This window comes from Hippoglossus hippoglossus, chromosome 21 (genome assembly GCF_009819705.1).
Source record: "Hippoglossus hippoglossus isolate fHipHip1 chromosome 21, fHipHip1.pri, whole genome shotgun sequence".
Lineage (NCBI taxonomy): Eukaryota > Metazoa > Chordata > Actinopteri > Pleuronectiformes > Pleuronectidae > Hippoglossus > Hippoglossus hippoglossus.
Genome location: NC_047171.1, coordinates 12,347,181 through 12,489,610, shown reverse-complemented (window position 1 = coordinate 12,489,610; position 142,430 = coordinate 12,347,181). Strand labels below are relative to the sequence as shown.

Genomic DNA, 142,430 nt, shown 5'->3' with positions numbered 1-142,430 from the left:
GGAGTAGGAGAAGACGGGGGGGTGAATTTCACAGGAGCAACATAAACTTTCTGTAATGGTCGTGGTGACTCAGGCGGTGGAGGAATTTCATATGAGACAGTCTTTGATGTATGTGTTGTTGTCTTTGATTGGCTTTGGCTCATTTCTACCATTTTCTCTGATGTAACCTCCACCTTTTGTGTTTTGCTGATCTCCACTTTAGGCTCCAGTTTCGGGACTTGGTGTAAAGCCGGAGCTTTCACTTTTTTCACAGTCAACTTTTTTGCTTTGGCTGGTGAACGGTGAATTGCCTGTGCTGGCATACTCTCCAGTTCTTGTTGAGATGGAGGAGGTGGGAGGAGGTCCTGCTCACTGGTGAGGGGTGGTGGTGGAGGAGGAAGCTGATCAATGTCAGAGTCAACAGAGGGAGGAGGAGGAGGAGGAGGAGGAGGAGTGGGAGGAGGAGGAGGAGGAGGAAGGTCAGTGTCTACTACTGGAGGAGGTGGAGGTGGGAGAGGCAGATCAGGCTCTGGCACTTGTTGTTTTAAGATGTAAACACCAGTTTTCACTCTGGTTTTTTCTTGTTTTGTCATTCCCCTTTGGTTAGATTTTAGATTACGAAACTCTGTCTTCAATGTCTTGATGCCATGGTTTTGAGTAATAGTTTTATGCTCCACCACAGTTGTCGATTGCTGAGAAGACTGCTCCACAGTACAAGTCTTTGCTCCAACAGCTTCAGTTTCATTCAAGGATGTTGATGTTTCAACCACATTAGCTGTTCTTAACTTTTGAATGTTCCTCTGTGCATCAGCATTCAGGTTTTTAACTGGAGGACTCTGCTTGACTCGAGCTCTTCTGTATGCGCCTTGCCTGACTTTGGTTTGAGCTTCCCGCTGCGCTGTTTCCAGCAGAGATTTAATAGTGCCTTTAACATCCCCCTTTATCACCTCTTCTTTCTCCAGCTGGGTCTGCTCCTGCATGTCATATAATGACTTAATTGACATCTTGACATCACCCTTTAACTCACCCTCGAGGCTCGGGCTTCTTTGCATCCTCGGTGAAGGTGGAGACTCCATTAAGAGCTGAATGGTCCCTCTGATGTTTCCCTGCACATCTATTTCCTGCTGACACGTTATCCTTTCACTGGAGGCATCGTGTAGGTTTTGCATTGTTGTTTGAATATCACCCCTCACAATTTCCTCCCTTTCAACTTCCCGCACCGTTTGCTTTGCCAGCTCCAGAGATTTCAGCGTGGCCTTTACGTCTCCAGAAACCAAATCCTCAACATCAACTTTAGTTCTAGACGTTGCTGATTTCTCAAGCGATATCTTAGCCCCCCTGATATTTCCTGGTACAATATCTGGCTTCTCCATCTCCTTGTAGCGCTGCTGAGCCTTCTCGAGACACCGCAGAGTTTTCGGTATGTTGCCTTTCACCACCTCCTCTTTCTCCATAACAACTGTCTGATTCACTGATTCAGAGAGGGAACTCAAAGCAGCCCTTAAATCACCCTTGACGATCTCCTCCTTTTGGGGTCTCTCTAAGGTTGGCTCCGTCATGAACACTTTAACTGTGTTGTGAACATCACCAGGTGTCACATCCTCTACTGTGCGCTCAATTTGCATTTGACTCCGACCGAGGATTAGTTTCGTGCCCCTGATGTCACCTCCGACGATCTCCTCTTTTTCTTCTCTCTCAGTTGACGTCTCATCGGTTCCCAGATGGAGCTGTTTAAGATAGTCGAGTGCCCCAGATTCAATGCATGTGGAGTAAAAGTTGACATTTCCTTTCTCAATATCATCCACCCTTATCTTCATGGCCTGATCTGTCTTGTCGGAGCTGGACAGTTTTTGGAGGGTGCTCTTTATATCGCCTCTTACGATGTCTTCTCTTTCAACATTGGCATTCTCTTGTTGATTGAGAAGGGAATATATTGTCATCTGTACGTCTCCTTTTTCATCCTCCTGGATGAGTATTCCATGTTTCGTTGACCCGTCCCCACTGAAAAGGTTGTTTATGGCTTCCCGAATATCCCCACTTAGTATTTCCTCCCTTTCAGTAGAGCTGTCTGTTTTTTGGCTGAATAGCTCCTGCATTGTTGAACTAATATTGCCCTTCTCCTCTGAATCTATGATGATCTGCTGCTCACTTCTTTCCTGTCTGTTCAGTAGGTTCATCATAATCGTCTGTAGATCTCCCCTGATGACGTCCTCTCGTTGAATCTCCGGAGCCTGCTTATTCATTAACTGGTACTTTGCCATCCTCACATCGCCAATTTCATCAGCTTCAATGAGTATTCCCTTCGACTTCACCATTTCCTGACTATAAAGCTCCTCAAGCGTTCCCTTGACGCTCTTCCCCAGAATTTCAGTCCTCTCCATTTTGGTCTCATTAAAGTCATCCATTGGTGTCGTTTCAAAGAGCCATGTCGCTGTCTTCACATCCGCTTTGGGGATCTCCTCTTGAGTGACGCTTGTCTCCACATCCTCATCTGCCTCTTTAATGTGGTCAAGAGGATTTTTCTCAAAGAGCCAGACCGACTGTTTAACATCTCCCTTGGCAACCTCCTCCTTTTTAACAGTTTCAATCAGATTTTCAGAGCTCATGCTCCTTATTTTATCGATTGACTGGGTTTCAAATCTCCACTTCGCAGTCCTAACATCACCTTTTTGTATTTCACTTACATTTACCGTTCTAACGGACTCCTGTAACGAGGCATCCGACTCAAAACGGTGTTTATTCATGCTGACGTTACCTCCTTGAATGTCATCAACAGTCTTTATGAATTCCTTCTTTTCTTCAGCAATCCTATCAAGAGGTTGTGTCTCAAACTTCCACTTGGCAGAGGTGACATCTCCTTTCTGCACATCCTGTTGTGTGACAGATTTTATGACATAAACCTCATCTGTGTCCTGGATGGCATCGAGAGGCTTGGTTTCAAACAACCACCGGGTTCCCACTACATCTCCTCTTGTTACCTCCTCACTCGTCACAGTCGTGACCTCGTGGTAATGGCCCTCTTTGTCTTGAATAGCGTAAAGGGGCTGAGTTTCAAACATCATGGTGTAATTTCTCACATCACCTTTCTCATCTTTGTCGCGAACAATCTTTTGTATTTTCATCAGCTCCGTGTCAGATTCGGCCGACACCTCGTGGATTTTATCCAATGAGCATGTCTCGAAAATGAAGCGGCCTTTATCTACATCTCCGCCTTGTACATCATTTACTGTGCGGCTTATCGATTCTTCTTGGCTATCGTGTAATGTATCAATGGATTGGTTTTCAAAGCGCCATTTGCAGGTCCCCACATTTCCTCTTTGTATATCCTCAGTCTGAACTCTCTTGAGCTTTTGCATCACTTCGTCAGATGTTGAAGTCATGATATCTGAGGTCTGGTTTTCAAAAACATACTTCATCCTCGACACATCTCCAGACCCGATGTCAATCTCAGTGACGCGCTTGAAAGAATCCGTCTCCTCCCCGCTGAGGCTCTCCAGTTTCTCTGTCTCAAAGAGAAAACAAGCCGTTCTCACATCCTTCCCTCGAACGTCCTCTTGATTGACTGTGCACGTTTTCAGAACTGTCTCCGTCTCGTCATGGATAGTATCAAGTGCTTGTGTCTCAAAGAGCCAAGTGCAGGTCTTGACGTCTCCCTTGCGCATTTCTTCAGACTCATTTTCACCCTTCAACTCAGATCTTTCGCACAGGATGTCCATCGGTTTTGTCTCAAATAGCCACTTGCAGGTTTTCACATCGCCCTTCACGACGTCTTGTTTTGTACTTGTCTCCACAGTTTCTTCATCTTCAATATTGCTGAAGTACTTAATAGCATCGAGAGGCTGCGTTTCAAACAACCACTTTGCAGTTTTAACATCACCAGATTCTATTTCTTGTTTGGAAATACCTTTGATAACTTGGTATCTATCCATGGTTTCGTCAAACTGGTCAATTGGTCGAGTTTCAAACATCCACTTGCAGGTTGTCACGTCTCCTTTTACAACCTCTTCACGCCGCACTGTTCTCACCTCATGAAAGTGGCCTGAGCTGTCTTGCATGGCGTAAAGCTGTGAAGACTCAAACAGGTTTTTATTGGATTTCACAGACCCAGATTGCGCACCCTCTATGAGGATCTTCTGTGATTCATCTCTCCAGTTTAAATCTGTGCTCTCAAAGATTTGCTTGTAGTTCAAGACATCCACTTTGTCGATTTCCTCCAGGTCGATTGTTCGAACGACTTCCTTCTTTTCCTCTCTAATCTGTTCCAGGGGTTGGCTCTCGAATCTCCATTTCTGATGTCTCACGTCACCTTTTTCCTCATCAAGTGCTGCTGCTTTTTTAAGTTTGCCCACCTCTGCAAGCTCTTTCAACTCCTCATCTGGATTCGTTTCAAAATAATGTCTGGCTGATCTCACGTTACCTGCGATAATTTCCTCTTTTGTCACAGACTGAGTATTTGAATCATCTTTCAAAGTATCCATTGGCTGCGTCTCAAATACCCAGCAATTCTTACGAACATCCGCCCTGCAGCTTGTGCCATCCTCCTGCGTGAGGTCTTCCTCAATGTTAACGGTTCGTGTAACCTCCTTCTTTTCCTCTCTTATGTGCTCCAGAGCTTGACTCTCAAAGCGCCACTTTTGGTGTCTCACATCCCCTTTGATTTCTTCACTTACTGTTGCCTTTTTAAGTTTTCCCACTTCTGTGCAATTCTTCCTGGCTACTTGAGGGCTGGTTTCAAAAAAGTTCCTCGCCGATCTCACATTGCCTCCGATGATTTCTTCAACACCCTGAGGTCTGGCGTTGGAGTCGTCCTTCAGAGAATCCATTGGCTGCGTTTCAAACACCAGGCAGTGTTTGCGCACATCAGCTCCGACGAGCTCTTCCTTCTCCATCTGAGAGCTTTCCCACTCGTTGAAGGAATTCAGCGTCTTTATCTCGAACAGCCACCTGCCCCAGTCTCCCTTACTGCTGTCCTCCATGGAAAGACTGCATACAAGTTTCAGAGGTGTAGGCTCTCTGTTTGTCATGTCCAGGGGTTGGGTGTCGAAAAGCCAGCGTGATGCAATGGAGTTTTCCAATTCGGTTTCGATCTTGCGCACAGACTTAATCTCCAGCATTTGGCTCGATTGTCCCATAATGATGCATTCAAACTGAGTGTCAAAAGTACTTGTTACGGTTTTCACGTCTCCGTTAATTTCCTCCAACACTGCCCTCAGACTCAGCAGGTGGCTCTCGTCAATGGTCTCGGTGTGCCCAAGGCTTTCCATGTACTTATTGTCAATCATGTAAATGGTGGCATTTCCATCCTCTTCAGTGAACATGACCTCTTTAGTTAAATCCTCCTCCTTACGCATTTTGTTCAGAGTGTCCATAGACTGGGTTTCAAACAGCCACGCTGCGGCACGCACGTCCCCTTTGTCAAATTTGTTGAATTTATTTCGATATTCTGTGGAGTTGGGGTTTTGTGAACCCAGCTCATCTATCTGCTTCGTCTCAAACATCCAGGCTGTGCGTCTCACATCTTTGCCGAGAATGATTTCCTGTTGAGTTATTTTCTTGTCGTCGTCCTCCTCCTCCTCCTCATCGAGAGTTTCATCTTTGATGGTGTCCAGCGGCTTATTTTCAAACATCCAACGCATGTTCTGCACCTCGCCCGGAAGAATCTCCTCCCACTCCGCGTATTCTTCATCGTTCCTTTCATTTGGACTAACACGGTCGTCCTCGTACATGTACTCTTCTCTCTCTAACTGGCTGATCTCTGTTTCATTGTTGTCACTCAAGTACTCTTTCTCAATATTCCTGCGAACCTCAGGATGAATGTGCTTGTAAAGACGTTTCAGCTCTGACATGCCCTTCTGCTTGATGTAAGCCTCTCTGTTTAGTTGGTATTTGGGGTTTGCTGGCTCTGGAGGCTCGGGTGAGTAATAGCCCTCTGGAATATTATCATCGTCTAATGGCATTTGTAGTAAGTCGGGGGGTGGCGGTGGAAGATAGTCAGAATCCTCAGCCGGTGGGGGCGGGAAGTCTTCATAATCCATCACTGCAGCTGTTGTTTCTTCTCTCGCCTCAGCAGCAGACGCCTCATAGACCTCACAAGTCAAGGCGTTGTTATGTGTCACATTTGAGGACCACTTAGCACGATTGATGTCACGTCCAATCTTTTTAAGGAACAAAAACCACATTTATGGGTAAATACCTATACGTCCATCCCATTACTCCCAGGCAGAGCTATATGTGCATTACAAGTCACCTTGTTGTACCACCTGCAGATTAAGTACAGAATTGACATCATATCACATGAATAATGCAAACTGATCAGTTTGTACAGCTGCTTCCCATTTAAAGTGATAAACTGGTAAAACATTGCTTCGCTTTCATTGTGAAGCTGGAACAGGAAATACAATTTATTCGCCGGTAAAGTTAACGTCAACACTGAACGTGGGCTTTCTTGTCTTGACATTGGTTTGGTTTTAATACCGCAGGAAGTACAGGAACAATGAGGAGCAGCCACTGTGAGTTGTTGGATGAAGAGTTGCAAACAGGCTGCACACTTCCAACTCCTTATCAAGTTGACTAACTTTATGTGTGTAATACTACTGTCAGCAGCAGTTTTTTACTGGCTGCACTGTGAACACATACAACAGCTGCTCTTCTGCTGTATTTTTGATGAAGAAACAAAATGATGTATTATTAAATAGCTGCACATTTAGATGTGTTCTTTGAGCAGTAAACTAAATTATAAGACTGTTAGTTGATGAAACACATCAATGCTGGTTTAAATATCACATGTACTAGCATTATATATGGGTTGAAAATGGCTCCTAACGCCACCCAGTGTTTTAAACCATTTGGAATGTCTCTATGTCATGGACTCCCCCCCCCCCCCCCCTCCCCCCCCCCCCCCAGCTCTGCGGGGCATGTTTTGAATTTCCAGGCACTGACACTTCAGACAAAACTTAGGGATGAAGTTACACTTTAAACAGCACTCGCTGTTACCACCAGTAAACCAGGAAGAAAATATTACAGATTTTCACTTTAAATAATAGATCAAGTATCTTAAAGTACACATTCTTAAATTCCCCAAACTTTTTCTCTGTATTTGCCTGACTCGAGTGAAACTGAAATGCTTACTTTGACTGGTTTGGGAGGAGCAGCTTCTTCTATTGTTCTTTCAAAGCGATCCCTCAGTTCTTTTGTAGTGTACCTGGGAAAGTCCTCTTCTAAAAATCACAGACATGAGAATAAAGGGAGGCCTTAAATTTGCAGTGACAGTCTTTATAGCAGAGGATACAAATATCCAAAAGGAAAAGAAACCCATCCTACCTGTTTCATCTTGATGGTTTTCATAACTGGATGCCAGGTTACTGTCGCTGTATGACACCTGTGTGTAGAAATGAATGAAAAAATGTTCGAGCATCATCAAGTACACAAATTGAACTCGTCAGCTACACCCTTCAAGTGCTGCCCATGTTCTCATTAAGTGTTTTTAATCCCAGGCCAGACTGTTGTTCCCTACTACACAAACATTAATTACACAAAATGGATTGATTGCAGTCTGCTCCAGTTTTTTTCTCAACAAGGTTATTAAAGAGTCAATCTCATTATCACAGCCACGGCTGCAGAAAACACAGTGGTGGGACGTGTTCAGTACCATCGTCTCCTGGTTGAAGTTGAGCTGCTGGCTCCCCGGGAAGACCTGCCTGCTGCCGCTCGACACCGTCACCTCTGAGTTTGACGTCTCCTGTGAAGATGAAGACGGCGGGGTTGTCAAACACGGCGAAGAAAAAATGCGTCCGCGCCGCACAAAACCCGGCATCACGCAAAACGACTCCCAATGTTTCATTTCACACATAACCACAGCGCCTTGTCGTAGCCACAGATGTGAGTTCACTCCGCTACAATTTACTCCAACAGTCAAAGCTTCATGGTACATGACTGAGTACCGCGCGGAGACAATGTTGGATTGCTCGCTGCGGTTCGAGATAACTAATCACAGATGGAGGCCGGATGTCAAAGAGTGTGCCAAGCTGTTCACTCACACTGTACCAAAAGCCTGGAATAATGAATTATTTTCCACCGCTTTGTTCAGTTCAACCGAACGGAGCTACAGTCCGTTAAAGTGTTATGAAACTCCCTGGAGGTTTTTCATGAAAGCTATTAGAAGTGTCAAGTATTGTCAGTAACATAAATGCATAGACTTTTGCTACGTTCGGTTATTGGCGCAATAAGTCGATTTGTTCCTTGCATGCAGCGATGCAGATGAGAAGCTAAATGAAGGAGTGCAAATAGAAACCAGCTCATGCTGTTAGTGTCAGCCTGACGAAGGTATATAGACACTGTGTTCTAATATGTGTACCTGCACAGTTCTGTGATGGTAATGGAACTGGGTTACATTGTGTGATGTGGCCGTTTCCTGGGTCTCAAATTGTTTCCTCACACTGGCGATTCCCACTGGCAGGGAGCAGACCTCCGATTCCTCCATGACCTAATGAAGCAGGAAATATTATTAGCTGCCTCCATTTCTTCGTGACCTGAAATCACACAGATGCTGCGAGGGCTGGTCTCTGCTGTGTGCATGCAGCTCAGGCTTGCTGTCAAATGTGGTGCAGCCGATACTATATGTGCGGTTTGCTTTGTGCAGACACACAAATGTAGACACAAACTTATATTATTTTATGTCATGGTTCCAAATTCACATTAGAGATTGCACAAGCTCTTCAGAGCAAAGCCACCAATATGTTATACTCTATATGTTGTCTGCACCATCCCTCTATATTCTGCCCTGTGAGGGGAGTCTCATGTTTCACCCCCCCTATTTATACATGTACATGCAATATCGCTCACCCCATTTTCCCTGCTTCAAAACTGTCATCAGCTCCACTAATAACTGCATGAGCGCACCAACAATAATGGTGACAATACCTTCTCAATGTAGTTCAGCTACTGTGCAGCACTGGGTGCTCAGGTAGAGACTTTACCCCACAACGTACACACCAAGAAAGCAAACAAACCGATATAATTAGCCACTGAGGGTTGGCTTATACCTTAGGCAAGTTTTCTTTTTCAGTGCAGGCAGAGCTCTAATAGTAGTACATGTCATAGCTGAAGCGATACCAAGTCCATGCACGAGCGTAAATACCCCGCTGGGGATGGTGTTGCCCGCTCGCTTGGAGACAGCTGCCTGGTACATGGCCTCACAGTTGGTCAGTGGGATGACCTCTGAGTCCGCAGAGTGAATCCGGTTCCTCTGGTTCAAAGCTTACAGGAAGTCCTGCCCTGGTTAAACCTGAGCTGCCAGCAGCTACAGCACAGATAGCCAGTAAACTGTTAGAGTAAGAACGCCTCTTACATGTGTTATTAGGTCTTTTCTAATTATCAAGAGGTAGCACCCTTAATGTTCTCACCCGCTATTAAAGGTCTAGTGGGTAAGATTTAGGTGAAAGGGATCTATGGGCAGAAATCCAATATAAAATAATCCTAATGATGTTTTCACTCGTGTGTTTCATCTAAATTGTATGAATTGTTTGTTTCTTTACCCTGGAATAGGGCCGTTTACATTTAAATACTTTATATTTACATTGGGAGCAGGTCATCTCTACGGAGGTAGCCATGTTTTTTTTTTTACAGTAGCCCAGACTGGACAAACTGAACACCTTTTGAGTTTTTATGACTATTGAATGATACCACAGGTTCTCTTTCAGGATTGGAAGGGGAGGGTGAGGTGAGGGGTATTCAGCTGCAACATGCAACTTCACCACTAGATGTCACTAAATTCTACACACTGAACCTTTAAGCAGTTTGCAAGTACAAATGTAGAAATATAAGTATGTGGTAGACAACATGGCTCATATGGTGATTATTCTATTTTGTGTAATAATCATAGGTTTTTCAAAATAAAAGCCCTCGAAGCACCAGTCTGTTATTAAAATTGAATTTGTGATATTTGGTTAGTTTGTAACTACATTAGCAAAGGCAACAAAGTGTGAGGCATAGTAATGCTTTCACTGTGATACATCAGTGCAGGCGGTGCTCGTGTTGACGATCCATTGATTTAAATGGCGTCCCTCATTTAAATCAATTACACATCTGTCCCCCGACATTTATTCAGAGCTGTGGAGGATTTATTAAAAGCTGTGTAAGTGATAATGATATGAGGTGATAAGATATTGGTCGACACTTAAACATCTGAAACTGCTCAGCTGTTTCGTTTTTTAAGACATATTCCTTCAATATCATTGTACCTCTGGTGTTTTTAGTCAATTTCCCTGAAAAGCCCACTGTGATCACCCTGGCTTTTGTCCCCTTTAAATCACTTTTACCTCTTGTATTAATCATCGTTATTCAAACTCTGCTTTTTAGGCTGCATTTCCACTTAAGATAGAAATGTATCAAAAGATTTAGGTGATCATCAAGCAAGTGGGATTAGCTGTGACATGGATTTTCATTTTAGACATAATTAGATTTGGTGAGAATTTATGTCTGGAGCAGCATCAGCAGTCCAGAACCACGAGCATATTTTCATTAACCCACTGAGTGTTTTAATGTGCTGCAAGAACAGTCAGCGAGATAATAAACTCCTCCAACAGCCACCCAGGTAGTCGCTGACTCAACATATATACGGCTGTTGGTTGAATTTAAAGTATTCACACATGCACTGATGCAAATAACAGAATAAAATATGACGTAAAAACTTCACTTTACTGTTGAGACTAACAGCACGGGGATAATCATCTCTGCGTTGCTCTGTAGTGAATTAACTCTGTATGCAACCAAAGTGATTTAAAGATAAATGTCAACAACTGCCGGCGTCAGACGATATTTAACAACTTTTATATAATTTTTGGCAGCAAAGGGAAAGACATAATGGCTGCATATTAAATGTCAAAGTACTTAAAATATTGCAAATCAAAACATCACATTTTTTAATTAGTTATTTGAATTAGTTCGGTGAAAGTTTAGTCTTAACCTTTTGATAATGCTGTCTTATATCATGGCAATAACACACTTCATAGCAACTTTTGGTGCATTATTTCTCCCATTGGCTGTATTTGTAGGTTAAGTCAGTCACCCATCTATTTTAGCCTTGGAGGAATGGTGGGTATGTTTGTGTAAACCAATCAGTACATTAAGACAGATAAGACAACTTAGTATTACACGTATCTTAAATTAAGAGACTTCTAGTTCAGCAGTTACTTATATCCACAAGTTCAACTTTTGATTTCAGCAGTGAAACTTTACCAGTGGCATATTTCAGTTCAGGTTTTGGGGGCATATAGATGCACAGACTCTAAATGTTTGTGGTTGGACCTTAATTTTGTAGCCAAAAAAATGTGTCAACAGTCTGAGGATATCTCCTGACACGTTAGGTCGGGGTTGAGGGCTCAAATAACAAGAAAGTGAAGTAATCTCGGCGCCATGTACCTGCAAAAATAAATCAAGCCTATTTTAAACTTAACCATGAAGGGTAGTGTTTCTCAGTATAATAAAGAGGAAAGCTGTAAGGTCAAGGCTCTGCCTTTCCAAGATATCCTGCATTGATATCCTCGTATATATATCTGCCTTTATTTGTAATTCCGCTTCTGTATTCCTCATTTTATGGCTTTCCTCACAACGAGGAAGTAGAGCGACATAATGCCTCTGGGTACTTGGCCTTGGCACAAACAGCTCAGCAGCTCAGAACTCCATCTATTTGAAATTAGTTAATAGAATAAATCTAATCTCTCCTCAAGCCCTAAAAAAAGAAAATCTGATAATTTAGTGTTTCAGTCACAGTTTATCCCCCTGCAGGCCTAACATAAGATTATATTTTATCCTGGTATTTTTAGTGGATGTGCATGGGGACAATCTTAATGCATTTTTAGAATCAAGAATTCAGAGCCAGTAGTCCTTGTTTTTTTTTTCTTACATGATATCCAAATTAAATGTTATTCTGTATTCCATTTATTTCCTTTGCTTGTAGATGTAGTAACATAAAAACATAACTTCAAAAGCCAGAATCATTCACATACTTTTATAAAAATCCACTTGGCACAAAGACTCAACTGCTCACGAGCATTTGTTACCTACCAGGATGTAGTTAATTATAAAAATCTATAAGCTCAGCAGGTAGAATCCCACACGGAGGCCACGCAGCCGGGTCTTCCCAAAACCAAAAGCAAATCCCAGTGTTGGAGGCCAGCTCCAGAAGTACGTGTCCACCTCTGTCCACCGAGCAGACAGTGACAGCTGATTTTATTTTAGACCCTCCGCCCACTTGCAAAGGATGGGCCTGGGCTGTTTTTTTTTAGAGAGTGAGGCGTCTGTGACTCCCATGTCAAGTCCCCAGAAAATCCATATTGAAATACTTCCTGTGACTCCCCTACAGACGCTTGTGTACTAATAAATCAGGCCACCCGGGTTTCATCATCACGTCTCCCATTGGAGTGCACCGCGTACTCCAGCAGCTGTTACCACCTGTCATGATACGCCAAATTATGCACATACAAATCCAACAAGTACTCCGATAATCTGTCATTATTCTCGATACTTCTGCTAATCCTAAAGCAGCGCAGAGTGGATGTGGGGCAGGTGCGAAGTGACTGAAAAATGTGGTGAAATGTGTTTGTTTTCCGTGTGCTGTGTTTTGCATCTGGTCTGGAATGAGGTCAGTGATGTAATGCTTTTTGTTGAGAGGGGTCAAAGGGGCCGTGAATACGACAGGAGACACCTCAGAGCCAGGAAGAGCTCGCCAGCTCATCTTGTTGAGGCCCAGCTGGAGACAGTGGCGCCGGCCTGGCTCTGGTATCTCGTGGAAGCCAGTGTTTGGGAGCTGACATGCCTGTCAGGCATCTACACAGCCCCGTTCCTCTGCTGCATGTGTAACTCATACCTGAGTTCCCGAAGACCACCTATTTTAAAGCTTCCACCAAACGACAGAGTGGACTAAGAGGCAATGGATCCCATTCACCCTTATAAAAACTTAGATTAATGTCTGTATCTATTCTGGACAGTTTCATGTTTAAGTAATTATAATAATATGAATGAATGTCACAATAATTTTTCTGTCAAATATAAACAGGAGAGAGAACGGATTATAAAATAAATCTGAACATTTGTGTGAGCGCTTCAAGGCCTCATGTTCTTTTCATGACGACCCTGCTTTATTCAGCTCCAAGCTCGTCCTCTGTGATCCATAGCAGAGTTAAGTTATACAGTAAGGAAAGAAAATATATTAAATTCTCTCTCACACACACACACACACACACACACACACACACACACACACACACACACACACACACACACACACACACACACACACACACACACACACACACACACACACACACACACACACACACACACACACACACCAGAAGCCCTGCCAGCAGATAAGAAATGATTTCCAGCAAATACCATAGACTTTCACATATTGGAAGACACTTACACATGGTGCCAAGAAAAAAAGACCAGTCTGACGAATATTAAACTAAATATTTTAGTGTTGAATACTTTCACCAAGTCTTTGGCTGAAGAACTGTCCAGCTCTCAATCGGATGTGTGCACTGACTTTTATCGAAGGCAAACACAGCTGCAGAACTAAAGCGATGGGCATCATCGACTGGTAGTGAAGCCAAAGCTTCCACAGACAATAGCCTGCTGTTACCACAGGTGGGCATAAAATAAAAAAATGGATGCAAACCATAATACATCCACAAAACCAAACAGGAAATATCACATCCTTTATGGAACTGAACGCTGTTCTGAGATCAGATGAAAGGACAGAATTTATTTGTGCTTCGGAATCATCTAATTGTCTTTTTTTAACTTTAACGGGTCAAGCACGATTGCTTTTCCTGACAGCATATCACTGGTGTTAATTTGTACTTCTTTGTGTTCTGTAGTGCTGTAGCAAGTCCTTAGCTTTGCATCATGTTACATTAGTGAGCTGTAACAAAGTATATTTACTGTTACTATACTTAGGTACATTTTTCATGTGTCTGTACTTTACTTAAGTGGATTTATTTTCGGGTGCATTTCACTTTTATTCGACTACATCTATCAGCAAATATCTGTACTTTCTACTCCACTACATATTTATTATGCACTGTGTTCCCAGTGTTTTTTTTTTTTTACATATTTACAAGTGATCAATAACGAGAGGAGGCCTGGTCCAGTGATCCAATCAGAGCGGGTGGGTAATATTAGACCCCGCCTCCTTCGACAAGTCCACCTGCAGCAGAGCTCAGACGGATTCAGTAGAGGTCACAGCCGAGACTCAGCCATAATGATGTAACAGATCATTGCTTAAGGGAATAAGCCACTCTCTGCAAGTACTTTTACATTTAATACTTTAAGTGTACTTAAAAGAAGTACTTACTTTCACTCTAGTAGACAAGGAAGTGTGTAACTGTTTACTTGAGTATGTTTTTGTCCATTCCTTTTGTGTCTATATATTTTATTGCAAGTGAAATGTTTCAGCGCTTCTTTCAGCACTTTTGTGGAATTGTACATCACAGGATGGTGATTTCTATATTTTTCTTACCTTTACTAAAGTTTATGAAAATAATTTATAGTACTTGAAAGTATTGTCTGTAAATCCTGTCCATAAGTGCAGTTCAGTCCACACAGCCCATAAACATTTGAACACTTACACAGTTGGTATTGTTTTGGCTCTCTCCTCCAGAGCATTGCTTTTGAAACAAACCAATGACCATCAGCTGAAAGTGCTGACTTGCGGCTGTGTTTTAGCGGAGGTGAAGTAAGAACACATCTGAGAAGGAACCAAAGCCACTTATTATATTATTTATATTATTATTGTAGATGTTTTTTGAAAAGTGCAGCAGGAAGTTCACCCATCATAGTGCCCTCAAATTGTCTTTAAACACGTAATAATAATAATAATAATAATAATAATAATAATAATAATAATAATATACTTTATTTGTGTAGCACCTTCCATACAAGAAATGCAGCTCAAAGTGCTTTACATACAACATCGATGAAAATAAAAACATGTTAATAAAAATAAAAGTTAACTAGAGAGTCAGCTGTGTAACTCGCCCATTCAGAGCCTTGTATGTAAGGAGGAGAACCTAAAGTCAGATCCTGTGTGTAACAGGCAACCAGCGCAGAGCAGCTAGAACTGGACTAATGTGTTCCTTCTTCTTGGTTCTGCTTAACAGCCGAGCAGCAGAGTTCTGAATCAGCTCTATTGTTTTCTTTGAGAGGCCTGTAAAAAGTGCATTACAGTAATCCAGTCGGCTAGAAACGAAGGCGTGAATCAGCTTCTCAGCATCTGTCTGATTTATAAATGGGTGAACCTTTGCTATGTTTCTAAGGTGGAAAAATTTGGTTTTGGTCACCTTGTTAATGTGGGCCTTGAAACTCAGATCAGGGTCTAACAAAACACAGAGACCTGTAACTTCTGATTTAATCCGAGGAGTTAGCTGACAGATTATTTTCCAACATTTCTCTTTTTGATTTTGGGCCGACCATAAGAATTTCTGTTATATCCTCATTAATATTTAGGAAATTATTGCTCATGCATGTATTTATTGCTGAAAGACATTTAGTGATGGAGCAAAGAGCTTTATCATCATTTGACTCAGCAGCAATGCACAGTTGTGTATCATCTGTGTAACTATGGAAACAAACATTGTCTCCCAGTAGCACTAGTACAGTGAGAATAATAAAGGTCAAAGGCAGCTCCCCTGTGCAACCCCAACACAGCTGTCATGTTTGTCAGACACAATATGCTGGTGGTCTTAGCCAAAGCAAAGCATGTGTCCCGGCCCAAATAGTGCATGACCATGAGAGTTAGCATTGACATTGGTATATAGACGTTTTATGCCACGTCAGGAAAAGGAACAGGCTTGAACTTTCAAACATCAATATGAAGCTTTGGGATGTTGCCCAGGAACATGACAAAAATGATAATTCACACTGAATGCGAAAAGAGAGGAATTTACAATGACTAAAGACAGGCTGGGTGAGTAAATGCTCTGTGCTGTCTCGATAACTGTCAACAATGCCCATGAGCAAGGCACTGGCTGCTCCCTCCAGAGAAGTGGCTCGTTGCCAAGCAGCAGCACTAGAGTTTGCTGGAGAGCCTCGGAGAGTGAATTTGTAAACCTCGCTCATTCCAGGCCCTCGCTATAAATATCGGTGAGGTTTTTTGTCATAGCGCCTGATTAAATAAGAGCGACGCCCTGAGGAGAAGACTCTGAGCTATTTACATTACAACATCTAATTAGGCTTCAGAAGAAACAAAGGAAATGTCGAATTCACGAGGGCTGACGTTTCCGCCTGATGTATTCTGTGACACTGACAACAAATATGTTTCTATGTTAGAGACAATCTGGAGATTACAATAGAATAATGTCATAATCTTAGGAAAGATGTGTTTATATATAACAAAGCAATTTAAACACAGGTATCAGTAATATCTTAATATGACACAAAATTATCCACACAAAGCCACGGTTTCCTGTTTAATAATTTACTCTGATTGCATTTTCTCTAATTACACAGTAATAATTACTAATTAAACACATTTCTTTGTCTGAATGTTAACAAATAACAGACTAAATGCAGAGAGTCACCTGGAATTAACCGAAATACAAATGTGAACCCCTGTAGTTCTTCAAAATACACCAATCACCTTAGAAAGGTGAATTAATGAGCAGATCTGTCAATAGAATTACAAGTTTACGACAACAACAAATCGTATTGAATGAGCAGGACAAGTGAACCACGACAGTCGATGGGTGTCTCCTCTTGTTTATCACCTCTTGGCTCTGACTGCTGACACATAAAGGAGTTTTATTTATGCTGTTGCTGTTCAGCTGTGCTCTGTGGTTACATCCATAACTTGGGCCAACTTGGACAGCACATATTTAATACTTTTTTTGTAAATTGTGTGAACAGTGTTTTCGGTTTTGATCCTCTCCCCCAGCAGAGGCTCGGCGTAGATCACATCATTGAGCACTGCATGCGGACCACAGGCAGATAGTACCATGGGGTGCATGACAATGAGCCACATCTCAGCCAGATGTGTTTAGAAGTGAGACTGTGAATCACAAAGATTTCCCGTACAAACGCACTGGTAAAGATTTTTGGGGTTCTTTCTTTCAAACTTGAACTGGATTTCACATTTGAAGTGATGAATAAAAATGCTCCCAAAAACCTCAAAATAAGGAATAATTAGCTGATGCATCTATAAGTTAGAGGACTCCATTTTTCTTGTGGTTTCTTACACTCAGGACTTTCAGATTTTTGTTTTCTTTGTTTTATTTTTGTTCATCTCAAGTGCAGCAATGTAACGTGCTATTTATGAGGTGAGATGACGACCGTGGGTCTTCCATAAAACCCAGCAGGCCAAACAGATGATGTCACGTCTGAGAGGCCCAGTGATATGCTGTATTTTAAGAAGAGGTATGAGGTAACTCCAAAATGTCTGCACACTGTGGCGGCATGTGGGGGGGTAGCTCCTCTGGGCCGCTGCTCTGTGTGTGGTGGTGTGTGCTGTACACTTTGTGCTTTTGACCACAGGCCACCAGGTATAGCACAACAAGGAGCCACACACTGTTGTCAACCATCAGAAATGTGTGTCTACCAGCTGGGGGAAATGAAAATATCAGTTTGCATTGGGAGGTTTTCATGCTTCCTAAAAGCAAATTCAACAAAGGGGTAAAGTAATGCAATGAACTGTGACACTTGGTTGATTGCAACTTACTCTATTATCCTAGAAAGCCAAACATGAGAGAACAAGCAACATGTTCATTATCAGGACGGCCATTATCTTTGACAAGCTGCGTCTCCTGAGGTCCAGAGAAAACATCACAAGATCTAATTTATAGCCGGCACATAATGACCTGCACTACATGCTGCCAAGTCAGATGAAGGCAGTTTGTCCTCGGTGACTCAATGAAACACATGAGTCAACATCTGAAAACAATATTCTAGTTTCTGAATTTCTCCTTTGGCATCATTTACAGCAGCTCTGTGAGGCTGTATATAAAGTACAGTAGTGCTAATGCTAAATCATCAACATGCTAACATGCACACAGTAACATGCTGATGTTCAGGTTCAGGGTTGGATCCAGGTGCACACCCAGGGGTGGCACTGACCCCAACTGAAATGTGATTGGTCCCTGATGTGTCCATGTCCTGTCAGCATTTTTTAAATAACATGGTCAATAACAATACTAAAGAGAAATGTGACAATTTGTTAAGAAACTTTATTTTCTAAGCTTAAAATGTGCTTCAACTGTAAAACAATTCATGAAAGTTGCAGAGGTATTTTAGACTTTACCAACTTGAATTTCAAATGTATGTATGCATGTGTTATATCAAGTTTCTGTGACAAATTAGAAAAAACAACCACCATTATTCTCTGAGAAATGTATTTTAAAAAAAGGTTGAAAATGAAAATCTCGCAACGTTAAAGAAAGTGAAAAATAAAATCATGGATCTGCACCCCCTGATGTGGATATTAATTATATGTCACATAATTTAATGGATTAATGCTAAAAAACAAAGAAATGCAGATGAAAACACAACCTCCTTGGCAGAGGTATTGATTAATAAGCTGTGTATTCTGCTGCTGCTGTGGTGAGAATCATTTGCACTGTGCTAGGCTGCAAAAGAATCCTTGGATAAACAATAATTGGCTTTCAAAGGACGCTCTGATTAAAAACTTCAGCGTCAAAGCTCTCATTTAGTGATATTACATATTTAATTTAAGATATTAAATTACTGTAATCAACAGCAGTAATGAGTCTGGGTTGTTTAAACCTTTTTTAGTTTTCAAAGTCTTCTGAAAGTTGTAGAGAAAGCTCATCTGAGAGAAGTGTAACTTTTATGTATCTGCAGTTTTGTTAATCACGAGTCCAAAAGATCCAAAAGAGAAAGAACATCCCAGCGCAAAAGTAGAGGATATCCACAGCTGCGGACACGTTAATAATAGAGTATCACAGATGATAATATGCATAATTCTTTATCTTTATGTATGTATATGCTCTCGGGGCGCAGCAGAACGACAGCAATGAGGATAGACCGCTTAGCTGCTAATCAGCCCTGCCAGGCGCAGGAATGCCTTTCCTTTGGTTTCCAAATTGTTTGCAAATTAAATAAGCCCCTCAAGGTGTTTCTCCTGCTGATCTGGTAAATGAGGTAGAACTGTTCTTAAATCGAAGCAGTGGCAAACCTCTGCACGGAACCTGCGGGAAAGAAACCACCTTCTCCACGCAAAGCTCAACCTTCACATCTCAAAAACTCTTCACGGGCTGAGATCTGAAATACTTGTGAGAGAGGAAATGCTGAGCATTTCACATGAGAGACGCAGAAACAGAGATTCTCTGATCGAAATGCATCTTTCCCCACTTGCTTTAAAATATCTATGCTCATTTTGAAATTGACACTGTGATCTCGTATCACTCCCACTACAACTCAAACAAAGTAATGGAGGTGTTGTTGCTCTGGGCATGAACACAGAAAATATCTGGTAACCGTCATGCCAACATGCCTATTTCTGACACTTCGGTGCTGCTGTGCACAGATTAGTTGTTCATTTTAGACCCGAGGTGGAGTATTTATAAGGCAATTATAGCTTCTCGCACTCCGAGTTTGTCCCTGATATATTTAGTGTGGTGTTGGGTCACTGGCTGAAGTAGAAAGGTAGTTTCCAACATGATCATTTAATCGCTGAATACAAACAGCATTGTCACAAACACACACACACACACACACGCACACACGCACACACACACACACACACACACGCACACACACACACACACACACACACACACACACAGTCAAATTTGAAAAGTGCTGAATTTAAAGTGGTGGAATGGCTCTGTGTATTTTGAATCAAATCATTGGCTCAGTGATGGCTACTTACAGACCCCTGTCACAGGGTATAGGATGTAATGAGGTAAATGGTTCCACAAAAAAGAAGTACAATTTTTACTTTTTTCTGAAGTGTTTCATTATCATTATTATTATTATAATTAGAGCTTAAACTTAAGCATTTTTTATGCTAAGCTATGCGACACACTGTGCTTCAGTTGAGACTTTAAACACCCAAAATGTTTAACTATTCCGTTAAGCATTCTAATTGACGTTTATCATTTCATTTGACTCTCACATGTGTTATTTTTAAAAGGATAATAATAACAATCCTTCAGGAAAGTAAGGATTTGTCCCTGCAGACGTCCTGCTGCTCTTGCTTTGTGTAAACCACAGAGCCACCCTGAGCTGTGAGTGTTCGACACTGAGGAGGGAGGGGGTTTCTATGAAAGCTCCAATCTCTCACTCCCAGCTGTCCACAGCTGCCCTTTAGGAAAAGCATCAATGGAGAATGCTAATGGACAGAATGGATGTGTGACTCTCTTGGAAAGGTGACGTCTGTTTATAATGCAGCTCTCACTCCTCTTCATCATCTCGAGCATGATTGGACTTTTTGAATACATTGTTCTTCTTTTTCCTTCGGCTTTCTATAGCAGTGCACAAACACAAACTAAATTTCTTCTTCTTCTTCTTCTTCTTCAAAAATAAATAATCAAATATCACTCTGGCTAATGATGGCGCCAACAATATTCAAAGACATAAGTTACTGGAAAACTCACAGACTAAACCAGACAATTCAGCTCCCATGCTCTTCAACTGCTGCTGTGTTCTGACTTTCTCCCACGATGACGTGTAAGAGGAATTTAAAAATTCATAAAAAATAAAAAAAAATATGAAAATGGCTGTAACGTCTAAAAAATAAACAGACACTTTATATTAGACCGAGGTCTTTGATGCGTGGAGGGAAGTGTCTCCTACAGCAAATAATCCATTTCTTCCGGGTGCTGCCAACCCTCATATACAGGTACTTTGTGCTTTTCAGGCCGCCAGCCAGCCTTCAAAGCTGCGAGCACAGAACAAAAAGCAGGCAAGACTTTGTTCAGACGCTCAGCGGGGTGGGGGGACTGCTTCTGCTCACTACTCACTTTTTGTGTGTGCATGTGGTGTGTGTGCGTGTCCTTGTGTTTTCTTCTGTCGATGTTTGTGTGTGATGTAACTGGATTTATGCCAATAAAGCTGTTTCCCCCATTCCTGACTTGAGTGAGGAAAGCTCTGAGGCACTCACAAAAGCGCACGCAGTTGTGTCTCTCACTTTAGAAGATGAGATAACCCTAGCTCGACTTTCTAGAGACTAACCCATTAACCGTAGTTACTAACCTTAACTTCACACACAAACACACATGTTTACAAGCTTTGCAAATCAATATGACACTAAATTTTGGGAAAGGAATATCCAACATTAACCGAGACACAGAAGACTGAGTTGAGTTAAAAACTAGAAAGGCACAAGTCCCAACAGTCCCCTTAAATTCAATGCACCAAATTTCACACACTCATTGATATTAGTTCCCTAAACTTGCTTGAAAAAGCTTGCTTACTTTTCAGCAAGATCCCTGAATTATTCTGTGAACATGTAGAAAAAGAAAAAGAAAGTCCTGGATCAGCCTCCTGATCCGGATCCTCAACAGATTTCAATGGGTTCTTTGCTGACCCATCTTTCCAAGATATTCCATGGTAGTTTTTGTGTACTGCTGCAAACGAATAGATAAACAAACTCAGATGAAAGCATAACCCCTTTGGCAGAGGTAACAATCACGGAGGTGCACAGCGAGGTCAAAACACGATGAAAGCTTCACCGCTACAAAAGGATTGTTTCAGCAATTGGCAATTTCTCTAAAAGATGAGAAAGTCATTTCCCACATGAGCAGTCAGCATGAAATTCATGTGAGTGATACCTGATATTCTGACCCCACACTTCACTCAATCCCACCACTTGTTACTTAGAGAACTGCTGGGATGTTTTTAACACATTAATGTTATGCTAATGAGCGTGGGTTGAATTCAGTTCAGGTGAAATCAAAAGAGCAAGATAAAGACATTTTGAGAATAATCAAGCAAAATTATGAAGGTTATAAATGCAGTCATAATATTTTACTTTATTGAAGACTTGTTTTTTTGGTGTCAGATTCCTTCACGTCTATTCATCTTTCACAGAGCAGCTCTTAATACCAGAGCTTTGCCATGGCAACCAAATAGTCTAGTGAATAGGGCACTTCTTTGAAGTTCAATAAAACCTTGATCATGTGTGAACTTCCAATTAACATGTTGTGAGATGTAAAAGAAAGTGAACATGCAAAGTGCGTCAGCATCGCTCGCAGAGAAAGGCTGGCGTGATGTTGCCTTCTTCCTGCCGAACATGTGACTGGAATGCATCAAGGTAATTTAAATATTTCAACATGTTTGCTGAATTGGGGGCGAGGGGATCACGCTGCAATGACCTTTTTTCCATAAATCAAAGTAAAGCTTCGCTAACCACTGGCAATATTCACCACTTTCCTGTTCCACAGTCCATTTTTAATAATAAAAATAAGATCCGTCATAGTGACAGTGACAAAGTGGCAGTTTATTCAATCTTTCATTCACAGGTACACCAACAAAGATGTAACACCCCCTGTCTATGTTTCTCCTATGATGATTAACACTTAGATGGAGAACCAAGTGAAGCTCAAACCACTTATCACTTTAATTAAACATATGTGGTATCCAAAGTATTATGAAAAGCATTAACACTTTCGTGACCAGATTTCTTTGGAAAATTGCCCTTTAGAATGATTAAAATTAAACAGTGTCTCTAAGAAGGGAATTCGTATCATGTGCTGTTTGGGGGTCCACACATCCCACCACACTTTTATCAACTTAACTTCTATCTGCAGAAACAAATATTACATCTTCCTTGAATCTGGGTCACTCTCACAGAGGAGGAACCTCATTAAAATGGAATGGTAAGCATGAGTTCCCTATGATCATTATGGGGGTACTGTGGTAGATACTGTACGTGGCTCCTAACTGCCTCCCACCCACCGCTGTCCATCAATTGCAGTGTCAGGTTTCTGTAAAATAATCAGCAGACATTTTTTTGCCCATGATCTCTCCAGATTTTGGTTGTTCGCCTCTGAGGCGCTGTGTAACCAACGAGCTGAAGCGAAAGGAGGGAAGGATAAGGGTGGGCGAACAATCTTCACACGCAGCCCTGACAGATCCTGTCTGAAGGATACAACAATCAAGACGTGCACGTTGACACCAGGTGGTATTAGAGCCGAAGGGCAGTCAAGAGAAACCTAAATATCCCATTCCACTCAGGTAACCTGTAATCATTATGATCGCTCTCATGAATCATTTGTTGGATAAGCCTCTTAGACAATGACAGGATACATTTTGCGGGAAAAAACCCACACATCATGTCAACATTCATAGCAACAGGGCGTATATTTAGCCGCTGCTTGTCCTATGACATCGTCATTCCTGACACCCAATCTCGGCACCAAAAGCCACGACGGAAACTCAAAAAGAACCTAAAAATAACTGTCTCAAGTGACAAAAGACGAAGCATCATGACTCGAAGATGGGTGACCTACATTACTATCAATAAAATGTTCAGCGTGCTCCAATGCAACCTAATGACAAATAAGTCCATATCTCTGAAGCAGCTCTATTGATAAATAATGTAAACGTTGAAAAGGCTGGAGATGGAGAAGAGTGACTTTTAAAATTGTATTATCTTATCACATAAACACTTCTCATTGAATGGACTATGTTGACTTTCTTTGTCCATCGCCATGGCTATTTATCATCCAACTCTTTCACACTCATCAATCAAACAAGAAAGCTATCTATTTTCACTGCATTGTTCCACTTCACCCGGGTTGATTTGCTGCGACAAGCCGTGGCAAGGTCAAATAGCTCCCCCACTTGTTTGGTTGAGTTTGTATATATTCAGCTGCGCTCCAGCCCCAGGGCAAAGTCTACCTTATTTTTTTGTCCTGCTCTGACTAAGAATGCTGACCCACAGAGACAGCAATCTTAGGCACTCCGGACCTGAGGCGAGTCCTGAATTCCCACTGGCATGTCTCCAAAAGCTGTTGGTTCCAACACCAGAGGAGAATCAATATGTTGGTCAGTGATCAGGAATCATCTATGTTTGTAATGAGTCTCAGAGGATCTCTGATCTCTGACGCCTGGTAACAATGTTTGGATGATTAAAATGTGTTCGCCAGATTAGGTTCATTTAAATTGGCTATTTTCTACCTCTAAATGAATAATGTTTCACACATATCGGATGAGTCTCTTTTCACTTACGTTTACAAATGTGCTGCAGCCAAGTTACTCGTTGTTTGCATTACAATCATGCAGTTCTTAAATATACAGTATATGCTGAACCAAAATTTAATGATTTATAGTTCAGGCTGATCAATTTCAATAAACCCAGCTCCTTCTGCCCTGCTGGCCACTTCAAATCCTGACTGTGAAAAGTTTTTATCTTTTTTTAAGCAAAAAATAGTGCACATCAGAAATAACATTGTATCAACTATCACTGTCATTCCAAATATCGCAGAGCATCCTGCCTGTCCCATTCTCCTTGACACTGTGTCACACATGCGTTCCTCTTCCACCCCTCTCGACATCCTACCCACCTCACTCCTAAAAGAAATAATCAGTACTATTGGCGTGTCACCAAAATATTTTTATATATAAATTCCAGTCTGAATTTCGCAAACGATACAGTACTGAAACTGCTCTCCTTAAAAGCACAATGATTTATTTATGTCTGCTGATGTGGGAGATTGCTCCGTATTACTGCTCCTTGGCCTTAGTGCTGCAATTTGACACCATTCTCATCAATAGACTAACAGTGCGTCGGCATATCCGGAATTGCCCTTAGATGGTTCAAGTCTTATCCGTCAGATAGCGAAATTTCTGTTTCCATTGGAAATAACATCTCATCCTTGGCTCCACTGGTATGCGGGGTGCCACAAGGTTCTATTCTTGGTCCAATCCTGTTTTCGCCATACATGCTCCCGTCACAAGCAATTTTAATGGGATATCCTACCATTCCTATGCCAATGACACCCAAATCTACCTGTCTTTTAAGCCAGACAACGTCAGCCGCTTGAGTGTCCTAATAGAGTGCCTTACTGCCATTAAGGAATGGATGTCACTTAACCTTCAGTTAAACTCAAACAAAACAGAATTAATAATCTTTGGACCCCTCAGCTAGCAGGCAAACTCCTATCACCTCTTGGTCCCCTGGCAACCAATATCAAAACAACAGCTAAAAAGCTAAGTGTCACATTTGATTCCCAATATGAACTTTAAAACACACGTTAATGAAATCTATTAAATCCTGTTACTTCTATCTATGAAATATTTCCAAAATTAAATCAGTTCTATCTCTCCCTGACTTAGAAAAGTAAAGAAAATACACGCCTTTGTCTTTAAATGCACTTTATACATGACTTAGTCAAACCCTAACTGGTTTGCAGCTTGTTCAAAATGCTGCTACTCATATCTTAGCTAAAACAAACCGCAGGTCTCATATCACGCCAATCCTTGCATCACTTCACTGGTTGCCTCTTGAATTCAGGATGGATTTTAAGATTCTTTTAATAACTTTCAGAGCTCCACCTGGGCTGGCCCCAATTTGCATTTCACAGCTCTTGACTCCCTACAATCCCAGTCGCAACCTGAGATCGGCCAGCCTGTCCTTGTTAACTGACCCTAGGTCAAGGCTGGCTACTCGGGGTGGCCGGGCTTTCTCTGTCAGGGCCCCGAGGCTCTGGAACTCCCTACCTGATGAGATTATGCTCGCCAGGTTGCAAGGTTCAACTCCACTAATGCTGATACACTTTGGCTCACATTAATTAATAGGGCAGTCAAGACATATCCTCATTCAACATAGCATTAAACTGTGGTGTACAAGTCAGCGACTGAAACACAAAGGTAGAGGATAGTTGTACTGTGGAGAAGCTTTTGGTTCTGCTCTACAGTGGCTGAGGTAAAATCATATTATTACTGTGACATATCTCCTTATGTCATTTACCAGACTGCCCACAGTGATTCATGTTAAGTAAATTGTTTTCTAAACACAAACTCCCATTATGCAAAATGTACCATGCTTAATAAATCAATGCTGCAGCACAAGTGTTGTAAGCATATTAGATAAGAAACATCATCTTTAACTCAAACATATCACCATTGCATTGGTTTGGACTCATGAAGGATTAAGAGTGGAGTCAGATTTTGAATGAATGTTGTTCTAATGTTTTTAGGAACTAGTGCAGTGCCTGTTCTAAACCTGCCTGTTAGGAATAGACTGTTTACTTTAGGATTATTCTTCGTAATTAGTGTGTCTTCATCAAACAGTTCTACAATATACTGTCACTTTTCTATTGCTTGTACGTTGTGTGCAGACCTTTTCATAAACAGTCTATTTTGTGAAATCCCAAAACTTTGTGTTAATCCTACCTGGTTTAGCTGCAATGAAGATTTCATAGTCATTGTTTTTCGTAAAAAAATAACACTGAGTTCTTCTTTTAATTCAATTTTCATTTATATAGTGTTGCATGTCCAAATCGCAACAAACACGGCGCTGCACTCTCTCTGGCAATTTACAATAGTGTGTGAAGTCAATAAAATGAATGGCTTGCGTACAGGCTGACAGATGTTTGTGGGATAAGTAGGTATATACTCATGTTTATTTGTATTTGATTAATTTCAAGTCTTTTTTTCTTCATGCATATCATTTTACGGCAAGTCCACCCAGTGACCGGCCTGCAGCAGGTATGTTATTACATAACTAATTAAAAATTGTGCAAAAGGTGGTCAAACAGCATCATCCAGTGGAGGAGGACCAAATGTGTCTTTGCTGTTATTTACATACATTTTGTGAGTAATTGGGACATCAATTTCTTATGGGTGTTTTGTTTTTTTTGTTGTTGCAGGCAGCAACTTTTGTTTCAGTAATTAAAGTTTAATTTATTCTGCCTTGCCCGGAGAAACACTCTGGTAGAAGGAGGAACTTCAAAAGAGCCCCTCAATGAAATATTAGAGTCTTCTCATGCGTGTGACTAACAGCCATCTAGTGGTGAAGTGCAGTTAATACAAAGTTAGTGTGGTTGACCTCACAGCAGGAGATTCATTAATTTCCTCTGTCAGCTTCATCCTTTTCCTGTTCATGAGGTGCTACAATTACACGGCGAGTGTATAGAGACATAAAGTGCTAATGACTCAGCGGTTATCCTTTGGCCCTATGGTTAATTTCACATCACAACATCTATCACACAACAAGTATTTACTATTCCTCGGCTTGGAAGGTTGCACATATATCAACTGTTATATGTTGTTTCTCCAATCATAGAGTCCGAATGCAAATGAAAAGCCAGCTGGCCCTCTGAAACAGTAGCTCACTGCTCCTGAGCCCCACGCAGCACAATGTGCATCCAGCTACGCCTGCTATTCATTATTAATGGAAGAGAAACGCTGGCCACACACTGTCACATAGACTGAGACATCTGAAAAATGTCAGTGCAGGCAGCTACACGCACCTCATGCTCCGTTTGACACACAACATACCGCTTGTTACTGACCAAACCAGGATTTACTATTGTACACATTTGTCATAGTTGTCATGGATACCCTTTCATTTACGGTCATCTGCAGCTCACAGTGAAGGAATATGACACAATTTGCACCCACGCACTGTAAATCATGCATTTATTCTGTATTCTGCTGGATCGTATTCGGCTATTAAAATCATTCATGTCTGCCCGATTGTTCTCATTGTTGCTCTCTGTCTAAAATAACTCTGAGAAATGTTAAACAGTGAGAACTGCTGTTTCTAGAAATCATGCAAGCAGCAGACATTGGTTAAACTCAAGCTTTGACTTTGCCAATAAAGAAAGAGGTGATATAGATATGAACTTCTCCCTAAAAATCTATTAGTTTTTTCTCTATTTAACTTTCAAATAACAGGTACTCACTTGTTATTCTACAGATCAAAGATGTATAGAATAGTCTTTGAATGGCTCTTAATAGAACAATTTGAATGGGGAAGAGTTTTGGAGACAACATATTAGTGACATCGAACCCAGGTAAGTTAAAAAATGTTACCATTGTCATGTGGCAGACACAAGTGCAGGAAATTCCTAACAACAGGTTTTCCCAATTTAAATGTACTCACAATATACATAGGTGCTTTTCCCAAAAAGTCAATTTATTTTGTCCAATTTTCCTTTTTTAAATGAATTTTACTTAATTTTACTACTGTGTCCAGTTTTCCTTTTTGATTATGTATATCTTTAAAACATCAAAGAAGTAAAGAAGAATATTTGAATGATTTATGAGGATCCATTTTTAGGTGTTTCTCTGGGGTATTTGGATTTGACTTTGAACCCTGCCCCCTTACAGCTGCCTTTGGGATTCTACCACTGGGCTGTTTGATTCGACCACTCTCCCAGCTTGACAAATCATGTTTTTTAGAATGTCATCTTTTGAGCCTCTCTCTTTCTCATTTTCTCTCCTTCCCCACATTCCTCTCTCCCATATCTCTAACCCTGTACCTACAGTACATTCATATACTTATGGATGTGATGTGAAATTAATTTTTCTATTTCTGTGTTTTATTTTTAATACTTTAGGTTTGTCTACAGTCTGAATTTGTATTTATTTGTTTGTTTTCTTGATTGATGTTTGTCCTGTTAATGCGAAAAAAACAGTATATATAATCCCCCAAAAAAAGGAATGACCCTAAAACTCTGATAGTGTATTTGAAATTTAAAATGAAGAAATCCACATGAGAGTGAAACATACTGGAAAAAAGCATGGCACATCAAGGTTCACCAATTCTCTGGCTCCCTCACTTCTATTGGATTGTATGAGTGATGCCTCCGCAACAAACCCACCAATGAAAAACATCCATCACTGTCACTTTCCATTTGACACATTCAACACTGAACGAGCGCATGGTGGTGGTTATGTTTTGCCATTTAAAGCTTCGACTGTTGGTCGGTGGTAATTACCTCACACTTCGAATAAAAATTACCCAACGCCATTGGCCATTATCAGCTCCACACAGTCACACACACAAATAGAAGAATAATTGTACTCACAGCTGGTGAAAGTAAAATGTATGATCCTCTCTGCAGCCCACCTTGTAATACCGAGGTTTCTTTAATCCTGACGTGTTTCCAGGGTTTATTTAAAATCAATTAGTGGGCGAGCCGGAGAGGGACACGGGAGCGGACTCCTCTCACTCTCGTCCATCTCTTGATTGAATTTCCATCGTGGTGCAATTGTATCACCAGGGAACTCGGACAGCTGGAGGGAGGGGGGACACAGGTCACCACACTCGACAAGGTTTCACTTCCTCTGCAGCCTAAGGGGGCCTCTATCAGCGACTCTATGAGGGCACTGAATTGACAGGCTGTGCATAAAGGTTCCAGAGAGCTCCCTAAAGAGAGACACAGTAATCATGGTAATGTGTAGTGGCCTTTCACACACATAAATACACCAAGATGCATACACACCATCATATATTATATAAATATGGATAGAATTTCTCTGAACTCACTTTTTTCCCCAGCAGGTTTCTTGCAGTTGCTGCAGGAAGAGAAGAACAGTGAGAGAAAAGAGAAATCTTCAGGATAGATCCGATCACCGTGATGAGTTGAAAAAGGGACACTGGATACCGAACTCTGTTAACCTGAGAGCGATGCATAATTCAGAGCGTCCAGAGCCGAGTGTCAGGGGTAGCCTGGTCCTTTATCCATTCACATTCATCAGGTTACACCGGTGCTTTCAACTCACAGGAGACCACTTTCCTTCACAGTGAAACCCCAAACTACAAGACACAAAACAATATCCTCAGAGAAAGAAACTGTTAATTACGCTTTTTTTTAAATTACCTAATGTGAAATGTATAAACACATTTGCCTGGTGCTAACATAACGTGCAAAACATGGTAACACCAAATTCTCATTAGTACTAATGAGGATGCCAAGACGGAGTAATGCTGAATTAAACAGCATTTGGGAGGAAAGAATAGAATACATGTTTGGGTCTTGAAATTAAGCCACTTAATGCCACAACAGTTGGTGCACTGTCAAGTCCCCCAATCCAATTTACTGATAGTGTTTACTTATTTCTGTCCCGCAGTGCTATAACGGCTAATATTTCAGAAATAATTACGCACTATCTGTGTGGCTGTGTAATCCGCATGTGGACCCTCTGTGCCAAGATTCATTTCTAGGCCCTCTTAAATTATTTCTGATAATTAGAACAATTTGTCTGACAAGAGCAGACGGCGATCACGAGAAAATGAAGATGAGAAAGTAACAGATAACAGTTCAGCAATGCTCCCACAGTGTTTTAACATTGTGTATTATTGCGATTTAAGCCATTGCTAAATATTTGATTGAGCGATAACCAGGTATATGTGTAAACACCTCATGGGGTTTTGTGTTGTAGTGGTTGAATTCATTATGTTTGATTTGCATAGTTGTTGTTTTTTAATAATCCCACTAAGGGCCACAGACCAAAACATGTTACTGACATTAAAATGTTTAACATAATACTTTTCTACCATTTTCACCCTTTAGCCTTTAACATTGGCATTAGTGTGGAATCACACAGTTTACACTTTGAATTCAGTGACGGTATTATGATCCAGTACTGTATTATTGTACAGGCCTATACTGTACTTTTACATATTATTTTTCAATTTCTGTTTGTATATTGTACTATAATGTTCATATTTTTACAAACATTTTATTTTATCCTCTTACAATACATAGAAATACAAAAGATAGGCAATTGTCTTGGTCTGTATATATCTTTGTATTCTTGGCAGGAGCAACTGAAACAAAAACTTAATTTCCCCAGATCAGCATTTCTGAAAAACAGAGGAGAATCACCTCAACCAAAGCCAGAGGGCGCCAGATGCCTGACTGTGCAGAACAAGAGGGAGAACACAGCACTGAGGAAGACTGTTCTTTTTTTTGCTCTTCCTCCTCTCAGGTGTGAACAAGGGGAGGTCGAGCCCCACGACAGGAAGCCGTGCAGGTAAAGAAAAAGACCAGGGTACAAAAACAACTTGTGAAAGGTGATGGACAGTTACTAACACATTAAGAATTGCTCTCTAATTTCAGGTTACCGGTCACAACATATAGTGCATTTTGATGCTTTGCCAGAAGGGGGTGCTGCAGCGTCAGAAGCAGTTTTCAGACATACACTGAACCCCAGATAATCTCTGAACATTCTCCGGAGAAGCTATACGTGAGAACGCATATGTCCGAGTGAAAGCCCACAGACTTTCTCCGGAGAATGTCCAAATGAGCCTTTGTGAGAAAACGTTTGATTGCTGGTTTGAATTGTATTGATTTACTTCTCTTTGTTTGAGTTACCTACCTGGACTCCTCCTTCCTGGTCCAGCGAAGGACCTGAGCTGAGGGCGGACCTGAGGGCGGAGCTTGATTTTACTCAGAGGCCCAGGAGAAGGACCAGAAAGAGTTCTGACATCATGGGGGGAATAGAGTATTTCTGCTGATTTAGTTTCTGTTTCTGGAGTCCAAAATTCAGCACTTTAAACTTAGCATTTCTGCCTACAGAGCTGTAAACAAATGAGATTAAAATGTATACATAAGCAAATTCTACAACTTCAGTAAACCATGGTACAGTAGAGGATGTGCTATGTAGCCTGTAAACCTGAGGATGGGTCAAAGCAGAGTGAAGGTTGAGTGTAAGTTCAGGAAATAATTTAAGTAATACAAAATACCTTGAAAAAACGAACGCCTACAGTCAACAATGCACGTTTAAATTTCTGTGAAAATAAGATATTCTCTTCTCAGTAAAAGTGGTAGCATCACAGAATCAACAAAATTGTCCGCCGGTAATTTGCTGTTGTCCACTGACAGATGGAACGCTCCAAACAGTAACTTACACTTTAGACACCTGCATTGTAAACAAAAACACACGTGATCTCCGAAGCAGAATTAATATGCTACGTCCTGCCTCCGCCTGCTGCTCCACCCCCTCACCAAAACAATCTGCTGAGAAAACTCACTTTTGTTTTAATATTCTTATGGACAGATCATGTGTTATATTGTAGGCATAGGGAGTTTTTGTGTGAGTAGATATATTGAGCCAGTATTGCATGCGTACAAATGTTACATTCACTTTCATCCTCATGAGGCAAGAGCATAGTGTCCTCTCCTCCTGATCATAGCATCCCCAGAACCAACTGCACCCACCCACACGTTTGGCTCCATGTGCAGCAGGTGAACATGACAAGAGGGTTTTTGGATTAATCTGGGCCTACAAAATCACTACAGTTTGACACTGTGGCCACAAGATGGCAGTTTGCTTCAATTATTTATTTTACACTCAACCCTGAGTCATCCTGAGACTCCTCTTGAGTGGACTGGAAATTAAACAATGCCTTCCTGTTGCTTCTTTTATGACCTATCAAACATGTTTTTTTGACATTTGGCTGATTTAACTTACATTACACAGCAGGGACTAATAAAATGTGATCTGTATAGTAGGGCCATTATGGGTGTTGGCCAAAGCAGCTGTTTCTTTTATATGATCCTCTTAACTTCATATGTTTCATTAACATTTGTGACATGTTTTAAAAAGATAATTATTCCAGAGATACAGTGTATTTAAATGGGGGTTTATGTTAATGCTGCAGCAATGATGAACAGTGGCGGATCTAGGGGGGGCCACAATTCACACAAAGGAACCAATTATATATCCAACATCAGTGCACAACTCCTGATTCAGTAAGGTTTACATTTAAGTAATTCCTCGTTCACTGTAGCCACACATCATTCAATACGTTTTGAATATTATTCCTTGTTCAAGCACAATGTGTTTTTAAAAAAGCTTGGAAATAAATAGATTCTAAGAATTGTTAGTAAGTTACTAAAGCCCCTTTTGCTCTCATCAAAAAAAAACTAAACACCAGCAAACTGTTGTCTGCCTGGATTCATTCAGCATTCACTCCCAGGTCAAATTACTCTGCAGTTGATACAGCTTTTAATTGGCTCCCACTCCTATGCCACATACCAACATTTGTTTTGGCCCAGATTTGGCTCACACTGTCAGACTGCCACACTGTCATCCGTCTCGAATATCATGTGGAATGTTTATTGGGTTACAGGGTTTTGGTATAAATTTTATATTTAAAAAAAAAAAGACTACTGACAAAACAGGGGCACTTGAGGGGCCAATCAGATTTCAAATGGGCCCAGTGTCACCCTGGCCCCACCCCTAGATTCACCCCTGGTGGTAAAAAGCTCAGTTTCAACTACAACAACATTGTTTGTTGTCATAGCATATTTATTATACTACAGTATTCAGGTGAAGTCAAAGGCAAAGAGATGTTTAAATCTTCAGCATCAAACAGCAAATTCATCCATTCATGAGATATTATTTTACAATAATGACAAAGACTCTTCATTTGTTTAATAAAAATGCCTTCTTCTTTTTTTTTTATTAACTGTTGCCTATTAATCGCCATCAAATCCCCGCTGACGTGTGAATCCCTCCCCGCTTGGCACAGTCCTGGCGCATGACGGAACAGTGGGTCTGCGCGGAGGCTCCAGTGCTCGGGCGGCAGCAGCGGAGCTCTGTGGCCGCTCTCCTCACTCCACGATTGGACGGAGCGAGTCACGTTGTCCGTGGAGCTGTCAGTGTGCTGCTGCACCATTGTTCCCCCTCCCCAGCAGCCGGAAGAGTTGCCTGTGAAAGGGACTGCGATGTGCGTCAGTTGTGCCGGTTGGCCCCAGGACCCAGTTCACGCTCCACTGGAACCCAGTACCGGGCTTTAAATGGTCTCACACACACGCTGGTTGGAGGATTTCCGCAGGAGAGGAAGACGGTGACATGGTTCAGAGAAGGAGGCTGTGAGGTCCATTGAAAGAGAGAGACAGACAGAGAGAGAGAGAGAGAGAGAGGCGTCAGTGACTGGATGAGAGTAACAGAAATGAATGGTGAGTCTGATCAGATCTTACATGATGGGTCCCTGTTTTAACACATTGATAAGATGGAGAACTATAAACCTAATACCTTTGTTTCTCATATCTTTTCCCTTGTATTATACACTATTGCATGTCTGTCTGTGCTGCTGGGAGAGGGAGTCCTCACTTCTCCCTGAGGTTTCTGCGTTTCCTCCCTGTTAAAATGTTTTTGGGAAGTTTTTCCTCACCTTATAGTCCAGGGTTAAGGGAAGAGGATGTTGCAGCTTGTACAGATTGTTTGAGGAAACTTGTGATTTGTGAATATGGGCTGTACAAATATAATCTGACTTGATTTGGATTTGATATGTTTACCTGCTGTTTTGTTACCGCAACATGGTAAAGGTCCATTTGTCAAACTCTTCTGGACATCACAGCTCAGGAGTCTATGCTCATTTAGAAACTGAGAATTATACCAGTATGTCAAGACCAAGATTTCTTTGTTCCACCTAAACCACTGACCATTGTTATCCTTCACCAGCTGCGGATATAGGATTTTTCTAAATCAGGGGCCATCAAGGGGGCCCCAGTTTACGAAGAGAGCCCGATTATATATGTCTAACATGCGTGCACAATTCCTGATTCAGTAAATGCCATTTTAGCAAAGGGGTTGGCTATGTTGGCTGCTGGGTTCAGAGCAAAAATAGATTTGAGTCAAAATATGTTGTAAAAATGTTTAGTTTCATATATACTTGTGTCATATATTTCAGGAAACTCTGACACACACACAAGAGTGTGGTTATAGCAAACAAGCCGGGCATGATTCGGACAAAACTTTGGAATAGATGTGTTTACGCAAGTTTTTTGTTTAAATGCGGGTAAACCCCCTGCCCCGCCCCCCCGAATAAAGGTGATTGTCTCCTTTCCTATTGGCAGTAGAGGGGTTTATCTTTCGGGGTTTGTCTCTCACCTTGCTGTCTTGCCAAATTAGCGTGTTTCCATCACTGCTGATTGGGGCCAGAGCCAATTTAAACCTGCGTCGTTTGACCCGGGCTGATTGTATTCATTCCCATTGCAGACAAAAGTCAGATATTAGTGGGTGTAAGTGGGTCTGACGAGTGGAAAAGGGGTTTAAGATGCACGTTTAATTCATTCCTTGTTTACTGTTAGCTCTCTAGCTTTGAGCAAAGCGAACATGCCATTTATTATATTTTGAAAATGCTCAACAAATTGTCATATTCATTGCTAGTACTGATAGTAGCGATTGAATAGTTGATTTAAAAACGGACAGGGGCATTTCAGGGGCCAATCAGATTCCAGCTCCGCCCCTGAACCTTACAACTCTACGTGTACATATGAAATGGTCAAAGAGCCAAATGGAACATGCATGTTAGAGCTCCTGCGCCTTCTGGGTGTTGTTGTTGAGATGTGTCGTACAGGCTTCTGTACTAAGGAGTACAGTTAACTGGTCCACGGCCAAACTGGCTGTGAGAACCTCTCATATACAGACCGCTGAGAGAAGAGGGCCTGGTTCCCTGCAGAGCCAACTCAGCCACCATGCTACACGAGGAAAGAGTGTCTCACAAAGAGATTCAGATAAAGCTCCATCAATCATCCACATGTCTGAGGTTGCAATGTTTCCTTGTGTACCGTTGCTGTGATGACAATTGAATGCATTATAAAAAAAACAATGGCCTCTAGCAGAATTTCTTCAAGCCACTTTCTAATTGACCTCTCTTGACTCTGGAAACGATGCAGCATCTGTAACATTTGCTCCGTCACTAAACATCCTTTTTATTTCCCTATCCTTCACAGAACGGACGTGGGTCCCTGCAGCATAAATATATTTAACTGAAGGTAAGACCACCTCCGCTGCTCGCCGTCTGAAATAATAATAATTCCACCAGCTTTCACAACACATCAACATATTGAATTCATGCCTGCGAGGTAGATTGGTGCTCAACTGTTGCTACACCGCCTCAAAGGAGCCCCTGATAACGAGTTATGATGTGATGCAGAGGCAGACAACAGTGTTTAGTCAATGCAGACAGCTGTGCTATTCTCACTGGTATATACCGGAGAGATGCCTCTGATATCCCAGTGATGAAACGAGGACATATTCTTTCTAGAGCACGTTGTGTTGTATGCTTGATATTTATTTTGTTTTGTCTGTAATTCAATAAGTTACAATCAAGGGGAAATCACAAGGCAGCAAAGACGGAGAGATTTTAATGTTCTCTCTGAAGGCATCTAATATGTTTATTTTAATGTATTTAAGAGACAACGATCATCTTCTGTGAACTGTCGGTTTCATATATATATTAGGACTAAATCTGGCAACATCATTATCCCTCCCCACCGTCCTCATGTTCCTCCTGCAGCCTCTTTTGTCACAGAGGAAAGGCAGCACCATCAGTCCATTGCTGTGCACCAGCGTGCACTCAGACATGCGACCGTGCACACACAATCACACAACCACTTCCATCTTTGTGATTGAGATCTGAAAGGTGATGTGGGGGTGGGCACCGTATCTCTCTCTCTCTCTCTCTGTGTGTGTGTGTGTGTGTGTGTGTGTGTGTGTGTGTGTGTGTGTGTGTGTGTGTGTGTGTGTGTGTGTGTGTGTGTGTGTGTGTGTGTGTGTGTGTGTGTGTGTGTGTGTGTTTGGGTAGCGGGGCCTCTCCTCGCGACTGTGTATTTCTCCTCCTCGATCCATCTGTTTCCTCAATCCATCAGCACCCATGCAGTCCTCAGAGGAGCAGGATTTAATTAGTACACGTGGCACCGAGTTAAAGGACACTGAAACATTAAGTAGACGTGTTTACTTGTGAAAAGCGGCATCATTAAGCGGACTTATTTGAATAAGGGATTCTGCCGTGCTGCTATTACATACTGTAGCGCAGATGGCTGAAGCCTGATAACAGAGAATGCAGTCCATTCAAGATTCGCAGGGAAGGTGTTATGGCTTAACGGCACTAAAAAGAGTCTCTCTGCAGGAGGCGGGTGTGGGTGAACTGTCTGGCTGCAAAGGTTCTCACGCACGACTGATTTCATTTTTTTCCCTTCTATTTGGGAACAACTTGAATTTGTGCCTTTAAGGTCGACCTGGAGGTTCAGACAGATAAATGTCAGGATTGCAAGAAGCAGGTTTGTGTTCCATGCAAGACGAGTACCAGTCTGCAGGAGTGATCATTTGTTGAGATACATCTAACAAACATTATGGATTGTGTTTTAAAGATATATATATATATATATATTTGTATTTTCCAAGTTATATGCTAAAAACGTCAGTACACTAAATATTAAACCAGGATACAACATTCCATGCAACATAACAAACCTTATTGGAATTGCACCAAACAAAAGAAATGAATTACTCATACACATAGAAATATCTTGATACAGCTCTTCCAGAATCTGAGGGCACTGTTAGATACTATTTGTTTCACCCCAGTTACCATGATACTAGAATAATACTCAGTAGAGTTCATACCTCCACCAAGGCTCAGCATTCTCCTCATGAAACCTCATTTAGATTCACTGTATCTTTTTATTTTTATTTGGATCTGCACCAAAGTGCATACACCCATCAATATCTATTCCCTACGCATGTCTGATTTTTTAAAATCAAGATCCATTTATCATTCACTGAGAAATCAACAAAATGTATCTTGCAATATTAAAGAAAATAAATTCCTGGATTTGCACCAAAATACGATGGTTTATTTTGTGACCCGAACCGCATCCTTCCACCAAATCTCATGGCAAATTGGTTCTGCAGTTGTTTGCGTAATCCAGCTCACAAACAAACAAACAACCGTACAAACAAAACAAAAAAACACTGATGAAAACATAACCTCCCTGGCAAGTAAAAATGCACATACATCTATACCAACCACCTAAATATGTGTACATCTATTATTTTATTTATGATTCACACATAATTCTCTGAAAAACCAACACAACATCACAATGTTAAAGAAAGTGAAAAAAAAATCCTGGTACAACAACATTCCCCAGGCTCTGTCTGGGGTCATGCTCCACCTCTCCACATCATTTAATGGAAATTGGTAGTTTTTGCTTAATCCTGCTAACAAACAAACAAACATAGATTAAAACATAACCCCCTTGGCTGAGGTGAAAGGTTCCATATATTCCTGAAATTAGCATATTCCACCTCTGGTACATTTTAATTCATCTTTCAAGTAATGAACCTAATATAATAGACTAACTGGCAAGCGAATGCAACATCATTGTGTATTTGTTGTATTTATTTTTTTATATCTCCCGTCTCCTTGATCAGTTAAGACACATCTCGTCCTCTGGTTCACAGCATTTGGCCCGTTCACTAATTCTTAATGTTTCAAACTGAGCGTGGGGTTTTTCATGATTTGTGTCTGTGCATGTTCTAATTGGCGTCTTCTCTGTCTGAACTCCAAATTGAAATCACAGCATCAATGACCCACATCACAGTCGCACAGACTAATATCAACCTTTTATATCACCGAGCAGCTTTGTGTGTTGCAGCAGGGTTCATGCTTCCAATTTAGAAGCTTTTGAAGTGACTGTTTTTTTTTTTGTGTCTTCGGCTCCTTCCTGGCTGAGCTCTGGGCTTTCACCGTTCAGGTCTGTGCTCTCTTGAGATGTTGCCATGACACTTATTTGGAATCTTTTGTCTGTTGCCAGCTAATTAAGTGTTAAGAGAAAAAAATAGCTAATGTTTCTGTCTGAATGAGTTTTTATTTGTCAGCGCGAGGTAAGCCTCTGTATCAACGCTTTATACAGCCGTCAAAAATGAACTGATTCTGTAATCTTTTGTCTTATTGTATTGAACAATCAGTGCAGAGTATACATTTCAATTTTAACTTCACAATTAATGTTCCGAATCAGTGATACATAAATAGCAGCTTTTTTAAATACAGGAAAGCTCTAAGAATTCTACATCAAATATGAGAGACATGTACATTCATGTATGGAGCTATGCATCCATCCATTCATTATGGATACTGATTATCTTATGAGAGGCGGGGTTCACCCTGGACAGGTCGTCAGTGTATCTCAGGGCTGACATACAGAGAAAAACAACCATTCACTTTCACATTCAAACCTAAGGATTCAGAAGTTATTTTTAAATGCTGCCTAAAATCATTTAAATACCCCATTCAATATCTATTTCAGTAGGAATGTACTTGTTTTAAACCTAACACTCTTCCTCTTCTCAGCTCCAATTGTGTTGCACTATCTTGATCACGTGGGCAATAGGGTATACAATGCATTTATAAGGTCTGAACTTATTAATCTTTCTAAATTTAGATCTTTTCAAGACGTTGAAAGCTTCTTGTTATCGTGTCAGTGTCTTGGTAACAGGGACAATTATAAATAACGTGCTTGTTAACTGTCAGTCAGATTTGATCAAATCACACACGCAGAGTCCTGATGAAGCCTCAGTGTTATTTACTCATATTCAGCTATTAAATTCTTAATAAATAACACAGAAGAAAAAAATGTAAATGTGTTTTTGATTGTTGCTTTTCTCTGACAATTTAATGTTATAGAGGAGCTTTGAAGTTATGTTTCTGGTATTTTACATCCAGAGTGTGTTAGTTAGTTAAACCTTTTTAAATGTATTAGCAGCATAAAGCTCGTCTCATGCTCTGATGAAGGTCTTTGTGACCAAAAGCTTGGATGATGTGTTGAGCCTTTTTAAAAAAATTATTTCAGCCCATTTTAACCAAACGTCTCTGATGGCCGCTCTAATCAGCAAAGACCATGAAAAAAAGAAGAATGATAGTTCTTCAAAACTTAATTTAAAAAAAAATCTTCTTAAATTAAACACTGTTGCCCAACATTATTGTGTGACATCACGGCAGCAGTTTCAATTAAAAAACGTTAGAGCTGAAAAATAAATACCAATTCAATCAGGAGAGACTAATAAGACAAATAAAAGAGAAAGTTTGAAGTAAAATTACATTTATTGAGAACAGGAGGAATGTTAGAACCCGGCAGGAAGTAGGTCACTATGGGAAGCGGTTTGGAATATTAGGTGCTTTGCTATGAAGGAAACTTCCCTGGAGCCCATAGACACTGTTGGTGGTGGTGGTGGTGGTGATGAGAGATGGAGCTTGAGGTCGGGACGTCTTCATGTGAGGAAACAGAGGGTCTGATTGCAGAGCTGGTGAAGGGGTGGACGTGTTTCACAAAACTCCACGGAACTGAAACCACTATTGACAACAGAGAGAAAAAACACCTTTAAAGTTTGACAGTTGGTACGTGATCGGCTCAAGGCGAGTGTGTTAGGTTGTGATTAGGCGGAGACGAGAATGAGCTGGTGGATCTCAGGGATAGTGGTTTCAAAATCAAAGAACTTTCAGACATGAACTGTTTTTTTTGGAACTTTTCCCACCAGTCCATGTGAGAATATAGAAATAAAATTCACAATGACTGAGTGAACACGTGACGGACACAAGAGTGAAGTGTCACGTCCTGCCTCCTGCATGCTCTACGTTCCCGGGATATTCCTGTTGTTGAAAACGTGTCGGACTCCTGCTGTATTTTTCGTATGTTAAAGGAAAACTTAAGGAAATGTACAGAGAACTTATATTTGTAGACTTTTTCCAAATTTCATATCTGACAACGGTTTTGGAAGACATGCACAAGGAAAACTTTGTATTTAACATTTTAACTGTTATGTTGTACAGTGCAAATTATCATTTTTGTTAGAAACATTTAACCAGAAATGATGCAGGGCAAAGTAGAAACATGTAAAACCATCAAAAAATTGAATGGAATTGATATAATGTCACTTATTTCACTTTCACAATGATAGTATTGTATACAATTGTATACATTTGATAAAATATGTTAGATAAGAATTTGATTCAAATCGATTTTATTTTATAGCGCCATACTTTATCGCAACTTTAATAGGGATTTTATCAGAATCATGAAAACATAAAGTACTGACGTTCTTACCACTACAGTTCACCATGTACTGCAATCACATGCAGAGCTGGCCTACTTCATGAATTTCCTCAGATAACACCGCAAATGCTTTGCATATAAAAAAAAGCGATTCAAGATCTCTACATGATACTGGCTATATATAAATGATAAGGCTTGTCTGCAGAATGTGAACCCCACATCCCACAGCTTTCCCAGCCTGTGTGAGAGATGAAAGCAGCCCTGTCTCTGTGAAATGTTTTGGCAGCTCTGTTTCTGCCTGCAAACTGGCTTTTGCGAACTTTCAGGTGACATGGGAAAATATAGTCATAAATAAAATATAGAGCCATGAATAATTTAGCTGAGCATTGTGATTGACACGGGGGTGAGGGTACCTGATTATGCCTCACCGCACCGTGTGACTTGTGTTACCGCAAATCAAACCATTAAACGTGGGTTCTATATTTGTCTGCACATACTGTATTTTGATCACCGCTTGTAACGACAAAGACAGTTGTGATGCTGGAGGAAATATCTTGAGAATGCGTCTCTATTTCATTAAACACCCTGCTAATGGCCTCTGTTGTGAAATATTACAAATGCACACACAGTTGTGTCAGGAGTCAAATGAGTTCACAAGCTCTCAGCATCTTCTTGCCAGAATGTTCTCATACAAGTCTATCGGAGCGGTGCACTGGCCACTGATAAAACGGGCAGTTATGCAGCTCTTACTTCTTTTACAAGATGTTAGAATGAAATGGCGCGGCTGTGATGTGCGGCAGGGATCATCCTTTTTACCCTGGCCCCATGTGCTCAATAAGGAGCTTCCTCCATTGTTCTGTGACGAGGAGGAGCAGATCAATGAATCCCAGCACTCGGTTGCAGGATGGAGGCTGCAGCAGGCATCGCCAGGCTGCGGCTCCTCCGTGTGCTGAGTGCTGAGCAGCGGGCTACACTCCCTCCCCCTCTTCCTCTCTCTCCTCCTCTCTCTCCCCTGCACCCCCCCTCTTTCATGTGTGTGGAGCAGATCTGTCTGCAGCCTCAGGCAAGTGCAAGTTAACAAATGTACAGAGCGCATGTGAAGTCTCATTTGCATAAATCTGTAGATGTCGCAACATTTCCTTAAATGGATTCCCTTTGTGTTTAATTGGGTAATGTTTTTCTCCCCCGTGCATTCTGTAATTCTTTCAAAGCTGATGGAGAGTGAAGACGGCCGTGTTTGACGACTAATATTATTTATTTGCATAATTTGCCCATCTGACCTTTTATTGCGAGCACGACGGTAAAACAGCAAATGTTTACTGTCACTGTCACTGCACAAAATTGCCAGGTGTTTTTGTTTTTTTTCTTCTCGTCGCTCTGTACCTCACTGTGAGCAGCGACAGACAGGGCAGCTGCATTTTGTGGATGGATAATAAATGAGCTTCCCTTGCAACACTGGAGCTAAACTGCAGCAATTCCGCAGGATTCATTAAAATAGATATCGGTGGGAAGAGTTTTCTATTTCTCCCTTTTTCTGTTGCGCTATTTGATTTTCATCCTCAGTTGCATCCGCTCATATTTGCCATGTGCTCCCTTCGAGATCTCCAAGGACAGGACACAAGTGACATGCGTTTATTGTGTCATTCCTGAACACCATGGTAGTGCACGTAGATTAAGGCAGATGCCCCCTGACCTCTTGCAAAACACATTGTACTGTGGCCTTTTCATGTTTAATTTAGGAATGTACCTCACACCCCCATATACAAGACGGTGTCACTGAATATGTGAGCACTGTGTTTGTGGCAGGGATCCTCCACTGACATCATCTGTAGCTGTATAATCATCCAGGCCATAGCCTCTCCTCAGGGGAGTCCAGCTGAGACCCAGCCTCCCTCTCTTTCCATCTATCTGTCTCTTTATCTCTCCTTTTCTCTCTCTCTCTCTCTCTAACAAATCTCTCACTCTCTCCGCTGAGCCGACTCTCTCTCTTTCAAGGTTGCTGTTTACGGCTGAGTGTGACACCGGTGATGGATGAGATCGAATGCCGCATCAGACTGGCTGCGTGGCCTGGGATCTTCTGTGGTTTCAGGGTCCCTCTCTCTCTCTCTCTCTGCTCCGTACTCCCATCAGTTGGTTCCACTGGAATGCCCCCCCGAGTCACTCAAAGTCTACCGCCATGAAAAACTGTTTCTCATATAAAAAAAAAAAGAAGAAGAAGAAGAAAGAATTTATAAAAACATCTGCCAAGCCATCTGGGGTGGATAAATGTGTTCCCCTCACTGTGGAAACACTCTGTTGTTGTCGGTGATGCGACCGGCCATATTGAATAGCAAAGGCGTTTGGCAGACGCAGACACAGAACAGGGAGGCAAACAATCTACTGTATATCCCCTACACACACACACACACACACACACACACACACACACACACACACATACACACACACACACACACACACACACACACACACACACACACACACACACACACACACACACACACACACACACACACACACACACATACATCTGGCTGTTGCTCAAATGATGAGTCCGATGGTCATCTTGAAGAAACTGAGTCTCGATTTTCATGCACATAATCAGTGTTCTCATATGTGACTAATTACAGTTTAATATTTACCGGCAGCCTTTCATAGCAAAGCAGATGGGATATATATATATATATATATATATATAGCACGGATAATGTAAGTGTATGTAGGGTGTTTGACTTTGGCTTAAAGTAAACTGTATGTGAGTGCTGCTATTTGTAATGATTAAAGCTACAATAATACGTTTTTAACCACCGGGGAGACAGAAAAACTCAGAAGCATACAGTGGCTGCGGTAATTACGCAAATATGCTTAACAACACAACCTGCAGACACACAACAACACCTCACATGTCTCTGGTTGCCTCACTGATAAATCCCACGTTTACTCCCTTTCCATCTCCAGCATAGTCTGTTCATAATGAGGGACGACACGTCTCCACTTCCTCCCATTGTGCAACAATGGAGATAAAATATCCTGGACACAGGTGCCACCATTTTGTGCTTTGGACATAATTTGGAGCCAGAATCTGTGTAGTCGTGATCGTGGAGTGGAGCAGCGGTATTGCTGTCAGTCTCAGCTCTCAATCTGGACATCTCAGCCCATTTATATAGCATCAAATAACTAATTCAAACACTTAACCATACACCAGTGAGATAAGAATTTGTTCCCATGCTAACTAGGAGGAGACAGGGTTTATAATCTATACTAAAGCCAGCCACCAGGTGGTGATGATTTGGCTTCACTTTTGGGAAGCTGTCATTAAACATAGTCTAGTTCCTGGGCAACATATCTTGGTCATTACATTGCTCTCCACTAGGAACTTGTTTTCTTTGGCTCTTCTCTGTTTCCTGCTGGTACAGTGCCCTTGGCTTGTCTGAGTCAAGCCCCCTGGAACAGAGTAGGGCTGCACGGCTCAAGACAACTCCACCAAAATAATCTTTGTATTTCTAAAAACTCCATGAACACAGCAATATCTTGGAGCCTGCTAGCCTGTCTGTAAATGAGATGATGCTTGATGATGGTAGAAGCATATTTCTTCTGTCTTGCATGATGCCGATGATGTCCGCAATTTTCAGGAGGCAACTAGCCTGATAAGTTTGCGTTTCTCTAAGTTGTTGGTACTGCCTGTTATAAAGGCATCTGCTCCAGGAGAGGAGGCATCTGAGTTTGGCAAAGCTCACATAGCTGATGTTGTGTTTCTGAGACAGTAACAGCTTTGGAGGAGAGACGAACTGCCTCTCCTGGAAAACCTCTGTCTACTCACTGTTTATGACCAGCCCATTTATCTTTTATACCTTTTTGGAAAAGCACAAAGGGTGTACTGCAAAACCTTCTATGAATAATAGCCAATGACATTACAGTCTTGTTTAATGCAGCTCCGATGGAGAGAGGCCCTTTGTGTCGGTCCTGAACTCTTTATAGGTTGAAGAACCCTCCATCTGCTACGCACGGTGTTTGAACATACTGTGAGATAGATTGGGTGTTGATTTAAGGGATAAGGGTGGGTGCTGTGATTCATCACGGGTTCACTCCAGTCTCTACCATTAAAGGTTGTGATTCACAGCCACTCACAGTCGCTGATATGGTGTCATGACGCCAGACTGTTCAGGGTCAGATTTCTGGTGAGATGGCTGAAGGGTTTATATAAACATGGTTTTTACACTTTATATTTTCAATCAACACATGCACTCCCTATACTGTGTCATATACAGGACCCTGGAAAACTACTGCAGGAAAGTTTTAGAGACATAATTCAAGACCTATTAAATAGAACCTGACCGATACAGATTTTTAGGGGCCGATGCCGATACTGTTACGCTGGACTTTCATGTATGAATTGGAGGCTTCAACCAAAACACTACTCATTGACTTTGAATGGGGTGATGTTTTGCTTTACCGAACTGCATTGTGGTTCCCTTGCATTGCGTTTTTTTCAAACACTCAAGCGCTAATGCCAGCCAATCAAATCATGTTAATGCGAAAGAGGTAGCAAAGGCAGTTGGCTAACTTGGTGTGTGCTTCTCTTTAGCATTGCATTGCCAGCTAGCATGGCACGTTAGCATGAAAGCCGACTTTGTTGTGTGTCCGAAGCATGAAACTGTTATTGTTGTCGTTATGACGACCGTACGGGCACCTAGCGTCGGCCACGCCCACTGTCAAGAATTAATGCAACGTCTACGCTATTTCGGCCATTATGTTAAAGATGTCAATTTCAAACACTTATGGCACAGAAATGTAATTGAGGCTTGATATTTTACTTTATCATAAGTCATTTTTTTTATTTTATGTAAAATATAAATATAAATGCACATCTGCATTGTTTATTTTCTGTATATTTGATATTGGTGCATGTTGCAAATGCAGATACCGATATGTCATCAGCCAATATATTTGCCCAATAGATATATCATGGGCCGGGCTGTACATAAATGAATTTCAATTCTTTGCAACATTTTTCAATAAAGTGTTCCCAGTCTGTTTCAAGACAGTTCATACAAACTCTATTCTCTTATTTGTCTTGAACTGGAGCACTGTGTTGGAGGTGTAATTCAAAATATATTCAAAATGTACCTTTCATCTGTTAGAGTGGGAATTGTAAGGTTCTTTTGCATATGACCTCAATCTCCGTACGGCAACACAAATAAAGTTAGATTAATTTCAAACCTTTTTATTTTTGCATGTTCTTTGTCTAGTACCTCCACTGAAATTAAAAAGCCTCTTGAAAGTCAGAGAGAAATATGGGTCAGCATCACTGGTGCCATGGTGGAACAAATGCTATCTCCCCAGCTTATGTTTTGCATTTTTATGTAATGGGGCAGCATGTGCATGAGATGCTCGTGGATGAATCATTAAAGGAATGCAGATGAGGCTGTCTAATAAAACATTTCAAGGTGCTGAAAGAAGTGAATGGAAGAACAACGTGTTTGGGGTGGGGGGGGTAAATACATTGTATGAAATGTATTATCATAGCACACTCTCACTATTCATAATATTTTCACAGTGAAAGTGTTACCTCTACTGTAGTGGTTAATTTCATTTGAACTGTTATTAAGAGCAGAATTACAGGTCAGGTCCTCATTTTGCAACCAAGTAGAAAATATGACTGAACACAGATACAGTAATTCACTTTCACCCATACCATTGTGATTAGAGTTGTTCCAGATTGTTCATTTATTGTTTCTGAAACTGGTTAAAAATTGTAAGCAGTAACAGAATTATTAAATGACCTTTGTAAGGCATAAATCATTGAGCGACCGTCCATCGGAACCATCGGGCACAAGGGGCTGGAGCCAATCCCAGCTGACATTGGGCCAAAGTACCAAGAGTATGAAAATGCAGTTTTAAAGACAAATAAATAGGTATCTGCTTATGCCACCTACCTCCATTAGGACAGAGATACAGTTAGTAGCTTTGCTGTCACCTGTCAGGTAGCCCAGAATTAGACCCCACAGAGCCAGTGGGCACAAATCATTGTAACACCTCCCCACGCATATTCGTATGACTAAGTCACTGTGAATCATTCACACAAACACACACACACACACACACACACACACACACACACACTCTCACACACACACATAGCTGTCATTTTTAGATTTTAGACGCAGTCACAAGGACAACTGTGAAGTTAATGTGATCTGTGTGTACAGGGTAAAGTGTCTTGTTGCTGCTGCAGTTTTGTTACTATGCTTCCAGCCATAATAGCCTACTGTAATCTCTGAGTGCTCAGCAGAGTACAGTATGTACTGTATACATCTACCATTTTAGAGGACCCATTACAAAGTCAATGCTAAAGGGATGTAAACCCTTACAGGATGCACTGCTACCACAGCTGGTACTGCTACTATTTAACAGTATTATATGTTAAAATGCAGCTCAGATTACCTGAAGTGTCATTAACCACATGGTGAAATAATGAGATGAGTAAAAAGAAAGAAACATTTCCTGATTAAATCCTATCATCCGGTGCGACTTCATTCTATAGATATGTTTGCTTTTGAAGGGCTGTTGCTGCTTCCTGAAGTGGCTCGATAATGGAACAGACAACAGGGACGGAGGAGGAGTGCAGGAGGAGGTTAAGTGAGGACAATGATGAGGATGCAGAGCATTGCAGGGTTGAATTAAATTGCTTTTCTTACAGATGCAATAAAGGAAAAACAGATTGTTTCACATAAAACTGTGAATATACTCTGGCTTTGACAGATATTTTATAAACTAACCATCTAACCCACATTGGATTTAAATTATGTCAATTTATGAGCTGGAAGAAATGCAAATCTGCTTCGAGTGTAACTGACCATGTTCTGCATCACATTTTGAAACATTTTTTTTACAGTATATAAAATACAATTTTATTCCTACTGCACTATAAACTGTGTTTATGCTCCCATTTGCTTTAATGACTGTAATGCTGTGCTGGCTGTAAAAAACCCTCCAGGCTTAAAGCTGCTCTATAAGAGGAAGTGCACGTCCTTTTTATATTGACACACAGTCCAACGAGTGCAGGAGTGATATCGTGTCTTTGACTGCACAAGCCGAGGCCCCTGCACTCACTCTCCTGCAGAACTTCCTGGCATAGGAAGTGTTGCGAGCCCGTGCACTACAGTCCTGACAAATCGTATTTCCTGTGTTTGAGGTAGTATATGTCGGCCTCTTCCATGTGTGTGTGTGTGTGTGTGTTCCAAATTCCCTCTGCGACTTGTCTGCGCAGATGTACTTCGCAGGTGGATAACTGCCACTTTTGATCTTGGATGCATCCTGGATTATTCTTTTTGGCCTTTTAGGTTTTTATTTTGTAGTTTCTCTTTTTTTAATTGTGTTATTCTTGGCATCAGATGTTTCCCCTCTCCTTTGCCCCGATCTCTCGTCTCTCTACCTCACTACTCTCTCACTCCACCCCTTCCTCAACCCCCCCACACTTTACTATTCCCTCCTCTCTGCATCTCTCTTCACCCCCCCTTTACACCTCTTTCACACTGCCCTGCATCACACATGCACCCCCCTTTATCCACCTCTCCCTCCTTCCGATTCCCCCATACCTCTGCCGACATCCTCCTCCTCCCCTTTCCCGTCCCCCTCCCCTCCCCAGCTCATGTTGGTAAAAATATCTGCAGACAGCAGGAGCAGAGGCACGCCTGACTCTCTCTCTCTCCCCCTCCTTCTCCCTCCCTACCTCCCTCTGCCTCTCTCTCTCTCTCTCTCTCTCTCTCTCTCTCTCTCTCTCTCTCTCTCTCAGACATCCCACCCATGTGATCTCACAGGCTGCCTCTGCTCTGCTCCACTCTACTCCAGTCAGGCTGCTGCCTTTCAGCCGGCTGCAGCTAATGAGCCTTTGTGTGGCCAAAGAGAGAAAGAGAGAGATAAAGCGAGGTAGGGGAAGAGAGAGGTTTAGTTAAAATAAGAAAATCTTTCATCTTGCAACAATAAAGCATATGCTACGGGCAGCGCATGCAGGCCGAGCTGGAAAATTACAAGAGTCTCTTTCTCTCACACTCCTGCACACTTATTTTTTTTCCTCTCATACTCGTGGAGCTCAGGGGTCGCTGCAAGTCAGTGGACTGAAACAAAATGGGAACCTCTTCATTCATCATGTCTCACCTTTCTTTTCATTTTTGACTCGCTGCATTTATGATTGTGCGGCTGCTGTGCTGCTGTGAGAAGAGGTGAAAGGAGGGACAGTCTGCCAGAGGATACAGGTCAGTTGTTCCTGTGAGGGCCAGCACACACACACACACACACAAACACACACACACACTGAAGTGTAATGTGGTCATTGCAGGACTGATGTGTCATGACTTGCTCCAGATGCCATAGGCTTGCTGTCGTCACTGGTTGTGAGTGTTTCTGAGCCTTGTGTGTTGTCACAAACCCTTTTCTGTGACTGTGGGAACCTGGTGAATGACAAGGGGCCTCAAAATGTTTTTATTGTATTTTAGAATGCAAGTGTGCCACAGTGCTGTTAGCGCTGTTGATTAACGACAAGAGTTGGCTTCCACACTGGATGTGTGCACAGAGAGGCAAACACAGGGAGGGGCTTTCCAAGCTGGCTTCTGCTGCATTATTTTTTTTCTGGGATTTTCTCCATCGTGCCACAGTGTATGCTGCCCAGCCATGATTACTGGGAAGGCAACAGTGAAGACAAAGAGAGAAGGAGCTGTTGGAAAAAGATGCAGCGATCTGTGTTTTTTATTTAGCCATGATGAAAGGGGTTCACCCGAGAACACCCTCAGCGCTGTGGCCCATGATGTCATGCAAGTCCATATTCAAGATTTTAACTTTTACCTCCTGCTGTCAGATGAGAAATGAACCGGTGATGCATCAGTCTGAGAAAGGAACTGGTTTAAGAGCATTTGCTTCGAGCCCTCACATACTGAATGTATCACTGGAAACAGTCGTATGGCAAAGCACTAGTTGAGAGAGTGCATTAGAATCTCCATGGAAACCACTTTTGGTATCAAAGCCCAGTGCAGCATCAGCTGAGGGATAAGCATATGAATAGGTTTCCAACAATAGTATCTAATTAGGACCCTTTCTCGGAAATTGACCAAAATTGCACAAAACATTTCTGCTGGAAATTTCCACTCCTGCTGTTGTGAATCAATTCAGTTCTCATGTGAGATTATAGCTTCTTTAAATGTGGATGAATATTTGAAATCCCACAAGGCTATTTTGATATATTTCACAAGTCATTAGTTATTGTTTTGTTTTGTCACAATCATCCAGCAGGGAGAGTGGATTGATTGTTTCTCTTCATCCAACTCAGTTATTGGCTTTACGGTCTAAAGACGATTTACTTCCGAATGACTATCCCTTGGTTTTCTAGGAGCTTTACCCAAACTGGCTCCTCTCTCCTCCACTTCCTCCCAGATGGACGAGGCCTCACATTCCTCAGTTGTAGGTAGAGCTGTTGACGTTGGAGCTTCTCCAAATGCTGGTGGTGCCATGACACCGCACTGAACAAGCACAGCTCCCCCCCACCCCCCCAGGAACAATGACCCTCTTTGCTGCCAGCACCGTGGCACCTCTTTCTCGTCAAGCAGCGTGTCTCTCAGGCAGCCTTTGCATCTGTAATGACTCAATAGCAGAGCCCAGATGAAACAGCGAGGGCTGTCTGTGAATGGAACTCCCCCACAAGCTGCTCTGGCAGATATAGACAGAGTGGGACTGGGTGAAGACGATGCACACTGTCTTTACAGGCTCCAGCTTCCAAGAGAGAGAAGGCAGTGAGGGATGAGCTGCCAGTCATAGCAGTCCTCGCCGTGCTATACGAGCAGCAGCAGTGCTGTTACTGGGTTTTATTTATTTTAAAATGAGACATGATGTTCCAGCTGCTGCTGTTAAAACAGGGAACATCAGACAATTAAATACTTTGAATGACTGCGTTTTCAACTAATGTCATGACTAGTGACTAGTGTTGCATCAGTCCTGCCATATTACAACCCTCGTCAGCAAGACGGCAGGAGGAGTTTACGATGAAAATAACATGACAGTTACAATACATAAATGATTAGAGCCAGCTCCAGTGGAGTGGTGATTAGTTTTATTGTATTGACTGATGGCTTGGCTCTTGTTTATACATCTAACTGCAACATCACACAGAGAGAGAGTTAATGGCCCCTCTCGACTGACACTGAAGTGGTTTGGAACACGTGTGCGAAGACAACCGTTTGAAGCCTCGACTATTAATGCAACATCCCTACAACTACGTTTTCGTTCAATATTGCATCAACTCTACTACAGATTCGCCTCAGGTCCACACAGCTAAAATTAAGAAGTTTGGAAACGCTGCTGGCTCCCTTTTAGTCTGAAAACTCTGGGTTTTGCGTCTTAGGCTTCATCCATACGACTGTCTCCCTCCACAAGAACAGTTTTGCTCCATATAAGTTTTATTCCCCGTCGATACTAACACACGTAAAAACATGACAATTCACTCGCACCAGGGGTCGTGTGATAGGATCCTGCAGAATCAGCGAAGGCTACCTCGTGACGGAAAATTCTCAATCGGCGGTTGTGTTTATGTCATTATATCCAAACATCTCCGTTTCTGCCTGTCTATACTAAAACACAGCCCCGAGTTTTCCAACTGAAATGGGCCCAGCAGCATTTCCTAACTTCTCCGTTTTACCAAGTCTAAAACCGCGCAGTAGTGTGGATGTAGTCTGGGTGGACAAAAACTGAGATCTCTGGAAAAAAAGAATGATGATGATTGGGTCTTCTCAGTAACGACGTAGCCTTTATTGCTTTCATCTGGCTCCTATCACACAACCTCCTTCCTGAAGAAAACAACTGGCATTATCCTCGTCTATCACTAAAAAACCAACATGGATTATCGATTACAAGCGTTGCTGACCCTGCTGTCTTTGCTAATAACTGTTGTGCCGTTACATTTCCTCGTTTTACAATCAGCTTACATTCGTAGGAGACGAATGGTGCAATCTGCGAAACAATCTCAGTGTCCAACCTTCCCGCTTACACCTGCACACGCATTCCCAGTGTGCTTGAGTAGTCACCAGATATGTGCTATCGTGCGTGTTATTAAGGATTTAAGCTAATACAGAGCCAAAACGCTTGTGTGGACGGAGATCGTGGTAGAAACTGTAGTAGTATAGATGTAGCATCTGTATGAAGAGCTATAACCTCCACTGTTTACTTTCACCTACACAGAGCAGCTGTGCATGATATAGCTGCACCTTATTCAACCACAGAACCTCCAAAATACATTACATCACTTTGGCAATTTTACTAACAAAAGGTCTCCGGCTGGGTAATATTTATTGGTCTGTTTTGCCTATTACTTTTACAGTGCTTTATAAAAACACGTTTATTGACTGCATTTGTTGCAGATTGCAAGGCAAATTATGGCCTGTCAGTATGGATTTCTTTACTCTGCTCTGTGGTACCTGCATAACAGAGGCTTGCAACAGGATGTCACTTCAACAGCAGCTTCACCTATTCCTCCTGTGGTGCTACAGATAGCTATACGTGCAAATCACCTCAGGCTGTGTTTGCACCTGAATAAAAAAAGGGTTTGGAACGGCTCTGTCCTATAAGATGACATGCAAAATATTTTAGCCTTTAGCTGTTTAATCATTTTCTTTCCAGGTTTATAGAGATAATATCATACAGTATTGTTTATAATTAAAATCTGAGCAGAAGACGAGTTGGTCCAGTGTCTTTTTTTGTCTCCGGCCTCAAAGACACTGGAATGATCTAATTGTAAAGAAGACCTACTATGTAATTAGTAGCTTTCTCCTTCCATCTCGTCTGGGAGCTGGATCGCGGCAGGAGAGATTGTGTGTGTGTGTGTGTGTGTTCGTATGAAGGGGGGGTGGGGTGGGTGTGTTGTCTCACTGCTAATTGAGTGTGCTGAGGATTATGAAGGCCCCTAAACTGGATATTAAATAATTTGTGGCCCCTCTGCCGTCTCTTGGTTTCAGGTGCAGATGCGGCCGGCCATGAGCGGAATACTGAAGAGGAAATTTGAGGAGGTGGAAGCCACCTCCTCCCCGTGCTCTTCCCTGCGGGAGTCTGATGATGAGGTCTCCTGCAGCGAGAGTGGGGATAGCAGTGACAGTGTCAACCCCTCAGCCTCAGGCCCTTTCACCCGTGAGTGTCCGCGTCTTTATAAGTGCATGCATTGTGCTTAGTGTGGCCAACGTGTGCTACTGATGTTAAGATGAATGTCATCGAGTCATCGCAAGGAAAAACAAAGCTTAAGCGCTGAAAGGGATTTTTAATCAAGATGGGAATGACCCTCAGAGCCAGCTTGATTCTGTAGCTCACGATCAATGCAGCATGCAGGTCAAAGAAACAAACAGTTGTGTCTGTTAATTCCGGAGTATAACATGAAGACATTAATATACAATATAATATAAGACATAATGTAATGTGTAAGAATCCAGTGCTGTAATAAAGGGAAGGATACAAAGGCAGTTTCCCTCAATATGATCAGCATCAGTGGGAGGAGGAGCTGATGCAGGCTCAAGCTGTGTGTGTGTGCAACACTGCTGACACTGTACATGCAAATTAACCAGACTCTGTGATCAGCACAGCCGCTGAAAGCAAAATTACGAAATATCTGCTTAAATAAATCATATCATTTCGATGGAATAGCCATTTGTGAGGAGTGGGAGATATAAAGTCAAAATGCACATGCACACTGAAAATGAGATGTGATCCAAGGTTGGTAACAACAGGGGTTGCAACTAACAATTTTAACCACAGACAAGGAGGTTATGTTTTCACCCCGGATTTCCACGAAACTTGGTGGCAGGACGCGGAGTGGGTCAGGGGACGGATCCAGGAATGTTTTTTTCTCACTTTGTTTTTATGACGCTTTTCAATATCCTCACCATTTACCCAGGGAATAATTCATGCATCTTGATAAGAAGAAACCAGTCTTATTTTGGAAACTCATATCTATTAATGTATGAAAATTGCTGCAGCTTGACAGAATTTAATGGGACTGTTTGGACTCGGTGGAGGTATACGCTCTATTGTGTGCCATTGTATTTATTGATAAACTGATTATTTTCTCAATCATTCAGTCCACTTGTCAATTAACTCTTTGATCTATAAAACATCTATACAGGTAAAAAGAGTACCCCTAAGTTGATATCCACACATGCATTTTTATGCACAGTCAAGAATCCTGAACTAGAAATGATTAATTTTACAACGGATTAAAACTAGGAAAAGCATCAAACCTTCACATCAAAGGTGAAACTATCAAATTTACTTTTCTTGAATGAGACTCAGGCAATCATCAAAATAATGGCGGATTAGTTTTCTGCAGAAAAAGCAGTTTGGGTTTTTTAAGAAGAGGTCGCAGCGACATTAGGATTCTCTGCAGATTGTCAGTTTTGCTTTTTGAATTAACAAATGCTTCAAAAGAGGTCGGGCACTGAGAGATTCCACAGTTCTCCCTGGTTTGAACTGACTCCGTAATGAAAATGCCTTTTAATTGAGTAATAAACCAACCACAACAAAAACACGTCTCCCTCCCCGAGCAGGTTCAAAAGGACACTGAAGTCATCTCCAATAAGGAACAATGTGCTCACGGGAATCTGAATGTCTGAGAACTGTGAGTGAACTGGATCACACAGTTGTAGTCTATTAATCCTTTTGGGGGATTGTGAAAGCATTTAGATGTTTGATGTAAAAAAAAACTCAATAGTGGGATTCTGAAGGAGCAAAAGACAGGAGCCTTGTTTGAATGAGATGTTTATATATAGGTGAATTTTTGTTTAAATTATTTTAGTTTCAATTTAATGTCAAAACAAAACTTGGGATTTTAGTTGTGCTTGTAAATGACATGCAGACGAGTGCCTATTAGCAGTCTTCCTGCGCGGGGGGGGGGGGGGGGGGGGGGGGGGGAGACATAAGTAGGGTGCTGCATCCCTGGAGGCTGAGCCTTTGCCTCAGTGTCAGCTGCAGCTGCTGGTAACTGTGGGCTTGAGAGGGTCGGCTAACAGCGCCAAGGGAGCTGTGCACTATTAAGACTCCTGTGAAGTGGCTCGTGCATAAGCGGGGACTGACCCTGTCGGCAGCAGGATGAAACAATGAAGTGATTTTATGACACAGCGTCAACACTTGCTGACTATAGCAGAACCGTTTACATGTAATATGTTGGTTTAATGTAAGGGCTGGGAATCGCATGGTAACTCACGATATGACATGATAAGCGATACATGGCCCTATTATAACAATAATATCACTTTACAGCGATTCTGCACTAATGAATATATTGCAAGACAATCCTATAACAATACATCATGATATCTGTCTAACTCAAGAAGAAAATGTCGGTTAATGGCAGGATTTTATTCTCTGCAATTTGGTGTCAGTTTCATTGAGTTCGACACAAACTGAGATGATCTAATGTAAAATAGCCATAAACTGGCCAAATTATATATGTATGTAAGAAATAACTAAATATTGATATTTGGTGCCGACATATCGTTTATTGTATCTCACGAATCAGGACGGTGATATATTGCAGTATCGATATTGTGTCCCACTCCTATCTAATATAGGGATTCTTGAGAAAAGCTAATTAACGGTGTGTTGACTGTTTTGACACCAAATACAAGCGAACACCTGTTCTGCATTTGTTCTTATGTAGGTAATGGACCTCTGCTGTGTCGCCCCTCAGTCTGACAGCTCTACATCTGTAATGAAATGCATTGTCCCGCTTCCGGGGGGTGGAGAGCTGTTAGAACCAGATGGTTTCTATTTGTCCTGTCTGTCTGATATGGCAGTGAATGCCGGGAACGCTGCTTCTGTGAACCAGGCCTCCTCATCTCTGGGCCAGGCGGGGGGGGGTTATTTATGCTCCCCCCCCTCCCCCTCCCCCCCCTCCGCCTTTATGCCCCCCCCCTCCGCCTTTCCTTCCCGTAGTGCTCTCCTTAAAAAGGCAGAGGACTCACACGCCAGGCAGAACCTCCGAGATATGATAAAATCCTTATTTTTTACGAAGGTGTGCTAAGTTCAAGATATTGAGGAGCGCCTTGTAAAGACGGCAAGAAAGAATTCCCCATATTTCAGGAGTTAAAGGGCGACAGTCTCAGCAGATCTGGGGCCCAGGTTTTATAATAAAAAAGTCACTTATCTAAACAAGCTTTAGGCGGCTATAAAACTCCAGAGAAAGAATGTATGCAGGTTAAACATCAGCTGTGCTCGTGTGACACGGGGATCTGCCGTGTGGAGCTGTAAATCTTTCCATATGGGATTATTAAAATGAAATGATTAATGAACGCACCGCTTTATTAACTGTCAATGTTTTTTGTTTTTTTTGCCAATTTCCCAAACAGCTGATTCAATATTGAAGCGAGAGAAGCGTCTGCGCACACGGAGGGTGCATTTCGAGAACGTGACGGTTTACTACTTCAGCCGGCGGCAGGGCTTCACCAGCGTGCCCAGCCAGGGCGGCAGCACACTGGGCATGTCCAACAGACACAGCTGGATCAGGCAGTACTCACTGGGTGAGTTTGCCCTGGAACAGGAGAGGATCCATAGAGATATGCTCCGAGACCACCTGAAGGAGGAGAAACTCAACTCAATCAAACTCAAGGTACGTGATTTGTGATACGAGCATCAGTCAGCGGATATCGGTATCAAACAGGCTGTGTTGGGAATTAGAAACGACTTTGGTCTGAAAGACATTCATCTTTTTTTCTCTCTGTCTTTGGGCTCAGCTCTTTGTTCTCTCACTTTTATCAAAAATGACTTGGATGTGACTCCCTCTTGTTTTCAGCTGACTAAGAACGGCACGGTGGAGTCGGAGGAGGCCAACACGCTCACGGCAGAGGACATCTCCGACGACGACATTGACCTGGACAACACAGAGGTAGACGAGTACTTCTTCCTGCAGCCGCTTACCACTAAAAAGCGCCGGGCTCTGCTGCGTACCTCCGGGGTAAAGAAGATTGATGTGGAGGAGAAACATGAACTGCGGACCATCCGGATGTCCAGGGAGGACTGCGGCTGTGATTGCAGAGTCTTCTGTGACCCCGAGACATGTGCCTGCAGCATCGCGGGGATCAAGTGCCAGGTAAATCCCATGACATGCACATTTTCTGTCCATGTTCTATTTTCCTAAACAGCTAAATATACTGAGGCGAGAAGGTGCAGGGTATTCTAACTTTAGTTTGTTGTTTTTATACACAACACAGATCATCTTAAAATAAAATGAATTGCATAGTAAAGCTAGTTTGTGTTTCCCTCAGGTGGACCGCATGTCATTTCCATGTGGTTGCACAAAAGAGGGCTGCAGCAATTCGACCGGCCGAGTGGAGTTTAATCCCATCCGTGTTCGGACCCATTTCTTGCACACTATAATGAAGCTTGAACTGGAGAAGAGTCGCGAGCAGCAGCAGGCGGCCCCAGCCAATGGTTACCGCGGCGAAACCAACGACCTGGCAAGCGGGAATCCTCTGGTGCAGTCCCAGCACAGGTTGGAATACTCGCTGTCCGACACCGGGCCACAGACGGCTGGCGTCCACCTGCAGAACATGGACGAGATGGAGGAGCCGCTGGACGACGAGGAAGAGGACGAAGAAGACGAGGAGGAGGAGGAAGAGGAGAATGAAGACGACGAGGATAGTAGCAGCGTTTGCAGCGGACTCTCTGACTCCAGCACACAGAGCTTAGCGAACAGCGACTCTGAGGAGGAGGAGGATGAAGAGGATGAGGAGAAGTCTGAAAACTTTGGGGACGACTTGACGGCCCCGCCGGTGTTGCACACCGATGTGGTCCCTCTGTCCGCTGTGCTGTGTTACAGTGACAGCTCTGTGTCACATGACAACCACATGAATGGAAACACTTATTTAATGAACTCCCCCTCGACTGAGTACTATCAGCTGGGGAGCTCCGGTAGCGTCTCCAGCGGCCAAACCAGCCAACCCAGTGAACCCTATGGGGAAGCCTTAGCATTCCAAGATCCAGTCGGCATGACCAACGGCAGCGCGGCACAAGGGCCGTTCAACGTGGCCGCCGGGCAGTACACGGACTACTCCAATCAGGCTGCAGAACAATACACAGCCAACCACCCCTTCACCCTGGCCAACGGGGCTCCGGCGGCGCCTCTGACCTGCTTCACGGCGGATCCGGAGAAGAAGGTGCTGTCCAAGGCGGCGCTTGTGGAGCCGCCTGAAAACCAGAACCAGACACAGTTCCAGAACTACCTGAACAATAACTCCCAGAGCTCCTACAGCTCGTGTATGACAGCTGAGCCGCCACAGCAAGACTCTGGCGTTAATAGACAATCCGACCTGACCTTACTAGCGAACAGTACTAAGAACCTCCCTTTACCAGACCATTGCCCCGAGGTCACAGCCATTTAGTGAGCCACATGTTCTTAAGTGTTCTTTTCACCGTCGCGTCTTCACTGGAGCCTGACCCAGTGGTGTTTTAAAGGGAACATAATCATGGCCTTTTTTTCTTTAAATGATCTGACCTTGCATTTCAAAGCAATTCACATTTCATCTGTATCTATAAAGCCATAGGCTGATGGACACTGAAGGTTTCTGCACTGCAGCGAGGAGAGGGAAAAAAAAAAATCTAATCAAAATATCAGTTATGTCATGCTGTGCAATGTATCTTGTAATTTCAGATGTAAAGTTCTAGTTTAAAGCAGATATCGTTCTGTAAATGTTACTTTTCTATGTCTACTGTTTGTGTCAGATGTGCAAAAAAAAAAAAAAGGTTTATTGTCAGTTTATTTATTGTTTTTCTGAATTATGTGCATACTTATATATTGTAAATGTTTTGATAACGACGTGCATGCTGTTTTAGGCGAATCTCTGTGACATTTGGGCAGAAAAAAACAACTGCTATTGTTTTATATATATATAAAAAAAACGTGTTGAATACATAATGTACATTTCTCTTTTTCTTTTTGTCACTATTATTATATGCTTTTCTATATGGTTTGGAAAAGCATGAACAATAGCCTGATCTCTTATTTGTATGTTGTATTGTATGGAATACAATATCAATAGCATAAAATGTCGTCCCACATGCGAGAATCAATTCACAGCCTTTTGCACTTAACTGGTGGGGGTCCCGGTGGCATGCGGCTGGTTTTAACTGATGAATACTTGAACGGTGTAAAACTTACAGCCCCTCACGTCTCCTTCCCCCCGTTCACTGCAAGTGTCGCTGCAAATGAAGATTTATCCTCTGAAGCATTTCATTAACAGAAGGATATTAATAAAGTAGCACTTTGACATATCTCTGAAAAGTACAAGAAGCTCTATGACTCATCATAGACAATATAACTATCTTTATCATTTAATTAGCGTAACAGGCTTGATTTGAGAAAAGTGTTAATCGCTGCATAAGCTACATTATGCGGTCTAAGAACTAAGATGTTTATTTATGTGGATCCAATAATGATAATGATTTGTTCCAGTGAAACGTTAAGTGCAATAGTTGAAGGGGTTTTCTCATTAAGAGGAACTGAGATTGATTTTAATTAACAGTCTTTTTCACTTGCATTGGTTTTATAAAAGAAAACAAGAAGCCACAGTTTTAATAATTGTATACGGGGGGAAACAAATGTTCAAGGTTGACAATCAAAGCTTATTATCAGACGTGATTCACTTCAGTATTCACCAGATGACTCCTGAGTCCTATGAGCCATTGAAAACCACAGCCAGATGACGAGAAGTCTTCACCAAAAATCTGTAAATAGCCTTTTACCACATCTTCGTAAAAATAACTGACGAGAAAAAGGGAAATTGAAAGTTACTGCTCAACAACCTGGAGACTGCAATAATTCAGTGAACAGTACTACAGTAATATGTCGCTGAGCTCTTTGCTCCTGCATGATCACAGGTATTCGTCCCTCTTCCCAGCTTGCAAACATCTGCCCACTGTTTATAATCTCGGGGGTTTAGCACCGACGCTCTGTTGATCATGCGTCAGTGGCATCAGCACGGCCCGTCAGTACAGACTCATTGTGCCAACGCATAAAGAGTGTGAAGGCTAGAGACACGATAATGACACAGTGAAGAATCCTGTGTTTCATTTTATTTTCCAGTATTTATTATGAATGATATATTGAGATGTTGTATTTATTGTGGTTTACTAAAAGTCTGTATTGAGTAAATTGCTTCACTATCTTGGAATAGTCTTTCTTTGTTTCATGCTGGTTGTGAGTTGTACAGCTTTATGTGCCTAATTTATTTACTGGGATCTCATATTCCATGAAATGCACATGTTTTGCACAAAGTTTTTTCCAATGTGTTTGTTTTTTGTTCCCCCCCCAGGTGTAGATAAGACAAGTTAATTTTCAATTGCTTCGTTTTTGACATGATTTTGGAATATGTTGAATTAAAATTGCTCTTTTGATCTTACTGCTGCAGATGCAATATTGTGTTGAAGCTCACATCAGGCCCACAGCACTGAGGACGTTGCTGCCATGCAACCTTGTATGAGGTGAGCGATTTCTTAGTGCAAAGCGCCCTCTGCAGACCACATAGAGTAATAATAAACTGTTTGAGAAAGTGCTTCATTAAAGAATTAACAACAATAAAACTATGAACATTTAAATTAAACAATTTCAAAGAACATTTTAAGAATGCATTTAAAAGCAGTGATAGATATAGAGCACTACTAGAAGACGACGGAATATGCCTAATCGTCGACTTTATGCATTTCAATTACACAATAAATTTCAATGTCACTTTTAATTTAATGAAGTATTTTCTCTCATGTTAAATTGTGAATGAGTCAGATGACTTGAGTGATTTGATAAACATCAATAAACGTATACATCAAAAGGATATTTAGATACATAAAGTCGACATTTTAGGCAAAAATATTATTTGTGTGTAGGAAAGTAAGTAAATCCTTGACATACAAAAGGTGCTGGGTTGTTTAAAGCTTTTAACTACATCAATAAAATCATAAATAAAATCTTAAACTCCAAAGAGACATATACTACCCAACAGAATTTATTGAGCTCAAAAATAACACCTCAATACCAAGGCACTCTTTACAAAACACCAAACAGTTTCCAGTTTAAGAAAACACTCATATTTTACCTGTTCCTCACCAAACACAATCATTTACATTATTCCACTTCGGTCTAAACACCAGTGCCTGCACCAGAAATTCATGCGTGGACTCCTGCTCAGATGTAGAGGACGAGTTTGAGGCACTCGATCTGTAAATAAAGTTCATTTTACATTGAATGTTTCCTTTCAAAAACACAGATGTGTAAAAATTGGAATACTAAAAGTAAACACTGCCACGATTGAGAGAATTGAAGAAACATTCATCATAATGCTTCGACTTGCTTGTATGCCCTTTATAAAGCATCACCTCATCAGAGGCTTTTTTTTCAGTAACTTGAAGTCTGGTGTTTGGACGAACTCCATATCTCGTGTTTGAGGGTCAACTCATTTTCTTTCAACTTAAACATACAGATCCAAACATGAATTCACAACATCACTCTTTTCTCTTTTTACGTCTCTTTGTTTTTGGCAAACGTTTTCTTAACTTAAGACTCTGAAGGCTTAGAAATTCACCTCAGGAGATAATTAAATTAAATAAAATCGACTCCACTCCCATCACTGCAGAAGTCGAACCCCACCATACAACCACCCGTTCCACCACCATCCCCCAACCACTCTTTCCACCCAGAATAAAATTACATCCAAGGCACTGGATGGTACCAAACAACAGGCTTCCCATATAAAAAAACAAAACAAAAAAAACCACATTGAATAAAGGGACAATGCACACCGTAGCTGTGTGTTTCAGACTTCCTCTTCTTTGGTGCGAAACAGTTGGGATTTTTCTGAATCCAGCTTGAACCTCATGTTACCTCCGCCAAGCAGGTGAGGTTCTTGGCTGTGTTTGTTTGTTAGCAGGGTTACACAAAAACCACAGGACGGATCACCACGAAACTCGGTGGAGGGATGGAGTGTGGGTCAGGGAAGAACCCATTCGGCACCCTTTTGGTGCAGGTCTGGATCAAGGAGCGGATCCAGGAAATATGTTTCTCCCCCACTTTCTTTAGTGCGATAGGATGTTTTTAAAAAATGTTGTCAAACTTCTGTCAGAGAATTAAAAATAAAAATCTTGAAATGTTTAGGAGACTGATATTTATGAGTGTGTGCAATTTGGGACAGATCCAAATAAAACAAATCTAATTCTAGTGAATTTAATTGTGGGGGCCTTGGTGGAGGTATGTGCTCTACGGAGCGCCATTCGAGTTTATAATGTTCACGACCTGCTGTGCGTTTTGTGTCAGTTTCATGTTCATGTAGAAAATATGAACATATATTCAGTGTTGTCTTACCTACCTAATACTGCACGGCTGAGAAGACTCGGAGTAGTGAAAACATCGCAAACACAATCTTCATTGCTCTATGAATCTCAGTTCACAGTCTGTCTGGGGCTTATATTGTTTCAATGCTTTTCCTTCCAGCAGAGAAACACTGGATTTCTCCCAAAGTCCAAACTCTCCAGCAGCAGCAGTTCACTTCTTCTATGTATAAAAATAAATTAAAACTCAATGTCATTGATCTAAAAAAAAACAAAAAAACACTTGCATTATAACTGCATACAGTATAGTATTCTCATGGACTCAGTATGCCTTATGCATATGGAGTAGCTACTTGTAAATTGGTTGTTCGCACACTTAGACAAAGGACCAGAGCTGGTATTTGTCTGAGGGGTTGCACACGGTGAGAGACGGATGCTCATGACGGGCACTCAGACACATGTTCAGTCCCGGTATGAAGAATAACTGGTTCTACGTGAAAAGAAAGGACAAAGCGCTGTTAGTTTCTGAAACAATAAATCATAATCTCGGCGTCTGAAATAGTGCAGATGCAAAAAGAAAACCTCAACTCACATCCTTCAGTTCCCATTTCTGCTCCACTCCTACAAGTGTGCTCCTGCCTTTATACTGGCAGTCATCCAGCTTCAATGCCCCGCTGGCCCCGTGCAAACACAGCTCCTTCTGAATGTTGTGTCTAATCTCGTGACGTGTGGAGTACTCAAAATACTACGGCACAGGAAAAGAAAAGTAATCAATCACTGCACTGCGATTAAAACCATTCATATGTTTTGCCAAATACGTTTTCTAACTGACCTGGTTCCCTCCTAGTCCATGACATGGGTACATGATCAGCTCTTTCCCACCCTCATTGTTCTCCCCAGCATCCAGACATGAGTCTTTGCCCACACTTTTCACCTACAGAGAAAGAGAAGGGGAAGGGGGGGGAAGCAGTGAGAGGAAACAAAATGAAAAACCAACATCCAGTGCAAGCTGTTCAAACAACTTTAGTCTCTGGAGTGCTTTTCGGTGGTGTCAAATTGGAACAGCTCAGTATACCCTCTGGAGATCCTATGTGGAAACCCACAGTGGCTAGACAGAGCTCTGAGGTTTGGAAAGAGAGAGAGAGCTGGTGGGGTGTGGGGTGTGGGGTGTGTGTGTGTGTGTGTGTGTGTGATCTTACAGAGCCAAAGCGAAGTGGGTTGAGATCAGGCAAGAAGACCTCCGGATAAACGTTTTTCAAATACCAGGAGAAGCTGTTACACTGCAGCCGCGCCCGGAGGTCCACACGTTTGGAGGTGTCTCCAAATGTCTTCTGTTAAAGCAATGACAGCCAGGAGATTGTTCTTCAACTCACACTGCAGACACACTGGACACTAACATTTACATTTTCACTACTATTCTGATATATGTGGATAAAATATTGCCAGAAAAAAAAGCCACTGAGGAAATGGATCCTGATTTTATTTAAATCTGCACCAAATAGCACACAATCATAAATATCAGTCCCCTAAATCAGATTTTATTTCATCTAGATCCATGAATTATTCTCTCAGAAATCAGTGAAAAAACACCATATCCCGTAATGCTAAAGAAAGTTTATAAATAAATCCTGAATCTGCACCAAAACTTATTGGCTTTCTCTCTGACCCATACCACATCATTCCGCCAATTTCTGCGGTAATACGTCTTGTGGTTTTCTTGGAATCGTGCTAAATAATAGACAGACATTTCCTGCAGATGAAAATATAACTTCCTTGGCAGAGGTAATAGAGTCCAGAGCAGCTCTGTGAGACCACCTGAGCACAGTGGTGGAGCTAAATGCTAATATCAGCATGCTAACATGTCCACAATACTAATGTTTAATGTTTACCGTGCTCACGATCTTAATTTAGCAAGTTAGCATTTAGCATCAAATGCAAAGTACAGCTTAGTCTGAGGGGCAGTGGTCGAACATGAAAAACTAAATACTGGAGAAATGGAATATTTTGACTGGATAGTTGCGCTTGAGGAAAAGCTAAGGGATCACCAAAGTTAGGACAATTCATCCTCTGGGGACAATGAATGCCAGCACCAAACTGAATGGCATATCCTTCGTATAGTTGTTGAGAAATTACAATCAAGAACAAAAATGTTAACCATGGACATTTGTACATTTTGTATAACAAGCATTATTAAAATATAGTTCAGTCTGGACCAGACTGAGTGAATAACTGACATCTCCATCGACAGAGAGAAGCTCTGAACTGCCGTCCAATTATAAAACCACTGCAAAGAAAAATAAATGCACATCAGCCTAAATACTCTACTTCTGGAAAGTCAATGACTGTGCTCCCGTGCTCTAATGACTCCTTTCTTCAACAAATTAACTGGGGACAAGGGTATTCCATCACTGCTCCTTTTAAGCTGAAGCGTAACAGCACATCTAAGAGGCTTCGCTGGCACCTCGGCGCTCTCGAATAACGAGAGCTCTTAATATAATGACGAGGCCGCCACTCACACAAGTGCACACTGATATCTGCTACAGCGGATTCCTTGAAGCTCTTGATGACAGTGCTGTCTGTTTGAAGCCAGCGGGAGAGGGGCTGGCCCACTGTGTGTGGTGCAGCCCTCAGGGAACAGTTTATAGCACCTATGGGACCACATGTTGGGAAACGCAAAGGGCCTGGTGACATTTACCAGAGTCGACTTCCATCCGGCCCCTTTTTCCCCTCAGTCGTTTAACGGCTTTCAGCCACTAATGGCTCATCTTTTTCTGTCTGTTTCAAAGAATGTGTTTCATCTCCACAGAGATCTGCATTGAGAACTATTGTAATCCGAAGCTGTATGTTAAGCAAGTCAGAATCAGACTTAAAGCTGGAGTTACTTAAACTAGTCTCCAGGGGGAGCGGTCCTAAAAACCTGACATTATGATTATAGATGCAAAAGAAAGATAAAGCTGCAGAGCTATTTGCTGCTCAGTCATCGTCAGCAGGTTTCACAGAACATTTAAATGCAGAATACACACACACACACACAGGAATTTAACAGGGACAATAGAACCAGTACATACATCTCTCGCTATCTGCGCAGCTTGCTGGTTGCGACGGTAGAAGATCTCCTTGTAGTCGTCCATCCACACCTCGGCCAGACGTACCTGGTTGCGAGCAATGACCTGCGTGCCCTTGGGGAAGGTGTGGGGGCTCTTGGTGCGGAACACGTGACCCACAATGGAGCAAGGCATGATCTCCAGCTGTCCTCCGCACTGCCACACCTGCAAGTTAATGGGCGACAGCACAGAAGTATAATGACGTGCACTTAGAAACATCTGCAGCCGTGGACACTGGAATGATTCAATGGGTAACAAAGGCTCAGAGATAATTAACAATACTGCAGCACATCCAGAATGAAGGCTTACGTCATCAACACGCCCACTCCCCCTTGGTTAATCCTCCGGAGGATCTCTATTGGGACATTTACGTTCTCACATACAGCCCTTCCGGAGAATGTCCGGAGATTATCCGGAGTTCAGTGCATGTCTGAAAGCAGCTTTAGTGATGTCTTACCCTAAATGACATTTCAATATTCTCCCCGCCCCAGATTTCCATTTCTTCATCATAGCTTCCGATATCGTAGAAATATTCTTTGGAGATGGAGAAGAGTCCGCCAGCAAATGTGGGAGTCCTGTGGAGAAAGTTTCGTTGAAGGTTTTTTATTATTTCGCACAAGTTGATATTCTATATTCATGCACCGTTTTGTTGCTTACTTTATGGGGTATGTTTCATCCTTCCTCCTCTTTTTCTCATGATCTGGAAGACTCTCCCAACCAAACGCCAGGCCCCAGTCAAAGTTTCCCCGGTTGTGGCTCTGGCCGTATGGCGACGGTTTAATAAACTCAAAGGTGTTGAGATCGATCGTCGTTATATCGGGACTGACCACTGCGGTGTGGTTCTCTGCTATCCTTGCCAGCAGAGGCTCCAGCCACCCGTTAAAGCATTCACCTGTTAAAACACACACAAAGAGGACAACAACCAGCAAATAGTTAAATATAGATAGACGTGTAATCCAATCACCTGGGCTTCCAAGAAAAACAAACATTGTGGTTGTTGGCCTGTGGGTGTGGAGGTATGGGTGTGGCTACTAAGCAACAGGTTTTCGTGTGTGAGTAACATCAGGGTTGTTGACTAACAGTGGGCGTCCAGGAAGGTGAGTGTGTCACCCGTGGCCACGGCGGCACCCAGCAGCCGAGCGGTGATGAGACCTTTCCGCTCTCGCTGTCGGACAACTTTCACAATGCTCAGCTGCTTCAAATACTCGTCCAGCTCGTCCTTCAACGCATCTGAAAGTACAGGATATCAATCAGACACGGAGTTGAGTTATGAGGGATATATGTTATAGATATTCAGATGATAATATGAGTAAATGTTGCATATTTTAAACAGCCCCATGAAGGTTAATGATTGCCAAAGTGATAAATTCATAATATTCAAACCCCTTAGGCAAAAAGACCAAGACTGTCTTCCTGACATCTCTGTCAGGAGAAGTGTTGGACAGTAGGGAACCATCTGTGTCCCGACAAATAAGTTAACAGTATCAGAGGGACTGAGTTTTCTGAAACCTTTCTCCTCTCCACCTCCATCCGACCTGTTAACAAGAGTTAACTCTGACTCATTTCTCAGTGCAGCCGCCGCTAATTCCTCTTAGGAAAGTATTCACCAGCAGCCCCTCACTTCCTGCCGTAACCCACTTCATGGGCCACAGAAGGAGCGGGGAGCTCGTCTCTGCACATTTTGTGCCGCACCGAAGGGCTGCCCACCCAGCACGCAGCGTGAAATCAAACCAGCCGAAAAAAAAGAGAGCGAGGGGCAGTCCTGAAAGGCCCCCATTGAGTTTTACCGTCCACGCTGGCGTCGTCCACCAGGATGATCTCCTTGAGGAGAATGGCCGGGGAGGTGTGCAGGACACTGTACACTGTCCTCAACAGAGTGCTCCAGGCCTCATTGTGAAACACGATTATCACACTGGTGGTTGGCAGGGGGGGGCAACGCTTGAAGGTCTGCTCAATGCATCTGCAGCGAGAGGGGGGGGGAGAAAAAAAAAAGAGCACAAAGATGTGACTGTCCGGTGCGGCTCCTGAGCGGCACAATGGTTCTAGTTATTACATCTGCAGACTCTCCCCTGTGGGGTGTCCGATTCAAATGTGACACTGCATGTGTGGCAGCCTTTGAAAATACCTGCCATATCAGAGCCAGGGAGACTTTGTTACCCATCCCTTATAAGACAGCCAGTACATGGACCGTCTTTATGTCTTTGTCATGTCCTGACTGCACACTGACATGTACTTGGATGTGCCGTAATTAGCCAAACACAAACCTGCTCCTTCCTGAACTGGCCACAGTAACTGGGCAGGCATGCTTAGACAAAGTCCCAGTCAGAACAATCTTCTCTGTGGTTTTTCCATAGTTGCGAAAAAGGCAAAGATGATGAACTTGTTTTGGGTTAGATGCTCGGTTTTGCCTCACCCCTTCTGTATTACTCTGCCTTTTTTTCAGTGTGGGAAGTTATATTCTTGGCCAATACATGAATCTGTGGAGTAGTAATACCAAACTGGAGTACAACATGTACAGCAGCAGAGATGCATTTACACCCACTAGGTGGTGCAATTACATGAGGTACTTTTCTAAAAATCAAAGTCATCGAGAGAATGAATTAAACATTGTTTAGTTGACAAAGCTCACTCACACCTTGATCTTCCTGTTCTTTCTTGCACATTTCCACAGAGACTCATTTGAGTGATTTTGCACAGGTTTATCAAAAAGCATGAAGATGGTACAGGCTGACATACTCTGGTGGTCTGGTGTCTGGTCCCAGGTCTCTGCCCAAGGAGATGCGGTCACTGGCGTACAGGTTAAAGCAGTGTTTCTCCTCACCCCTCTCCTTCTCCTTCTGCTCCTCGGAGCTCAGCGAGTCTGTGTGGAAAGGTTTCCCAGCAGCTCCGGGGGAGAGGGGGTTCTGAGGAGGCCGCTCCAGGGCCGGCCTGAGCTCGGCAGCAATGTAGTGACCTGGCAGACAGGACGTGCCGTCTGCTTTGTCCTGCTGACGCACAGGGGCTCTGATCTGCATCTTTGGCATGGCATCCCTTAAGTTATTGACAGCCCCCATCACCATGCCCAGCATGGCATCCCGCTTCACCGCAATCTCCCTCAGCCAGGGCTCCTCTTGTTGGTTCTGGCTCCCCACTTCCCATTGTATGAGGAACACGAACGTGACGAAGACGAGGGCCACTGCCACCAGTTTGAGTGGGTGCAATCTCCTGCGGAACACTCTGCGGAGAGTTGTCATTCTTCTTCAATGGAGACCAGGCTGCCTTTGGACTGCAGCTGGAATAAACACATTCACATGATTAATGGCACTTAACGTGGACAAGTAATCATATCATTTGAGATCCTGTCAGGGAAATATTACAGGCAGTGCCATGTCACGAAATAAACATAAACACCTTCAACTGAAAGTTCAAACATTGTAATGTAAAGCCTTTGCTGTTTGAATTAAATAAAAAAGCAGCTCCTAAAACTAATCTGCTGTCATCTACAAATCAAATATTCAAGATTGTCTCATGGAATCAGCAAACTTCCCCTGATCTGAATTCCAGCAGAGAAAGAGACCACGTACCATGAGGCGCAGGACCAGCACAGATAGTTAAGGTTGGGAAAGACCTTTCAGTTGTTCCTGTGGGATCCGACTCATCGCATCCTGCTCGGACCGGAGATCCTCTTGTTAGATCCTTGTTGAACCCAGAGCGAACTTTCCTGTGGAGCCAGTGACACACGAGAAACAGGGATTTGCTGTTTTCAGCCCTCACGAAACTTCCGTCTCGTTGGATCAAGGTGCGCTGCCCTCAGGTAGAAGGAGGAGACGCGTTGGTGCGCCTGCGCAGAGGAGAGCTGTGCGTGTCCAAATCCATACCTGAAGAAGGAGAAGACCCGGTGACACAGCGACTCAACTGTTGCTTCCGTTTAACTCCGGTCACAACTCTGAGTTTTATACAGAATTCGCTCGAATCAAACACATGTCCTGCCGGTAGAGTCCTGCGCAGCGACTCTGCCTCCACGGATCCTGCGCACAGTTCTCCACGGATTCAATAATGGTGTCATTAATGGGATTTGTTCAACTGGTCATTCAGCGGGACAGTTGCTGGGTTACAAATAAACGGAGGAACGCACAGCACCCCACACACAGCCCACCGCGTCCAATCGGGCTGTCTGAGGAAAAACACCAGAGCCGGGACCCCTGAGAAACGCACATGCACGCGTGCGTAAAGTTTCGTGTTTAAGCGCATCTGCCCGCGTTGAGCGTTAGAAGTTGAAAAAGAAAGGAGACACTCACCGGTGTAACTTTGTCCGCTCGCTTCAACGTCCCTCTGGTTTCGCTCATGCTTGATGCTCGGTGGGGGAACGCAGCGGACTCCAGCCGCAGGGAGCCCGCTCAGGCGCCCTGCTTCTCCGCCTCTGACACCGAGTCCATCCGCAGAGGCGTCCTACCCCCGGCAGGAAGCCACCTCACTATGTCCAGTAAAATGTCCACTGTGTCCTACTTTCCCCCTGTCATGCTTGGAAATGAAAACACCCCAACATTTTAATAAGTGTCTTTTCTATTGTGTATTTATTCATTTAAAAAAAAGAATCAATTAGTGAGTACGAAAAATCTGACCAAAACTTTATTTAAAACATAATCTAAAAAGTTGAAATATCTATATACATGTAAACCTGGGAATCGCAGGGTATCTCGCGATATGCTGTGGCCCACGATAACAATAATATCATGATACAGCGATTTTCCGATAATCAATATATGGCAAGACAATTCGCATCACGATATCTGTGTAAGTGATGAAGAATACAAAATGCCCCTGAAAAGGTAAAGTGCAGCAAAGTAGCACATTGTACAAAAAAGTGCTTTTCTTAGTGCCTCTTTTAAACTTTTACAAACATGCTGTAACTTGTCAATGTCCACGTGTCATCATTCCAATGTAAATCTACAAAAGTCCAATATATATAAATAAATATCGATATCTAGTGCCAGCATATCGATAATTGCATCTCATGAGTCTTAATTAATCACAAGATAATATTCATTATGAATTCTTATATAAATGAGGATAGTATAAAAAAAATAAAAATACATATACAATAGATAAGATTAAATACTAGAATGGCACTCAGTAGAGTTCATACCTCTGCCAAGGCCCAACAGTCCCCTATTGATACCACATTTAAATTCACTAGATTTGGATCTTTATTTGGATCTGCACCAAATTGCACACACTCCTAAATATTAGTCCCCTACATGTGTCCTAGTTTTTTCAAGATCCACGAATTATTCTCGGAGAAATCTGTGAAAATGTTGAAAACCCACTGTCATGCAAAGTCTTAGAAAGTGAAAAGAAACTCCTGGCTCTGCCCACTTTTCTGTATCTGCACCAAAAGTTGTTGAGTTCATTCTTCCTTGTGTCATTCCCCAGCTTTTGCATAATCCTGGCAACAACAAACCTTAACGTGCTTGGTGGATTTATTAACAGATGTGGGGAACATTTCAGTTTCAGATTAAGTTCTGTAATTGAGATTTTAACAGCCCTTTGTTTTGAGTTCCCAAAAAATCTGTTGCAATTTTGAGTTTGGTGTCTTTGTGAGGGAAGAAAACGCTGCGTGTGCCTGAACCCCCCCTGCACTCTGTGGTTTTCCTTCAGGAATGTCAGCAGCACATTCACATACTCCGAAAAAATTACATTTGACAGTGCAAACCAAACAATGAAGAGAACTCCATCAAATATGAAACATTTTTTATTACAGAAACCTTGGTTCCATCTCTCACGTAAGCAGTCTTACACACACACACACACACACACACACACACACACACACACACACACACACACACACACACACACACACACACACACACACACACACACACACACACACACACACACACACACACACACACACACACACACACACACACACACACACACACACACACACCCTACAATCTCAGGGAAGTGCGAGCTTTGTCCAGGATGTCCTTTCTCATCCTCGGATAATTCGGATGAGCAGACAGAACCTGTGGAAGGAAGCAAACATGATTCACGGGAGCAAAAAAAGTTTGAAGTTCTAAAACTGGAACCATCCTCAGGTGTTCTCACCTTATGACACACGTCTATGGCATCCACATGCCTCTTTGCTTTTAGGTAGTTGAAAGCAAGCTTGTATCCTGAAATAGAAACAGACATAACAAAGTATGAAATTGATATTTTTCTCTTAATCCCCTTTGTCGTTACAGAAACACCTGGATGTGATTTCGCTCGACTCACCAATGGTCGGGTTGGTCCGATTTCCATATTTCCAAGCCAGTTCATAGTTGAGCGCTGCATCACGGAAGGCTTGTTCCTTTTCCATTATGTAGCCCAGATATTCATACGCTTTGCAGCATGACTGTGGAAAACATTGCAGTGAAAGCCTCTGAATTATCAAAATAAAAATAAAAATAATGGAGAGAAAGAATTCTGTATGAATTTGCCTCAGCTTTCTGGAAATCAAATCTTAATGAATCCCAGTATCTTCAGTTCTGACCTTGTTGTGATTGAGGCATCTCTTCAGCAGGTCCCCGGCCATGTCATACTTCCCTGAATGGATGTAGATGTCCGCCAGGAGCAGCCAGCTCTTCTCGAACTCGTCGGCGTCAACGAGGCTCCAGTTCATCTTAGCGACGCGTTTGAGCTGGTTCCTGGCTCGCGGCGTTTGTTTAAGCATCATATAAGCTGTCGCCAGGGCCAACAGTGCCGGGACATTGTCTTTCTGGATTTAACCAAAGAATTTCGGTTGGACAGGACTAATCTGACAACAACCCTTTCCCCCTTTCAGTACATAAGTAAAAAAATTAAATGTGATTTTTTCTTTAAAAAAATATATAATTCATAAACTGAACTCATTGGATTCAACACTGCGGAGTGGAGGCGGAGTTTATTATCAAATGGAATGACTGACATCAAAAGGGAGCCTGAAATAATGTGCAGCTCCTGGTGTGAGTATATTGACACAAGCGGGACGGAGTGGTGTTAATCATATGCACCATCTGGAGTTTACTTACCTCATTGTTTGCGATCTCTGTGAAAACACCCAGTGCTTTCTCCACATTGGCCTTCTGTTTGGTCGCCAAAGAGCAGTAGTTCTCCAGGATGCGGAGGTGTATATGTCCGCCCGGCGTCTGAGGCTTCAACTCCTTCAGCAGCTTCTCAGCCGTTCTCACCGCGAGCTGCTCTGACTCCTGCTTCTCTGTTGAGTTCCTGATGAGTGAGCACGAGAGGTTAAGACTGTAGGTATGAAAACACACCAGTATACAGATGTTTACTTCAATGATCAGCTCCTACTGCAGCTGCTGCCTACCCAATTTCACCATCGAGATTCTCAAACACTTCTCCTCCCATGGTGTCATTGTCAGGGTTTAGGTAGATCTCAATCATGTTATACACGGCGTTTTGACCCCAGTCGTTGTCTTTCCGTGCTTTGTTAAAGTGTCGCAGGGCATCATTGGGTTCTCCTGTATACCTGAGCAGCAAGAGATAGCTTCATCACATAACACACTACACTCCAAACACATGTTGGCATAATCAAGAGGAAACACTTCCAAGCTCACCACAGATAAAGTCCTTTGCAGTAGTTAAACCCAGGGTCGAACTTAGTCCTGGAAGAATCTTTTTCGGCCATATCAAGAAATCTGGGCACTTCTTCCAGCTTCCCGGCCCTCCTCAACAAGTCAATAAGACGTGACAGAGTTTGGTAGTTGTCTGAAACAAAAGACACGCGTTTCCAAAGGTCAAATCAGCAACTCACATTTACATAGAGCACCAATTTGTGTTTAAAAAAAGAAAACAAGGAAAGAGAAACATGTCTCTGTTGCACCTGGTTTGCGCTCCAGGAGCTGTTGAAAGTGGAAAACTGCCTGTTCATAGTCCTGCTTCCTAAACAAGATGTCAGCCATCATCTGAGGACGAACACGTGTAAGAAATTAGTTCTATGAATTAGTTCCAAAGAAAAGGTTACACACAATTGTGGTGGCAGTCAGACAGAACAAACCAGAGTTGCGTCCTCATTAAACCGGTCATTCTTCAGAATGACGCCGCACTGCTCCTGGCATGCGTCAACCTCATCCAGAGTGAGGCACAACCGAGCCAACTCCAGCATCACCTAGGAACAGGGAGCACATTCATTTATTTAAAGTTGATGTGACAAGATTAGTTGTGGAATAATGTAGGGAAGATAAAAGAAGCCTTGTTTCCTACGTCAACAACTATGATCACAAAATTGTAGAAATACAAGGGCGCGGCACTAAAAGATGCTTGTGAACCACAGCTGCAGTGAGCACACAGAACGTTTTTTGATTCGGCTGCACTGACCTTGCGATCGGTCTCACAATACACAAGAGCTTCTTTGTAGAATTTGACTGCTCTCTCATAGCCCCTGAGACTTGTGTAGTGTTTAGCGATCTCCGCGCAGATCTCCGCTGCAAGCTGTTTCTGCACGGGGACGGCGTCAGGCTGCTCCAACTGCACCCGCTTCAGCACCTTGGCCTGCACATCCCGGGCCTGCGTACAGCAAAAATACAACCTTATTACGGAAATAACTACAGTACTTATCATCATCATTTCTATATAAACAAGTAAAAGATTATTGGGATTCAAGAAAGCTTGCATTATTTGATGTTTTGTCTATCTTTTTAGGCTGGGAGGTAATGCTTGGAAATAAACATGAAACCAAACTGAAACAAAAGGGAAAAAACATGAGTCAGAAATGGGAACAACTCACTTTTTGCAGGGAAAGTAAAGCTTCCTCATTTTTTTCAACCTTATTTTGGATCTTTGCCAACAGGACCAGATAACGACAATCATCTGAGAGAACCGTTAGTTCATTCCCTGGGAAGGTCCAAAGACAGAAATTAAGTTAGAAACACAATTAAAGTTTGACATTTGTATGCAGTTGTAATGTACCTAAAATAAATACACTATATCTGAAAACATTACTTGTTAAGGTTTGGTATTTGTTTGTCACATATCTGTTCAAATGCATTATACCAGTGATTGTTTTCAGAGATGGTAACACTGCAACCTTGGGGCCTGTAGCGTCAGTGCTATGTGCAAAGAAGAGAATGTACAGCCCCATATAAACACAAACTATCCTCATGACTAGATTCTCTTCTTATTGTTGTGTTTGACATGGGCTGTCCACTGTGTGTATGAAAACATTGTGACACCTTCAGCACCTGGTTCATGGGCCAGCGCTTCATGCAGGACCCTCTCACAGCGCTCGTACTGCTTCATCTTCATCAGCAGCTCTGCCAGGTCATAGCGCAGGAAGTTCTGTTGCTCAGTTTTCAAGGCAGCTTCGTAGTAGTTTATTGCCTGTGTAACAGCAGCGCTATTAGTGTCAGCGGCGGTTTGTCTGTCTGCGAATTCTGTTTATCGTTCAATGAGTGTACAAGCGAACCTTGACGTAGTTATGCGTCTTGACCAGGGCTTTCCCAATCTTGCTGGCTAAAGCACCATCTTTGGGGTTTTTCTTCAGAGCCTGCTCATAAACACTGATGGCTTTCTCTGGCTGAGGATCGACAAACAGGACGTTAAGCAGTGTCGACATTTGTTTGGTTTTAGGTTTTTGTAAACATTATTCAGGCAGTTAGAGTGGATCACTTTCATGTTGTGGACATTAGATAAACACATTGAATGACGCTGCATGCTTCAAGCTCAGAGCTGACGGTAAAGCTGCAGATACCGAACAACCAGAGTATACGTCAACATGACCGGTCACCTCCGGTCAAGCTCTGTTTATGTGAATCACAATGTCTGTACCCTTTGATCATGGCTACATGGCTAACTGTCCCCCTGTCCTTCAGTCTGGCTCAGTACACCTTTGAGTTTTGCTATTTTGGAAAAGGCATGAATGACTTAGCCAAAATAAATCAGTGATTAGACTATTTAGACAGATTGTAGTTATTTGAAGCATGTAGCACCTTTAAAACTGATCTCAGATGTCATGAGAAAAGGAAAATATCTCCCACTTACTTCTTGAATGTTCATGTAGGCATCCCCTAGCAAGAGATATGTGTGAGGGCTGGGCATCTTCTCCACCATCTCTCTGGAGAAAAGAAAGATACCGCATCACATATGATAGTAGTTAATTATGCAGACATACTGTATGTCTTTGCTGGTCTGAGGTTCAGCCATGCTTTACTAGCGGTCACTGCCAGTAGCACCAGAGACAAGAGAAGATTGGTACAGGTTCAGCTGGATGAACTGTGCACTGGGACTGAATATCCTAGTCATGCATTCAATTGTGTTCCGGTATTACTGCAAAAGCAAAGATTTAGAACTCATAAGGTTTTTTTAATTGAATATGAATTTATAGTTTCTGCTACTTTCTCACATCAAAATCCCTTTTAGATTCCAAAGTTGCTGCTCACCTGTAACAGCTTGCGTACAGACGTTTCTCTTTTCTGTGGTTCAGATATATGTCTGCCATCTTCTCCTTGGCTTGGATGTAGTAGGGCTGCTCAGGGGTTATGTTTCTGAGCATACTCAGCGCCAGCTCGGTGTCACCGCGGAGCAGGGCCAGGTCCGCGTTGGCAATGGTGACACGTAGCTCCTCAGGAGTTCCCGAGAACTCATTGATGGCATCTTGCATCACCTTTGCTGCCTCATGCTGTAATATTAAATCAATCCATAAGCTAATATTGAAAATCTTTTTTCTTCATGGCCAGACACAAGTGTAATACCAAAGGGTCAGCCTCATACCTGTTTCCCGTTGAGCCACAGGGCCTCAGCTAACTCCAAGAAGACAGAGACACAGTCGGCAGGGCTCAGCTCAATCTTCTTACTCTTGGACTTGGATGCGGATCCAGCTCTGCGGACACCTGGAAGAGCCATGGCCATCTGCAATGTCTGAATAGCCTCCGTCAGTTCGCCCATCTTCTTCTGACTCTGAGCCTTGATCAGGTGGTACAAAGGATGTTCTCGAATCTGGAATGGGACAGGAAGTCATGATACATTCGGACATGTGATCCCTGCAGGTGAACAATATCAACATTGTCAAAACATTGCGCATAAATCTGTGGTGGGATTATTGATTCGAGCAAGAAATAACACTCACCACAGAAATGTCTTTGATCAGCCTGACTAAGCTGAACTGCCACTATTAACACTGACATTGATTTTGTTTTAACCTGACTATTTATCTGACAGCAGCTTTTAATGAGGCCAAACCTGACTACACATCCAAACAACTGTTGGCATTTACAAAAACATGCTGTTATCTTGTCCCTGTTGACAATACCATCAAAGACCCCTTCTATATTTACTGGTTGCTGTTTTATTCTTTGCTGTATTAATATGTCTAGCTGGGGACAAGCTGACATTGTTGTAACTGTTATAGACAAAGGTATAAGAGCTGTATTTATGTCTCGTAAAGATTTAGCAGCCAATGATACTGTCATCCTGATGGTGATCTTACCTCAAAGTTATGGCTGAGGCAGAGTTCAAGAGACTGGGAACACAACGTGAAGTTGCCCTGCAGCAGATGGATCTGTGCCATTAGCAGATGAGCATCTGCATGAGATGGACACTGTTCCAAGCAGTGATGTAGACTGCTCTGGGCAGCGTCAGTGTCACCTGAATGAACAGAAGCAGCGCAGTTTAAATCAGAAGCGACTGGAAAACTAACAAACAAGCTATCCTATTTATTTGAAACGCATCGCTCACCAGACTGAAATCTGACTTTGGCGAGCAGGAAGACCCCTTGGAGGAGACCTGGCACAATCTTGACGACCGTATCCAACAACGTGGCACAGTGCTGGAGCTGAGGAGCAGGAGTCTGGCCCTGGGCTAAAGGCTAAAACATGAACAGTAAAAGTATTACTAAAGAAGATAACGTCTGCACATCCCTACCATATTATCCCAAAATGAGTGAAAAATAGAACACAATCGTTGTTGGAAAAATGAATACCTGACTGAGTCTCTCACACTAAACCATCCGTACCTTAGCAGGACAAAGTGCCAGATACTCTTTGACAATCTCCAAAAGGAAGTCGGGGTTGAGCTTCTCCAAGTACTCCGTTCCCAGAGGCAGACCCTGCAGTGTGGAGAAGTGTGTGTCCACTGCGTCGTTCAGCAGGTTGGTAACCTCTTCCTGTGGTCGGTGCTTTTTCACCGCCAGTAAAGCACGCAGGTACAGTAGCTCCTAACAGAGTGGGGTGATAATAATGAGAAGGAGAAAAGCAAAAGCTATTAGATTAAAGTAATGTGGTCAGCAGGAGGACAAGGGCAAAACAATAATCCAAATATTGAATTACTACTGCTGCTTCTTGCCAGATTCTCTTGTTTTGTCTTTTTTTTTGTAAGTAAATCTAATTCTTTTAAACCATGTGAGTCCTTTACAGAGGATTCTAATAATAGAGCAAAAAGACATTTCATGTTCTTGTCTGTCAGCATTTATAAAACAGACAATACCCCGGATTTTCCAATAGATTGTTGAATCTCTGTGAGAAATTCCAACTGTTGTTCTGCGTCCTCAAGGTGGCCTTCTATCAGCTGGCAACGAATTATGCCTGGGTAACAGAAAAGAAAAAATATTTCATCTTCAAATTTAAACATATGTAAGAAAACTAAGTGTCGTGTAGACACAACGATTAATTATTGTAACATGTTACCAGTCAAAGCAGAAACACTGGTCTCATCCAAGGTCATGGCGGTCTTGTACCACTTCATGGCCTCCTTGATTCTGCCCTGAAGGACCATCTGGTAGCCCAACTCCGTGGCTAAATCGGAGTCCCTCGATGCCACAGAGAAGGCTCTCTCCACCATCCTGAACGTCTGCTCAATCACTTTCTCATTTCGTCCACACTTAAGGGAAAACAACATAAAGAGTCCTAAATCAAAAGATTCCACGCAAGTCAAGAAATTCTTTAAAAAGGGAGCATTAAGAATTTACAGAGCATATTGAAAATCATCTTACAACACGAGTGAAGGCGAGAGACATTCTGTAGAGAAGCTCGGGGTTATGCGGTTCCAGAAAATCCAAGTTGCTGATGAGGTTTGAAAGCTGCTTCACTGACTGTCAAGGGACATAGAAAACAGTTGCAGTAAATTGATCATCAATCCCACTTTTTTTTGTTTTAATTTGGTTCCTGCTGAATTGCATCCCTGTGAGTTTAAGGTATGAAATTGAAAATGAAAATGGGTGCGCTTTACCTCAGTAACATCTCCATCTCTACACAAAGAATGTAGAGCTAACATCCGAACTGCCTCCAGGTTATTTTTATCCTTCTGTAAGAGCCTGAAACATGACACACGGTGCAGTGAATGCAGTTCATCTTCTTCATTTAATAAGCTTGGATTGATAGTAATAGAACATACAATACTGCTGCACTACTGTATTAAGCTTCCAGTCGAATAAAACTGGGCTGCCAAAGATTGTACAGTCTCCTGTGTGCTGCTTGGACCCATTAGCAAGCAGCTACAACTCAGACTGCTTTTGTCATATGCCTGGTGGCGATTGCAAATGTTTTGTTGCGCTTCCTGATCTCACTACAGACTCTGTGAGTGTGAGGAAGAAAGTTCAAATAAGCTTGTGCTGACAGAGATGTGACCTCTGTGTAAGATTTGGTAACAATTACCTGTGTGCTGCCTCCATGGTTTGATCCCAGTCTTGAAGGCTGAGCAACAGTTTCATCTTCTTGATAAGAGCAGGCACAAACTCAGGGAAACTCACAATGACCTGGTTTACCATCTCCAGGGCTCCGGAGTAGTTCTGGCGATATTCATAGTATTGTGCCTAGAACAAATCAAAGATAGTAGATAGTGTTGAGGAATTATTCACCATCCTCACACATTACTGTATATGCCACTATATAGTATGTAAATAGTGTATATACACATTATATCTGTACACCATTTAGAGAAAAGTGCCTGTCTCAGATACTCTCTCCTCTCTCCAAGCAGTACCCAAGGTCAGGTTATAGACCTTGGGCCCCACCAACAGTACATTGTAGTGTCTACGTTGAGGGACTTTCATATCTAACTCAGATGTGCCAGACAGAGAGGCACCAACTTCAACTATTTTGCGTATTTCTCCAGGGACAAGACGTAAGGACAGAATGTGATTTAGGAATGCATGCTTTAGGCTTAACTATCCAATGGGATGCGAACACCTTCATGTAACATAGAGACTGACAGCAATTCTGGCCATTCATGGATGTGCTGTTGGAATGGGTGACGCAAGTAGAGGGAGATATACTGGGATGCTGTGGGAGACATCTTCAGACGCTCTGTTAGCGTTTGTATATTGTTCCACCTTCTGGTCTCCTTGATGCATCAAGTCTACATTAAAAACGTCTGCATAAGACATCAGCTGCTGCCTGAGTTCTCCTTTCACCAGCTTCCAGAAAACTTCCATAACAGATAGAACCAGGAATAAAAGTCTGTCCCTATTCAATACATAAAAAGACAAACCAAGAGAGACAAATCTCCATATAGACATATAGTTCACGTAATGAATGGAATAGCTGAATATAAAGTCAAATAATGCAATAAATCAACCACTTAGGCAATTATAGACACAATACAGTGAGAGGATATAGAGAATAGGAGAAATGATAGCATCATAACATTTTCAGCTGTGGTAAAGAAGGCCCTTAGAATTTGTCGTTCTCATCTCACCTTTCCCATCAGGGCAAAGACATCTGCTTTCTCCTTCAGTCCCTCATCAAAGTATTTTCCAGCCTTCTTGGCGTAGGCGTCTTTACCAGATGTCACATCTATCCAGGCTTTTAGGATTGTCCCCTGAACAAGAAATATCAATGTGAATTTTACAAGCCATTTCATACGCTTAAATGCTTTGCAATAAAATGGAAATAATAATATTGATTTATTTTGAAAACACATGACATATCTCACCTCTCTAGAGCCGTTGGAGAGTTTGATCATCCTCTCTGTGTACTCCCTCGCTTTTTCATTTCGCCCCAACAGCCAAAGAAACAGCCCAGCATAGTAAAGGCTCTTGGGAGATGCACTTTTACGATCCTCTTTGACCTTAGCATCAAGTTCTTGAATGACTTCCCTGTCTGTGAAAACAGTGACACTTACAATACTATCAACACGTTTGTCCAGTTCTGAGTTTGTTCAAAGTCAGACAGCCATGATATGAATCAAAGCACTCCTGCATGGATTACCTGGGTGTGTCTTCTTTTTCTCGGCGTAGACAAGAGCCATCAATGTGCAAAGAGACACATCCCGACTGTCTCTCAACGCTTCCAACTCCACAGAGGCTTCTTGAATCTGATCTGTGGAGAGACAACGACATAAGTGCACGTGCGGCAGGTGGCAAAGACACAATAGTCTGATCAGAACTGGCTAATGCGCAATGGAGTATTATGGACATACTTAAGAAAACAAATCATTTTGATTAATGTCTTAATATTATAAGAATAAGATAATATTGTAATGAGAAATATAATCATAATCTTACAAAAATGAAGTCATAATATTGCAATAAAAAAGAGAAACAAACAGTTTGAACTTTATTCTCGTTATACTTCATTCTGGAAATCTCAGACTTCGTACCATCGTACCAAAGTTATTATTTGTATTATGGGTTTTGAATCCTACCTTGCATCAGGGACCCATACGCATGGAAAAAACTGCAGACGTGATCAGTGCCAAACTTCCTCTGAGCAGCTGCTGCGGCGTCTACAGCGTGGTTGAAGTATTTCTCAAAGCAATAGTACTTGATCAAAGCCTGTGTGGAAACAGAGAGGAGGTCAGGAAGCTGTGAATTACCAAGAAATCACAGACACCAGCTCCCTCCCTGGGGTCAGTGTTGTTTCCACAACAGGACAAAACAACGACATGCAAACCAAAGGACTCCTGCGTTTAGCCTCAGTTCACGTTAGCTAGCTCATCTGTCACGTTAGCCGATGTCTGTCGCTGCTGTTTCTGGGTTTTAAAAGGACAGTTTTCTCCCATACATCGCTAACCAGTTCTGTATTGTTTTTCCCCACAGGCTAAAAGCTAGTGTCATAGCACTGTACCATCAAAACAAAAGGGCTTACCAACGTTGTCTCTTCATCCTCCATCTTGGCGGAGAAGCTTTGTGCTCTTTAACGATAACCAACCTGAAACCAGCTATTACTTTAACCCGTGTGTGTTGTGTTTTAGCGTAAAAAACGACGTTAGTTCTTGGTCCTCACGCCATCTTGCACCAACTCCTTCAGCGTTGCCTGGTAACTTGGTAACGAGTACGCGTATGGGGGTTGTTTTACCCCGAGTGTTTCTTTTCAGGCACAACCTGAGAGCCGCCTACTCTTGTACCCGTGTCATTAAGTGTTGTTGGAAAGAGGTAAACCACAAAAATGGACGAGACTGTTTGTGAATATGTGATATTTAATTGTTTCGATTAGTTGGACGAAGGGTGGTAAAGTGTTCAGGGTCTGTCAGCTTGGTTTGAAGCCTGACAGACCAAATTTAGGGAATATATTCGCTGATTCGTCGCCATCTTTGAAATCTACTCGAGCTAGTTTCACCTTCTGTCTCCTAGGTGGCGCTGTTACCCCTTTATACAGTAAAATGTTACTCTTCTATAATTATTAGTACTATGATATTAGTAGCAATACTAATACTACTAATAATAAGAACAATAAGAAGAAGAAGAAGAAGAAGAAAAACATTCTTCTTCTTCTTCTTCTTCTTCTTCTTCTTCTTCTTCTTCTTCTTCTTATTCACTATTTGGCTGTAACATCAATACGGGTAAATATTTATTCAATTCATTCATTTTGTCTCCTATTAACAGAGCTTTACATGATGATGATGCTGATGACGATGATGCTGCTGCTGCTGCTGCTGCTGATGATTATGCAGTATTTAGCTGAAACAGCTATATGGGAAATATTTATTCAAACATAATAAATCTAAATAAACTACTGGCACATGGTAATAAACTGTAACCATGTGCCATGACTTCATGAGGCAGCATGATTTTATTTGAAGGGGATTTCACGCAACATGCAAAAAAAATGTTGCATGTGAAAGTAAGTTTAACCTACTTTGAATATATGGAAATAGTTTAAGAGAGCTTGGTGGCTTGGATTACACTCATGTTGCATTCATGTGGTCAGTAGGCTTGGTGTTGGGGTGGCCTTCTGTTTGCCAGACCTATACATAACATCTAACTTCTGTTACTTTGTAAGGTATATTCTTCATGTTAGCCAAACAAGAAAGTTGCTGCAAACTGTCACCTATTGACCCAGCTCTGCATCATTAATCACGTGCAATGGAAATATAATTTCCATCTGGCCGGTGTTAAATTGTGGCCCAACGTTATGCAACCCAGTTCCATTGAGCTCCTGATGTCTGCAGTGTTGAGCCCATGGCAGGAGCAGCCAGTGTCCAGCATGGCTGCAACTGTTCCAGGAGAGACCTTTCCATCCCTTGTCAGATACTATTTAGCACTAACTGTGGCACATAATCATTACTCTCTACAGCACACGTCAATGGAAGAGCAAATCAGATTGCTATCGAGCTCTGAGCGTGTGCAGCAATGGTAAATGTCTGTATGCCGTACTTCACTATTTATCTCACAATGTATTTTACCATATTAATACGTATAACTCATAATATTGACAGATATGTCTTTATTATTGTATTAATCTAAATTTCATACATTGTCATCCCAATAATACTCATACATAGTAGTTGCACAGGAGAAACTCAAGGTGTTGTACTTAGCAAAGAGCAATAAGTACTGCTTGTGTTGTTGCACTTCCAAAGAATGCATCTGAAAACCTATTAGGGGAACTACTGTGGAACATCTACCCCCTGGGATATGCTGCTATAGCATTCTAATGGCCATATCCATTGTGGTTTGTACAGACCATTATCGATCAAAGAGCCATGCCCAATAATACAATCAGTTCACTTTCCAATGAACTCGTTTATTTCCTGTTTTCAAGTATATTGTAATAAACATGAAAATTCCATGTACTAATTTGTATATAAAATGTACTGTATTAATGTTTACTATTTTCATACATAGTTGCAGTAATGACATTGTTTGTAGAAATCTTTCGATAGAGAGGGTGTTGTCTGTAAACTGAATTAGTTGTGATTGTGTGTGCTGCTGTGAGTTACCGGGGGAGTGGTCCATTTAAAACAGTGTGTGTGTTTGTTAAAAAGTGAGTCGTTGCCATGTCTGTCTGTCAGTCTGTGTGTTTGTCTATAAGCACATCAGGCAGGTGGTGTTGGTGTTGGTGGGGGGGGACTCACCACCACCTAATCTAATGGGATTTTCTCCCCATCTACCTACAGCAAATAAAATTACTGAGCTGTAATGGGGGAGCATTCTCAGATTTCTTTCTGAATTGTTTCCATCGCATGCTCCTCCATGCATGCCAGTGGCGAGATCCCAAGCTAAGTGGACGTCCTTCCACATATGACATGTCCCCACATTACTGCCCAACTTGCAAGACGTCTGGCCTGCAGACGGCAGACCAACTTCCGGCCCTCCACCCTATTACAGTTAAAGGGTCTTTATGTCCCGTAGCCGAGCAACCGGCGAGGAGAATCTGCAAAATCACTCTTGATTTAAAGATCATTAAAACAAGCAGTCTGTAACGCCACCTGTTGCCACGAGGGGGCCTGTGATCTGCTTTCAGTCCCACACTGCGTTTCTGTCTCTCTAACATTTAAAATTATATTATAGGGAAAAATACATCTTTTCTTTAACAGAATAAGAATCGTTTGACCTTTTTCATATAAAAATTTGACAATTTGTCTCCATCACAGTGACTCGGGTTTTGAGAGCGCACTGGTCGACGTTCACCAGAGTGGATGTGGCACAAATTCCTAATCGCATCATCTTTGTGAGACAGAATGGCAGGAATAATCAGCACTTTGCCGTCAGCCTTCTGTTTACTGCCCTCAGGATTCAGCCAGTCACAAAAGGTAAGAGCAACTCTGGACTGTAATGAATATTTGGACTGTTGTTAATAATTAATAAAAATGTTCCACCCACTTAAGATGCTAATAGTTTCCGGCACAGAAGCCACAAAGCGCACTCAGGAGCCAGATACCAGCTTCTTGCACAGATGTTTTTATACTGCACACAAACAAATATAATGAATCTTCACACATTTCCAGGTCTAAAGCTCCCTTCTTAGAGACGGAAGCATTGTCAAGAATTTTTATTTATAAGAATGTGTTTTGTCACGTCATTCAAGATTATTTGCTTAAAATCATACATTCTTAAGTGCTTTCCAATATCCCCAGAGATTCAACAGATCAATACAAGTTGAACCATTAACAGTTTGAGTGCTCGTTACATTTTGCACATGAAATAGACACTGATAGCTTCAACATTTTACAGATTCTGAAATGACACTAATGCGATCAGCAGTGTAGCGGTCATCAAGCTAATAACTGTAAAAGCTGATGGGTAATGCCACCGAATCAGCGATGTAGTTCGATCTTTAGGTTCCTCATAATGAACTCTGACAGTTACTCATCAACTTCATTCAACTAGGATTATTCAATCTTTGCCTGATGTCAAGGAAATTAGTTTATCAAACAAAGATCAGGTACAGAAGGTCATGGAGTCGTAATGCAGCTTTAGTGTTTGATAGATGATTAACTTCAATAAGAAATAATAATTAAAACTCTAATGTAAGAAAATAAGCATTTGTTCATTTTGAATGATAAACCGAAACATATGTGTGCTCTGAATTTCTAATAAGACAATTAAGACAAACTATAATGGTACTCAGTGGAGGGCATACATCCTCCAAGGCCCAGCAGTCTCCTTATGAAATTTAAATTTACTTGATCCCGATTTTTATTTTGATCTGCACCAAATTGCACACACCAATGAATATCAGTCCACTAAACATTCCCGAGGTAATAACTTCCAAGAGAGAAAAACTTGAACTGATCTGACTTTATGAAACAGTGTCTCTAGTTTTCATTTGTGTTTATCGGGCACATGCAGGCAGTGTAGTTTCATGTGCTTCGACTGTCAACTGCTGTTAAACCATGTGAATCGCTGTAAGTTCAAAGTTTCAGACTATATGGTGTAGGCAAATCTACACAGGCAGACTCATGCTTACATAGACTACATCAAATAAAGGGGGGGGGGGTCCTTTCATCCACCTCTCACCACACTCTCATGGTTAAAGATACGGAACTTTGATCAAAACAGGACTTTATAACATAAATGAACATTTTACACATACTTGAGGTACATGACATCTTTATTCTTTTCATTGAAATGGGTTATAGCAGTGTCTCACATGCAGTTTATTTATACACTACAAGCATTATGCATTTGAATGATGGGAGGTGTTTAACTCTATGTAATCAAAACATTCTTTCATTATGCACAAAGTACACGTATTAAAGGTTTTAATACATCATGCAAAATATACTCACATGAATGGAATTACACTTTTATAACATACTAAACGACAGATGCAGCCGTGACACAGTTTCGGGCGGATGGTGATGGGATGAAGGGACAGAAGCAACACAACTGAACGCCCTTATGAAATGTAAACAGAAGTAGGAAACCGCCAAGGGCACGTGAGATGTGTGATGCCGTGTCCTTGAGACGATCATTCAGAATATTCTGAGTCGTCTTCATCCTATTTAGATATTTATCATGATAAAAATCGAGAGGTAACCTGTGTGATACAGTTCACAAAGCACACAAAAACAAAAAATAAATCGTCATCCCATTTTTTCACTCAAAAGTTTTAAATAAATACATGCCGTTGAATAAAAACAGCCTCGAAAGAAAAACTACATAACATCACCAGCAATCATTTGTCTTATTAAGAAGTCCATATGACAGTTTTCACATCTCCCGCTGCATGTACCTGTCAGCCTGAATGAAGCAGAACCTAAGGGATGAATCTGTTTTTTATATCAGAGGTAATGCAATACAATAGTTTATGCTCCATTATCTCATAATCAAAGTAGAATACACACTGAGGTTCATCATCAAAAAGGAAAAAAACACGAGGAGAAGGTCGACACATGGAGGACATCTTAATTTTTGGAGGAATCAGATATTTTGAGTGACATTGTTGTCCCCTCCAAATATAAAGAAAAATGACAAAAACACAGAAGTTCTCCTGAAGCAAACTGCCGTGGGTCTGGTGTTGAGCGAGGTAACTTAAAACAGGTTTAGAGAAAGTGAGCCCATGGCATACAATTTCCAGTTTTTAAAGACAAAAGGTTTGTTTCATGATAACGATTGAGCAACATTATTAACACATGAATGATTTTTATGATTCAACAAAATTGAATGTGCAAAGTCTTTCTGCCAAGTGTTACCGCTATGGGACTGATGCTCAGACACACTGTACTTGAGTATGAGTGGATTTATTTGGACCTCAGGCTCTTTCTGTAAGGTGTAGAAATGTATCCTGACTGTATCGTGGTTTCATGAAGCACTGATGGAAAGGGAGAGAAAACCTGATGAAAAGAGAACACTAGCATGCATAATCATGGAGAAACATTCATGCAGGTTTACTGTTAACTACAGCAGTTCTGACACCATCTCTTGGATTCGTCAAGTATTCTCAGTGCTTCCTGTTAGCATGACGAGCCTTAAAGCAGTTTTTCTCATTGTAAAGACGACCCCTGAAGGGAGAACCCCTTTGAAGAGTAAAAAAAAAAAAAAAAAGCGTATTAAAAAAAGTCAACAAAAGAAATACAACAGCGAGTGATATAAGAATAATTCAAGACACTGGATAGCAGAACTAGCTGCAGTAGAAGTCATAGCATTAACTAACGTGTCTGTCAGAACACTTTGAGGAATGTTGCCCGTCTTCAAAAAGTCATTATGGCTCCTGAAGCCAAAACAGTCCCACTGCTTGAGCAACTTTCCATTTATAGGCACCAAAACCCTCAAGTAAGCGTGGTCAGTGTGGCATAGATATCCATACAGAGGATAAGAGTCCAGTGGATGTCTCAGCCACTTTCAAATGTTGTAAACCTTTTTGTCGTGAATCAAAAAGTCTTTGTTGCATCTCCAATATTCATTTATCTTGCTCTGGGACATCTTTGCCTTCAACCTCCTTTTCGCTTTTGTCTTTTTCATATTTGTTCTTCCCGTTTGTCGTCACGCCGTCACATGACAGTTGAGAGGCAGACGAAGGGGCTAGTTCGCTTTTATCAGTGCTAGATTTTCTTTTCAGTTCGTCTGTGATGACCTCCTCATTGTCAATGAGCGTTTCATTCTTTTGAATGTCATCACTGGGTTCGTCAGAGGGCTTACTGGCAGGATTGTTCTTTGCATACAGTCTGTACGCTCTCTGGATGACGACGGCCGACACTTCCTCGTTTTTGCGGCGGAGAGTGGTAGTGATGGGTTCGTAGGACACTTTGGAGGGATTGGAGGCCATGAAGCGCTCCTCCATCTGCCCCCTCAGGACATCCATCTCCCCACCCTCACCTAGAACACGTTTTGTGAATGCAAACAGGATGTCCAGGCAGTGAATGCGTTCGCCGCTCACCATGGGAAGATCCATGGACATCAGCTCGAGCTTGTTAGGCTTGGCTATGCGCAACGGCGGGTCCAGGTCGTCTGCGAAGTCGGACAGCTTATTGTACTCCATGAACTGTGACACATGAGGATCAAACCTTTCCCACACCTCATAGAACATTTCAAAATCATCCTCGCTTAGTGGGTCCGTACTCTCCTCGGTGGCCACGCCGAAGTTTTCCAGGATGACTGCAATGTACATGTTCACCACAATCAGGAAACAGATTATAATGTAGCTCACGAAGAAAGTAATCCCCACAGCAGGATTTCCACAGTCTCCTTTAACAGAGCTGCCAGGATGCTCGCTGGTTTTGTTACAATCATCATCGTTTTTGTTGAGCATGGGAGCGAGTAGGCCGTCCCACCCCCCTGAGGTGGTGATCTGGAACAGACAGATCATGCTGTTGCCAAACGTCTCAAAATTGAAAAGATCGTCAATGCCTGACTCTCTCCTGACGTACGCAAAGTTTGACATGCCGAAGATGGCATAAATAAACATCACCAAGAAGAGCAGGAGACCGATGTTGAACAAGGCAGGAAGTGACATCATCAAGGCAAACAGGAGTGTGCGGATTCCTTTGGCGCTTTTAATAAGGCGGAGGATGCGTCCAATGCGAGCCAACCGGATGACTCGGAACAAGGTTGGCGAAACAAAATACTTCTCTATAATATCGGCGAGAAAGCAACCTGAGGAAAGAAAGCAGAGCCCATGTAATAAAAAACATATACTGAGAAATTATTTATTAATAATTATTATTTGAATTGATATCTGGCGAGCTAACAAATATGGTTCATACCAATGATTGAAAGGATGACCACGATGAAATCAAATATATTCCAACCATTTGTGAAAAAGTAATGACGGAGAGAGATCATCTTCAACAAACATTCTCCACTGAAGATGCAAATAAACACAATGTTAATTTTTTCGAGAGCCTTTTTCTTTGCATCTGACTGGTCCTCAGTTTCTATCATCATGGTGACCATATTGAGCGATATTAGAACCATTATTACAACATCGAAAGCTTGTTTTGTGGTGAAGTCAAAGATGTATCCTTGAATCTTGCTCTGAAATGGACATGAGGCAGACAAACAGACATTAGGTGAAATAATTATGGATTCATGATGCAGTCAGTCATAAATAAGGTCACATACTGATGGTCTAGGAATAGGTTTTTGTGGTTTCTTTGAGCCCAGCTTTTTCATGGCATTGTAGTATTTCTTCTGTTCTTCAGTCATGAAGATGTCCTGACCTCCAAAGTGAAGAGGGGATGAGAGATGTTGTTAAATCACAGCAACGGTGATTTGGAGCAAAAAGTTAAACTGAATGCAATGCTTTTATATTCTTTTAAATTTCCATCAAGTAAAAATATCAAATATTGTTTCAAAGGGGGATTGGATACTTATCTTTTTCTTTTGCTGATTGAAATTGTCTATGATGACACCAATGAAGAGATTGAGTGCAAAGAAGGCTCCAAATATGATGAAGACAACAAAGTACAGGTACATAAGCATGTTGATCTCATACTCAGGTTGTTCCCCTGCCTGTAAAAATGACAGAAAGTGGAGATAGTGTTGAAGTTAAGATTTTAAGATTTCAGGCCCGGTGGATTTGGCGACTGGTACAATTTTGCAAATACTCGTAGTCTGGAGGAAACAAACACTCCTTAAACAGGACATGGTCTACAATAGCAGTAACTTTGTACAGCTTTGACACAGCACTGTCAAACACAAGACAGGCCATTAAAGCAAAACATCTTGCCATATAACAACATTTTATTTAATCTTAATTCCTATAAGACATTTAAAATTGCCCATACACTATATAGGGTGATAATTACATAATATAAATTACGATGAATAACTATTACTGAACAAAATACAACCATAAATGCAAAAATTGTTTGATTAAAGGAAAATTATGATTTATTACTGAAAGAATTTGTGATATTAAAGGTTCAGTGTGTAGAATTTAGTGACATCTAGTGTTGAAATTGCATGTTGCAGTTGAATACCCCTCACCTCACCCTCCCCTCCCAAGCATAAAAGAGAACCTATGGTAGCAAAAACTCAAAAGGTGTTTGGTTTGTAAATATAAAGTATTTAAATATAAAGGTCTCATTCTAGGGTAAATAAAACAACAATTCATACAATTTAGATGAAACACTAGTGAAAACATCACTAGGATTGTTTTAAATTCAATTTTGGCCAATAGATCCCTAAATCTTATACACTGAACCTTTAAGTGACACATGGGATTAGATGCAAATGAAAACTGGATTACCTTTCGAGAGTCCACAGCAGCAAACATGATTTCCATCCAGCCCTTAAATGTAGCCTGTAGAGAATTGGACAACATGAACAAAAATATTGTACAAGAACTTTTTCCAACTCTTTCCAACTTTCTACCAATACAGCAAATAACATATTTACAGGCTAAAAATTGCACTTCCAACACTTCCAAAATGATTCCGTTACTTACTACTTGCAGCAGTGCGAGGTAACCCATACCAACATTGTCAAAGTTGATTTTGACATTCTTCCAGCGAGTGTCATTGCCGAGGGCCGAACACTCTGTCTTGTTATTCACAACTGATGAAAGGAAACGGTACCCCGTGGTTCTGTTGACACAATGGTAGTACTTCCCCGCAAACAGGTTGACTCCCATGATGCTGAAGATGAGCCAAAATATGAGACATACCAGCAGCACGTTGAAGATGGAAGGGATGGCTCCCAGCAGGGCATTGACCACCACCTGCGAACCCACACACAGACAAAACCAGTGTGTTCAGCAGGCGGAAACCTCAGAATGGAGCCATGCACGACTGATACACAACACAGGATACTCTGGCCATGGTTAAAATAGGAAAACACAAGAGCGAATGTTCATCGCTTCACCAAAGCTCTGATAATACAATCATAACTGCATGGTAAAGCTGGAAAACAATCATTCGGGCAGGAGGCAGAGAATTGAACTATGAATGTACTTTTTAGAAACAGGCAGGAGGACTCCACAAAGTGCGTTCACTGTAAACAGGGACATGAATAGATGTAAACCCGGCACACAACATCCAAATCAGTGACATTATAATGCAGCGCTACTGATGCACATTACAAAGTATTCATGCAAAGGAGGGGATTCACTGGCTGCCACGTGAGGAAAGAGCGTCATCATAACAGTGCTGTACATCTAGACCACCACAGTATGAGAGCAACTGATCAATGTGCTGTATTGATTTCGCCAGCCGACATCCCTCCCCTTGAAGTTACATAAGTGATCAACCGCCGTTTAGACCACGCTTACATTGCACAGCAGAATATTGTAATGCTATGAGACGGGACAAAAATATTAACTTTGTTTTTGTTACAACAGAACATGGCAACACTTCCTGTTCACTTCATGGACATTCTGGGAAATATGCTAATCCGCTTTTTTTGGGGCTAAGGGATAGAGACGTGGAGCGATGTTCACTATGAAGCCAGAGCCAGAAACACATCTACCCTGGATTCAAAGACAGCTAAATCCACCAACCAGCAGCTCTGTGGCTTAATAATTAACAACTACTTCCTCCTCCTCGCAGGTGGTAAATACTGTGCACTACATGCGTGGTTTCAGACTTCCAGCAGGGGGGCAGTGACTCCCTGAAGTCTTTTCTACACCGTGACGTTTCTAGACAACCAATGGAGAGGTCAGTGCTCCCAGATGTAGTCAGGCACAAGACTGCCCACAGAGCCACCATTTTTTTTTTCATACGTTTGTTATTGTATGGATTCCAATTGAATAGTATGCATAAGGGCACATCCCTCCGCCAAGCCTCAACAATCCCCTAATATTCAATCAAGCCACACCAAATTGTACACACTCATAGATATCAGTCCCTATATCCCATATATCTGCTGCGGTTCTGCAGAGTGAGACTTCCCAGGTTCTGTGCTCTGTATCAGACAGTGCACCATGACTTAGAGTGGGGGGAAATCCCGTGACGCTTACCCGCATGCCCTCGAATCGTGACAAGGCTCTCAGGGGCCTCAATGCTCGCAGGGTTCTCAGAGACTTGATGGCACCAAATTCAGAATATCCCATGAGGTTGGCCACCATGCTGACCAGTGACACCTGGAAGACACATGTCAAAAGCAGAAAAGACAAAAACATACCCAATGAAAAAGAGAATCATACAAAAAAAAACCTGTGTTTCTGTTTCAACATACGTCAACAATGAGGAAGTCCAGCCAGCACCAGGCATTGGTGAAGTATTTGGCAAAGCCATATGCCACCCACTTCAACAGCATCTCAAGAATGAAGATGTAGGTGAAGATTTTGTCGGCAAACTCCAACATGGTTTTAATGTTCTTCTTCTTCTCAATGTAGACATCTTCAAACGCCTGGATGTGAGCAATACCACAAGGAGTAATTAGATGTGAATCTGAATGCAAACATACACTGTCACTGTTATTGTAACAGAAAGATTTGAAGTGTAACTGGCAAATGCTTGACATTAAGAATATATTCTTTATGATTACACTTATTACACTCTTATTCAAAGTCTTAACCTTATTGTACACGGAAAGATAAAATGTCTACATTTGTACCATAGCAGTGACAAAAGGCTAAAATGGGAGACTGCCCTTATTACTTATTCTGACATTCTGGCAGTCAGGTGTCCAAAAACAACTTTATGACATTTTACCCCCCTACAGACACTAACCAGAGCTCCACTGCTGAGCAGGATCATGAAGATGATGAAGCTCTCGAACCAGTTGTGCTCCACTATCCGGTAACAGGTCTTTCTTAGCGTCCACCACACCTTCCACCAGCCCACGTCCACGTTCACCTGACAACACTTGAACCTCTTCACACAAACTAAGCACAGACAAAGGGGGATATGTTAGTTTAGGATGGGTTAGAGTAACACAGAGGCTGTTCTAGTGGCAGTAATAGGTAGCTCAGGGGTGGTTCAGTATTCACCTTCAGGAAAGCAACCATCAGGATACATAGATTCCTCAAGTTCGAATTCAAGAGAGTCTCCCTCCCCAGCCGCCAAACCGTCCACGGTGCTGCCCTCGGAGGTGCTGAGCTGCCCGTCGTCCTCTCCAATCTGTGGAAGAAGCCGAGTGAAACAAGTCAAAGATGAGCGAATACAACAGACAGCCATGGCAAATATAACGGGGTGACATGCTGAGACAGGGGCGGATCCAAGGGCTAGGCCCGGGAAATCTGAGCGGCCCCTGTCAGTTGTCTTTTCTTTTAAATAAACTAATCACTTACCAACAATAAATATGATAATTTGTGAAGATTATTTATTGTATAAGCTTTTTTTGAACTACACTATGTGGTTGAACCAGGCACAATTTTCTAAATATATTCAATGATGTGTGGCTTTGTTCAAAGCTTAGATCTAACAGTACAAGGAATGACTTCACCTGAATGAATCAGGAACTGAACATTGATATTGGACTTAAAATTGGCCCTCTGTGTGAATTGTGGCCCCTTTATGGCCCCTGATTTAGAAAAATCCTAGATCTGCCACTGTTCTACGCTCCTCCTGTCCACTTAGTTGATTAACTCTATTTCTCTCTTTCCGGCATTCATACAACAAAAGAAAACTTGAGCAAGACGTGTAACCGGTATATTTCATCTGCGTCTGATAAAGATCTCGGCTGCATGTCTTGTTTTATTAAGAAGATATCCGTTAAATCAAATGTAGAATGGCAAAAATAAAGAAAATGCAAGAATTAGTGTGTCCTGTACATACTGCACATATCCCTTAAACTGTCAAATCATTTTTTTGGTACGATATCAGTTATTTGTTCTTTGCACCAGTCCTTTGAAATATATGTAAAAAGAAACCTTCTGGATTTGAACACTAACAGTGTTGTGCAGTAGCCACATGTTGTCTCCTCTGGTCTGTTGTTGTATCGCTCTCTACAGGGTGTGTCTCCTAATGGCTGGTAGATGGGAGTAGCCTGAATGCCTTACTGGAGAGTGCAGAAGCACTGAGCTATCCTGGGACCAGCTAATGCAGTGCAGGATGTATGATGTAAGCATGTTACTGAGACTGCACTGAAGTCTACGTGTTTGTTCTGCAGTTCCGTCCATCCATCCCGTGTCGTTAGAGCTTTGCGTTAAATTTCGAGTTACATCAAGAGTAAACTGGGGAAATTGATCATTATGATGTCATAATTATAAGTGTAGTTTTGAATTAGGTTAAAATCTACAATTCATGGGGATTCATGGTGCAGCTGTCATCCAATTATGAATGTTATTTTCAAATCATATATGTCCTTGTCTGGGAATGCATAATTGTAGCTACAAAGATTTGATATCACAAAGCAATAAAATGAAAAGTTTTGACCAGTGTCAAAATTAAATTAAATTAAATTAAATGTGAGTCTGCAATTTCACAAAGAAAGTTTTTTCATGTGTAAATCAACATAAATATTCCAGCGTAAAATAAAACCACATTTGGGACTGGATGTTAAAAGTAATAAGGTCAGATGAGTGATCTGCTAAACAGGTAATTGGACCATTAATGTAATTGACCTTGGGTTTAACATACTGTTATATAAACTATAGCCCTTCACATAAAATATTATTAGTAGGAAAAAAAAAATTACAGCTGGAATCTAAAAAATTAAGTAATATCTTTAAAGTTTATCTACTATTTTATAGATAAAGTCAGTGTGAAAGTCAATAAAATGAATATACTAACTGCTTATGTAAAAAAATTCAAATTCAAATTAAATGACTAAAATAACATTGCCACAATTTTACAGAGACAGTCACTGTATTCCTTTTTCTCCTTTCACACAGAAATCGACTCTCCAGTTCAAAGCAGGCAGGCCCCTGAAGAGGAGGATTCAGTTCACCGGCACTCCGATTTAAATGGCACATAATGTAATCTGCACACTGGTATTTTCCGGCCTATATGGCCTCTCCTCATTAGAGGGTCATGGTATATGGGGTCTTTAAGCGAGACATCACATGCCATGGTTGAGTGCTTCTGTGATGGACATGAAACTACCGAAACGCTAAAATCCTTTATCATGTAAACTTTAGTCTGCTCGCGATACGGCTTTTGAGACTTGGTTTCAGAGGAGCATTATCTCTGACAGTAAAGGCAACTTGATCTATCAGAGCAATCCACAAAAGCATCCTCACCACAGGGCATCCTGCCGGGTCAGATGAGGCACTGCTGAAGTCCTCCGTGTTGAGGAATTCAAAGTCAGACTCGCCCACAGCGATGGGAACAGTGACGGTCAGACTAGGATTGTTGATGAAACACATGATAGAATCATCGCTCTTGCTACTGACGATGTACTTGTCTCCATTTTTGTCCACCCCGGTCACGTCCCCGTTGCCATTCTTAGGGAAGTCTTTGATGGTGTGGTTGGGGATGCCGTTCGGCCCCATAGGTTTGTGGAGCTCATCCAGAGATTTGTCATCACTCTTCGCTTTCTTCTTATCCCTGAGACAGATGCTGTTGCAGCTGCTCCTGAGCATGGACTTGGCGAAGGCTATGCCCCTGTGAATGCGTCCAATTGCAATCTGCAAGTTGTTGATCTCGCCTTCAACTTCCTGTGCTGCCAGGTTGTCGGCACTGAATGAGCTCAGCAGCAGAGCCAGGAACAGATTCAACACCTAGTAGATAATGACATTACTTAGCATGAGACTGTGTTATCTTTTAGCGGTTGTACTTAATGATAAGTGCAGAACATGTTGGTTTTTCTTTCCTATCTACATTCAACAGTGTGTTATTTCAGTTTGAGAGTAGGACTTATTGACCTCATGTTCAGATTTGGGCTCTCAAATACATAAAACTTACATACCAACAACAAGGTGGGACAGTTCCAATTGTCAACACCACACAGATGAGCTATATAGCTGGAACGCAGGAAGTATGAGCACAAGTAGGGTATATTTGAGTGCAAGCTAAGGGTTTTGAGATAGAGCATTGCAAAATTTGAATCAGAAATCAATAAATCATACTCTCATTGAACTGAAAGGCCATGCATTTCATGGATTGCTATTATTTACATCAACCAGCATCATCATCTATAAGTGTGACAAGTAAAATTGACAATAAGAGATGGGAATGTACCACCAGGTTTCCAATAACCATGACCATCATGTAGACAATCAAGCACTTGGTCTTCCCAGCCACCTCCATACAGTCCCACATGGTCTCTATCCACTCTCCACAAAGCACTCGGAACACAATGAGGAATGAATGGAAGAAGTCGTTCATGTGCCAACGGGGCAGAGTGCAGTCGAGAGAGATTTTACACACACAGTCCTTGTAGTTTTTTCCAAACAGCTGCATGCCCACCACGGCAAAGATGAAGACGATAATGGCCAATACCAGGGTCAGGTTGCCCAGAGCCCCCACTGAGTTACCAATTATTTTGATCAGTTTGTTGAGAGTGGGCCATGATTTAGCCAACTTGAACACTCTCAGCTGTGAAAAGAAAAGAAATATCATCTCATGTTTCTACGTTAAAAAGGCTCCTGGACATATTGGAAATAACACACGCAGACTTACCAGTCTGAAGGACCTCAGAACCGACACGCCACCCACTTTTGTCAAAGACAGCTCAATCAAGCTTGAAGTGACAATGATTGCGTCAAAGATATTCCACCCTTTCTGGAAGTAATTGTATGGGTCCAACGCAATGATCTTGAGGACCATTTCAGCAGTGAAGATGCCAGTGAATACCTTTACAAAAAAAACAACAACACAGAAACTGATCATTAACAAACATGATAACTATTTTGGAAAAAAAAGTTTACACTACACTCTACATTCCGCTCACCTGGTTGCCCACAGTCAGCATATTGGAAAAACCTGGGGACATTGGAGAATGCTCCATGGCCATAAACAATGTGTTGAGTACAATGCAGATGGTGATGGCTAGGTCTCCAAATGGGTCCATGACAATTAATTTAACAAACTTCTTGATCTCTAGCCAGACTGGACAACACTCCCAGATGAGGAAGGTGTGGGCAAATTTGTACCAGCAAGGAGGACACTTCTGCATGGACTCTTCAAGCTCTGATTGATGGCAAAAAGAAGGATATGTCATGTATATGTAATCATTTATCTTTCCAATATCATGCCATGGTGCAGAATACCTACCCTCCATGGTGCTGGTTATGACACTGGCTGTACTATGGGCTCTCTGTCTGGCCTCTGGGCCCTCTAGGAAGTCCATAAACTCCTGGTTTGGTCCCCCAATGGCCTGTCTGTACCCTGTGTCAGTGGTGTCAGCCTGCGGAGAGAGATGATTAGTCCACGTGCAAACAATACTATGGGTTCACAGTGGTTACAAACAAGACTTATTGTGTCACCATTTATTATGAGTATCATAATGCAAAGATGCAAAAATAAAAGGAACTTGAAATCTAGATATTTCTATACCAGTCGACTCCCATTAAGAATATCTTACTGTAAATCTCTATGTGATAACTTGGTACAACAATGGCGCCCTGGTAAGATGGTCAGAAGGCACAGTAATGCTTTGTCTATCATAGTGGAGCAGGAAACTTAAAGGGATAGTTCAACCAAAAATGAAAAGATTCACTGATTATCTCTACACCACTATGCCGATGGAGGTGAAGTGTTTGAGTCCACAAAACACTTAAGGAGTTTCAGGGGTAAAAACAGCGTTGCAGCCAAATCCAAATTTAATTAAAGTAACTGGGGGCCTTCAAATGTAAAAAAACAACATAAAAAAAACATAAAAAGCCTCCATACTGCTCCTGTGGTGTCATCCAAGTGTCTGTAAACCTTGCGAGTATCGCTGATGTCGTCACGTGCCCCTTAGGCATTAGCTTGTGCGGTGTGTGTACGTTCAATAGGAGAATCACGGACATTTAGGCTAAACAAAAATTGTAAATGACGTTGTTTCGAGTTGAATTTGAATGTCAGGGCTTACGGACACTTGGATGACACCACATCTGGTTTGGAAAATGATCAGCACTCATGTCAAGTATGTGACACAGGGAGAAAAGAAAGAATCCGAAACAGAACCAAGGCAACAATAAAGCAATTAGGACCACAAGGACTCGATGACCCTTTCTTACGTTTGCGTCGGGGCCTGTATCTACTGTCACTTTAGGCAGACGAAACGCCACAGGTGACGACGGGAGAGAATTCCCGCCCACTAGAGTCACCACCCCGTTGCAGTCTACTGCGCTGCGCTTGATCCCGCTGGGTGGAAACAGGCGATGTGAAAAGAAGCTGCATTGACTCATACTGCTGCTGCGCCGATCAAACCTCCGCGGAAGGAATAAAGAGCCTCTTTGACTAAGGTCGTCCTCAAAAATACTGCTCTCGTCATCGGCAAACTCGTTCTCTGAGCCCACGTCCTGCGATTGGCTTCGGAAACTGAAAACGCTGGTCCTGCTGTTCCGTCTGGGTGAGAAGAGGGGTCCACGAAAACTCAGAAAGGACTGGGAAAGAAGGATATTCTTCAGTGGGCACATGATACATGTAAAGAAGAAAGAATGGAGACGATGATGTTTGCAAAAAAAGCGATTTCTGAGGTGAAGAAAAAAAAGGAAAATGATGACGATGACGAGGATGATGACAAGGAAACAAGTGGTAAAGATGATGATCATGATGAAGAATAAGGTGATGATAAGCATTGTGATGGGGAAAATTTCAAAATTAAAAAAATATCCTGATGATGACGAGAACGTGAGAAGTTGTTGAACACAACCAAGAAGAAGAAGATAATTACGAAGATGAAGAAGCCAGCAGTGATACAGATGGTGATGATGATGAATAGAAAAAAAAACTGTCATTGTGATAACAGTCAAAGAAAGATTGCATTAAACCTAACGGCATGACAACTTGTGAGCAACTCATGAAGCATGACGGAAATTAGCAAAAATACATATAGTGTATAATGCAACTGCATCGCAAGAAACCTGATGTGCGGACGAGCACTTCATATCATAGTTGAGCAGGTTTGCCTCCACGGAGAAACGGCAGCGACCCTTCTTTATACTGTCCTGCGACTCCGACTTAGGAAGCTTCTCTTCGGCCTCTTTGCCCTCCTCCTCCTTTCTTTTCCTCCGCCTGTTGCGTCTGTCTTTGGCACTTTTGGAGCTGAGCTTAGATGCATCGGAGGAGCTCGCAGTGCCGTCAGCTTTGTCACTGACCTCCCCGGTCTCAGCAGAAGCTGTGATTGCTGCTGTCTATAAAATGGAGGAAAAAAAGAGCACAATGTGGGTGAAGGGGTGGAATCAATTTGAGTGATTATCTCAATGCTTCATTCTTTCTGATTCTGGATCACAGAAAACTTCAACTGCATAGCTTGCAAGCACTTGAGCCATCGAGTTTCTCGTGCTATAGCACAAGGCTGGTAAAAGGTGTGAAAATGATGTTTGTGGATGAGCCGGCGTGTACCTCAACGTCCTGCTGCCGTTTCAGCTGCTCCATCATGGCCTTGTACTCCTCCTCCTTCTCCTTGGCCTCCTTGATGGTGGCCTGGCTCTGCTCCTCATAGGACATGGCCACTACAGCCAAGATCAGGTTGATCAGGTAGAAGGAGCCGAGGAATATCACCAGTACAAAAAACATCATGTAGGGCTTCCCTGCTGCACGCAGCGTCTGGAATGAAACACAAACAATGTTCTGGTCACAGAACTGATGCCGAATATTTGTGATCACCAGTACAAGCTATTTTACAATTACACTTACAATACTTGATATATCATCATCATGTCGTCTAATTGTTGATTGGTTACATCTACAAGCACAATGATTTGTGCTTGTAGATGTAACAAAAAGTATATGAGTTATATTGTGACATTGTGGCTGTGGCTGAGGTTACATGATTGTCTCTGTCCCTCGGCTTCTTTCTCTGTCGCCAATCTATATTAAAAAATAAAGCCCTGATTCACATTAACAAGAGCTCATTCACAAACCTACATGAAATTTAATCATTATGAATCAATCAATTAAAATAGCCTGTGATTTGCTGTTGTGCCAACACAGGGCCAGAGATTACATGTGCAGATTCATACACCATGGTGTCTATGAAGGACGAATAAATGACATAAGATTAAAGAAATTATTTATTTATTTATTAATTTCTATGCTTACTAACTTTCTACATTTATTTATTTCTGTATTTATGTGTCCAGGTGTTAATTAGGAAGGCGGGGTTACTTCAGGAACAAGTAAATGAATCCATGCAGAAATACAGACATATCCCTTTACATTGCAAACTCTATTTACTTTTTTCCTTTGTTTATTTATCTATTAATTTATACTTCTGGCATTTTTTTGTCATTCGTAGGCATCACCCTCAGGTCACACTTTTCTATCATTTCCACTACAACACTGACTGTGAATGTAACTCATTTGCGTGGTAAATGAATCAGGAAGTAGGTCTTTGTCGGTATTAGTGCATACAGTGAACTCTTTTCCTGCTGTTGTTGCCATGGTTATTATACAGCAATTACATACTGGGTTTGCTTCTATTTATTCAAGGACAGACAAATCTGGTTTTGAATATGGTTGTCTATTCAAATAATAAAAGTAAATAGGACTAAAAAGGGCTAAAAATACCAACTGTCACCCCTCCGCATCATGGAGAGAGTTTGCTGATAATCCCAGGTAATGCTACCCGACACAGAGATGAAAAGACTTGCTCAGGGGACCCTTGTTTGCTTTACTTGTTGTGTGTTTGTGTTACAAAGTTAAGCAGCGGCCTATTCACTGAACATCCATTCACGCTGTGTTTGCCTGAGTCATAGTGGGACTCATTCTTTGTTCCTTTTGGCCACGATGCACCTGCACCTCATTTAGAGGTTTGTTTGACGGATGTTCAAAATGCTCCCCTCAATACCAATATTGTAATGTGAGAATGCTTTGTCTTTGACAGAGCCCCTCCCACACACAGTACAAATACAGCGCCCGGAACCACCGGTGAGTTCAAACAAGAGGCATGAGGCCGCCACCGAACACGTTTTGAAAGACTGAGCAAGTCAAGTAATTAGCTGAATCCATAACACTGCAGCACAGATCAGTGTGGACTCAATGAATTCAGGGAGTAACTCAACGCAGCTGTCAAGTGCTTTTCAGCATTTCAGTGCCTTATTGTCACTTCTTTAAAATGGCTTAAATTGACTGACAAAATGCACAAATCTAGAAAAGTCCCCACTCCTCCTTAATTTGTAGTTTTGTCCACTGACTGTCCACTGTATCTTTAATCATTGGATGGAATCTCTTGACTGCATTTAAATTGGTTGTATTTTATTGAGGTTAAGCTCAAAGACCTTTGGCACATGAAATTGTGTCCCAGTAAAGATAATTCTCAAAGATTGTGTTTCTTTGATTAGAATCAGTGTTTCTGTTGTTGGCCCTTTTGAAGAACTTTTTTGTATTTAAACTTCCTGTTTTACTTTGCTTTTTTTCCCCTTGTGTATCTTTCTCACTTAACTCTTTGTCTGGTTCCCCTCCTTTTTTGATTACCTCCCCCACTCTTATTTCTAAGCTGTCCTGTTTACTCATGTATTTAATCCCTGTGTTTCCCCTATCTCTTTGCTTGTTCGTCTCGTCAGCTCCTCCAGCCGTGTCAGTCTGTACAATTTACTTTCTCTAGGGTTGGCCTTTCACACATGAACATCCCAGCAGGAGATTCTCAGAAGCTTCCACAACAGCACTGAAGCGTTCAGGTAATGGGTTGACCGCAAATAAAAACGAAAACATATGGATGTAGCCTCAGTCTTCATAATTACACTGCCTACCTGTTGATAAAGGTTTTCCCAGTAATCCTGTGTCATCAGTCTGAACAGTGAGAGGAAGGCCCAACCAAATGAGTCAAAACTGGTGTAGCCATAGTCTGGGTTTTGTCCCGCTTTCGTGCAATTGTAACCCTCCGGACACTGCCTGCAACAAACAGAAAGTCTGTGAATGTCTGAGGGGGATCACACTTCTGCCTGTACACGAAGCACATTTGTGTTTAATGTCAAAAAAGAGGCATCGTTCAAACTGTATATTTATTGTGTGTGGTTTATAATGCAGTCAGGGAATAAACTTACCCAGCTTCACTGCCATGTCCACAAAGCAGTGGATCTCTCTTGCCAGTAAGGTAATAATAATTACCTGGTGGGAAGAAAGGGAAACTATGTTGCTATCTCATTTGAAGATTATGTGATTGTGACAACATAGCATAGTGGAACAGAGGAAAATCAACTACTCACTCTTATTGTCCATGTGAGCGGTCATGTTGAACGTCTCTGTCATGTTGTTTAATGTGTCGTTTGATGGAATCCGGACACACTTTTGCTTTAAATGACCCATGAACAACTGCAACCCTATGAGGGCGAAGACGCTCAAGCAGAAGACAGTAAGGATCATCACGTCTGCAAGCTTCTTCATTGACTGGAACAACGCACCAACAATGGTCTTCAGGCCTGCCGGATATGGTATCGCTTATTACCCTGATACATTGCCAACATTCAATATGCATGAGCAAACAATGCAAAGCAATCAGCTCTTCCTTCAAAAGAACACAGTCATACTTTCATTTTTTTTTTTTCAACTATTATGTACAGAAAATGCCATGAGATGAAGGTCTTTGACAATTATGGGATGTTTTAATAGCAAACTATATAAATACTAGGAAATAAAATAGTTATGGTAAACTGTTTCCCAATGTTAACCAATAGGATCTCAATTACACAAAGGAAAGTAACAAAGGAAATGAGGATCATGCATGTCTGTGATGATGCATGTGCAACAACAAATGGGACACACCCTCAGCACTGGTAGCATGACATTAGGGATTCAGCAGCCACACGCAAGAAGATGCAAGGGGCAGTTTAGTATCGTCCACTCAGAAGAATCAGCGCAAAAAGTAATCAAAAAACAAATGGCACAGATCTCACGGAGCAAATATGAAAATGTCCCTGTAGATCCTTTGGAGGAAAAGAACATTACATTTGACTACGAGAGCCAAACAGCTGCATCCAGAAAAAGATCCATTAAAAACCCAAAGAAATTTCAGCCAGACTCAGATTTTCTACAATGACTTGTAGCTCAAACAACACTGCGACCCATCTGTGATGAGGAGGTGGACAGGTAGGGTTTAGGGAGCAGCCCGTGCACATGTCATGACAGTTACAAGGGGGGAGGTAATTGGGGGAGGAGAGGAGTTTGAGGAGCAGCGTACGAGAGACGAAACTAGCATGCACTCGCTCCCACGGCTTACCTGGGATAACTGAAATAGCTTTGATAGCTCTGAGCACTCTGAACGTGCGAAGAGCTGATAAATTGCCCAGGTCCACAAACTCTGTTACATACCTGCAGGGAAACGTACGATTACTGAGGCATATTGACTCAGACAACAACACATGTAGACACACAGATTGAAGCCATCAGTGCAACTGTACATGATTACATTTTAGCACATACGGCAACAAGGTGAGACAAATTGGTGAAATGATAATGATGCCTCTGTATAAGCTGTATAATAATATAAATCAGGACCCATGTGATACAAGCTTAAAGGGCAAAATTGGGCAGACCCAGGATATATTCTTCACTTTCTTTAACATGGCGAGATTGGTAATTGATACATTTTCTAGTCCTCATGACCACTCAAAGTGCTTTACTGTAAATGTTTTGCCATACCCCCATTCACACACACATTCATTCAGTGCATCTATGTGCAGCACTTTCTCTTTGAGAACGGGTACTTTTGGGGTTCACCATCTTGCCCAAGGACAATTCAGCATGCAAAGTGGGGAAGACTAGGATCAAACCGCTGACCCTCTGGTTAGAGGACGACCGCTCTACCAACAGTCGTGGCTGAGGGGGGTCTTGGTATGCGCTGTCCGAGTGCCCTTCTAATTCCTTTCTGCTGTAGACCTCCATTGTTTAGCGACCTGTTCTTTTATTACAAAGAACGCGAGCAGTGAGCACTGTAGTTTACTTTGAATCAATCCCACATTTAGTGCAACTTCCTGCTGCCAAAGTTGCGCAATATCGATCCAAATGTGCCATCCTGGAAATAGCGCCCCACTCCTCTGCAGTTTAATAAAGAACCAATTGGATTGTGACTGCATGCCACGGACAGGGTTCTAATGCTTTAATAGTTTGGGATTTGTTGAATGTAATATAGAATAACACAAGCCTTGTCCTTTGAGCTCTAAAATGTATTATTTTGCAAAAATGAAAAAATGTAAGAAAAATTTGCTAATACAGATGATCAAACTTTTTGCTAAGAAAACTGAAATCAGTACAATTTGGCTGGTTGCCACTTTGTGGGCCTTGATCACAAGCTCTTTACCATCAAATTTATTATAATGATTAACTTCAAACTACTTACGCCATAACAATGACAGTGAAATCCAGCCAGTTCCAGGGATCTCTTAGAAACGTGAACTTTCCTAAACAGAACCCTAGAGCTAAAACTTTAACGAGGAACTCAAAGGTATAGATGCCAGTGAACGTGTACCTGTTGAGGAAAAATATTGATCGGTTAATCAACGTGGTATCTACACTGTGTATGATATATAGGATATGATTAAATGTGCAATTCACGAAGAACTTACTCCACATTCTTTGTCCACTCAGGCTGTCCGCTCAGTGTCATAAATCCACAGTTGGTGATGATGGTGCACATGATCATCACGTTGAACAATTTGCAGGCTGTTGTCAAGGAAGTTAGTTATTTTTCTTTGGAATAAACTTTTTTTTTTAGGATTTAGTATATGGGGGGGGGGGAGAGGCAATGTAAACAAGTATATTGACAAAGAGTAATCGGATATAGTTTAGAAACACCAGACTTAGTGCGAAGTCAACATAAACATCACGGTCAACATGAAAGGATATGAGTGTACCAAAATCTTGATTGATATTCTTCTAAGAAGGTTGAAAGGGCTCAGGAGGTACAAGGCAGGAGCGGCGTTTAAGCGGAAGATTTTCTTTCCTCTGTTTAATACTATGAAGGTCTGAGAGAAAAAGAAAGTTAATAGAACTCTAGCAGACTGACGTGCAATATCACATTAGAGTTTACAAAAAGCATGAATGCTGCCATCATGTGGTTAGTTACAACTGCTAATCAAAGATTGCTTTGCTCCTGTGGTTTACACCAGTGTACATTTCACTAATCACATTTTGTATATTGCAGATGAACCTCATATACCTCTTCTTTACTGGCCTTGTCTTCCTGTCGTCTAAGAGTCTAAGCCTCTGGCAAGAAGACAGTAATGCACTGATAACAGCCGCTTTCAGTACGAGATGAGAGCACCTTCATCTCAGTTCAACTAATGCATTGAGTTAAACCATGCACAAAGATCCAGGCAATCCAAAAAGATTGATGACACATATCCCAATATGCCCCAATGTTTGTTTACTGGGCAGTAAGTGGGAATTTATTCTCCAATGGTACAATGGCTGATTGGACTATGTCTCTCTGGGAAAAGGCCAATACTTAAAGGTCCAGTGTGTAAGATTTAGGTGAAAGGGATCTATTGGCACAAATTGAATATAAAATAATCCTAGTGATGTTATTACTAGTTTGTTTCATCTAAATTGTACGAATTGTTGTTTTATTTACCCTAGAATGGGCCCTTTATATTTAAATATAAATATATATATATCTTCGGAGGCCACCATGTTATTTTATGGTAGCCCAAACTGGACAAACTGAACACCTTTTGAGTTTTTATGACAACTGAAGGCTACCACAGGATCCCTTTCATGTTTGTGTTCACACATTCAGCCCTTGCCCGAAATCAAAATATACATATGTATTCATTCTTGTCCATTCTCTGGAACAATAGTTTAATAATTAGGTCTTGTGGTGACAACTGCGCAAAACCAAATCAAAATTTGAATTGTGATTCCTCTGTGTTCAGGGTTTCCATCAGATCTGCTCAAGTTCGATATCAAGCCAACCTACTCTCTGGTTAGCGTAGTATGGATCCAGGTCCTCCAGTGGAGTCGACACCAAGCCTTTAGGAATGTCCCGATACAGAAGAGGGAGAGATTTGCCGGCCTCCAGGTCGCGGCTGGCCTTGAGCCCATTATCATCTTTGCGTTTTCTCTTTTCGCCCTTGGGCCTCTTGGCATTCTCCTCCGCAATCCGTCCCTCAATGGCTTTGAGGGACTCGCGAGTGAAGGGGCGGAAGCTGTCTGGACCTGGCGGTACAAGCAGCTGTGCCATTTTTTCATCCTGCACCTTCACAGTGAACAGCTAGCCTCCAACATGAGAAAGGCCTGAGGGGGTCAGAACAGATAAGGAGCTCTGATTAGAGGTTTTAAAATCTGACATGAAATATCATTCCATTGAAAAATGTAACTGAGCGATTAATGTGTAATGATTAACCTCTGGCTAATCATCTGTATTTCTGGTGACAAAGTCCTGTCGACAAACTTTGAGAGGAAGGTGGGTGCAGTTCAGTTCTTTGGTCACAGATCGTCATCTCAGGAAGTGGCAGGCTATAATGAGCCTGGATATGACTGTCATGCACATAAATTCCTGCCGGCTGTGGTAAAATTAGATCTCATTAACTGCTCCTCTGGAGGTAAAATTAAGCTTTGACATGACAATGATCAATTTCAGGTAAGATCCTTGCTTCTCTGCTCCATCCCTCAAAATGAAGAGAGTCCGCTTTTCCCTCAGAGCCTGAGACAGAGCATGGGGAAGAAGATTCCATTCTACTAATAGGCCTGACTGCTATGATGTGTTGGCCAGACCTAAGCAGTATAAAATATGAATGCACTACAGACTGCACGGCATCTCTCTGGGTGCCCTGCCGCTGGGATCTTTTGCCTGGTCTGAATGTAACAGTGTAATAGAATACTTCCATGCGCTGTGCTCCCCTATGAAAGAAATCAATCCCAAGCACACTGATCAATCAGCTGCCCTCAGCACCCAGTTGCACATGCACACTGTGATGTAATTGTGACAACAACAGAGAGGTGTCCAACGACTCTGAGGTTTCATACATGTCCGTGCACGTGGTTTTCAAATCAAAGTGTTCGGTTCACACTGACACAAAGCGGAACATTACAAAACCAACAGAGACATAGTTGAGCTGAACGGAGACACAAAAGATAGAATGGTGTGAAAATTCTGCACCACGGTTATAATGACCCAATTATCACGGTTACCAGTGTCATCGCAATAAAAATCTTCAAAAAGGGTTGATACACAGACTTTAGTATATTTTTTGTAATTAAATATCATGAAATAGTACCATATAACCCCATGTGCAGCATTAACTTTGAAGAAGGAAGGCTTTGGCTTTTGTTTTAAGATGAAAACTTTCTGCAATGCAGGTTCCCCTAAATAAGTAAATCAAATGTGCATATACAAAACAACCATTATGAACACAGTATGCACATGTAACAACAATACGTATTATTACTATTTTGTACAAATTACTATCAACTTTATGTTGACACTGTCATATTTTGAACTCTCATCTTGACTTTGGGCGTATGTTCTACATCTGAGAGTCTATTATATCACCTTTGACACTGGCTTATACTTATTATGATTGCGATGTTATTTCCCTGTGGAAGATCCTGTTAATGGTTCCGGCTTCAGAAAACACATGAAGACTTTCCGATGATGTGGACACTTCAGGGAGCTCGTTCTGGTGCCAAGCTGAATACTGTCTTCATGTCCTGCATACATCTACGCAGATAAATAAGTCTTTTGGGCCTCTTGAGCTACGTCTCATGTGTTATGGGTCTCAACTACAGCATCTACTGTAACTTTAAACTACGCACATTTCTTCATCTGTGTCAATTTCATTTTGAATGCATGCAGAGATTGTCTCATAGAGAGTGTCTCATCTGATAATAATCGTTTTCTAGTCTTTTGACTTCCTGATTGAAATAAACCAGTAAAATATCTGATGTTCAACACTTTGACACAAATCAGTTGCATTAACATGGCTTCTGGTTTTTTCATGGGACAGAGAAATATTCATCTGCACGTGTGCATCAGTGGACAAACACGACCAGTGATTGAACTGCTGAGTGAGTCAAATACAGTGCACGGGCCTTTGCAAAAAATACACAAGTTGTATTAACCATCTAACCTCGAAACTTCTCGTCTAAACTGTCCAACAGCATATGTAAGGACGAGCTTTTCAAGATTTGAATGAGAACTTCAAAAATTAACTTTTAGAATCAAGTTTGATGTATTCAGCATCTTTATAGTCCTGGTATGAGGCCTCTGTTTTGGATCCGACGGGTTGAAAATATGTGTAATGTCACATTATTATTCATCTAAAGTTGAATGACTGATGTTTGATACTGATGCAGGATGTGGTTTCAAACTCTATTATAACACTTAAAGCATTTTACAAATGTGAGGTCCATGAATTATGAGTTATACCGCCTCACTATTCTTACACAATGCATATGCATTATATCAATTTAAATTGAAACTTTGTTGTATTGCTACTGATTGAAAATGGTATTGTGATACTTAATGATACTGTTTTATTCCCCAGCCCGAATAAACAATGTAAAATTGAATGTAGCTACAAGAGTAGACGCTTGCACCAGCACCAACACAAACACACTGCAGGAATCAGAAATGTTCAATGTAACATTATTTCACACAATTAAAGTGAACCATTTCCAGTAACATTTCACAAATCATTACACCGATACCATTTCATGTTTTTCATGAAATTACTACTGGGATTAAATCTATTCATCCATTAACTATACCGCTTATCATAAAGGGGTTGGAGCCAATCCATGCTGACATAGTGCAAGAGGCGGGGCACAGCCAGACCCATCACATGGCCGACATACAGAGATAAACAACCATTAATGCTCATATATCATCATATATCATACAATCTGCATGTTTTGGGACTGTGGGAGGAAGCTGGAGTAAACCCAGGCAGACACAAGGAGAACTCCACACAGAGAGACCCTGGCAGAACCATGAACCTTCTCCCTGTGAGTGCTAACCACTGCAGCACTGTGCCGTGAGATTCAATTATAGGATGCATTTCACTGGTGAGGAGTGTGTTTTAAATACGCTCACTTCTTCTGGTGTGATATTGTTCATGGCCCACCTACTCTTCTCTGCTGTGCTGTGGCCTTCATGAGTGAAACACACAATGAGACAGTAAATGTGATATACGTGTGTGCACCGTCATAGTTTAGAGTACACAAGTGCAGCCCTTTGTTACAATGCACCACATAGTGTTTACATAATGCAGTAGACAGGGAAGTCCATATCTTTCTCCTCCATCATGTGTAGGGATAAAGTGCCTCTGATATGTGATGATCCTAAATGAGGTTATAAAGACAACGGTCGCTCCATATGACTGTAACTGTTGTATATAACTGTTTAAAGGATAAAGTGTTAGTTGGAATTCAAAATTGAACAACTGAAGACAGACACAGGAACAACGCTAAGACAAACTGCTTGACAACCTTCCGAAAACATCAAAATAACACACACATTGATTTGATGTGCACCCGACAAGGTCAACCTGTGGCGACTAACCTCCACAAAGGTCTGCATCATTCTGTCACTCTGTTCCCAACTCACACGCAACTTGAGATATGCAGCGACACTTTGAAGCTTCAAATAGGCCCACTTCAATTTATCTGCAACCTGTCGGCATCATGACCTTGTCCCGACTAACCTAAAATGGACGCATCTGTTTCCACCGACGCTCGCTGGAACAGAGCGCCGACGCAGTAGTTTGGTATTTGCTGTTTTTTAACTGCGTCCTGCCGATGAGCATTAAGTGATGACTGACCCGCCTACATGACACTTACAGGCTCATCCGTTAATATTTAATGTACATTGCTCATTTCAAAACGTCATTTCATCGACCTCAAAATGCTTTTTTGATCGTTTTTTTTTTATGAATTTCATCCTATTGTGCACTATGTTGCTTCAAACTTCCAAATAAAACACAAGGTTAAGCTAGTGCAGGTGTTAAAAAATCAGCCAGATTTCCACAGGCATTTAAAGACTAATTCAATTATCAATGAAAACTTAAGTGACTAGCATCTATTTTGATATTTGATTGTGGAGTGATGTATTTTTTAAGAGAAAATCTGGATCCAGCTTCTTAGATGTGAATATAATATATATATTTATATATTTAATAATATAATATAATCTGGTTCATTGAATCTGCTTTGATGGTATTCTGGATATCTTTAGGCTTCAGTCAGACAAAGACCAACAAACCAAAGAGCTAATAGAAAATAATCAACAAACCGTTTAACACTAAAATACTTAAATGCAGCCTACATTAAATGTACTTTTTAGGCATTACTTTTACTTTTATACAGTACAGGTAAATGATACCACACTGCCAGGGGATCTTTGAAAGTCTCTAGTTTCCAGTTCCATCCATTACAATTATCAGTTTTGGTATTTTGTGTTGACATGGTGAAAATATTTTTAATTCATGTCTAATATCTTTCTAAGAAATGTTCCTTGTGTTGTTCTTTCACATAACGAAGTAAGTGTAAAGAAAATAGGCTATGTCAAATTATTCTAAGGGACATACAGTACATCGGGTCCCTGGAATATTTTCCTAGGGGGTCCTTGGCTGAGAAAAGAATAAAGAACCTCTGAACTACAGACACTATAGCTTGTTGACAAGCCCAGCCGGCCAACAACTGAGCTGCAAAGCAGTAAAAAGTAAAAAAGAGTAATTCAAAACATAATACTGGTTATGAGGATGACATCCATTAATCAGCATGATCTAAAATCACAAATAGTTTCAAACATACCTGTGTGCGGGGGGATCACACCTCAGTATCTGTGGGCTCCTGAGGGACTGACACACTCAAAGCTCTTAAGTGCTCACAGCTAATGCCTGCTGCCTCTTACAGAATAGACTACAGGATCAGATCTGGCTCGTTCAGGGCGTTGGCAAAATAGTTGATGATACAGTCTCCTTTCTTTCTAATGTAGGCTACGAGTTGCGTAGCTACAGTGTGTGGTTACAGTCCTGGTTAGAAAGCAAAAAAAAAAGGACAGGATGATCTCTAATTGAGAGCAATCTAATAAGAATGTTGATAATCATGCAAGCAGGAAGTCGTCTGAGATGGAGTGTGGGCTCGTAATTGCTGCCATATCCCATTAAGTTCTGTAATATATTGTGGCCCATTACATGCACTGCAGTCTTTGCCAATATCAGATATTATTCAAATATGATATTACAACACAGATAGATAGATAGATAGATAGATAGATTGATTGATTGATTGATTGATAGATAGATAGATAGATAGATAGATAGATAGATAGATAGATAGATAGATAGATAGATAGATAGATAGATAGATAGATAGATAGAAAATAAGTTAGTTCTCATCTACACATATCCATTAGACGAAGAAGAACTTTTTCAGGCCAATACTGTTGAGAAAAACGGATTCTCTTCAACTCACCATCAGTTTCCCATCCTCGCCAGATGGACAACAGTCAAGAAAATGTCCTGGGTGAAGTTCAAAATGTTGTTTTTGAATAAACCTGTCCGTGCGCTTAGGATGTTTGACGCGCGTCCTGGCGCAAGCTGGTCATTTCCACGATTTGAACATGGGGGGTGGGGGGGTGGAGAAAAACTGAGTAGGAGGGAGAGAAAGAGAGAGAGAGAAAAAGACAGGGAGAGTTTCATCCGCCCCTCTGTGATGAACAGAGTCAGAGAACTACATTATGCCGCTCAGTGCTTCCGGATGTTCATGGGTACCAAGTGAGGGCCGGGAGCGGTTCTTCGGAAGCTGTTGCGGTTGGACATTATCGTGCGTAATTAGTCCGACATGACTCAGAAACTAAGAGCTAAAGCCGCAACTATGGACCGAGTTGTGTGTGTGCGTGCGCGTGTGTGTTTGTGCATGCGTGTGTGGGGTCAGTGTGGCCACATAGTAGGGGCCAGTTAGAGTCTTTACAGTCATAGATGCGTTCAACTGCAGTATGAGCAGATCCTGTGGGTAGAGACACACAGCCTCTATGAATGGAATATGACTAATAATACATTTTGTAAAGTTGGGTGGGTCACTTGTCTGTGGGCCATCACATTCACTGTCCCTGCAACGCCACCTAGTGGATACAGACAGACTGCATAATAATAATAATCTACATCATGATAATAAATATCATTATTACTATTATTTTAATCAATGACAGTTTTATGAATAGATGTTATCGCCCTAAAATATATTTTCATCACATAATATACAAATACTGTACAGTAATAAACATCTCACTTTAATCTACATCATGTGTGATATCAAAGGCTTAAAGTAAAGTTTATATCTCCCACATGATAAAAAAACAACAAAATAAACTGGGTTTTTACGAAATTGACTATTACTACTATTCAATACTTTTACTTTTATTATGTTGTGTTTGTGTAACTTATTTTCTTATATTTACGGCTATGTGTGGAAAAATATATACAAGTAATACAATATCCATTTGCTATCATTTGATTCAAGCGGTTTTCTCTGCAATGCGACTGACTGTTCATTATCTGAAGGCAAACAACATTTCTCATTGTGAGAAACTTATTTTTTTCTGGCTGTAGCTTACACAATATCTGCAGCTCCTTCCTTATTCTTTAATCGTTTGCGTGCCTGCACAGAAGGTCTTTCTTTTTTTTTAACAGCTTTACAGAATAATCCTTTAATAAATCCTTCAATTCCTTTAACTGTACTTGCATTTATCCATATTTTGGCATCAAGTAAGTGCAACCTATTTCCCAGAGGTCAGCTGAATTAACACTAGTTTGATACGGTGTTGAAATAATAGGATTTAGGCCTGCAGTGTTTAGGTCATCCCCAGCTGACGTTACAGGGTCGTGGAGTTTCACCGGCTGGGGGCGCTGCTGAGTTTGTTTCCCACGGTTTCTGTGTGGTGAAACGAACAGACTTTTTTTCTTTCTTCTTTGTTTTTGTCCCAGTCACACAGAGGATATATGAGAAGAGGAGACTGCAGAGGAATCAAACCAGCGACCCTCAGGTGCTCAGGATGGCTCAGCAGGTACACAGTGATGCTCCTCTTGTAGGATTTTTAAATAACAGCGACCATCTCATTTTCTTTGTCACTACTCTTCATTATTGACTTTTACTCCCAGCTACCACATGAAGAAGGGACCATGTTAATTCATCCACCAAAAGATGCATCAGGAGCAAGAAGGTCAACGACGTCTGCAACCTTCAATTTCATCAATTCCATAATAGGATCAGGAATCATAGGTAAATATCCACGACACTGAAGTGCTTAACCAAAAAACATGAATCAGTTAAATTATATCAAACCCAATGATCAATTGTATCAATCACACAGAACAGCCTATCGCAGATTTCAAGCTTTAAGTTATCGGTGGTTTACTGAACTGATTCGGTTAAATAATTAGGTGCAGTTTTGCCGTTTTGTGTAACAAGGAGAAGCTTTCACGGCATTGAAGCCCAGCAGCGGTAAAGCCTCTGTATCATATGACTCGCGCCTGTTGCCCCCAATTCTCCCCTTTAACTCTTTCAACCTCAGAAATATGCCTCGACCTTTCCCCTGCAGCAGTGGGACACACTGGAGCCTGACTTATTGTACTAGTAATGCAATGTGAGACTTCCTTTGTGTTCTTTTATAATAACACAAAAACAACTTGTGATAAAAAACTTACTTTTGTTCGACAACATGTCAGAATGAGTGAATGATAAGAAACATGGAAAATATGTGTTGGTTTGAAGATCTTAGATTATGGCTTGGAACATAGAGAGAAATATAACTGGGGGCCAGACTGTACTGAACTTTAAAAGTTATTGAGATAATATTAAATATCAGTTCTTAACTTAACTGGCAGCCACGGTAGGGAGGCATTAATTGGATGGTTGGGAATGTGACTGTTCACTGTTGAGATAACATCATGTTCTCTACTTCTATTTCCCACAGCCAGAGGATCACATGCAGGAAATGTTAGAGATATCAATGAAATTTGACTGCAAACACCAAATGTTCTTTATATTTAATGTGAATCTGAAACCTGTAACCACAAAGTCGATGTACATTTCAGTTTTGGAAAGAAAATCATTTTTACGCTCAAAATAATTTTGCTCCGTCTACCAAGAGTGTCAAGTCCTTTCTTTTTCATGTGTTTGTGTAAATGATTTACTCGTTTTCTCCTGTGTAAATGTTGCTTTTTTAATTTACGTCTTTGGTTTCCGCCTCTACGTTCCTCAGCTGCAGCGTATATATGCTTTATTTACCTTTTATAAAACCAGGTTTACCGTATGCACTGAACCAGGCAGGGCTCCCCTTCGGCCTCCTGCTGCTGGTCATCGTTGCGTTAATCACAGGTGAGTTCATTGAAGTCGGGTACAATCAGAATCATGAGACATGAATTTTCCCAGATCAAGAAAATCAATAAGATAATGTTGGTCATGTCATCGCAGATTATTCCATCATCTTGTTGATCAGAGGAGGGAACCTGTCGGGGACAAACAGTTATCAGTCACTGGTGCAGAGCACATTCGGTTTCCCTGGGTTTCTGATTCTATCTGCGCTGCAGTTCCTTTACCCTTTCATCGGTAAGTTGTTTATAGCAAGTTTGAATATTTTGTTATGTTATATATCGCAGCATGTTATGTCCGTGTGGCCTGAAAAGTTGTTTGCTTTATTTTCTTTATTCAATGCTGTTCTTTGACACTTGGCTTTTTATAGTGCTGCAGATTGATTGATGAATAACAGAACGATGCTTCCCCTCTGTTTTCCTGCAGCTATGGTTAGTTACAACATCACAACTGGTGACACAATGACCAAAGTATTTCAGAGAATACCAGGAGGTAGGCCATGCTGCGTAAAGTTTATTCCAACGAATAGATAAAACAAAATGAGACCATATGTGCCATAAACAAAGTTATTCAAACCAAACATGCGGTGCAGATCTGAATGCTTCCTATGTTTAAATTCTAATGTGTGTCGGGACGTGTTGTGTTTGCAGTGGGTCCAGGTCACATACTCGCCGAGCGTCACTTTGTGATCTTGCTGTCAACGCTGGCGTTCACGCTGCCTCTCTCACTTTATCGAAACATAGAGAAACTGGGGAAGGCAAGACTGATGATAAAATGTCAATGATGTCATTTGGTGATTTCGAAAACTGCCTGTCAAACTTTTCGTGTGTGTGTTACCAGGTGTCCTTGCTGTCGATGGTGCTGACACTTACCATCCTCATCATTGTCATCATCCGATCAGCCACCTTCGGACCCCAAATGTAAGAATCTGCCATTTGCTAACCCACACTGATTTTTATTTGAATGTCCCTGTGTGTGAACCATTGATTTTTTTCTTAATAAATACCCACTAAAATGCTTTTATAGAAACATAATCGTGGTTTTCTCTGTTTTCTTTCTTTCTCCAGCCTCCCGACAGAGAACGCATGGGCATTTGCAAAGTGGAATGCAATTCAGGCAGTAGGTGTTATGTCTTTTGGTGAGTCTGTGCGTTCTGATTATTGACTATGCAAAATACATGGGACCAAAACAACACAACAAGACAAAACAACAGTAAGAAGAAAATATGAATCTTTTGGGGTTTTTGTGCCCCCAAGTGGCCAAAAATCAATCTGTGAAGCTTTAAATTGAGGCAAACGCTATTTGAATCCAGGTGTCTATAGCAAACAATTATATAATCAGTCACTAAGTCAAAAAAAAAGTAAATATTGAATTAAAATCTCACACAGGATTCTCACACTAACCCTAACCCTCACACAACCCATGGGTTGGTGCACGCTCTCAGGAAAATCCGCTGCTGTTTTACCTGAAGTACGACAGAGACCATCTGCAGTCTTTCATTCCCAAATGGTTTGGAAGTGTTAAAATTTGAAGCGTGAAGTTGTGAACTGCTTCAAACTGTGTTGCTCTTATCTAAGTGGGATGCTATATATATATTTTGAACGTTTTTTTAAGGTGTTTGAAGGTTTTTAATAAAGCTCCGATGATCTGGTCCTGTGTGTCTCCTCAGCCTTTATATGCCACCACAACAGCTTCCTTATCTATGGTTCCCTGGAGCAGCCCACTCTAGCTAACTGGTCTCAAGTCACCCACGTCTCAGTCGGTTCTGCGCTTATTATCAGTGCCGCGTTTGCTGTCGCGGGCTACACCACCTTCACCGGCTTCACACAAGGTATCAACACAAAATGTAGAATTCCTCGTGTGACATGTTATTTATTTTTTTGAATATCACAAATTTGTTTTTGATATCACGTTGCCACTTTCCAGGAGACATATTTGAGAACTACTGCAGAGATGATAACCTCGCAACATTTGGTCGCTTCTGCTTTGGCCTCAGTATAATAACCACATTTCCACTGGAGTGTTTTGTGACACGAGAGGTAAGTGATTCTAATACTTGTTACTGCTTAAACCTTAACATGTGAAATGGAAATTGGTATTTTGAGTTCTTGACCCATGAAGATGTCTTTGTTGATAAAATGAACAAAAAGAAAGCATTTCACGTTTAAACCAGCAGCTGTAGTTGCAGAAAATGCATTATACATTTAAATACACGCACAGTCTGGTTCTAATTCATTTTCACATTATTGTGTGTCCTCTCAGGTGTTGTCCAATGTCTTTTTCAGACGGGACCTTTCAAAAGTTGAACATGTGGTCATAACCATGCTCATAGTTGCCGTTTGCACATCAATATCTTTGGCCTATGACTGTCTCGGAGTAGTTCTGGAGCTGAATGTAAGTCAGATCTACTCGACCATGTGCATCTATTCACATGTTTTCATTCATCAATGCTTCATGTATGTATATTTTTATTTAACACAGGGTGCTCTGAGCGCCACACCCCTGATCTTCATCATTCCGTCAGCGTGCATCCTCAAACTCTCGTCTGGCCGCTGGTACCAGGGTGAAAACTTGATCGCCACCATCTTGATAATAGCCGGCTTATTCGTCATGATCACCGGGTTGACCATGACCGGCCTCAACCCACAAGACTGTTCCCACGGCGCGGAGATGTTCTACTGTGCAGACGCCAACATCTCTGGCACTGCACCACCTGTATGACAGGAATGTCCTCTGATGGATTTGGGCTTTCTTACTATGAAGGGAAATCTTAATGCTACAGATTACAGCTATATTTTTGACAACATTGTGCTTCCAATGTCGTGGCAGCAGTCTGTATTATAAAGTCATTACTTTCCTACACAGATCCTTGACCTCAAGCACAATCAAACACCTTTGAGTTGGGTCATCCATGTTGTGGACTGCATCAGTGCACAAACTCACAAATAATCTAATGACTGAAGCAACAGATTGGGAAGAACCTTCCAAGGAGACGTATGTTGATGCTTTCGGAAAGGGACATGCTATTCGAAAATCTGAGTTTAATAATAATAATAATATAAACGTCTGTATATTAATTTTAAATCTACATATTTAAATTGTAATTTTTTGTAATCAATAATCTGTGTTGATATTTATTATTCTTGTTGATGCGATCTCCTCCACACAACATCACATGTGACTCTACCTGAGGTTTCTACATTTTCCTTAATCTTGTCCAGTGTTAAGGGCAGAGTGATTTGTGAATATGGGCCATACAAGTAAAAAAAATATTTTATTTGATGTAGCATTTCTGATCTCAGCTTGTATTGTAAGTCATTCCAGAGTTTGGGGCCTGTACTGCAAACGCTCGATGACCTTTAGTGACCAATCGAGCTCTAGAATTACATACAGCAGTGGCTGGCAATGACATTCTTGGGTCACAGGCTTCCTCTAACCATGCTCAGAAATATTTAGAAAGAAAACCACACAAGAAAAAAAAAGAAAAATATAGAACACAAAAACTAAAATAAAATATATAGAATAAAAATAAAGTAATAAAATAAAATATAATAAAATATACACCTAAAATATAAATTAGAAACTGAAATACAATATATTACTGAATAGAATGAATGATTGAGAAGGTAAGTAATTCAGACTAGTGGTAGTACAAATATTACAAGGGAGTTCTCAAAGGACTATATCAAAATATATCAAAAATATTACATCACTGATCTAAGATTTTGAATATTAATTGTAAGTTGAAATGTTTAAATTGTATTTTTGGTGTTGATATTTATGGGGAGGGGGGATTTGTAGTTCCCATGTTTGACCACACGGTGTCACTGCAGACAAATGAAACACTTGTTAAAAGGAAGTTGAAAACAACAACAAGAAGCGCTGGTGTGTTTTTGTGTGCAGCTTATTACTCAACAAACCAACGATCTTTTTGTGTTGTTAGTCCAGATATGATTGTGTTACGTGAACATGGGCTCCGTGCAGTTTCCTCAGGATCCTCCGCAGGGAAGGTAAAGTGAGCGGATCACAGAGAGAGAGAGAGAGAGAGAGAGAGAGACGCCCCCACTTCTCCAGATCTCAGTCTCGGATGCACCGAGGGAAAAAAGTTGTGTACGATCATGTGAGGAGGGAAATGATTTAGATGTGTTGGACTGTGGGGTTCAGAGTCAGGAGGAGCACACAGACAAAGAGACACACTACACCACACTGCAATGCGCTGCGTAAAGGCGTAAAGACAGAGGACTTAAACGGAAATATGGATCATTTATCCAAACACAATGTGTGCGCAAAGGGCTCCACAACACAACTCGCCCTGCCGGTTTGAACACTGATGGAAGTGGACAACTGCATCGACAACCAACTGCATTCATGGTAAGAGACGAATCATTCGATGTCTAGTGAGAAGGAGAAGAGCAATCTGTTGATGTGGAGACTAGAGAAGATGATCTCATGAGGGATTCGCCCACATTTCAGTGTCGGTGTTCGCATCAGCTCAGACTAACCTGCACAACATTCAGTATGTGAGCTGCTGCTGCTGGAAATGACCTGTGCCTTTGTGTTTGTATGTGTTTTTAGTCCGAGGGATTTTGTTAAACCTATGAGTTTCGTCATGGATGATCACGGATCCCTGCCCCATCCGCGGAGCTCAGCTCTGAGGTATGTTCAGTGTATCTGTCATATGGATCAGCAGCTGCTGCCTTCTCTGTTTATTTTATCACAGGGAAAATCAAGAAGAACTAATGGGAGCATGTGAGTCCAGGAGCCTTTTATACTGTTAGAGGCCTAAATAGGTTATTTTATTTTGTATCCATCCTTTATTTTAAACAGGAAGGTTCTGTCACTGGGCAGCACTGAAGTAAACTAGAACCTTATCTTGGCCAAACAGTTCCCTCATGAAACCACATTTAAATTCACCACGTCCAGTGTTTTCATTTAGATCTGCACTAAATTGCACACACTCATAAGTAGCAGTCCCGTAAACATGCTGGGTTCTTCTCATCACGATCCACGAGTCGTTCTCTGACAAATCAAAAAGTGGAAAAATGCTCACGTAAAAGGAATCCAACCTTTAATGGATTCCTCCTTGGGTCTTGCTCCACCCCTCCACAAAATGTCATTGGTTTAGTAGTTTTTACATTATCGTGCTCACAAACAAACAAACAAACAAACAAACAAACAAATGCAGACGAAAACACAACCTCCATGATAGAGTTTCAAATATAAATAAAAGAAGGGACAAAATAAACACACAGAAACATACTAAAAACACAGCAAACAGATTAAAACCAGAGAACATACATAGAAACATATATAGCAATCAGTGGCTAAAATGAATTAAGGAAAATATAAAGCACATGTTCCATGAAAACTTATAGAAAACTTGACTTTAAAAGATTTTCAAATGGGCCAAGAGAGGGTAATGATTCAATAAGTTTAGGATGTCTTGCAGCTCATTCCAAACATGTGGAGGCTGAAAGCAAAAGGCACATTTCCCCCGCTCTGAATAACTGAGTCAAATATAAAAAAATGTAAATTTAAAAAACAGCTCAAGTAGTAAGGATGGCCCAGAAATTGTCCGTTTTTTTTCAATGTACACATCGCACCACAAAATCAAGTACATCTCTCCGCGAGCGTCGATCAGAAGGAAAGACCCAGTGTGGAAAACACACAATTTAAGGCACGAGCATAATGCCACCTTTGTAAATATAGAGGCATTTGCACACACACAATTTCAACACATTCCTTTCACCCAGTCCAAACGCAGCAAAGTCACAGTTGTTGCAGACGTTTCCAACCTTTGAACTCTGCTCATTTCCTGCTCTGATTTTTCTTTTTTTTTTTTAACTGAGAAATTGCCTTGACCATATGTAGAGGTCATGGGAAGTATTCTGCAGGCAAAACATTCAACCTCCTCTGTCTCTGTGATTGGGCAGGACCATCTTTTCCGTTTCTCTGAGGAAGTCTTGCATCTGCTGGACCTGAAACCGATATTCTATAAAGCACTCATTTGTCATGCCCAATAGTCAGAGCGTTCACTGTGAAAATACGAAAAAAGTGCTGTGAATATATGACACAATGGAATTTCCCATCAGTTTTGGTTCACGAGTTTAGAGATGATGTCAGCTGCTTTTATTCCAGTGGTTGGAATCATTTAAAAAAAAAAAGGGGAGTGAGTTTCCAGACTTCTTTTTTTCTTTAATCTACAGTCACTACTTTGGCATTCAGGAGAGATCTACCGAGTTTTTGAGATTTTAATTAGAGGTGAGAATTCAAACATATGATAGTTTCCAATCCAGGATTCCATGAGAGTGAAGTTTCCACCCCTGCCCTGCATAATAAAATTTTCCTTTTGTGGAAAAAAAAAACTAGCATTCAGTACACAAAAAAACACACACACACCCTCCTGGTGTTGCTCGCAGTCATATTTCATAAGTATTTTGTAATCTGGGAGCGTGGCCACACTCCCTGGCAGCGGCGAGCAGCAGACTACCTAAATCACTCTGTGGTCTGACTGTTTTAAGTAAACCACACTCTTCCATAAGCTGCTGGGGTGTGGGTGAAGACACATGTTCCCAGTCTTATTTGTGGCTTCTTATATGTGGAGCCAATATATGTTATATTTGGAGCTGCAGCCGCTCACTTTTTCAAATGCAGTCATATATACAAAGCTTTCCTTGTGACCTCATAGAATTTGGTTTTACTTCAATCAGAACCTTAATTGTAAAAGCATTTACCTCCGCCAAGGAGGTTGTGTTTTAGTTTAGCCGTATTACGCCAACACGACAGGACAGATACCACAAAACTTGGTGGAAGGATGCAGTACGGGTCAGGAAATAACAAAAAAATGTTGGCAGATTCGAATAAATAAATAATTAATCAAATAAATGTCTTTGTTTGCCACAGAATTCATTAACTTTAAAGGGATAGCGAGGATTCACATGGACGCACCCTGAACGCCACTGTCACAACCACGTACCGAGTGACAGGTACACAAAGTAAAAGACCGATTCTCGAGGGGGAGAGAGAGAGAGAGAGAACTGCATTGCATGACACCTGCGTGTACGTGCACAACTGCATCTGAAACTATGAGGTCTGACTGTCTGCGAGGATGCTAACAACTTTAGGGACCTTAGCACTGCGCAAGGCTAATTGAGCAAAGTCCCAAGTGAGAGATCTGACACGTCATTATGAGAGCGCACTTCTTGTTTGTTGGTTAGCAGGATTGTGCAAAACATATAATATGGATTTTCATGATATTTTGTGGAGGGGTTGGTCATGAACTAAGGAAGATGCCAATAACTTTATGGATCTTGATTTAAAAAGAACCCACATGCTTAAGGGACTAATATTTACCTGTACGTACAATTTTGTGCAGATCCAAATAAAGATCCAGATCTTGTGAATTCAAATGTGGTTTCACAAGAGGAATGTTGGGCCTTGGTGGAGGTATGAACTCTACTGAGTGGCATTCTAGTTTCTATTTTTGTCTCTGTAAATGTATCAAGACGCACAAGTCTTCCTTCGTTTGTATTCTAACAGTGCACGGCTTGGAGCTCGGAGCCCTGCTAAATTGGACACACCTTAAACCATGATCTCACATGGCTGGCTTTCCTCAGGGCACAATGTGGAATTAGTTAAGGTATCGTGAATCCCCACAGCTGTTTCCCCGACATGCAGGCAGTCCAAGGGCACAGCTGCTCACATGAGGCCACAGATGAAACTCATGGCGAGATTGACTGGCCGGACTTGAGATAGCTGAAGAAGATGGGCACGATGGAGTGGAAACAGGAACGATGAAGATTGAAAATGAGAATCCAGGGCTTTGAGTGGACTGAAGCATATTTCAGTATTCCTCCTTGCGATTATGCTCCGAGACAACAAAGCTGTCTTCATTCAGAAGGAGACTTAATGTGGTCCACAGCATGCTGCCTTCACAGAGCCTACTCACATCATCTGGGGCCAAAAAGCAAGATGAAAGATGTCATTCAAACATACCCACCCACTATAGATGCAATAAGGCAGAAAGGAAAATCAGAGTTAAGCTCGGCCTGTTGATGAGCTGGTGGATCATTTCTGCTTCACGGGGCTAAAACAGACAAAATGGCAAACAAAAAGGGGAAGGGGTGGGGGGGCGAAGAATGGCTGGTCTTTGTTGCCACACTGAAACCAACGCACTGACCGTAAATACCAGTGAATACTCCTCACTGGACAGTTATGAACATTATGAAACGCAGCGTGTTGGCATTTACAGTCATTTCCTTCATATCTCTAAATTAGACATAACTAATAAGTGTTTGTATATGAGAGTGTTGTGCACAGCGGCATATTTAAACAGATTGGCTGCACAGATTCTGTCTGTACACTGACTAAACAGACTGGAGGACTTGGCCCCTCATTGTTTCTGTTATGCGCTCTTCCAGGGCACAACAGTTGGACGCCTCCCACTCTCAGCCTGTCTAATACGAGCCAACATGAATACGACCTTTGTGCGCGCTCAATGGGAACTTTTATTTATCTCCAATAACATTCAGACATTTTACGTGACAAAGAAACAAATTGCCTTGTTTTGCTTGACCTTTATTATCAGTGTTTGTCTTGTTCAGATGAGATACTGGACGTGTCGAAAAGGCCTGGGCCCCTCACGTCTGGCACTGGCTGAGTAAACTGCGGCTTTGTTTAACGAGACGTTGACAAGCTGTATAGCAATTATCCAACGGATGACAAATCACGGAGCCAAGCTTACACTAACCAGGCACAAGATGGGGAAGTGTACACCTTTGAATCTGTTGGTGGCGCTCTCTCATTCACCCAGAAGCTTGTGCACGTGGGTTCTGTGGTGAATGTAGCGTCGGTTAATACTGTCTCATCATGAACCGTCGTTATTATGCAAGCATATTGGTGCGTGAAGCAACTTTGCATTAAAGGTCCAGTCTCTTTGTTTCTATTGCAGCTGTATTTCATAATGTACTATGACTCTGAGGTGCTACTTTTGGATTAAACTGCAGAATCTGGTTGAGTAGAAATACACAAACTTGTAAATTTAGGTCATAAATAGCTCAGTCAGGCCTTTTTTTTTCATCAGAGGGAAAGTTGGAGGAAAGACGTAGAAGCTCCTCCTCTGACCACGACTTTAAAAGATCAGGACGGACGGATGTTGTTCTTGCATGTGAGAAATGGGTGTAACCCCAGTGACAAATAAGACAAAATGTGGAGTTTTCTTTTTGTGTTCCACAGCTCAAGGGTTGTGCAACTCTGAATATTTGGTTTACACCGAACAATGATGGAAGACACTGGATGTGGCCGTTTCAGTGCAGAATCAGACATCAGGAACCTCAGTTCATACGATCTGATGGAGAGCATGCCTTTTGAAAGATTTCCTGCTGCAGACAATACTGCATTGTTTCAGATGAAAGAATGCAGTGTGATAGTTATAATTATGACTCAAAGGGGGGACAGTTTATCTTAAAGAAAAAAAACACACATCTGGTCAGTCTGAGAGGTTAGCGGGGTAATTACCTTATCTTTTCTCTGCAAGCTTTACAGGACTATAATGTACAAAACCAGCATTTACCAAACTTTTACCTTCTTGACATGTTTGTTGAATGGAAAATGTTTTATTCCTGCATCAACAGGCACCAAAACATACATTCTGCGCATATCAGGGAACAAACACTGGTACCCGTGCATCTGTGATATCAGCAGATTTTATCGGCCAACCGATGCATCGCTCGGCTCTAATCTTAGATCTCATTACCCAACTGGCTGGAGGTCACAGTGGGCTGAGATCTTACTCTGCCTCTGCTGTAGTATCAGACACTAGAGTGCAAGCGTGGGCTCCACAGGGAATACGTAACGCAGTGAAAATGAGCTGGATCATGAAAATACTGACTGGCACCGAGATTTCTCCGAATGCTGCCTGTTGGTGTTGAGGACACTCAGGGGATTTGAGTTGAACCAGGCCTGTGCTGGAAAACACCGTGGGAAAAAGTTTTTTGTTTTGCCCTGCAATAATAAACAGTACACAACGGAAGTGGGAAGTTCTCATCGGGTCCCTGTGTCCCCCCCCCCCCCCCCCCCCTAATCTCCCCTCACCCCACACAGTTTACACCATGATGCTAATGGCCTTTCCAGACCCTCTTTAAAAAAACAAGTTTGCTCTGAGTGACTTCTCATCAAATTACCAGCTGTGGCTCTGTGGCCCCATGTTTTGTCTTCTCTCAGGGGACACCCCCCCCCCCCCCCCCCCCCCCCACTACCACCACCACCACCAGTCTAACTTCTTAACTCCTCCTTCCCGCTCCCTCACACCGACATCTCCGCGCTCGCCACTTAACCTCCTTATCAGTGAAGGTATTCTGTGGTTGTTTGCAGAGCAGGGCGCACATTCTTAAGTGAAAGTGTAGGGCCGCTGACTTATTTCACAATGGAAAGTCAAAGTTATTGCTTCCGTATCAGGCACTGAACAGTCTGCTGGACAAAGCCGACTTGATTTTATCAAGCGCTTCAATGACATTTGCAGGAAAACAATATTCATAGTGGAAGTCATAGAGTTCCAGACAATAAGTTTGAAACTTTATTTTTTACATTTTTAATCGGGTGCTTTGTGATCATAGGAAAGTCACAATAGGCTCCTAATGAGGCTCAAAGCCAAAGTCACAGCTTGGGTTTGTAATAATCTTTTCAAAGCAAAGGAAGCAGAGATAAAACTGTTCATTCACTGAATATTTAAAGTACACAAAGTATGTATATGCAGCTAAAACAGGCCTGTATGCACATGTTATTCCTCATTTATTTTCTTCAGTAAGCGTGAAATGGGGAGAGTAATGAAGGCCGGGTCGGAAAAGAATCTGCTGGGGTAGCCCCGTTATTTCCTCCGCCAGTGAGGTTATGTTCTCACCCCTGTCCCTTTTGTTTTCTTGGTTGGTTTGTTTGTAAGCAAGATTCCTCAAAAAACAACTGAATTGATTAACATTAAACTTGGTGGAAGCACTTGGTATGGGTCTGGGAGGAATCCATTCAGTTTAAGTCATATCCAGGGGCGGAGCCAGGTTTTTTAACATTGTGAGATAGAGCATTTTCCTTGATTTCTCAGAGAATAATTCACTTGATGAAAAATAATCTGGCGTGTTTAGGGAACTGATATCTATAATTGTGTGTGAAATTTGGTGCAGCTTGATTGAATTTAAGATGACTGCTTATTTCATCAGCAACTTATACGTTTCCCCATTGTAGACTGAGTTTTTATTTATTTTTATATTTCAATCTGTTGATTAAATTAACAATGAAAACATCTGCTTTCTCGGCCAGGATCTGTTGAGTGCCAGGTGCTGACGGCCTCTTTTGACAGCTCTTATTGAAAAAAGCATCCGGACTTCTTCATGAATATCTGTGTTGACATCAGGATATTGTTGTAGTCGCAGCTTTTGTGTCATTTGTCATATTCCTAGTGGAACAGTGTTATCTGGAGTCATGGCTGATTATCGATCAGATAGTTTTATGCCTTGAAGTGAGGAACAATGATCAAATCATCACCAAACAAACGTGAGGCCCGTCAGTGTTCAAATGGAGGAAGGGCCGACTGTCAGGAAGTTGAGTTTCATGCCTCTGTTAGTTTGAAACACTATTGGCGTTGTTATGCTCAACTAACAAGTCCTCTTACATGGTTTGGAAGTGAGTCAGTTGTGTAGAACTAAGGTGTGGTTCTGAAAAGTTGGCAGAGTTTCTCATTGCATTTCATTGTGAAAAGTAAATAGAGGAGAATTATCTGATTAAATTAGGGAGTGGCAGGATTCGAGAGGACACTAATGGAGATAAGGGACACCTTTTTAATTCTCCTCCACTCATGATTAAAACACATCATGATCACTCAGCCTATCTACACCAGTCGTTTAACCAACGAGAGCTCACACAGTGTGGCTTTCACTGTTGCTCCTCTGGCCCCACCCACAGGTTCATGTCTGCACAGGGAGGCAAAGCTGCTTACCTTTCTGCTCATGACCTCAGGGGGAGGTAGCTACCGACAGCGCCGGAGCTCTCAGAGACGCAGCGAGGGGGCCGACCGGATTTGTTTCAGGGGAGACATATTTCTGATGTCACAGCTTGGGTGTGGCATTAAAGGTGGGCCATTTTTTTTGAATTTTTTTTAAACCTACACTGATACTGTTTAGTCTGTCTGAGTTCTCATGGGAGACAATCGCAGCAGCATGGAAATGATTTGAGCGGAGACGGCGTCAGACAGAGAGGTAAGAGAGCGTGGAATGGAGGGTTGGCAAAGTGAGAGGAAAAGCAGGTCTGTCACACCTGCTCTCCACGTATCTGCTTCTCATTGTTATGTCTATAGGATTATCTTAACACAGCACTGAACTCCTCTGAAAGTGTCAGACAGCACCGTCAAATACATTCTTGCACTTTCATTCTTATCATAGAGACAGTTTAATATGACCGTGGCATGTGTTTTGACTTGAAGAGGAGGGTGTGTTGGACCTGCTGCACTCTGGCATGTTTGAACCTGTACATTTGACTGTACAGCCAGCCAGTGCACCGCTGCCTGTGCAGTCGTGTGCTTTGGTCGCCGGAGCATTGAATTGTTGCTCTCGTTTCTTAGAATAATCTTGGTGTTGTCAGAATGTGTGCCTGGGCAGAAGGACCCTTGTTGGAATCTTGTTTGTTGTTTTGGTACATGAAGCCATCATGAATCAGAAATCCCTAAGGGGCCGTCCTGCTGCTCAGCAGCTGCTAACATACCGCAGTAGGCATTCTGCATAATCCCCAGACCCTCAGAGGGAAGTTTCTACCAGTGCTTTGGTCCGGTTTCTTCTCTGGGCTGCTCCCACTTGATCATTGTTATGTTTGATCAAGGACTTTGCCTGAAGGGAATTTAATGGATTGGGTGGAGAAAAGCAAACAGAAGTGACTGAGATGTTTCTGGTAAAAGTCATGCCAGCTGGAATAAGGTCTAAATGAATTCAGAGAAATTCATTTTTGATTACTTTAAGAAAGGACAGTATTGTATTTCCACCATTCTTTCAACCCTCCCCCCTCTCCTGCTGTCATTCTGTCTGTTTCACACATAAGCATTTCAAGTATTTTTACACGAGATGTAGCATCTGGATCTTCTGCAGGCCTTTGCTTCTGCTTTCCTTTATCATTTTGAGGCTCATCAGTAAAGATTTAGCGGAACTCTTACCGGGCGTATCTGAACTTTTGGAGACTTGCAGGCTTTTCTCAACTGTTTCAAGCTGTGTAGCACGTTTTTGTCAGGTGTGTGGCACACCACCAGACATCTGTTTGAACTGACGCACATATTCAACTCACAAATCGATTAATGGCTTTTGTTAAATCCATCACAGGAAGCCATCAGTAGTTTGCAGTGTTAATTTGGATATTTGAGTCCATTTGTTTGCACCAGTGAAGTTCACATAAACATCGTACGGTGAAACAGTAAATGGCAGATCGACAGCAGGCCTGTTATTTCCTTGTAGCCTGTGATCAGGCCTGTCACGAACGGGTCCTGTGCTATTGAATCGGCTTGTTTGTGAGTGTCAGACCTCCCAGGGAAACCCGGTGAACGAGGCATCAGCACAGTCAAGCTTCAACACGTCTCCTCACATTCAGCAACACATTCTGGGCTTCTGAAAAAAACAAAAACATACAGGCCTGGAAGCCCAAAACAAACCAGCCTGTGTGTCTGTGTCTGTCACAGCCTCGAGGTGTCTTGATGAAATCACTGATGACACAGCTGTATAAACTGGGCTGACCCTGAACCTGAGGCGTGGGGGTTGTGCATTTTTTCCCCATGTTAATATATTAATTGTTCACAGTGACCATTTTTTATTTCCATTCATAGCTAATCATATAAGAACCGGATCAAATCTAAATAAATCTACTTACAAGGTCCAGTTTTAGACCGTTTGTCACAATGTGTGGAAAAAGAAAAGGTTATGATCCCATTGCCAAATAAAGAGCCAGATTCATGAAACTGGGACTTTGTACCCAGTGGAGACCACAGAGTAAATGTCTGTTTTAACTAGTCTCTCTGTTTACTTGCTCTGCAGGGAATTCATGGTCATCATGCTGGTTTCACATCAACAATTTCTTATCTGTTTAGTATTATTTATCTCACACTCCCTTATATCTCTATACCCTTCTAAACTGCCTGTAGAGGTCGACTTTTTATTATTCACAAGCCTTAAATGTGTTAAAACACCACTGCTGGTTCCTAGAGGTGGCGGTGTCACAGTTTCTGTGGCATCCCACAGTAGTAAACGATATTGTTGGATAAAATTAACAACATGCGGACAGTTTATCTGTTTTTCAATCCCCCAGGGGGCTAAATGTTTGGACCCAGGGGGGAAGTACCACCCTGCTCTGCATCTGCGTACTCCACAGATGTTATGTAAATCAGCCTGTTTCATCATGCAGTTCTATGTGAAGTGGAAATTTGAGTTGTGTGTCAATCTTAGTATGTGTGATGGGGACAATGAATATAGACAGCAAATATCATGGGAATACTGACATGACTTATTTAGTTTTTGGGATGTTCAGATTTTCTCCAGGTGAAGCAATTTGAGGCACAGCTTACATGTGCTATATTGAGTGATATTTAGTCAGTTTTATGGTCATTTTTATATTGTATATAAAATGTAATATGTCAATGCAAAAGACTATCAACAGACTTCAGACTGCATTTAATCACCATAGTCCAAACAGTTGGAGGACAAAATGATTTGATCATTTGTTAATCTAATCATTGCAACATATTGAAATGCAAATATCTCATCACCAGCTCTAACATGTCATCAAAACTGTGGGAGTCATTTTAGTTGATTGATAATCCTTAGTAAATCCCTTTGTTTCACATACTAGCTGCTAACAGGAGAACTACAGTCTTTAGATAAACAACATAATATAAAATACATGGCCTAATACATATCTTAAAAGGTTTAAAATAGATTTATCAATACAGCATCAGTTTGCAGCCTTCTCCTTCTTCCCTCTGAAGTCTCCCCTTTATAATCCAGCAGCTCACTGCAACAGGTTTCACTGGGTTATTGGGTGGAAATGAGGACGGACAGATAGTTAATTTCTCATAATGTCATCCAGATCAAACACGTGTAGTACAAAGCTGATTAAAGAAGGAAACGAAAACAAAATCTAGCTAATCCAATTTATAATTTTTTTTTAATCCAATTACAGACACGAGAACACACGTCTCAGGCATCATGCAGCATCTGTTACTTTCATGGCATTATACTGATGTGTTGTGAAGTTTTGTCCTTGTTTAGAATGACATGCACCCATAGTTTTGATGTAAATTAATTAATTCATGTCTATTAGTATGTCTGTGTGCTGTGCATTTCAAAAACGGATGTACAAAATCTAAATTTGGAAAAAATCATCTCACACAAATATTAGCATGTTAAGAATCCTAACTAGTTACTACCATAGACTCTTATAAGATAAATTATCCCAGATAAGAACACTGCCATCGTCATTCTCAGCTGTCAATCTTGACTTTTAGCATGAAATAACTTATTATAAACCAAACTTACTGGAAAAATTAAAACTTGAACATACATTAGTGTGATGAGAAGTAGCTAAAATGGCCGAAACCATCTGTGAGAAAAATTGACTTAGAAATTTGGTCCATGTCCCATGTATTAACATGGAGGATGCGAGATTCATAAGCTATACTGCAGCCAGCCACAAGGTGGTAGATAACACTTTGGCTTAACTTCTGGGGAGCAGTCACATCATCCATCTTTACACCCATCAGCCTATGGTTATTACTGACAACCATTTTGTTGAGAGAAGATCGTGTAGACCTCTTTCCTCGGGACTCCATGTTAGCGAGACAGTGGAAAGCGTAAAGGGTATTTCTAAAAACATTCAGAAAGATTTTTTGTGTTTTTAAGTTGTTTGCCAGAAAAGAAACCAAGGGAAGCAAAGTCTTCGTAGCGATGCTTAGGTATTTCTGGTACAATCTGATTTAGGGGATAGCTACTTTGGAAGTAGTTAGTAATCATTTAGAACCTATGAATGACTTTGTACGTAAACACATAGATGACGTAGTGAATTAAGGAATAGCTGGTGCAACCCAATCCTGTCCTGAGTAACCAGGTCGTGGGTGAACTTGGCATATGTTCCTCTCATTATATTTTCTGAGACAGATTCCAGCTCGTTACAGTTCACACAGCAGAATGATGCTGGTTCCTGGATGGTGGCTTTATTTTTCCTGGCTCAAAGATGAACAGCAAACAAGTGTGTTTCTGCTGCGTCCATCTTCTCACTGCTTGATGTTTTTCGGCTGCTGCCTCAGCTCTTCTTGCGATGTCTCAAATTACTGAGTATCGTCCTGTTGTACCTTGGACGATACTGGCTGACCTCGGACTCGACTTCATGGATTTCAGAGCAGTTGTTAAAAGAATACAAGACGATAACGCATTAAAGCAATATTACTTACATGAGACTGATCCTTTGTGTGAAACTGTGAAGCAGTGAACACTGTGATAGTTGTTCTGTTTGTGACTGTGGCATATTTCATTTTATAAGAGAAGTATAACTCTTGCCAACAAATTCAAGATGGCAAATACAGTATATTGTAAATAGTGAATGATTTCACACACATGCTAAGTCTTTAAGGTCTTGGTTAACAGTGTACCAATAACATATTATCGCTAGTGGTTATAGCAATAGCTACCATAGCAATAACATGCTATAGCCACCTGAGTCTGTGATGGCTGCATGGCTCACTGAACACTAACCCCACAAAGTTAAAAGATGTTTTTGTCAACATATCTTTTCACACTTCAGTCCTCGTTGTTATTCTTTTTAACTGCTGCAGAATTACAGGAAATTTGATTATGTAATTGCACCTTTCAATGGGGAATAGAATAGAAAAGAATAGAATAGAACGCTGTTGTCCGCCAAAGTGGAAAATTTATTTCAGCTCAATAAACAAGCAACAACATGAGGACAGACAATCGTAAAACCGAACCACAGTGACAGACACAAACAACATACAAACAACAGTGGGCTGTTATTAAAACAGGCACGTGCACAGGGTTGCAACAGACCATGAAAGAAACCTCACAGACAGCAGACTGTGCAGTCATCGGCCCTGGATCAGGTGGAAAGATCCCAACTGGGCCCCAAGTTGTTAGGGACACACACCCAGGTCGGATCAGCCTGTGGCAGGCCTGACTCAGAGGAGGGCATCTTGTGATTAAAAGGCTGAAACACATCCGCTGATGATCCCTGACATCTGCTGGTGGTTGTGTTGAAGACATACAAGGGATATTCACCATGTCGTCCTATGTTATACAAGTGTACACGGAAATGTTCTTTTCATGGCTTCTCTGTGGAATGGACGTCACTTTATGGAGTTACGAATACTTAAGGCACTCGGAATGAAGGACTTGTATTTATATTATTATGCATTCCCTCTCACGGCGGTATTTAGTCCCACACAGTCATATTATTAGTGCAGTATATTCACAGCTCCAATTAATTAATTATTCGCATAACGTGGTTCCAGTTAACACATTTGAATAGCTACACCTTGCAAATAGCAATCTCAACAGTCATGACTGAGACTTTTGTGTGCGATGTACGTTGTGACCTCAGAGGCTGTGCTGATGTAATTCTGCTTTTTATAACATATCTGAAGAATATGGTACCTCTGAATGAAACACAACAATGTGTGTTTGTGTGTGTCCAGTGATTAAGGACAGCCGTCCCCGTAGCAGGACTAATAATCCTTTGCTAGACGTGCCTCATCAGAGCCTGTGACCTTGCATTGCTCGGATTCCTTTGTTTGAATGAGCAGTGCCCCCACGTGAGACTTCACAGGCTGAACTTCAGGCCACTGCGGGTCCGCAAACACTGACTTAATGTTTCTGAAGTCGTCGATACCTCGGCTCACTGCGCGACTTGATGGCGTTACAGTACGATAGCGTGGCATCTGCTGAGTTGATGTAATCTTGTGTTTACTTAGTATTTTTTTTTTTATCCCAGCATCTGCAGCTTTTCATGCCAAGTGAGTGGCGACACAAAACAAAATGGCTCACAGCTAATCTTCCAACATTGTAATGACGGCCTCCGTTCAAATGAAAACAATGTGTTGTTTGCCGTCAGCAGGTTTTATTGTTCGCCACTTCTCAGGAGCATTATGTGAAAGGTGTTATTATTTCACACAATTACTATGTGTTACTGTCTCACAGCTGATAGAAAATCTTGGCAACAAATGGAGTCAGTGGTACAGTCAATAAAAACGATTAGCCTATGTCTTTCTTTTTTTTGCATCATATGAGAGTCCGTAACTCTCACATGACTGCTCCTGCTCTCTCTCCCACACTTTATTGACACAGTTTCCATTAATGCCAGGCCCAGACAAACCGTATGAAATGAGAAATTTCTATCTTGCGCCGCATTATTCGTCGCTCTCTCTCACATGTCCGTCCGTTCGCAGCCATTTCTTCAGGCTCGGTGAGTAAATGTGTCCACTGGGTCGTCTTGTGACCTGTTTGTAAAGCGGACTCGAGTTCTTTCATGTAGTAGCTTCACTGCCGTCTAAAACCTGAGGGAGGAAAAAAGGATTCCTTTCATGCTGTCTGCTGCACTTTGGATTTTCAATCAGGTTATTGTCTGAAGGAGCAGAAAGCATTTTTGAAAAAACGAACACACACATGCACACAAGTGGAAAACCATACCCAGTCATCTTGAAACTGTTGAGTGTGCCTGGGCCGTGAAATCCTGAAGCAAATGAGAATAATTTACTCTTTCTTTTCCTGAATGCAGGGTGTCGACCAAAAGCAAGGCACCGTCCCCGCCAGGACTAAAGGATCTGGATTCCCCAGGTTTCTCTCAGTGGTACCCAGGAAACCCTCATTTAACCATGGACCAGAAAGAGAACCTCATTGATAAGGACCTCTCTCTGGTTGTGGTTTTGCCTGGTGGAATAGAAAAGATGACCACAGTCCATGGCAGGTACAGTAAAATCACGCACTACATTTTAAATGCAGATAGTGGCATATATGCAACTCTTTTGCTGAATTTGCACATAAAGGATGATTCTTTTTGAGTGAAAATTTGGCAAAAACACCATTGTGTATTTGTATAGACTGAACAGACCGTTCATCTACTTGGCTTCACGCTTGGCACATGTATTGTTAATGGCTCAAGGATGTGCAGTGTCAAATTTGGTGGGTTTTGGAGACAAAATACATTCAATATTAATTAATTTTGAATAAACTGGCCACCAGCGCTCTGTAGCAGCTGTGGCTGGAAGTCAACAACTGATTCTCTAAGGGTTTTGCCTACTGAGTCGGTGGTGGTGGTGGCGTTCAGTGGTTCCATATGGACTGAGTCATGCAGGTCACTTTTACAGAACTGCAACCAGCATCACCACAGGCCAAGCAAACAGGCCATTCCAAACAGGCAGGATTAGGGGGAACAGGAACTGCACTAGTTCACAGTTTAAACATTACGCAATGACGCTGATGTCATCACATAAAGTCACATTGAGTCAGATAGGTGGAGTCCTTGAATGTGTGGTTTAAATTGATATGCATTCATGGAGCAGAATGGATTTCATTATTACTTTATTTTTATTATCTCATCAAATTACATGAGAATGAACCAATTATCTGTTTTAGATTTTCTCATAATAGAATTTTACATAGCGTATATAAGTCATTCATTTCAGAACAAGGTCTGCGTGTCCTTCTGGGAGTCGACTTTCCATCAACAGAGTTTACTCAAGATATGATTGTCTGCATCACAATGCACACTGTTTACAAACACTCTTTCACAGGTATCTTTTGCAGCTCAGCCCTCTTGAGAAACGACTGAGCCCAATCCGATACGAAAGGATTAAGCACTGAATTCTTCGCCTTCTTTTCTCCCTCTAAAGCTGCCCTGCACAACTGATTTAACGCTTTATTTTGAGGATTAAGTTTAAGGCATTGCGTTTTAACTGTATTATCCATTTCAGCAAAGACTCATGCGTCTACTGTTGCCACTGTTAGCTTACTGTAAATTTCGCTTTATGTTGTTTCCACATATTGTGCATGGTTTCTTTAAATCTAAATGAATGAATGTACCAACCCATGAAACCAGTGGACTTTTCTCCAAATTAACCAACAACTGTCCTAAAAATCAAAGGAAGTGATTATTTGATGTCGTTCAACATTTAATGAGGAATCAAAAATTTCAAATCATTTGTATTTTTTCTTGTGTGTTATATTTTACAATGTGTAACTCACTTTCACCACACTACGGCCCTCTTATGGCCTAGAAATGCTTATTTTATTCCCTCTGTGTCTTTCAGCAAACCCCTAATGGATCTACTGGTGACGCTTTGTGCAACGTATCACCTGAACCCATCGAGCCACACCTTAGAGTTGGTCACCGCCAACAGGAACAACATCAAGCTCAAGCCCAACGCTCTCATAGGAACTTTAGATGCAGAAAAGATTATACTTAAACCTAAAGGTGAAGATAAAAATAAGAAGACAAGTCCTCAAATGCCTGAGGTACGTTAAACACTTTGGACACCACGCTAGCACTTATTCCCACTGCTTCTTTTTGCTGTGTATGTTGAGTGGAACATTTTCTGTTCTCCAGGCAACAGTTCGGATGGTGATAAACTACAGGAAGACCCAGAAAACAATACTGCGAGTTAATCCCAGAGTTCCCTTGGTCGAGCTGTTACCAGCGATATGTGAGAAATGTGAATTTGCCCCGGAGACCACAGTTCTGTTGAGAGATGTCCAATCACTTGCGCCGCTGGACTTGACCAGTTCTCTTAATGACTATGCATTAAGGGAGGTTTATGCAAGAGACACAAAAGGTGAGTGATAATGTACAGTTACATTACATACCAATACCTCGTCAGCTCACTTAAGCCGTTATCAGATATGAACTCTCAGAATTGCCCCCACACTTTCTCCGGAGGTTGCCTTTCACACATGAACAACGCAGCTGAAACACTGAAACTCGTGGAAAATTCAGGCAGAAGCAGGAAGTCACGCATTGTTTCCGCTGCGGAGATCACGTGTTTTTGTTTACAGGACATCGACACCCGCGTCTGCTCTTATCCCCCAAAACTCTCTTGTCATCTTTGTCGGCGTCCTCTAAGTGTATGGCTCCATTTTTTTCATCCTGATATTGTTGTTTCTTTTCGTTTTTTCATTTTTTATCCGTTGCATGTTAAAATCGTCATCAACCCCCCCCCACTTGCTCAGGGTGAACCCTTCGGCTGATCTCCTGCTGCCTTCTCACATCGGCTCCTCTGGACTTTTACAAGGAGGCCAGGCAGAGAAAGTCCACACAAAGTCCAGAGGCTCTCACTCGGACATTTGCGTTCACACATCCAGCCCATGTGGAGAATGTGCATGTCTGAAAGCAGCTTTATTGTGTGTTATTGCTGTACTACACACACCACTGGTTCTGTACAAAGTCTCATGCCTGTTGTTTCTGCAGGCATACCTGGTTCTCCTGTGTGTCCAGCCTCACCAACTCATACAGGTAGTTCTGTTTGCAAACTCTATGATTGATATCAAGAGACCTGTCGTATTTCCAACTAATGATATCTTATCATTTTTTCCTTAGGAATGGTCATGCCCGGCAAGGCTAAAAATCAGAAGGAGAAAGAAAACAAAGGCCTCTTCAGCAAGTTTAGAAAGAGCAAGAAAAACTCTGACCAGGTACTTTTTGGTGCATCGATTATGCAAAGATACTGATGTTTTAGAGAGTAACCTTCAGAGGGAGGTTTCTTTACTTTGGTTTGCCATTGGTTAGCGTGCACTTTGGTGTTTGTCCTCTTTATCATTGCTCTGATTGGATGTTTGCTCTTTCAAAGGCCACAACGGCCAGTGCCCCGGCTTCTCCGGTGCTCGTGAGTAAGCCCCGACCTCTCAGCATGGCCTTACCCAGCACCAACACGTCTCCGCTCAGCTCTCCCATGAGCCCCACCGACGGGCCAAAGAAGAGACGTGCACCCCTGCCTCCGATGTTTGCTTTTCAGAGCGGCGCCTCGGACCTCAGCGCCCGCCGGAGAATCAACTCTGAACCCAACACTCAAGTGGACGGTGACCTGGTGAGTGGACTGAAAATTGAGCTCTGAAAACTCACCAGCCATAACTTGCAACATAAATGGTAGAACCACAGTCACAGAATTTCTATGTTTTGCTGCATCGATTGTACCTAAAGTGAATGCTGTCACACAGGCGGCTGGTTTAAGTCGGGGGTCTTCGGCGGAGTCTTCCCTGAAGAGAACCAAACGCAAGGCCCCCCCGCCCCCCTCATCCCTGAGTGCTGTCGTCCCAGAGACGGTTCCTCTCGATGAAAATGTGCAAGGTTTGTCTTTGTTTACATTCTTACTCAGCGTTTCCTGTGGGTTTCTATGACCACTCACTCAGTTGGTTCTTCTTTTCAAACATGTCACTGCTGAGTGGAATATGAAATAGATTGTCTGGTATTTTTGTCATGTGCACTGTAACCTCCATGACTGTCCTGGTCAGAGTTTGCAGCCCACAGCTTTTTCATTTGATTTGACTCTTGTGCCTCCTAGTGGCCGCTGTAGTGTAGTGCTTCATTAAGCCCCCGTGACATAGGAGACATGGTCATGGGAACTTTATGTTGATGGTGAGAGCATGGAAGAGTATTCATCTAAATAGGCTTTTTGTTTAGCGCTATAGGATCTGCTTCCACAAATAAGACTTAGTGCTGCAGCAGCTCTGTCAGCATGTTCTCTCTACTGCCTAAAATCCCAAACCTCTATAATAACAAAGAATACTGTTCCTGAGAAGTTTGTTTTTACTACTTTCCAATTTTACTCTCGGGTCTGAATTCTTTGGAACTTTTCCTCTGATGTTTATAATTAACTTGCTTTGACATACTTTCCTGTGATTGTATAGACACATCAGACCCTCACTGTATTGTTCTGAGAGGTAAACACCACCCATCCTGCAAACAGAGAATTTTAAAGAGAAAACAATGAATATTAAGAAATATTTAAACCGAGGTTTGACAAAAAACAATCTTTTATTCTTTAATGATAAAAAATGTACTTCCTCTTTTCTTTTTCAGTAAAATAGGGCAGCAAGATCTAGATGTATATACCACAGATAAAGCGCCCTTATTTAGATTTTCAGTTGCTTTAAGCACCATTAACTTTAACTAGCGTCCTGTAAATATATCCAGGATCGATATCACAGTTTTCTTTATCTCTCTTTTGCATGTTTTCTTTATGAGTTTATTCTTGTTGTGTGATCAGAAACAATCTCAGCTCCAAATCAACCATAGCAGCATATTATTAGAAAATGTAATCGTAAGGGTTTCACAACTCCGTTCTGCCTGTGTACACCACTATCTCTGTTCTCCCTCTGCGTCCACAGTTCCACAGTGAGAGATCACTTCCTGTGCTGTTTCCCTAACAGCACCACTGTGGCTCAGTACATGTAGAGTTCAGAGGCTGAGAACACTGAGTTTTGTTTAAGTAGCCTTGAAATTCCTTTTGCTGCTCCCTGCTCCTCTGTGATGCACTTCCCCGAAGTGTTTAGAGCCCGACGAGAGGGAAAAAGAGAAAAAGATTCTAAAGGAGAATTCATTTGTTTCTTATTAGAAAGGGTGAATGTGTATGATACTCTATAGCTGCTTTCAGACTCTGGATATTCTCTCTATGTGAGAACGCAAATGTCTGAGTCAGTTGCTCCAGACATTCTCCAGAGTTTCCCCTGTCAGCTCCCTCGTGAAAATTCGACAGACACCGATGAATATGTCAACCTCGGAAGACGATGAGATTGGAGAGCTTTTGGTGAGAAGGGCCAATATGCTGGTGTCGATGTGTTAGATCATATCCTGCCTCCTGCATGTGTTCTACTCAGCCTCCCCCCCACCACATGAGCACTCCAGACATGTTGTAATGAACACATCTGACCTGGACCATCTCATGCTGCGTTCTTCATATGTGAAAGGCAAAGTCTAAGCCAACTTGTCTTAGACGCTTAGTTTCTCATGCTTAAGATGGGAAAACATTATCAAACAAAACAAATATAATAACTTAAAACAGTTTTCAAACTTTAAAACTTTTGCAGACCGAGCTAAGAATTTGAAAACATTTTCAGATGCATGTGATCTGAGACACTCGACTGATCCGCGGTTTTAATGCTATTTTGGTTAATGTGACCTGTTTTTAACTGGTATCCTTCATGATGATGTTTTACAGGAGGTGCAGCTGCCAACACACTGGAGGAGATTATGGAGCAGGAGGAGACGACTCCCCCGGTAATTTCTGCAACCGCTAGTGATACCCAGGGAGAGGACGGCAGCCTCAGTGCCTCCGCCGATGTTTCGCTGCAGTCTCCGGCCGCAGATACTGAGATACCGGGCCCAGTGCCGATGGAGGGCAGTGAGGAAGATCAGACTCGTGATCTGTCCTCAGATGGCAAGTACGAACTGTAGTACGACTTCTCAAGGCTGCGCCCCGTTGTTTTTCATTCATTAGCATTGGCAATTCTTTTATTTTTTTACATTATTTTTACAGTCAACTGCAGAGCACAGTGGATAATCCTGCACCACTCAGTGATGTGACGACAACGGCTGACACAGACTCATCTGAGCTGGCAGATACAAGTGAGTTTGCTCTTGGGTTAAAGTGGTATTTACGTTTCCATTATGCAGATGTGAAGATTCCTACAAGTATATAGTATAAACTGAACCTATATATTATATGATCTTACATATTTTATTGTTCTATATTTATCTATTCATGTTCCATTATGTTACCGTCATTTTATCTGCCTGGTGTTCTTCTTATTAAAGCACTTTGTAGCATTGTTAAGATTAGAATGGCCCTCAGACAATGGCGCAGACCCCCGACAAGGCCCGATAGTCCCCGTAAAATCAATTAAGCCTCTACAAAATTGCACACACTCATACATATCAATCTTTTTCATCAATATGCATGAATTATCTCCTGAGAAAACAATTTTAAATGATTTTATTTTCCTCATAGACGATGGTCCAGGTAGAGTTGAAACTGTAATCCAACAGCCAATCTGTGAAGAGTCTACGGCTCAAAGTGTTGAGGGTGATGGCCGCACTGAAGCCGTCAGCGTCTCTCCGCCTGTGATGCAGGAGGCAGAAGCACAGGCCTCCGTTCAGGCAAACACTGAAACCCTCGGGGAGCAGGCTGACAGGTTGGAGAGCCCGGTGGCCATCAGCACATCACGCCCCGCTGGAGGGGATGCTGAAGTGCAAACCGATTTCACACCGTTCCCTCCACCTCCACCACCACACACAGAGGAAGTTCCCTCTGCAGCTGACCCGCCCCCGGGCGAATCATCGGGGAAGCAAGAAATGGCCACTTTGACGGAGGAGCTGGACCTGACTGACCTCGAGAAACGCGCCTTATCCCACATCCCGGAGACCTCATCGCGTCAGGAGTCAGAACCAAGTGCCCCTGCCGCAACGAAGGCAGCAAATATTTATGCCACAGACTCTGAGCCAAAGCCCAAGCCTTCCAATGAGCTGACAAGGGACTACATCCCCAAGGTGGGGATGACAACGTATACCATCGTGCCTCAGAAATCTCTGGAGAAGCTGAGATATTTTGAAGTTGCTCTGACACTGGAGGCACCCCCCCCAGCCCCAGAAGAGGGACTTGATATTGGTTCTCTTCAGCTGGAGGAGAGCACAGCACCAAGGGACCAGTCGGCGGACTCAAAGGAAAAAGGCGAGCTGCACCCGACTGCACCCAGGGAAGACTTACTGACTAGCACTGCTACTGCCCAAGACACTGTTAATGGAGGTGCACCTGAATCTACTCCTTCCCCTGAAAAGATCTCATCCCTTGCTAATGGGGCGTCTCAAACGGGTTCACCAACAGAGGTCAAGGAGATGAAAATTCCACCCGCAACTAAACCTAAGCCCGGTTCTTTCCGCTTGGCACAGCATAAAAAAACACCTGGGTATTATGTAACTTCAGCAGCAGAGAAAAGATTGAGTACCAGTCCTGGCTATGGCCAGAGGGAGGCTCCGGGAGGTGTAGACAGAGCAGTGTCACTGCCCCCTCCTCCCTCACCTCCTGTGCAGTGTCAAGAGGAGACGACGGGGACCAGCAACGTCCAGCTGAGCCCGAAAGGGGAAGACAAGAATGCTGCCATCATGCGTATGACAAGGCAAAGCAGTTTGCCATGTAAAGAGCCACGTTTGGGGCTGAGCTTGGAAAAATTGAGAAGCTTCGCAGCCCCCAGGCCCTATGCCCCTGTAACCCCGTCCCGCTTTGCTCAGGCAGTGACCTCTGCAGTGAAAAGGAGCAAGTCCGTATCCCATGGACCAAAGTCACCTCAGTCGCCACCGATCTCTCCGATTACAAATCGCTCGGCAGCCGTAGAGACAAAAGGATCGTCTCAGCTCAAGGTTAGTTCTGACAGCATATCATACATTTAATTTGAGTAGAAGATCACACTGCATTTGCTGATCCGAACACTTTTTTGTGGTGTTACACAGATGTGGGACACAGTCAGCGGACAATAGATCACTAAACAACAATTCAGCCACTTCACTTATTTTTCGTTATCCGTGCAGAGTATTCCACACAGAATAGACCTAATGAGGAAGGATGTGTATCCTCTTGCTGTCTGAGCTTCAGGGAAGAACCTGCAGTTGTGAGGGCAGACTGCACTGTAATCCACAATTCTTTGTTAGAAAAAAGAAGAGAAAAATAATTGGATTTTTTTTTTGTATGACTAAATTATGATTATCATGATGTTTCCTATTACACATTGTATTCATTTTACATTTGTCCAAGTAAGAATTTCTTTAGGCATTAAAGATCATTCTAAGATAGTTCTAACACTGCCTTGCTTCGTATTGCCATTTGATCAATTTTTTCTTTTTTTTAAATTTTAATACTCAGAGTTGATATTGTATCCTGAGTACCTACAATCTTTGATTATTTATGTGCATTATATTTTGACAGGAATAACTCTAGTGCATGCCAAAGGTAATCCTGAATATACACAGTGTTGTGATGTCCCAGTACTTTTTGCACAAGACATCTTGGATCTAAAAAACAATCTCAAATGCAAAGCTTGTTGATATGGTTTGTCCAAAATTGTACATAGTCTGTGCAAATCAGAAAATAGTTCACATTGTCCAAGAGATCATGATATGATGTGAAGTCTCTGTAGCCGTGACAGAAATACTGCACTTACTTTTGTTGGGCCTATATAGTTGTTTTATTAGCTCTAAAAATACATGCAGCTTTGGTGTCCTTTTTCTGTTTCCTCTTTATATTCTCTGGCACAGTTAGTCCTCAGTGACATCTTTTCTCTTTTGCAATGTTGCAGGATGAGGAAAACAAAGACAGTGACAAAGACTCCGTTCTACAGGGAGCAGAGGGTGAAGCACCAACTTTTAGTGGGATTGTTGAAATGGAAGGAGAGAGCGGTCCATAGCAGTGCCTTGAATCCCCCGACGATCTATCATCTACTGTGAGCAAAATCCTGCACATTTCAGTGTGATATAATATGTAAATGTATGTAGAGCACATGGATGAAATATTGTGTTTTCTTTCTTCCAGGAGTAGCTTATCCTGTTGAGTTCTCCCGAACCCTTCACCCCACGACACAGAAGCGGGAACTGTCTTTTCTTTTACCTCTGCAATGGTGTACATAAAATGATGTATTTTGAAAAAATGAATAATTGGTGTATATTGGTTTATTTCTCACTCATCATTAAGCACTACACCAGGGCGGACTTGCATATTTTCCTGCCTCGCTTTTATTTTGTGTGATGAAGAATATCTTGCATTTGATGCATTTCGGTTTGTGTGGGAACAAGAACATTAAATGAGAACAATTCTATAAATTATTTGACTGATTTTCAAGAGTTGTAATATTATTGGATTTATTCAGATAACATGCTATCTAATAAAAATACTGGATGTATAGGACAGAACAGGTCTGAGCCTAAGGTACTTAAATGCTCCTTAGATTATACAGTAAAATCTATATTTAAGTATTACAGAGTTGTGATTAAACTATGCAGATGGACACTGTTGTGCACAGCCAACCTGTTGTTCTTGTCAAGCGCAATTGTTATGAATAAAGTTTTTTTTTTGTTATCATTTCTGTTGTCTTTATTATTCTCATGTCTTTCAGTGGGTCTATGTGTAAACAGATGAAATTGTACCCTGTTCAATACGAGGCACCATTTGTAAAATGTGGAGAATTCTTTAGCTTTGCCAGATGTAAAAAAATAAATAAATTTGCACTACTTTTTTTGTGGAAAAAAACAACGCTGTGTATTTAGTGGCCAATTACTGCATTTGCAATAGTGCTTGCTTCTCAAGTTCTTTGTTTTACATTTACATTTTACATTTAACTTCTAGATTTAG

At 41.8% G+C, this 142,430-nt stretch overlaps 7 protein-coding genes across 24 annotated transcripts in view; 3 read left to right on the top strand and 4 right to left on the bottom strand.

The window, feature by feature from the left end:
• Positions 1-12,211, bottom strand: part of xirp2b (xin actin binding repeat containing 2b) — a 17,146-nt gene extending 4,935 nt beyond the window's left edge. For 2 of the 3 annotated variants that reach the window (XM_034573900.1, XM_034573901.1), the window contains exons 1-7: positions 12,043-12,211; positions 9,116-9,277; positions 8,333-8,461; positions 7,628-7,717; positions 7,300-7,357; positions 7,108-7,196; positions 1-6,134 (exon numbers count right to left, since the gene is read on the bottom strand). The exon at positions 1-6,134 is cut by the window's left edge. In XM_034573900.1, coding sequence (XP_034429791.1) covers positions 1-6,134; positions 7,108-7,196; positions 7,300-7,357; positions 7,628-7,717; positions 8,333-8,461; positions 9,116-9,166 — 6,551 coding nt within the window. In that variant the 5' untranslated portion in view covers positions 9,167-9,277; positions 12,043-12,211. The remainder of the gene's footprint in view (positions 6,135-7,107; positions 7,197-7,299; positions 7,358-7,627; positions 7,718-8,332; positions 8,462-9,115; positions 9,278-12,042) is intronic. The other variant, XM_034573903.1, reaches the window with a different exon arrangement.
• A 21,206-nt stretch (positions 12,212-33,417) lies between these two features.
• On the top strand, positions 33,418-60,157 carry csrnp3 (cysteine-serine-rich nuclear protein 3). Of its 4 annotated transcripts, XM_034573924.1 has the most exons (7): positions 33,418-33,857; positions 35,637-35,678; positions 52,736-52,904; positions 56,111-56,370; positions 56,554-56,850; positions 57,026-58,043; positions 58,086-60,157. In XM_034573924.1, the coding sequence occupies exons 3-7, from the start codon at positions 52,742-52,744 to the stop codon at positions 58,139-58,141; spliced, it is 1,794 nt and encodes a 597-aa protein (XP_034429815.1). In that variant the 5' UTR covers positions 33,418-33,857; positions 35,637-35,678; positions 52,736-52,741; the 3' UTR covers positions 58,142-60,157. The 4 variants fall into 4 exon arrangements, with proteins under 4 accessions (XP_034429815.1, XP_034429811.1, XP_034429813.1 ...); XM_034573920.1 differs by having other exon boundaries at positions 33,419-33,857; positions 57,026-60,157; XM_034573922.1 differs by lacking the exons at positions 33,418-33,857; positions 35,637-35,678 and adding an exon at positions 48,478-48,994 and having other exon boundaries at positions 57,026-60,157.
• On the bottom strand, positions 39,822-69,730 carry galnt3 (UDP-N-acetyl-alpha-D-galactosamine:polypeptide N-acetylgalactosaminyltransferase 3 (GalNAc-T3)). Of its 4 annotated transcripts, XR_004612489.1 has the most exons (13): positions 69,457-69,729; positions 68,743-69,036; positions 67,916-68,450; positions 66,967-67,139; positions 66,260-66,409; positions 65,837-66,071; positions 65,637-65,754; positions 65,144-65,344; positions 63,275-63,406; positions 62,908-63,009; positions 62,668-62,820; positions 62,114-62,565; positions 39,822-40,039 (listed from the first exon to the last, which is right to left on the bottom strand). XR_004612489.1 is itself a non-coding variant. In XM_034573917.1 (12 exons), exons 3-12 carry the CDS (start codon positions 68,410-68,412, stop codon positions 62,452-62,454), a joined length of 1,875 nt encoding a protein of 624 aa, XP_034429808.1. In that variant the 5' UTR covers positions 68,413-68,450; positions 68,743-69,036; positions 69,457-69,729; the 3' UTR covers positions 60,728-62,451. The 4 variants fall into 4 exon arrangements, 3 of the variants coding, with proteins under 3 accessions (XP_034429808.1, XP_034429809.1, XP_034429810.1); XM_034573917.1 differs by lacking the exon at positions 39,822-40,039 and having other exon boundaries at positions 60,728-62,565; XM_034573919.1 differs by lacking the exon at positions 39,822-40,039 and having other exon boundaries at positions 61,816-62,565; positions 67,916-68,517; positions 69,457-69,730.
• Positions 67,237-81,387, bottom strand: ttc21b (tetratricopeptide repeat domain 21B). 6 transcript variants are annotated; one of them, XM_034573905.1, is made up of 30 exons: positions 81,223-81,387; positions 80,780-80,909; positions 80,344-80,454; positions 80,069-80,235; positions 79,832-79,954; positions 78,790-78,947; positions 78,365-78,449; positions 78,129-78,227; positions 77,824-78,016; positions 77,624-77,721; positions 77,154-77,354; positions 76,877-77,006; positions 76,629-76,786; positions 75,914-76,138; positions 75,583-75,821; positions 75,185-75,257; positions 74,610-74,720; positions 74,386-74,524; positions 73,932-74,038; positions 73,523-73,711; positions 73,203-73,313; positions 73,029-73,110; positions 72,763-72,913; positions 72,513-72,674; positions 72,217-72,412; positions 71,700-71,924; positions 71,441-71,561; positions 71,273-71,340; positions 71,078-71,190; positions 67,237-67,248 (listed from the first exon to the last, which is right to left on the bottom strand). In XM_034573905.1, exons 1-29 carry the CDS (start codon positions 81,244-81,246, stop codon positions 71,113-71,115), a joined length of 3,954 nt encoding a protein of 1,317 aa, XP_034429796.1. In that variant the 5' UTR covers positions 81,247-81,387; the 3' UTR covers positions 67,237-67,248; positions 71,078-71,112. The 6 variants fall into 6 exon arrangements, with proteins under 6 accessions (XP_034429796.1, XP_034429799.1, XP_034429795.1 ...); XM_034573908.1 differs by lacking the exon at positions 67,237-67,248 and adding an exon at positions 70,455-71,024 and having other exon boundaries at positions 71,110-71,190; XM_034573906.1 differs by lacking the exon at positions 67,237-67,248 and adding an exon at positions 70,456-71,002 and having other exon boundaries at positions 71,110-71,190.
• Positions 81,388-85,392: 4,005 nt separating this feature from the next.
• On the bottom strand, positions 85,393-112,027 carry scn1laa (sodium channel, voltage-gated, type I-like, alpha). Its single transcript, XM_034573945.1, has 27 exons — positions 111,128-112,027; positions 105,630-105,946; positions 104,558-104,676; positions 104,278-104,367; positions 104,052-104,180; positions 102,933-103,024; positions 101,923-102,135; positions 101,761-101,824; positions 101,467-101,608; positions 99,119-99,322; positions 98,638-98,907; positions 97,789-98,157; positions 96,842-96,974; positions 96,519-96,757; positions 96,248-96,421; positions 95,807-96,163; positions 94,867-95,346; positions 92,674-92,803; positions 92,414-92,568; positions 91,917-92,090; positions 91,699-91,821; positions 90,190-90,462; positions 89,992-90,045; positions 89,115-89,252; positions 88,863-88,967; positions 88,505-88,775; positions 85,393-88,394 (listed from the first exon to the last, which is right to left on the bottom strand). The coding sequence occupies exons 2-27, from the start codon at positions 105,891-105,893 to the stop codon at positions 87,202-87,204; spliced, it is 5,955 nt and encodes a 1,984-aa protein (XP_034429836.1). The 5' UTR covers positions 105,894-105,946; positions 111,128-112,027; the 3' UTR covers positions 85,393-87,201.
• A 115-nt stretch (positions 112,028-112,142) lies between these two features.
• slc38a11 (solute carrier family 38 member 11) lies at positions 112,143-117,183 on the top strand. Of its 2 annotated transcripts, XM_034573932.1 has the most exons (12): positions 112,143-112,718; positions 112,813-112,933; positions 113,957-114,031; positions 114,128-114,262; positions 114,452-114,517; positions 114,676-114,782; positions 114,866-114,945; positions 115,093-115,163; positions 115,695-115,856; positions 115,952-116,064; positions 116,288-116,419; positions 116,507-117,183. In XM_034573932.1, the coding sequence occupies exons 1-12, from the start codon at positions 112,707-112,709 to the stop codon at positions 116,744-116,746; spliced, it is 1,314 nt and encodes a 437-aa protein (XP_034429823.1). In that variant the 5' UTR covers positions 112,143-112,706; the 3' UTR covers positions 116,747-117,183. The 2 variants fall into 2 exon arrangements, with proteins under 2 accessions (XP_034429823.1, XP_034429824.1); XM_034573933.1 differs by lacking the exon at positions 114,676-114,782 and having other exon boundaries at positions 114,452-114,456.
• Positions 117,184-117,908: 725 nt separating this feature from the next.
• cobll1b (cordon-bleu WH2 repeat protein-like 1b) lies at positions 117,909-142,160 on the top strand. Of its 4 annotated transcripts, XM_034573914.1 has the most exons (15): positions 117,913-118,396; positions 118,601-118,681; positions 132,824-133,012; positions 134,355-134,559; positions 134,651-134,876; positions 135,509-135,553; positions 135,638-135,732; positions 135,888-136,124; positions 136,255-136,384; positions 138,255-138,477; positions 138,573-138,661; positions 139,044-139,745; positions 139,776-140,449; positions 141,382-141,525; positions 141,615-142,160. In XM_034573914.1, the coding sequence occupies exons 1-14, from the start codon at positions 118,356-118,358 to the stop codon at positions 141,487-141,489; spliced, it is 3,045 nt and encodes a 1,014-aa protein (XP_034429805.1). In that variant the 5' UTR covers positions 117,913-118,355; the 3' UTR covers positions 141,490-141,525; positions 141,615-142,160. The 4 variants fall into 4 exon arrangements, with proteins under 4 accessions (XP_034429804.1, XP_034429805.1, XP_034429806.1 ...); XM_034573913.1 differs by having other exon boundaries at positions 117,909-118,396; positions 139,044-140,449; XM_034573915.1 differs by lacking the exons at positions 117,913-118,396; positions 118,601-118,681 and adding an exon at positions 125,989-126,142 and having other exon boundaries at positions 139,044-140,449.
• Positions 142,161-142,430: the final 270 nt, after the last annotated feature.

Bases quoted from the DNA above. Each gene is read 5' to 3' on its own strand.
- galnt3 (XM_034573919.1), bottom strand. From the start codon at position 68,412: ATGACAACTCTCCGCAGAGTGTTCCGCAGGAGATTGCACCCACTCAAA. The intron at 65,345-65,636 runs GTAAGACATCAC...ATTAACTTGCAG, and splicing joins ATATTGAAATGTCATTTAGG to GTGTGGCAGTGCGGAGGACA. The intron at 62,566-62,667 runs GTGAGTTGAGGT...CTTTTCACGTAG, and splicing joins AGAAATGGGAACTGAAGGAT to AACCAGTTATTCTTCATACC.
- slc38a11 (XM_034573932.1), top strand. The intron at 114,518-114,675 runs GTAGGCCATGCT...TTGTGTTTGCAG, and splicing joins ATTTCAGAGAATACCAGGAG to TGGGTCCAGGTCACATACTC. The intron at 115,857-115,951 runs GTATCAACACAA...GCCACTTTCCAG, and splicing joins CTTCACCGGCTTCACACAAG to GAGACATATTTGAGAACTAC.
- csrnp3 (XM_034573920.1), top strand. From the start codon at position 52,742: ATGCGGCCGGCCATGAGCGGAATACTGAAGAGGAAATTTGAGGAGGTG. The intron at 52,905-56,110 runs GTGAGTGTCCGC...TTTCCCAAACAG, and splicing joins AGCCTCAGGCCCTTTCACCC to CTGATTCAATATTGAAGCGA. The intron at 56,371-56,553 runs GTACGTGATTTG...TCTTGTTTTCAG, and splicing joins TCAACTCAATCAAACTCAAG to CTGACTAAGAACGGCACGGT.
- scn1laa (XM_034573945.1), bottom strand. From the start codon at position 105,893: ATGGCACAGCTGCTTGTACCGCCAGGTCCAGACAGCTTCCGCCCCTTC. The intron at 96,758-96,841 runs GTAGGTATTCTG...GCCATCAATCAG, and splicing joins CATAACCAGCACCATGGAGG to AGCTTGAAGAGTCCATGCAG. The intron at 88,968-89,114 runs ATAAGTATCCAA...TCCCCTCTTCAC, and splicing joins TCAATCAGCAAAAGAAAAAG to TTTGGAGGTCAGGACATCTT.
- cobll1b (XM_034573913.1), top strand. From the start codon at position 118,356: ATGGAAGTGGACAACTGCATCGACAACCAACTGCATTCATG. The intron at 133,013-134,354 runs GTACAGTAAAAT...TGTGTCTTTCAG, and splicing joins ATGACCACAGTCCATGGCAG to CAAACCCCTAATGGATCTAC. The intron at 138,478-138,572 runs GTACGAACTGTA...TTATTTTTACAG, and splicing joins GATCTGTCCTCAGATGGCAA to TCAACTGCAGAGCACAGTGG.
- ttc21b (XM_034573905.1), bottom strand. From the start codon at position 81,246: ATGGAGGATGAAGAGACAACGTTG. The intron at 78,017-78,128 runs GTAAGATGATTT...TTTTCCCTTAAG, and splicing joins CTCTCGCCTTCACTCGTGTT to TGTGGACGAAATGAGAAAGT. The intron at 74,039-74,385 runs GTGCTGAAGGTG...GGACCTTCCCAG, and splicing joins AGCGCTGGCCCATGAACCAG to GGAATGAACTAACGGTTCTC.